This window comes from Streptopelia decaocto (genome assembly GCF_964273445.1).
Source record: "Streptopelia decaocto genome assembly, chromosome: 1".
Lineage (NCBI taxonomy): Eukaryota > Metazoa > Chordata > Aves > Columbiformes > Columbidae > Streptopelia > Streptopelia decaocto.
This window is the reverse complement of record NC_138663.1, coordinates 193,215,361-193,338,477: the sequence shown is the minus strand read 5'-3', so window position 1 is coordinate 193,338,477 and position 123,117 is coordinate 193,215,361. Positions and strand designations below refer to the sequence as shown.

At 39.8% G+C, this 123,117-nt stretch overlaps 1 protein-coding gene across 9 annotated transcripts; it reads left to right on the top strand.

The window, feature by feature from the left end:
• The first annotated feature begins 13,268 nt into the window (after nucleotides 1-13,268).
• Nucleotides 13,269-102,230, top strand: ZMYM2 (zinc finger MYM-type containing 2). 9 transcript variants are annotated; one of them, XM_082044266.1, is made up of 25 exons: nucleotides 13,269-13,392; nucleotides 14,393-14,450; nucleotides 32,983-33,076; nucleotides 34,383-35,239; nucleotides 41,186-41,471; nucleotides 44,412-44,577; nucleotides 45,416-45,628; nucleotides 56,526-56,676; nucleotides 57,444-57,559; nucleotides 63,272-63,388; nucleotides 63,937-64,087; nucleotides 75,681-75,853; nucleotides 81,494-81,659; nucleotides 82,594-82,628; nucleotides 84,380-84,509; nucleotides 84,669-84,784; nucleotides 85,601-85,772; nucleotides 87,400-87,507; nucleotides 89,480-89,574; nucleotides 90,759-90,927; nucleotides 91,813-91,964; nucleotides 95,984-96,098; nucleotides 97,151-97,402; nucleotides 97,774-97,894; nucleotides 100,536-102,230. In XM_082044266.1, exons 4-25 carry the CDS (start codon nucleotides 34,390-34,392, stop codon nucleotides 100,726-100,728), a joined length of 4,047 nt encoding a protein of 1,348 aa, XP_081900392.1. In that variant the 5' UTR covers nucleotides 13,269-13,392; nucleotides 14,393-14,450; nucleotides 32,983-33,076; nucleotides 34,383-34,389; the 3' UTR covers nucleotides 100,729-102,230. The 9 variants fall into 9 exon arrangements, with proteins under 9 accessions (XP_081900392.1, XP_081900388.1, XP_081900393.1 ...); XM_082044262.1 differs by having other exon boundaries at nucleotides 32,983-33,106; XM_082044267.1 differs by lacking the exon at nucleotides 14,393-14,450 and having other exon boundaries at nucleotides 13,271-13,392; nucleotides 34,383-34,881; nucleotides 35,146-35,239.
• The last annotated feature ends 20,887 nt before the right edge of the window (nucleotides 102,231-123,117 follow it).

Genomic DNA, 123,117 nt, shown 5'->3' with positions numbered 1-123,117 from the left:
GTTTAGTGGAAAATACAAATCTCTGTTTAATTTCAGTGGCTTTCACAACAACTTTAGGTGTTCATTTGTTTCCTCCAGAAGAAAAACTGAAAATAAACTCAGTTATTTCTTGATGTAATCCCACTTATGTCCAAAGAAATAAATATATATATTCTGAGGAATATACAATTTTATATTTCTTTTATAGCAGAAGAACAAGAAAGTTATGGTAATTCTTCTCTAGCTGTTCCTTCATGTGCCATCTACTTATGTATAATCACATCTCGACAAATATGAAGCTCATCAGTCTTCCTCTGACACGCTGATTAGACCACATGTAGTTTAAGTGTTACAGGACATTTTTCTGTTTTTCATTCTAATTCTTGATCCTAGTTAAACTACCTGGGCCCTATTAATGACAAAAGGATATGCAGGATGGCTTCACTGGTCAGAAAGCCAGGAAGGGCTGTTGTGTCCCCTCTCCCGATTGATTCTAGAATAGACCGTTGGCTGCCTAATCAACACGGAACAAAGACTTTCTCGGAATTAATTCCCACATGAGTTTTAATATAACTTTTAGGAAAAAAAACCCAGAACATTTGTAGTGATGAAGAATCCATGCTGAAGCTCGATAAGAAGTTCCAGTGCTAAGGCTGCCTTTCTTTTGTTCTGTGGTGTCTGCCTTCAACATCTAGGCAATACACAAGGAGCTCTAGTACTACCCAATATAAGGTTCCCATGGGAGAAATCTTAAATAAAGTTAGGATTTGTACAAAGCTAAAGTCACTTGGTCTTCTGAGTACAATGGTGTCTCTCACTACAGATTGGCTTTGCTCTCTTCAGACATCCAAAAGTTGGGCATTTAGAATGAGTAAGCATCGAGATGACCCTAAACAATCAACGGTGAGAGAAAAGTATGTGCAGAAATACTGTAGCATCTACAGAGCAGTGCAGTTTTGTGAGTTGAAAACCACATTGTAAGTCCATTTTTCACTCCCTTAGTTATTCACTGTACTCTTCTCATTTGTTACATCTTTTTTTTTTTTAATGTTTTGGACCATATCCTTCACTACTGGTCCACAACTTTGCCAAGTACAGTTGTTATATCACTTCCCTATAACCTCTTAACATTTTGTTCTTTATATATCTAAGGATTATAATGGTCCTCTTGTCCACAAGACAGTGCTGAAGGATAATATTTCGCTGTGACCCAGTTAGCACTGGGCAGGATGGAGGACCTGGACTCTTAAAGATGGTAACATTTCTTCCCAACTGATGAGCTTGCATGTAGAAATATTAAGATGCCTGTTTCCTCCTTGCACTCTCCTACTAAATATCTATATCATTCTATGTTAGTGACATGTCCTTACAGATTAACTGTATTAATTAACTGGCTTATAGTCAGAAAAGAAGGAAGAGCCCCAATTACATTTTATAAATGTCTTACTGGATCACATTGTGTTATGAGCTGCTCCTGTGCACAGGGGAAAGTGACTTCTCATCTCTTACTTTGGGGTCCCCACAGAAGCTAAAGCAGAAGTTTCTCTAAATCATGCCATCATAAGATTTGCTGTCATTATCAGTGACCCATCAGGTATAGGGTAAGAAAACTCTGATACTCATTTCTTTCCCATTCCCATATTGCATGAATTACATTATTACATTAATTCCTGCTCTCTGATTCCCTAGTTTTCTGCTGATGGAGAGCTCTTCATAATAGGGATTTTCCACTAATTAGCCCTTTAAATTTTGTGTGTTGAAAAGTGACTTTGTAGAGCAAAGTTTTCAACCTAGGATCTTTCCTCACAGGTGTCTTCATATTTTTACTTCTGTTCCACACTTCTGTTTTATCAACATAATCAGAAATAGAGACAAATACTCTATTTTTTTGAATCAGTAAGCTACATCTGTTGACATTTTTCCATTAAATTAAAGGTCTATAAACTGCAGAGAGTTAAAATTTATGGTATCTGGCTTTGTTGTAAAAGGATTTATATTAAAGTTCAGATAAAGCCTTCTCCTGTAGGTTATCTGGTTGTAAGCTTCCTCTCTCACGTTATATCAAAGTTATACCTCTTCCTTTTCTATCAGTTAACTGGTATCTCACTATTATCTGCATACAGAAACAAGCCACCTACCACAGTGGGTTGTCTGTTCTCTAGCAGAACAGTGACTTTGGGTTGGTTGGAGTTGTCTCGATAATACGGTCAACGTTAGGTATCTTGAAATCCTGAGTCTTTAAAATGTGACACACGGGTTACGACATTATCCGAAAGGCATAGGGCAGAGCCCATAGAAACCCATATCTCCTGTTCCAAAAGAAACCTTGAAACATACCTATTTAACAATTATGATCCATGGCAATATATGCAACCTGTTGTTTACCACCTCCCTCCTTCCTGATTTCTATCCACTAACCTACATTTGCAAAAGTTATAAGCTGAAGGCTGAGAGAATATTTGGGAAAATATCACTCTATTGATGTCTTCTGCTGTTCTCTAGACATCCACCATTGGCCATTGTGATAGATGTGACCCTCGGCTTACCAGGCTGTTGGTTTGACTGCTTTTAAGTTTCTATGTTCCTGTAAGCCCGAAAATTCTCGTTTGCCCAAGTTAGCTTGTGATTGACAAATTCTTAGATTCCATCCATACTGATACACTCCAGTCTGAGGTGCAAACTCTGTAAGCAAGCAAAGCAAACAGCTTGCTATAATGCCAAGAGCTGAGAGAAGAAAAGTGGTGCTGGAACACAGAAATGTGGGAAGATATGCTGAGGGGCTTGAATGATTACTGAGATAAGGAAAGGATGGGAGCTGGAACAAGGTTTCAAAGAGACAGTGGACAAGGATATAAGCCCCACATGTACAGGGATGTGCATCTTCAAACTGGAAGTCAGGACATACGTGAAAAAATTGAAGACTGAGACACAGGCTGCAGGGCAGCTAGTGATGGAGAAGAAAAGGAAATGCATGGTCCTTTTGAATGCAGATTAGGATCCAGGATTCCTGAGTTACATGGTAAAGAGACAATGTAAAATATCAGTTTATCTCTCCCTAATGACTGGGCTGCACAGAATACACAGATGGTAGTTTTCTCCTTTTTTGCTATTAACTCATGTCACCAGAATTTGTTCTATAAACTCCTGAGTTTTGAACTTTCTAGATAAGGCACATGGATGTAAATTTGCTTCAACAAGACAGAAATTCTGATGGTTGTTTTCTAGATTGCCTTTTAGGAAGTTACCTCCTAAAAGTAACTTGGACCGTGTTAAGATTACAGAGACTGAAACATTCAAAAAGCCGAGAGCACTCAAACTCAAGCTGCTTGTGAAAACTTAATTCAAACTCCTGGAATATATGTACTATGATACAGTCTTTTATTTATGAGATCACATGCTATTTTTACCACAGGATACCTAGTATTCAGAGTATGAAATAATAAAGCATGGAATCATAGAATGGTTTGGGTTGGAAGGGACTTTAAAGATCATCTAGTTTCAACCCTCCTGCCATGGGCAGGGACACTTTGCACTAGACCAGGTTGCTCTAAGCCCCATCCAGCCTGGCCTTGAACACTCCCAGGGATGAGGCATCCACAGCTTCGCTGAGCAGCCTGTTCCAGTGCCTCATCACCCTCATGGGGAAGAATTTCTTCCTTATATCTAATCTAAATCTATACTATTTCAGTTTAAAGCCAGTGCAGTGAAGATGATTAAGGGAGTGGAGCATCTCCCATATGAGGAAAGGCTGAGGGAGCTGGGTCTCTTTAGTTTGGAGGAGACTGAAGGGTGACCTCATTAATGTTTATAAATATGTAAAGGGTGAGTGTCACGAGGATGAAGCCAGGCTCTTCTCGGTGACAACCAATGATTAGACAAGGGGTAATGGGTACAAACTGGAACACAAAAGGTTCCACTTTTTTGAGAAGAAACTTCTTCTCAGTGAGGGTGACAGAACACTGGAACAGGCTGCCCAGGGAGGTTGTGGAGTCTCCTTCTCTGGAGATATTCAAAACCTGCCTGGACACCTTCCTGTGTAACCTCATCTAGGTGTTCCTGCTCCAGCAGAGGAATTAGACTACATGATCTTTCGAGGTCCCTTCCAATCCCCAACATTCTGTGATTCTGTGATGAACATAGCGATCCAAAACAGGCAGACAAAATAACACATATTTTTGATAGTAGGATAATTGTACATGGGGGATAAGTGGACTAATGTTTGTGCAACTGTCATCTGCCAGTGATAGGTGTCAAAAGAATCATAGAGAATATCCTGAGTCAGAAGGGACCCATGAGGATCATCAAGTCCTACTCTTGACTCCACACAGGGCAACCTAGAAATTAAAGTGCATATCTAAGAGCACTGTCCAAATGTTTCTTGAACACCGATAGGTTTGGGGACATAAGCACTTCCCTAAGGAACTTGTTCCAGTGCTTGACCTCCCTCTTAGTGAAGAACTTTTTCTTAATATCCAATCTGAACTTACTGACACCACTTTAAACCATTCCCTTATGTCCTGTCTCTGAACACCAGAGAGAAGGAACCAGCACATCTGTCTCTGCTCTGCCTCATGAGGAAGCTGTAGACAGCAATAAGGTCACCCCTCAATTTCCTCTAAGCTGAACAAGCCTTGTATTCTCATCTGCTCCTCCTAAATCAGGGGTGTCAAACTCATTTTCACTGGGGGCGACATCAGCTTCACGGTTGCCCTAAAAGGGCTGAATGTAATTTTAGGACTGTATAAATGCAGGAGTAGTTACACTTATACAGTCCTAAAATCACATTCGGCCCTTTGAAGGTAACCACAGGGCTGATGTGGCCCCCGGTGAAAATGAGTTTGACACCCCTGTTGTAAGTCATGCTCTCTAGTCCTTTCACCATCTTTGCTGTCCTACTTTGGACACATCTGAATGTTTCTACATCCTTTGTATGTTGTGGAGTCCCAAACTGCACACAGTATTCAGGGTAAGGCCACATCAATGCTGAATTTAGTGGGACTATGACTTCTTTTGGCCAGTTAGCTATACTGTGCCTAATGCACCCAAGGATACGGTTGCCGTTTTTGGCCACCAGGGCACATTATTGACTCATATTGAGCTTACCATCAACCAAAACCTCCAGATCCCTTTCTGCAGGGCTGCACTTGCACTCCAAGCTCTTGTCCCCCAGTACATATGTACATCCAGGATTACATCATCCCAAGGAAAATTGTTTAGAGCATGGAGTGGTGTTTCTTAAAAAAGTGTGAACTGAATACCTGAACATGGGGATAAAACAAAATGTTGAAGGGTATTTACAAATGTCATTCACCTTACATGCTGAGGTGATATGAAATAGGAGTATTAGTGCAGTTTTGGAATAATGCATATGCTCAAATTTGCATTGCACTCAAGGATATATCCAGAAGAAATAATCACTCACCAAGGAGAAGGTGAGGGCTCTCAGTCCCAGGAAGTCTCCTTAAATGGTGTCCCACTCTAAGGCAAGGGCTCCCATCACAGTCCTGCTGCTCTGAGAAGACCACTCCAAGGGGGTCTTCAGCAGGTGCCCCATTTTACAGCCTGGTTGGATCTGAGCTGTGGTCATTATGAACATGACCCAGAAGCTTCTTTGGAGCTGGGGTGCCTTGTTGGCTACGGACCCTATCTGTTGATGGAGGGTCTCACCCCTCCTGCTCCCCCCACAGAAGGGTGTACGTGACTGGAGTTACCTTGCCTCTGGAGGGGACAGGACTTGACAGCTGACATCCAACCAAGGCGCGTACGTGAGGACAGCCACAGTGGGGCACGAAAGGTGCAAAAGAGCCAGCAACTGCTATATTGAAAGCCTTGGACCTTATCAAGCTGTGTGCAACTGCCACAGTCTCATCACACAATCTTTGTGGAAAGTAGGGTTGGATCCTTCCCACTTGCAAGGCTCTGTGGGGCACATCTTTTGAGTCTCGTGGCAAGGGAGGGACTGTGCTGTTTAGCATACTCTCCCATACACCTTACAGTTCAATGAAGCTTCTGGTGGAAAGATCCTGTAGTAAATTTCCAGACTGTGTCCTGACCATTTTCCAAATGGCCTTTTAGCATATACACCAGCAATGCATTAATCCAATCTGAAGGTACTGATGACCATGGCACAGTCCTAATCCAGGAGGAAAGGACAGGTTGCCTAAAAAAGCAACATTTTTCATTGCTAGAACAGGCTCAGACACTTTGAATGAAACTGAAAAAAAATGGCTTTGCTCTGAAAAGGTTTGCAAAAAATTACCATTTTTTCAGGTTTTTGTCTAAGAAGCATGTGTCAAAATATTGTTGAAACTATCATCACAGTAATTTGCAGTAAGGGAATCTTACGATTTTTAATAATTTGATTTTTTTAAATTAAATTTCCTACAAGTAGTTTCTTACAGAATGTTTTAAAAACTGACCAATTTTAAGCCTTATGAAATAGAATTCACTTCATGACTTCATATTTTGCAGGTTTTCTCTCAGCCAGCTCTAAACAATGCTAATAACCAATTAAAAATGGCATTGTGGATCTTCCTGAGATAAAGCAGAAACCAGATCACCAGTCAAAAACTACTCATTTCTTTTCATATGCCACTTTGATTTATGCAGGCTAGCAGTGCCATTTCACAAATGGCATATACATTGTTCCCCTGTGCTGCCCACTGCGCCCCTTTATCTTGCACTGTCACCCATCTGATTGCACGTGCAGCAAGATCAATGTGTTGGTCCAACTTGACCAGTTTTTAGCCACATTAATGTTCATGTCAGCATAGAAAGGTGACAGCAATGTTTAGCCAGTAATTGAGGTGAGGACAGGAATGCTACTTTTGGCAGCAGCTTTATCATGCAGCAACTTGCCTGTGGTGAAACCACACATTAAACTTCATGAAGCCTGACCTTATTCAAGCTCCTCAGTATGAGAAATACCAGGAAAATGAAGAAATACCATGTACCAGATTTAATGGAAAGAGAGCTGAAGGTTCCTGTGTACTGACGCCTTTTCTTTCAATACTGTTCTTACAGACCTCACAGGAGATCTTCAACCTTTAAGTAGAAAGATCTTGTTTAGGAGGAGACTATAAAAGGTTTGATTTACCAAATCCAGTACTTGAATAATAATTGTTTTCAAATAGCTTTTGAGATCCACTAATGAAAACCAAGAAATAAATTTAGAAAGAATAAGGACTTTTCTTTACATACACAAATACACATACAGATGCCACTCCAAAGATAGATTATGGTAAGATGAGAAGGTAAGGTCTTCCAGCAACTCCCTCCTGTGGAAACCTGGTTGTTCCATCCTCCTTCAGGCTATGCACTCTTCAGGGTGTTTGTGGGGGCTTCCGCACCTGTCTGACACATACCTCGTTTCAACTCACTAAGGTAGTGAAAAGCTATTCACTTTCTTTTTCTTTAATTGGTTTAGTAGCTTAGAGAACAAATGCTATTAATGGTGGTGGGGCTCAAATATAGATGAATGTCACAGCTGGCAGCTTTTCTCAGCTAAATGTCATTAAACCAACAAGAAGTGATGCTATTTTAGACTTGGACTTACAGTTTGAGGACAGTATAGAAAAGCTAGTTGTAGAAAATTATCCTAAAGTTCATTTGGTGTAGATTGCATGGAAAGAAAACAAAAGCAGGCCTACATCTAAGCCTCTTTATTTCATAAGGCAAATTCTGGCAAACTAAGAGACCCAGTTAATCAAGCCAACTGAACCGAGGAGGTCAGAAGTTTGAAACAGGAATGATTTACTGTTTCTTCAAGGGGCAGGTGCTAACACAGTGCATAAAAAAGATAATCGAGAATAAGTAGAGAGCTTTCAGGGAAAGAGGTACTGACCAGCAAAAAAGCTTTCCTACATGTCGAGAAGCACAGAGATAAGATTATATTTTCCAGAGCAGAAAGAGGGAAATGGCAGCAGGTAGTACTGAACAGGAGAGTGTCAAACTGGAGAGTGTCTGCTAGCAGATTTCTTTGGGAGGTATTCTTCGGATTGACCTTATTGTTTGGCAAAGAAGATAAAATAAGCTTATTGCATTGGCTGGTTTCACAAAATTAGGCAGCATCATCAACACAGCTGCAGTGGGATGTCATATGGAAAAACAATGAATGACCTCAGTGATTGAACTAATGGAAACAAAACAAACTGCTATGATACAAAATGCAAAGTCATGCACTTGGAGGCTAACATAAATTTGCTGTTCATGGAGGACTCTCCCAGTAAATGAGTGAGGTAGAAAAGAACACAGGTGCTGCTAGAATAGATGGTGGCTATCTAATGTATTTGGGCAAAAAGGCAACTGTGCACCCAAGACTGTGGTATTTCATGGAGGTATAGAAATATTAATGTACCATACAATGTAGTAATTCGATTTAAAATGGAATATTATGGGAATTTGAACACACATTCAAGACAGACGAATTCTGACTGGGACAGGTGGCAATAAAGGCTAGTAAAATGACCAGGGGAATGAAGATCTGTTGAGCTAGAAGAAACGAAAAGATCTTTGTTTAGTCTAGCAAAAGGAAGGCTGAGAGGGAATATGATTACCGTCTATAAATATATCAGGGGCAAACACCAGGGAAGGAGAAGAGCTATTTAAGCTGAAGGAGGAATACTGGCACAAAAACAAATGGGTTCTTGAATAAATTTAGCCTGGAAATTAGAAGAAGGTTTCTAACCACCAAAACAATGGAGTTCTGGAACAAATTTGCAACAGGAGTAGGGGGTAAACATATCAAACTACCATTAAGATGGACCTTGAAAAGCTGCTGGAAGGGATTATATGACACGGTTTCCTGTAATAGCAAGAAACTGGGCTCAGCAACCTAGGAAGTCTCTTCCAGTCTTAAGGTCTTGTATTCTGTTTTGCACTGCTATTTCTTCTCCATAAAGACAAAAATATCCAACTAAACTCTGCAAATCTTTAAAAACTAATAAAAATTATGTTGATTATTGTAAACTCACTGCAAGTGATTTCACAATAACACTTTATTGGGTATTATATCCTCAGTCTTTTCTGTATTGAAATGTCTTCCACAGAGAGGTCACTCAGTTTAGAATATAAGTTATTCTTTACTTTTTCAAAACTGAAATGTGGGATGTGGCATAAAGGTCATTTGAAGACATATTATATCACACGTTGAATAGTCGTCTTATAGGATAGTGTATATTGTCTCATATTTGACCTTTTGAAGGATACCTTTTGGTTAAATAAACTACAAATTAAACAGCTGAATGCAATTTATTTATAGATACATATTGATTTGTTTATAAATATTATGAAAATTATATGTAACTCAACAACCATAAGGAAAACCACAGGTGATGTTTCGTAGAAGGCTATTTTTTTTCATTTTTTTATAGTATGGGGTCTGCTATGCACAGTACGAACATATACACACATATGGTATCTCTTCATTAAGAGCTGTAGTCTATAAAGAATAGCTGCAATATCTAATGAAGCTAAAAAATCGGAACACCAATAGAGGGAATACTATAGAATAAAACCAAAATGATCAAGGTGTTACTTATCACAGGTGTTTTAAGATTATACGTTTGTTTGTTTGTTTGTTTGTTTTTAATCTTTTTTTCCTTCCACTGTTATTTCTTGAAGCTGTCTTGGGCAACCAATTAGTAGACCAGAACTCCATTATGCCATTGGCATGAAAAGACAACATGTTCCATCAACAAATAGTTTGTCCACACCTTTCTTCTTTGTGATGGCAAGGGGGATTGAGGCTAAACAGACAAAGCAGTTAAATGAAGGAGAGAAAAGAAAAATAAATATTGGTAGAAATGGTAAGAGGAGAAAGTAGAGAAAAGAATAAGAGGATAAATAAAACTGTAAGGTAGAGATTACAAGATTTGTGGGGCAGGGCAGTATAGAAGCCAACAATGACATAACCTACATTTTGGGGTCACATATTTTACAAAGGATTAGACTCCATCTTCACTTCCACATGTGATGGCAACACACAGACATTTCTATAAACATGAATTTTATCTGCATTCCAAACACTTTTTTTTTCCAAGTCCATCTTCAAATCAGCTGTAATAAACTGTTTTGTAGGGTTTCATGAACCACTCCTTTCCAAACACTACATATATGAAGTAGTGAAAGATATCTTCAAGTATTTCCTCTTCATTCCTCGGAACTATATTCTAGACACCTGGACAATTAGATGGATGTAAACCTTAACAGTGTTCAGGCTGAAGAAGTCCTACAGCCAATGGAATATGTTTGCTTCTAATCCTGGAGCAAGTGTCACTATCCTTTATCATAGACAAATATTGCTGGTAGCAGGAAGTAGTTTTAAACTATGTTCATTCTGTTCCTACAATTTATGATGCATCACTTGAAGATTGGCTTGTTAGTGTTCTTAAGATTCCTGCTCAAATGTAAATTCTTTAAAATATATCAGGTTTTTCCTTCTCTAATTCAAATACAGTTGACTGCTTTTTGAGACAATCTTACTCCATGACAGATAGAAGGACATCATTCTTCTTGTAGAGCATTGAGCATACTGTTGGTTCAGCTTTGTTGAATTTATCTACTGCCAGTCAATACATTTGACATTTTTTAGTGAAGTTGCTGACATCAGGCCTGTCCATGAAAGCAGTGTTGTGGAGCCTATAAATACATCCATTTCAGATGATCTGTGTTAATGATGAGATTTTACTGCTTAATGTTTGAGCTAATGCTAACTTTTTCAAACCATAAAAAATAATTACTTGATCTGGATTATTCTTAAAAATAATCTGAATTATACATGGTTTTACAGATGAAGAGAAATTTACCCAGGTATCTGAACATTTTTCTCCTTTCTCCCAATGTTAGTTGAAAAAATAATGGAAAAATAATAGTGTATTTCATTATTTTTATCTACCTTTGAAGATATTAATTCAAAAATAGGGTTGCATGTCTATAGGGGGACAAGGGTTCTCTGGACTTATGAACTTTTATATATATGTACATTTCAGTACAGTATCAAGGTTGGAAGAAAAACCATTAAAAATTCTATTTTAAGTTTATAATCTAAAACATTAATGAAAATGGTCTATTGGTACATTGCTACACAAAAGCCCTAGAAAACATTGTTAAGTAATGTCTATTGCTAGAGCAGTGGTAAGAGGAAGATGCTCTTGGGTTACTTTTTCAATGACAAATAAGAGTGATAGGTTTCACCTAAACTAAACTAAACTAAACTAAAAACCCACTCTTTCTACCATTCATCTCTGAATGCATCAAAGATCTCAAACACATGTATTTATATCCTCTATTCAAGATTCTTTCTGAATTTCTTCAGAACTTCAATAAGCACTGTTGTAGAACAAACATCTTCCTGAGATGTACAACTGGAAAGGCTGGAAAATATTAAATGTGGAGGATGACTTATCGTGGTTTGGCTTTTACCAATCTAGAAGATAGTCAAAGCTAATAATGGAGCCAACTGACCTGATGGAGCATATGAGATCAAATGTGGAAATTTCAACAGCTCTCTGGTCACTATGAATATAATCAGCTGTTCTGTAGAACAAAGTTTACAAATTTACACAGCAGCTTCAATGAGACCATCAAAACGGATGGCGATTCCTCTCCATGGCACTTTCCTCCTTGGCAGTGGCTGTGTTGGAGCTGTTCCACCATCAGCTCACCTCTTTCTTTCAGGTGCAAGCAGCTGCACCACAAACTGCCAACAGCCATGAGGTAACTCTGTCCCCCCACACCAAGGAGCCCTTCCGAGCTTATCTGACAGCTAGGATGGTGTGAACAAGCCCATTAATTCTTGTCAACAACATCCAGTAACAGTGTTGGAGAAGTTTTTGTCTTGAGTTGTTGACTGAAGCTTGTGTCTCCGGGTGGGACCATTAGGAAGAAATTAGAGGTATTGTTGTGATAAATGAAGATAAAAAGTTTCTGGTCTCTCCCAGACATCAAAAACATTAACTAAACACATCAAGGGTGGTGGAAGAACGACCAGCCCTTCAGTGACTTCTGCCCTGCCCGAGGGGACGGCTGCTCCGGGGGCGGCTCGGGGCTGGAAATGGCGCCCGCGGCCGGAACCCGGCTCCTCTCTGCAGGGGACACTGCTGCGCGTGGTTGACAGGAATTGGTACCGGCTGGAGGAGGCTGGGCGGCTATTTGCTCGCTCTCCCTCTTCTGGGCAGGAGGGGATAAGTGAATGGGGCAGAGTGGGACCAGCGCGGAAGAACAGAGGCTGAACTCGGCAGGTCCTCGAAGGAGCGGGCGTGACTGCCATGGCCAGCGCGGGGGGAAAAGCCGCGCAAGGGAAGTGCGCATCCTCCATTTTGGCGGAGGGCGGGCGGAGAGCTTGGCTCCCGGCGCCTGGCCGCCGCCTGGAGCGCTCCTCCCCACCCCATGGCGCTGCCGGGGGCACCCGCCTCCTCTTCCCCCGGGGAGCCGGGCAGAGGCGCCTCAAATGGACGCCCCTCTGCGCCTCACGTTGGCTCGAATGGGTACCAAGCTCCCCGCAGCAGTTTCCGACAAAATGGAGGACGCCACCACTGCTACCACCACCACCACCACCACCACCACCAGCTCCTCCAGGAGCCATGTCAGCGTCTGACATGGCGCCCTCCCCCGCAGCGGGTGGGGGCAGGAGGGCGTCCTAGGGAGATGGCGGCGGGGAGGCGCTGCTTGGCGGGGCAGGCTGTGGGGGAGGCGCCCTCCCGGGGATACGTGCGCTCTCCTTCTTCCCTTGTGGGAGCGCTTGCATTATCCACGCTCTGTCCCTCATGGGAATGGCCCCAGGTTTAAAGCCCTGATGGGCGAAGGCGAGAGATGGCAGCTCCCAGAGGGCCACGGAGAAGCCCTGCCAGCCCTATCGCTCGGCGACGGGCGCCCGAGAGGCAGAGGTGAGCCCGTGCCCTACGGCCAGGGCTGCGGCGCCCACAGGGACCGAGCGCCAAGCTGGGACGGGCAGCGCAACGTCCCCGCCAGCAGAGCGCAAACTTCTGCAAGTTGTGGCTGTCAAGGAGCGCGCGGGCAGCAGGAGCGCGAGCGCAGCCCTCGGGCGCGGGTAACGAGCCGGTGGGCAACGATCCGGGTTCCTCAAACCTGATGGATCAAAGTGGGAAGAACCCCAGGCATGGCCAGGGGGAAGATTGGCAGTTTATAGGGTCAACCGGCTGCGGGCGGCTCTGATGGATGGGCGGCCCACCCACTCCGCTGGCCCAGCGCGAGAGCCCGCCCTCTGGGGGAACCAATGGCGGGGCAGGGAGGCGGATCTCCCCGAGCTCGCTTGGCCCGGTTCCTCCTCCTCTTCGCTAGCAGTTGCGCTTCGCCCGGGACTGGACCGAGTTAGAGTTGAGACGCCGGAGGAGTAACGCAGAGTGCGTGCGTCCCCCGCGGGGGGGTCCATGCCTGCGAGCGGAGGGGAGCCGGGTAAGGTGGGGGTGCTGCGCCTCAGAGGCGGGCTGCCGGGCGGCTGGCGGCGCAGAACTACCCCCGGGGCGGGGACGGGAGAGCAGCTGCCGTGCCTCCGAGCTACCCGGGCTAAGTACCCCACGGTGTCGTCGCAGCCGCGCCGCTACCTCTGGCGGCAGCGGAGGGGGCGCGGGCAGCACCGGGGGCAGCCCCACGGATAACCATCGTAGCCCGGAGGTGGGCGACGGGGGCAAACGGGGGGTGCCCGGCGGCTGCCCTGAGGGGGGGCAGGGGCATTTGGGGGAAGGGACGGGTCTGTTTTAGCACCTCCTATTTTAACTCGCTCCCTCCCCTCCCTGCCGGGCCCTCGGCTGTTGTTCTGCCCCGGTGCCTCCCCCACCCACCGCCCTCGCCGCCCCCCCCCCGCGGGTGCCTCCCTCCGCTGCCCGACGCGGCCCTCCGCGGATCCTGACGCCGTCGCTGCTCCCCTCCCGTATTGTTTGGCTGGGTCTCTCTAATGGCGGACAGGAGGCGGCAGTGCTGCTGGCCGACTGCAGGGGGGCAAACCCGAGACCGGGGGCAACTGCCGCGGGAGCCTGCGGGGGGCCGAGGCGCTCGCCCGGCGCTGAGACGCCGCCGCTGAGGGCCCTGCGACCCCCCGGGGCGCCGGTTCAGGGCTCCTTAGGCAAGTTAGCAGGTAATATTTGCTCCCCGCCGTGGGTGCCGCCGCTGCCTTTCACCCCGCACTCGCGCGGAGAAGCCCGCGGTGCAGCTGCGCCTCAGGCGGCTCCTTGTCCCCCCGCCTTAAGCGGGGGCGGGCGTCGTGGGTGCGCTCGGGGGGCACCCCACCTCCCCCGAGGAGGTCAGCATTTATTTATTTATTTATTTATTGGGTTGGGATTAAAGGGAAGTGGTGGGTGATGCAGGAGGTACCTGCCATGGCCAGGCAAAGGAAATGCTGCTTGGGGGCGCTGCCTGCTCCTCGCTGCCCTGTGTTAACCCCAGGTCTTTCCCTTAGGCTCCAGCCCAGTTTGGTGCAGCCTTGGCAGAGACCAACAAGGAGAGGGAGCTCCATTGTGAATGCTGTTTGTGTATCTGTTTCTGCCTCTGCTAGACCTGCTTGGGGAGGGCATGACCCACCCCCCCATATTCTCCCGGGCAGGGGTAGAAGGAGGGGCCTCCAGGTTTGGGTGGGGAAATTCCTGCGTCCAGCAGCTGGTGCCCTGGGGCGAAGCCCCAGTAATGGCTGTGAGGCGGCTCCTCCTCGGGGTGGGCGCTGCTGCTGCAGACATCGCTCCTGCAATACCAGCTCCGGCAGGCAGACGACGGGCTGCTGCTGCTGCTCACGTTACCCGGCTCGGGAGGGAGGGGGAGGGCATATTTCGGGTGCCCTCTAGAGTTTTACAGCGTGAATTAAAATCCATGACGAGACACCTTTAGCCATCTTGATTTTTTTTTTATTCTCTTTCTACAATCCTGTGGCCTCCATATCTTGAAGCTAAGAAGAGGAAATGAGAGGTTTAAAATAACCGAGTAATATGCAGAGCGTCCTCCAGCGTTTCTCGTTTGTGCATTCAGGCTGGTTCTTTTACACTCACAGATGTGCTTGGCTGATTCGTTTGGGTGCCTTTGGTAGTTTGGGTGCCTTTGGGGGCTTCTGAGCCATCTGCTTTGCCCTTTCCCAGAAAGCTGGAGGTCTTTGGGAAAACCCACAGCTTCTCAATAGTGAGCATTTTTGGTGTTTCGTTTGTGTGGTATTTTCAAACAGATTGTGATCTCTCTTAGGTCGGCTAAAGAGAGGTTGATTAGCAATGTCTGTAGGACTGGGGTGTAGTTTGACTCTGGTTTGCGCCCCTTTTAATAACGAAGTTGTTTTGTTTTGTTTTGTTTTTTTTGCTGCACGGGAGATTGTGAAACGGCACAGTAGTGCGGCGAAGGGGAAAGTAAGGCAGTGTGCGCACGGAGAGAGGTTGGGAGCCCCGGTGCTGGGATGCGGCCGCGCTCCGCGGGTCTGGCCGCTAGAGGCCGCCCAGCGCGGCCGGCGCCGGTGGGAACGTGCAGCCGGAGAACAAAACAAAAAGGCAGCGCCTGGTTTGTGCTCTGGGTTCTGCACTTGGTTGGCTGTGGGGAGGATTCAGGTCGTGTAGTCTTCACCACCAGTTGTATCTTGAAATATTTTTTTCTTTCCCACGTCGTTCTAGACAGTAGACGTGATTTGTGGAGCTTGCAACTTTCTTTGTCACTTTTTGGTGGCTTACCTATACAAAGGGTGGAAGGTTCTCAGCAGAACCTCACTGCTTAGGAGGAAGGCATCAGATCTGGATTTATTCTGAGCTTCTGAAATTACCCACCTCATAAAAGATGCTGAGAGCTTGTATGGCCTGCTTTCACTAAGTGTTCTGTTGTAAACCTTGACTTATTACTATGATTTTTAAATTTTAGTTGTAATTTTTTTAACTCTTACCATGTCTTGGATATAAGCCTATCATCTAATTTTACTTCTGATTCATTATACATTCCAGTCTAACAGCTGTTCTGCTTTTTCTGATGCTTCTTCATGTTAAAAAAGTTACTTCTAAGATTGATTGAGGCAAATAATGTTTTGGAAGGAGGGAGGTGGCTGGTTTTGAAGGGAGTGAAAAAGGGTGTTGTGTGCTGGAGCTGGTTTGAAAAAAAATATTGCAGCTTTGTGTGGCTGCTTATGAAAAGATGAGAGTACTGCCAAGAACATCTGTATAGCTAAGATTCAGTAAACCTCAATAAGCAGTTGCCAGGTTGTTTGTGAATTACACTAACATGTTGCACAAATGCATCTTAATAGATAGCACATTTTGCTTGTCCAGCTGTGGTAGTGGTACAGCCTTTTCTCTAGCACGGCTGGAGGTTAAAAGTATATCCTGTGGTGATAGGCCATGCTGTTGCGTGAGGGCCTGTATTTGGTACTTACTGCTGCAAGGTCAGCTCTAGGAACCAAACTCTTCAGTTTGTGAAATGAAGGTGATGATGGGACATTATTAGGTAAACTTCTTCCCCAAGAGGGTGATGAGGCACTGGAGCAGGTTGCCCAGAGAAGCTGTGGATGCCCCATCCCTGGAAGTGTTCAAGGCCAGACTGGACAGGGCTTAGAGCAACCTGGCCTAGTGCAAGGTGTTCTTGCCCATGGTAGTGTGGTTGGAACTAGATGATCTTTAAGGTCCTTTCCAACTCAAACCATTCTATTATTTGATTAATTATTTTAATAAAAGACTGTCTTAATTAGAAAATCTAATACATTTGCTTTATATTATCGTTATTAATCCTCTTTGACCCCAAATATATGAGTGCGTTCTACTGTTGCTCACCCTGGAATAATATGCTAAGAGGGATTTGCATCAGCAAGAATGTACAAATGCCAGTGAAAGAGTGAAAGCAAGTTTTGTCTTCTACAGAGCTTGTTCAAGTATGCAGAGGTATGTGGGACCAAGACTGGTACAACCTCTTTCAGATTTTTGCTGTCTTTTTTTTTTTTTTTCCCAGTGGCATCATGAACAGTCTTGCATTGTTATAGTAGCTTTCATTTTGGTTTCGAGGACTAAATACAGAATTACCCAAATTCTATTGTCTTGTGTCAGTTTGCAATCAATTGATAGACTTTGCAACAAAAGCAGAATGAGGAATTATTTGAAGAATTTATATGAAATATTGTTCCTAATGGAAAGTCCACTGTCCATGGAGAATGGTTTCTGTTTTCCAGAAGACGTGTACATCACAAATAACAGCGAACTCAACGTAGCCGTGGTAAGGGATTGAACTTTGAAGTTCAAAAGACTAGTAAGGTGTCCCTTATGAAAAGTTTGCAGTAACACTTGCCTCATGAGGTTCTTAAAGCCCTGTATGCTGCAGGAACTTTGTTTGCTTAAATTGTTGAGTTTACCTCAACAGTTGAAAGCACTTTTTTTGCAACTTCTTTTTAACTTCAATTTAGTTTCAGTGATTTAATCTTATTAGGTGGCTGTTCCAGGACAATAACTGGGTTTCTGAGTCCAGTGGAAACTTAGCTTTTCTTCCATGCTTGTAGCCTGCCCTACATGCTGCTGGCAAGTATGGCTGGCAGTAGATGCTGACTCAGTATCTGAATGATCTGCTCAATACAGATGCTAGTATTAACATTCTTGATTTTGGACCAAGGTTTGTGAGTTTGTCAGATAGTGTTTTTTACTTTGAAGATAAATTTGGGGTAGAAGGGAGACTTCTGGAATGGAGTTGCATGATATGTCCTCTTCAGTTAACACTTTGTTTATGTTGATTTTATATCACAGTTTTCCAGCTGCACGATGGCTTCCAGCTTCTCCTCCTTGTTGCCCATGCTGTGTGCATTGGTGTAGATGGACTTCAGTTAGGCTATTGATCCTTCTGCCTTTTGTGGGGGAGAAGCCCTAATTCCTGTGTGACTGTTCCCAGGTGCTTCTGTGGTTTCTAATGCATCAACAGGCCTTGCGTTTTTGCTGCTGTGTGGATCTCCATCCCTTACCCCCACTGAGGTGACTAAGGAGCATTCATTGCTGCTCTGTGTGGCTTGGCTGAACATGAGCCAGCAGTGTGGCCAAGAAGGCCAACAGCATCCTGGCTTGTATCAGGAATAGTGTGGCCAGCAGAACCAGAGCAGTGATCATCCCCCTGTACTTGGTGCTGGTGAGGCTGCACCTTGAATCCTGTGTTCAGTTTTGGGACCCTCACTACAGGAGGGACATTGAGATGCTGGAGTAAGTTCAGAGGAGGGCAGCGAAGCTCATGAAGGGTCTCTACTGTAACTCCCAAGTAGCAAGCAATAGCTCAAGAGGAAATGGCCTCAAGTTGTGCCAGGGGAGGTTTAGATTGAATATTAAGAAAAACTTCTTTGTGGAAAGGGTTGCCAGGCATTGGAACAGGCTACCTGGGGAAGTGGTTGAGTCACCATCCCTGGAGGTGTTTAAAAGATGTGGTGCTTAGGGACATGGTTTAGTGGTGGACTTGGCAGTGCTAGGTTAACAGTTGAGCTCAATGATCTTAAGAGTGTTTTCCAACCTAAATGATTCTGTGATTTCAACTCAGCTTGTTTATACTTGTATTGTTTTGACAATTTAAGGCCTTTGTCTTCTGTGAGCTTCCAGAAATTATCAATTTTAGAATTCACACACATGTATGAAAAGTTCGATCATGTGTCTGTGTGGATGAGAACATCTCCAGTTGCATTAGATGAGATCAGCTTTTGTCTTTTGTAGACAGGTTAGATTATAACTTTCCATTGAGGGATTCTCACGCCTTCACCTGAAGTACTTTGTGGACTGGACGTGCCAATGATGAAGGTGGTTTTCTTACTCCAGTTTGCTATCAGAACAAAATAATTTCAAGCAATGGTTACAATACAGATGACAAATTCAGATTTTACTAGTCCAATGTAATTAAAATTAACAGACGTCATTCAGTTTTGTGGTCAACTGAGAGTCTCCAGTGACACAATTGCCACCAATGTATTTTTGAAACTGCTCTGTGTTCAGAAGGTATTTATGCTTTGTAAGTTTTTCCTGATATTTTCCCTGTTTAATAGATTGTGCAAAGTAGTGATGTACACTTGGTCACATACTCTGTTACTGGTAGTACAATAACTGCTTAGATACTTGAAACATAGCTCACTCATGTAAGTCTTGGGAGGCCAGCAAACAAAGTGGATCATTATGAGAGGACAGTGGTGCTATGGAAGAGTTTGTATGGGTTTCTACATGCAGTTTCCTCAATTCTTTTGTTGTGAAAGATGGCGTTGGAAGAAGATGGCAAAGTTTGGTGTACAATAGTTATCTGCATGATTTTCTGATTTATAATAGACCTGTTATGGCTCATAGCCACTATTAGAAACATAGACCTGTTTTCCTTTTGCAGACTTTTGTTGGAAATATATTGGCATCTCGTGTTTCTTTAGGTTCTTCGGTGCAATATGACCATACTGAGCTTTAAACAAAATTCCACTCATGAGGCAACCAGCCTTTTTTTTTCTTCCTCCCTCCCCCCCCACCTTGAAAGTTTAACCTTGATGAAACCCTTACTTCTTTCTGGAGTTCCTTTTCTTTAGATCTCTGTAAGGCTTCTCGGATTTGGCATTTACCCCTAGTACTACATCAGGTTTCTCTAAAAGTTATTTTGTTAATCTCATTCATAAACTCAGCTGTCATCTCTGTATGGATGACCTTCAAGTCTCTCTTTCTTTCAGACTTGCTGCCTTCTATACCAGCTAAATCTCAGTGTGTGCTTCCGACTTCTCTTTGTGGATGTCTGACCTTTAGCTCGGGCTACTCTCGCAAAGGCGAGCCTTCCTTCCTTCCCAAAAGGAAAACTCTGCTGTCACTTGTGGACAACGTTGTCATGAGATCTTTGGCTTAAGCCTTTGATCTAGCCCTTGTTTTAGCTGCCCTTCTAACAGACTACAAATTTCTTCCACATAGTAAGCTGTCTCCTGATTGTTAACAAAGCTAACACTTAATTGTTTATGAATAAATCACATGACTAAATCTCAGACCTTGCCTTTGTTCTCTGTGTCTTGTGGTAACAGTTTTTCTTACAGTTGCGGTAAAACTGATCCTGCTCTGTTGATATGAAATCAGAATCATGAACAAGGGTGCATTCCTTGTCTTCTGCTCTGACTGGCTGGTGGTTTTGCATCTTACATTTTATGGTTGTAAAAGTAACAGGTTCCTTCCCTTTAAATTAAAGCTGGGGTTTAGCTGTGAAGGGTATTATCTATCTTGTTGTTAATAAGATCTTAAGTGCTATTTAGAAAGTGACTCCATGGGCTGTTAAACACTTTGTTCATTCTCCTGTGATGCCCCTTCTGCCTGGAGAAATTCCCAGTGTGCGCCCTTTAAAGCAGTTGCAACCTGGTAGTGCAAAAGAGGCTAACTTTAGGAAAAAAAGCCTACTAAAAGCAAAACCAAACCACCACCTTTCCTGTCACCCTGGGACTCAAACACCATAATTGGAACAAGAACTAATTCTAGCCATTGTTTGTGGTGGTGCTGTTTCCTTGCATTCTCCTTTTTTGTGTCTGTTATCCCTAATGTTTAGGTTGTTTGCTCTTAGAACAGTCTTATTCCATGTTTGTACAGAGGCTAGCGGAATGTGGTCCGTAACTCTGGCTCCTAGGAGCCCATGATAAGAGTTGCATTATATGGGTGTGGTATCAGTGTCTTTTTTTCCTTTCTCTTTTTTTTATGTATGTGTGGAAAGGGGAAGAAGACCTAGTGTTCTGAAATAACTTTATCATTCTGTTTGAGCAAGAATTGGTGATTAATATATCAACCTATGTACAGTTAAGAATTCTTACTAAGGTGGAAGAATTTACCAGACATCTTTTGAATGGGTTAGGGAGGTTTTGTTTGTTTTGTTTTACTTGTGGTTCTTGTGTTACTTTTGAATAATCTTCATTCAGAAGATAAGGTTTTGTTCTGGTAGGTGCTGCCTTATTAAAGCAGCAAAGTAGTATCTAGAAAGGCCAGGGAAGAAGTTCTCTGTAATACATATAATTAAAAAAAAAAAAAAAAAAAACAAAACCAAAACAACAAAAACAAAACAAAAAAACACAACAATTTAGAAGTGACAGAAAATGGAAAGCACAAGAAAGGTTGGTTGTTTCTTACCACACACAGATTTTGGATATATCTTGGAACTGTTGCCATTGTCCCTGTGACAATCATTATTAATACTTCTATGCAAAGAATTAACAAATGGAAAAACTGAGATGGACTAACTAATACTGTGTGTAGTACAGCAATTTGATGATCTGAACTAAGTCCAGCATTTTTTAATAATTAAAAAGAATTTGAGATCTACAAGAATGACTTAAGGACTGAAAAAATATGCTTTCTATTAACAGACTTCAGAAACTCAGTCTATTCCTCAATTAAAAGAGAATAGATTGGGGTATGACTTAGTCTTGATCTAGGAGATACTATGCACCGAATAGCATATTAGATAATAGGGTGTTTTTCCCAATCCCCCAATATTAAAGGCTTAATTTCTGAGTGCTGATTATTTCCCAAACAAGATCAATTCATACAGGGAACAGTGTGTAGCCTTTGAGGACATAGGATAACTGAGACTTGGAATAACTTACTGAGGCATTACTCTCTTCTTTTTAGGCAAAAGTTTAAAGAGGATTTTAAAAGTTCCCCACTAACAAAGATGGTGGTTGGATGTGTGTGTGTGTGTGTGTGTGTGTGTGTGTGTGTGTGTGTGTGTGTGTGTGTGTGTGGTGGTGGGGTGGTTTTTCTTTGTTTTGTTTTTTAAAGGCTTGGAATACACTTTAGGTTGTGCAGGTCTTTATTCCAGTTGCAGATTTGGACTTGAAAGACAAAATAGTGGCTTAGAACAAATGCTATATACTGTATTTTTCATGAGGTTAAATTCTAATAAGTGTATATACTTAATTACAGGACCGTTTAAACCAGCCCAACTCAGGGTTGTTATTGTCCTCTCTTCTTTGTACCAACACTGGCCTTTTTTTTTGGGGGGGGGGGGGGAGGGGAAGGGGTAGAGCAGGGTGAGAGAAGGGATGGGACATGGGAATGGGCAGGGGGAGTCAGTTTAGCTCCATGAATCATCACAATGAAATGTTTAGGAAGAGGTGTGTAGGTGTTGGGTGTTTGCTCTGGTTTTGTATTTCAGCTTTCTACCACGTTAGCTCCCATGGTGGACTGGCTAGTAGGACCTCTAAATAGGGAGAAAGAGTCCTGCTGGGAGAGAGGAGTGGGAATCCAAAACCATAGTAGTCCTGTCCTAGAGCAGCTGTGCTTTATTTTTGTGGAACTGCAGCCTTACCAAATATTAATACAATATGCATATTTTTTTGTTTAAAAATAAAGCTACCTTTTACTTTTTAAAACTACTTTGATAAACTGGAGTCTTGATTGGCTGGCTCTAGGTTACATTATGCAGCCAGTGCAGCTGTGAAAACCTACTAAACTTGCCTTGCTTACCATATCCATTCTTCTCTTGGATCCCATTTCCCATCAACCTTACATCAGCACAGAACTTGGACTATTTTGTGGTTATTTTTTCTTTTCTTTGCCTTCTTTTTTTTCATTTAATTTTTGATGATGTTAATATTTTCTTTGCTTTGTTATACTGTAGCTTTCCTGGCTGTTTACTTGGTCATAGTCTATATGGGCTTCCGTCCTATATGTGGCATAGCATGAATTACCAGCTGCATTGAATGCTGATCACTGCAGGTAAATTGTGTTGAAGAAGCATGTCCATACTGGACTAAAAATAGTAGGTTGTTAGCTGATACTTGGGTATTTCTCAGGGATGAAAAATCTGGTTGAGACTACTGCCCTGTTTCCCTGAAAATAAGGCCCAGCATAATTTTTGAGGATGCTCAAAGTATAAACCCTACTCCAAAAATAAGCCCTCGTTACAGTTCATTTAAAAAAGGTCAATTTAAATAGTGTCCAGGCAGCTATACATGTGAAAAAGTAATAAGTTTTGGAGCAAAAATTAATATAAGACCCTGTCTTATTTTCAGGGAAACTGGGTAGTTGGTGTTAGTTGTTGTTAAAGGCAAGGAAAATGGTTGATCTACAAACTTCTTGTTTATTTACGAACTATGGCATAACAGTTTTTCCTCTTTCTAAGCACATCACAAAGTAAAAAGAAAGGTTTTTAAAAGCATTAGTAAAAAAGATAGGTGCAATCAGGCATGGAGAGGCTGGGTGTGCCATTACCAGTTATCTGTGCAGAGTTACTTGTCTTGTGGGCTGTATGTATAAAGTGTAGACTCTATGCCTGTCTAAAATAAAAATAAAAACCAATCAAGCAAGAGGAAGCACTAATGAAGAATAACATTAAAAGTCCTTGTTGACAATAAATAACAGTGTCTTCATATCTTGAATGTATGGGAGCAGTATAGGCTGGGCACTGATGTGGTGGAAGATGCTTTGGGCAGTCCTGGTGGACAGCATGTTGAACATGCCCAATGCACCCTTGCAGGAATGAATGCCGACAGCATACTGGGCTGAATTAAGCAAGACTGGAGGCAGCGGTTTGAGGAAGGTGATTGTTCCCCGCTGTTCGGTTCTTTGGGAGACAACATCTACAGTGTCTTGTCCAATTTGGGCTTTTATAATAAGATACTGATACACTGGAGTGAGCCCAGTAGAGGGCCACTAGCTGGGAGGGCTGGAACACATAACAAAGAAGGAAAAGCTGGGGGGGATTGGTGTGCTTAGTCTAAACAGAAGGCTAGGGGGACATGTTACTGCCATCTTCAAATGATTAATGGCAAAGTAGAGAGAAGATGAAGCCAGGCTCTTCTCAGAGATGCACATTGACAAGGGTGGCAAGTAGTGGGCCTGAGTTGTAACAAGGGAAATTCTGAATAGCTATGATAGTGGAAGAGGGTGTCCAGAGAGGCTGGGACATCTGTATCTTAATAGATATTCAAAGTTCTATTGGATATGACCCTAACAACCTGACTTAACTTCAAAGATGGATCTCATTTCTAATTTGTCACTACTCTGAGCTGGGATGGATTTGATAAGGTGATATACAGAGCTGCCTTCCAACATTGGCTATTTTATTAAACGAGCAGTGCTTAAGTTCTCCATTGATACGCAGTGCTTTACTTCCTCCACCCCTCCTGCCCCCCTCACTTTGTGTAAAAATTATGAACAAAATGAAATGCATTAAATATTATTTTAAAATTATCTTAAATGTACTAACTTAAGAAAACCAGTGTATTTTACAGGGAAGGGTAGCTTCTTAACCACAGTAATGCTGATTCTGTTAATAAATTGGTGTTTCTGAACATGTAGTTCTACAGGATGCATTAGATCTAGTAGAGCTCATCCTCTCACACTCGAGATTTCTTTTTTTCTGTCTCTGGTGTTTTATTTTTATTCGATTGGTTTATATGTAATTGGCTGTACACCCAATTTCTTGTAACTTCACAAATTTGAAAGATCACATGCTACTTGTGTACATGAGGTGTTTACATATTAGTATAGTCACTGTAATCATGATGCAACAGTATCAAAAGTATAGCCAATGCAACTATACCTTTTATGAAAGAGAAATAGAATATTTGCTTATAGAACATTTTGTCATTAGTATCTATACTAAATTTGTAGCACTTGCTGTAATATATCTGTTAACAGAGTGCTTCCAGCCCTGCTTCCTAGAACCTGTAATAATTAAATGCTGTTTTAAAGGAATTATACATTTTGTATATTACTATCTCAATTTTATTTCTTGAACACTAGCAAAAGCTAGGGACTTCACAGATTTGAATTCTCAATTAATCTTCATTGGTCCCTGTGGAGCAAGAGTAAGACTTGTTTTTGAAATGTGTGCTGTGGCCCACTGGCATTTATCAGTGGCCTGTATTCTGTTGCCCAGTCCAGACTTCTAAATAATTATACTGTTCTCAGGTCTGTTTCTGATACAGCTATTCAGTATGTATTTTTTTTTCCTACAAGGTGTTTCATCTTTTAAAATTAAGATATATCAAATGACAATTTGGCCTCTTTGCATTATGTAGTAGGACCACTTTCTACTATTTATTTTCCAGTGGTTTACTTGCCTTTTTCCTATTCTTATATCTTTAGCATAGTGTTTCTCTACTGTTACTGTACTGTTCCCTTTCCACTTAGGTCATCTTTCAAGTCTGTTGCTGTGGTCTAGTGTTACCTACTTTTCTGGCAATAGATAAGCATTCAGATATAAGTAATAGATAAACATTTAGATATATCTTCTTCTGTGGCTCTTTTGGTTCTTTGTCTTGTTTCACCTTTCTATTCCATTTATAATAAAAGATATCCTTAAGCAGCATGTTGCCGCTTGAGTAGTAGAGAGAGAAAATTTACTGTCTTACTACATTAGACATAATGGCTTTTAAGGCTAGAGGTGGTGCTGGGTTCTTGCTGATCAGCACCTTTTCATGATTAAACAGTGATGAAATACTTCGGAAGTGTGTATATAGGGGGGGGGTGGGTAGATGCAAGTATGGCTGCCCTAAAGCTTATACATAGTTAGTCAACATTATGGTCTTGATTTGCCATGAATTGCCATTCCCCTATGAGTCATCTTGAAAATAAGTGGTTGGTATGGATACATGTGCATTCAAGATTGACCCTGAATAGAATCCAGTTTGAGAGTGACCCTGAATTTTGATTCTGTTCATGCATACAGAGGAGCAATTCTTAGCAGTGGTTGAGTAGGAAGACCCAAGGTGGAGGCTGTGCTAAGTAAAGGTATTCAATGTTCCTGGAAACATCAGTTGTGAATGCCAACATCTGGTTTCCATGTAACGCTGGTGACTGCCATGCAGTTAAGATGCTCAGGAGATAATGAGCTTTTCGTGTTTTCAGTAAGCTTTAGTTTGTGTGTAAATAGTTTATCTTTTGAATAAAACCAAAACTTACTGACTTAAGTGCTTCAAAATATTTATTCTGCTGCTTAGATCTTGCTTTTTTAGTGTTCTTAGTTGCTGTCTTTGCTGGATACAGGTCTTCATGTGCATATGCTTTTCTCTTAAATTTCCTGAAATCTGTGACAAACACATTTTGGGTGTTACATAATGACTTTTGTTAAGCTGATTTATTTGATACATAGAACTGCATTGAAAATCTGGAGAAAGAATAAAATTTGAAGCAGCTCCAAACCTACTGGAGAATAAATTCTGGAGTAGTGTCTTTAGGCTGAAGTAATGAGATCTCAGGCATCTTACATGATGGTACTCAGACAGTGGATGATTTAGATGTGTGGACCTAAACCCGGTATCCTATTCCCAGAAGTCCTTACTTGTGTTCTGAAAAACAATATAAATACATGGGTGACTTAATGCTAAATGTTATTCTGGCTCTTGGGTGATACTTTGTAATCAGCTGGTATAATATTTTAAGAAATGGTTTTGTTTTGATATTGTGCATACTTACATACTTGTGGCTAAACACAAGTGCAAGTATTTGTGCTGAACAAACTGGCATTATTTGTGTGTGAAGCTGGTAAACTGATGAAATAGTTGTGTCCTAGTGGCTTTCATGCAGTATGTTAGGCTTGTTTAAAGCCTTCCAAGTTTTAGATACCCCACTGTTTGTGACCACTGGATATACATGTGTTTTAATATTCAGTCTGTTGCCCCTTGCTTCATTGTTGGGTAGCACGTACATTTTGCAGTGTTTTACATGGTATTTGCTATCAGAGTAGTGCAGTTTGGTCTGTGGCTTTTGGCTTGTCACCACTATCCTATCCGCTGAAGTGATACCTACACTGAAGTTCAGAGCTGTGGCACCAACTGTATGTTCAGGCAGAGCTGTTAGTGTTGCACAGATACTTTTGTTTTGGAGAACTGTTCTGGCCAGAAAGGACTTCAGCAGGAACATTTCTGTCAACTGGATCAACTTTTGTCTGGTTATGTGCGTGGTTGCAGAAACAGCTGTGCCACGTGATAGCGTAACAGAAGTCCGGATATCTGAGCATAAAATGCTAGAGTTGATGAGTAGATATCCCTCAGAAAGGATATAGGGAGGAAAAAAACCACCAAAACACAAAAACACACACCAAACAAAAAGTGCTGAATGTTTATAGTAAGAATGTTTTTAACAAAAATGGTTTTATTGTGTGGTGACCTGTGGTAAAAGTTTTATCTCATGACACAGAAGGGCCTTACAACTCCCTTTTTTTTTTTTTTTTTTTTTTGTCTAACATGGAGTTCTGCTCACATAGGTAGGTGTTTGTCCAGACACAGTATATATTATTCACTACCCAGTTTGAGACTGTGTAAAACAGCTACTTAAAGGTGATTTTAATTGGAGTGGTTTACTTTGCCTTTGGGGTGAACTGTGGCATATGTTCAGTCAGCCACTGGGATGCAATGGATGGGTCATACTCCAAGAAAGCCATGGTGTGTAGGTTGCATCTGGTTGTGTAGGGAATGAACATTCCTGAGTTTTAGAAAGACGTTACAGTATACGGTTAAGCTAGAGAGCTTCTTCATAATTCCACAGTCCTGACAATAGACTGAGTTTTTTGTCATCAGACTTACAAAAGGTTGAGTGATAAATAATGATTTTCTGTAATAAGGATAGGAACTCTTGGAAGTAGCTGAATTAAGGAATTAAATGATGTTATGGTCAAAGAAACGTCAGGATCAGGAATTGGTCATTTGAACTGTATAGCCTCACAGAACATCGAGATGCGTTCAGATTGGTCTCTTACCTGGTTATTTTGCTTGTATGTTGAGACCCATCCCGTACTGAAGTCAGCCTGACAACCATGGGCCAAAATTCAGATTTTGGTTGAATAAAGCTTCCATGAGATTTCTTCTGCATGTAAGAATATTATTTATTCCTCTACTAGGTTAGATTAATTGCTGTACTAAGTTAGTAAACAATTCAGTAGCCTGTTTGCAGGAGTGATGTCTAGGAATGGAAACTTGGCAGGTATAGGATGATTTTTCTGCAGCTGTGTGCTGATTTTCAGCAGCTGGCTGGCTAGGAACTTTACTTGTAGAGTTGCCTTTGGACTACTGTCCTTAAGAGCCAAGGTGCATTTGTCATGTTTGCCCAGTCCTTGGACTGGTTGTGTTTCTGGCCTCTGTAGCCTTCTACAGCAGTGACTCTCGCCTTCACAATTAAGATGATGTTTTCCTGCACCATAGATTATTAGAGTTACTTAATTAAATCACTGGACACCTTTTTGTATATTGTTAGACATTGGGCATGACTGTCTTCTGTGATTTTTTTTTTTTTTTCTTGCAGATTTATCATCTTCCTTGTTGTTTGTCTTTTCCAACAAGAAGACTTTTCCTTTAATATAGATAGTTCATGTCATGTAACTCATCTGTTTCTCCCAGTCTCTGTGAACGAGGTGACCTGAACATCTCATGATAAGAAACATAGTTCACCAGCACCTTATGTAGTGACAAATGTGTTCTGTATTGTTCTTGATGCTTCTTTTGCATTGTTTTTCCTCTTTGGTTGTTGATAATTGAGTAGCTTTGATTTGAAAGGATTGCAACTTGGATCTTAAGCTTCCACTTTAGAGGAACTGTTATGTATGTAGTTACACTTTTCCACCTGTTCATCTATCACTAGTGCTTTTGCCTGCCATTACTCATGGAGCATTCAGCATTGTGATATCCTTCTGTAGTTTTTTACAACCAGTTGGTGTTTTCAGCTGCTGTGAGTAATTTTGTGTGATTAGGAAACTAATCACACACTAGCAGTCACTGTCTCTTATGGTTGATTTATCGATGTTGGGTTATATAATTTTATCTTGGAACCCCTCTGGTAACTTCTGGGTTTTTTTTTGTGATAACAGCAAACAATGCATGATACTTCCCTCTCCAAATAATTACAAATCCCTCAGAGAACCCCTTCTCAAATCTTTGTTATAATTGCCACTGCAGTCTTCAGTGAGAAATGTATTAGAATGCCTCTCAGAAGTCTGAAGTGCTGTATACCAGTTTAATCAGGGTTGGTCAACAAGTATGTGAGCCCTTCAAAAAATCTGTCCGGTAGTCCTGTGAAACATTAGTGTTCATTGCAAAATCCCTGTTAATTCTGTCTTCATATGTTATGTTTTCTTTTGTATGTTTGTTCAGCTGTAGTTTCAGTCTGTTTAGAGATGAAGGTAGGACTGTAGTGTGTAATTATTTGAGTAATGTTATCACATTTTGCTTAAATAATTGTTTACAGATACTTAAATATATAATTGCTGACTGTCTTTAGAAATCTGAAGTGAATGTCATATGGCCCTAGTGATTTGTTCTAAAATCCTCTTCTATTAGCACTTTGATACGACATTTTTCTTCTGAATTGACCCCTTGAAAGAGAGCTTAGATGTAGTCTTCCCTGATCTTTTCCTTACTGAACTTCAGTGCAAAGACTTCATTCTGTGGTTTCTATTGTGGTTCAGGCTTCTTGGGTACTCTTTTTCTTTAGAAAATTTTACTGTTTGTAAAACTGGCATGAATTGATGCTTTAGACAAACCTTTGCGCTGACATAGCTTGGTAGCCTGTCTTAAACCATGCCTAGCGAAAGTTAAAGGATGGGGCCCTGTACAATTCCAGCATCTTGGTAGCTCAGACTTCCTGATAGTAGTCTTTATGGGTTTTTTGGCATCTTTTTAGATTGGTTTTATAGTTAATATGGGGAGTTCTCAACTGGTCTGTATGCTGCCAAGAAGTTTTTTGTTCTTGCTGCTCCATTTAATTTGATTTTAACTGGGTTCCTCACACTAACATTGTTCTCCTTTTCAAGTCAAATGGTCGAGTAATGAATTACAATTATTTTTTTAAAGTCCCCTGGGAGTTTAAATATGCTTTTCTGGAGTCCAGTCTGGATAATTACACCTATGAATTGTACTATGTTGCGTGGCTCAGAACTAAATCAGGAGTTGTTTTGCCTTCTGTTAGTCTATCTGTTTGCAGTTGGCTGTGTTATAAGAATTAACGTCCATCATTCAGTGGTGGGTGTGGGGTTACTTTTGTGGTGGTGTTTTGTTTTGGTCTGCCCTCCTCCTCTAGTCTGCACAACAGTAGTTGATGTCTTTAGTTATTACTTTGCAGTCTCTCTTGCTCCCCATATCTCACACGTGCTGTCACTGTTGAGTCTAAGTGATTTATAGTATACTGTTAATACACTATTTCTTCTAGTTTGGATATGGAATTTAAATGCAGCACAGTACCTGCTGGGGTAAATAATTTAGTTAGAATACTGTGCTGTTGTACCAGAAAGTAGCATTCCTTCACTGGGGCAAATCAATCACTCTCTTCTTGTTCCTATGTATTTTAGTATAATACCGTCTCATAAATTTTGTTTATCCATTCACTGTTGAAGATGTCTCAGTTATGTGCTCTCTCAAAAGCAGTCTTTCAAGTTTTCCTTTTTTATTTTTAGGCTTCTAGCCTTTATATGGAAGCACTTGCACATGCTGGGCCTAATTTGGATGTCTGTTTCAAGTGCCATGTGCTGGTGGAACTTTAGTTTTGGCTGAATTTCAGGGGCTCTCTTTGGTTTTTGTGATTTTGCTCCAAGTGTCATGACTGTGCTCTTGTGTCACCTTAATCCCAGGTGTTATTAATGGTGCGCTTAGTAAAGGGTTTTAAATTCTGGTTTCTGCTTTTGTTAAAGTATAGTTGATAATTTTTAGTTGGATAAACACCCCACCTCAATTTCTGCAATTCATGATCGGTTTAAAACTATTTTATCATTCAACAATGGAGTTGAGACTTGGCCTATGGAGTGTTACCTAGATGGCTCTCTTAAGCTGTAATATTTGCCATCCTTCTGGAGAAGTGCCCGCATTTTGCATTGTATTTCTTCCAGCAATTAGGCCTTGAATGTAGCTATGAGATTGTGATTTATTTCAGCATGAAGAATTTTATAGATGAGTGATGTAGCTTGATTTAACAGAACACACAAAGCCTGTGTCAGGAAGGGCTGTTGTACACTGGTAGTGCCTCTGTTTCCACCCAGCTGTAATTTGGTGCCTGAGCGCTACCACAAAGCCTTGAGCTCCTTCTGCAGCAAAACTGAGCACGTTTTTTCTGCAGACTAGATCTTGCCAGGTTTTGTTTTGTTTGGGGTTTTTTGGGGGGGTTGGGGGTGAGGGAGCGGGTAGTTTGCGGTTTTGTGGGTTGGTTGTTGGTTGTTCCTCCCTGCACCCGCCCACATTCTCAACAGTTCATCCAGTGATCATTCTAATCAATCTTAAAGGTTTCTAGCAATTGTATTTCTATTGTTAAGTGTCTTTTGCTGCTACCAGGTGTGAAATTTCCTAGTTTCCAATTGTAAACCTTTTCACTCTGTAGTTAATTCCTATTTTGGTAGTTGTTAATCTAGAAATACTGAAAGTGACATTGCCTATGTAGTTTTTATGTTCTTGCTTGGTACTAACAATTTTAGAAAACAAGCTACCTAATTTTGCAAATTTTTTGGGAAAAAAACCACCTGATTTTGTCATAATTTTGTTGCTGACTTTTGCACAGGTAGGAGCAAATATGTGGGGAAATATATGCAGATTTTACTGATGACGATGCACTAACAGTTAACCTTGAACTTTTCCTATTTTTATGTCATACCTAATAATACAGGTCACTGAAACCTTTTTAAGAGTCTTTGTTTAAAAAAAAAAAAAGGTAAAAAGATACATGTTTTGAGTCTTGCCTTTGCTACGTTTATGTGTATGTACTGTAATACAGTGTAAGTCTGTCTTGCTACCAAGGATCTGTAAAAATAGGAATAGCAAAGGTTTGAGTCAGGCCTGAGGTGTAGTCTTTGCATAGTCACATTTCTTCTTTGTTCCCATCTGTTCAGGTATATTTAAAACTTTATTAAAAGCTTTATGTGCTTCTGATGCTTTTGTTCTTGTAGAGAAAGAAAATGTATGGAATAAACCTGGGAAACTTTAAGAATCAGCGAACTGAATTAATTCTTTTCAGCAAAAGCTGAGATGTGGGGAAATCTAACTTTGAATTATTCAGCCCTAGAGGGAAAACTAAGATATGTAAAAGAGAATATTGGATTAAATTAATCTTCAGTGTAACTGACTGATTTCCAAGGAGGTACAAGCCAACTGCATTGATAACACAGTGTGGTGTGTTTGGGGTTTTTTTGAAAGAAAACCTCTTTCATTCCAATTGAATGTTACCTTTATTGTGGTTTGAATGCTATTACATAATGGCATTTGGCTGTAAGGCTAACATATGAAGGAATTTAAAGGTGATTGCCTCTCTTCTAGGATTAGTCTGGTTCACAGCTTTGCTGTTTGGTCATCATGTGTCACCCCCTCCCCAGCCCCACTCCAGTTCAGTTAATGGGCTTGAATAATTTTGTAAATGCATTGAAGAATATTTGAGCTTTATTCCTCTGGGCCTCTTTGTCTGGGCATTTTAAGGGCTGTCCTCAAACACTAAATATTACACAAGTTGATACTCTCTATTTTAGAAATGCTGCCAAGTCTGGGAAACCTGACGACTGTTATAAAACCTGAAGAATAAATATAGGCTTGAACTTTGAACATTTTAAGTCTCTTGTGAATGATCATGTGTTAATTTAAGCTATGGATGCCTGAACATGTGCTAAGTATCACTGCAGTGCATATATACATTTTGAAAATTATTAACAATGTAAGGTATATATTGCATTGTAAGCCTGACTGATAATGTATGTTCAGTAATTTTCCTTTTGCTGTATCTTAATTTTAGCATAGTATGTTCTGCTCTTAGCATCAAGGAGGTTTACACAATAAAAGGCAGAGAAATGTAACTGCTAAGATTCTTTTCTCCATAGCTTAGTTTACTTGAACCATTTATTTTCTTGATATTCTGTTACAGATATACTTCTTAATTCTAGTGTCTGATTACTTAATTGCAGTTATGTCTGTCTGTCTCTTACTAAACATTATATTTTTTTCGATCTGTCTGTAAAGCATCAAAGAAACGATTCTGGAAGTGTGGGATGATAGTGCTAAAAGTCATGTTTGAACTCAAACTGTAAATTTAGAAGGAAATTAGTTTAATGAACATAATTGGTAGAAGAAGCTTGAGGTGGAGAAACTGTTGTGGATATCTAATGTTTGTTTTAACTTGGTTTCAGAACACACTGCTTTTGTGGAGGGCAGCAAGGTGATACGAGAAGAGAGTGTTCCCCATAGGAAAGAAAATAAAAGCTCTTGGAGCAACTTATTAAGGTAAACAGATTGCAGTGGATTTCTGGATGGGTAAGTATTGATGAGCCGGATATTTCTGCTTCCTCTATTTACCTTCCTTTATAAAGGATTTATTAAAAAGCACAGAAAGCCACTTCTAGCATCCCACAAAAGTTCAGTGATGTCACATGAATATATACTCCAAGACATACCCAAATTTTCATGTAATTATATCTGTTTTTCTTGTGTATATCAAGATCAGTTTAACTTTTAGTAGAGATGTGTTTTAGAGAGATCGTAGGTCCTTGAGCACTGGTTTGGAATTACAGGTACAGAAATATTATGTCCAGATTGCCTTCTGTAATTTTTTTTTAATTAATGGTAGAGTTGACAATGATAAACAACAGATTTGCCAAACAATTATTAAAAGCAAACAGAAACCCCCAGGCAAACTAGCTGTTGGGAAGGAGACCAAAGAAGCATTGCTTGGTGTTAAAAAGAAAAGAAATAAAAGTTCTTGAAAGCTACGGTGAAACATGAGGCAGTAAGTCAGGACCTCAAAAGAGCTGCCTCTGGTAGTGGCTAGAAATGAGAGGTTGCTGTGCACCTTCTCGTGCTCAGTGATGTATCCTCACCATGTGCAGCAGTTCCATCTCTCTTTTACTTCTATGTTCCAGTTATATTGAGGCCACCTAAGGAGTTCGGGCAATGTGGAGTTTGGGGAGAATCAGTTGAATTTCACAGTTTTTAATATGCAAAATGATGTTGCTTTGTGGGGTTTTTGTGTGTGTTTGGTGGGGGTTTTTGTTTGTTTTGTTTGTTTGGGGTTTTTTTGCTAGGCATTTGGATATGCACTTCTATAAATGTACTGATATTAAAACTAACATTTCTAATAGGAGTGAAATTCAATAGGAATTCAGATTTTCTTTCTGCATGTCTGACTTTTGATCTTGCTTTGCAGTCTAGCAAAAGCAATGTTGCAGGATCTTTGTGTGCATAGGTGGGTAGGAAAGGGACTGAGAAATCAGAATCATGTAATAAATGCCATCAAAAATTCTATTTTCTGTGTGTGTATGTATTGGCAAAAATAATAATGTGTAACTTTTGTGTGGGAAATGTTGGCGATGGCAGTGTTCTTTTGTTGGTATGGGATTAGAAAGTACACGAATGTTAAGACATTCAAGGAAGGGCATAGAGAAACTTTTTTTCCTTTACATGACCTCAGGAAACAAAGCAAAAGCTGAAACTATTAATTCTGTCGTTATTTTTAAGAACTGTTACTGGAAAGTTATACCTTAGTCTGAAGCTGGGTGTGTTTTTTCTTGCTTTATTTTTCTTTGAACAACAGATCTGGAATGGACACGAGTCCTCTTGGAGGATTAGAACTGTCTGAACATACTCCTGGTCTACTAGGGAATACCACCATGGCAGCAGGTCTTGCAAATGTAGGAAATACATTTGGAGGTCCCCCAAGTTCTTTAGTTTCTAGACCTAGTAAATTCCAAAGCTCACCTATAGAAGATGATGATGATGTAGTTTTCATTGAACCAGTACAACCTCCTCAAAATTCTGCGTCACTGATAGCAGATCAAAGGAACACTGCATTTACATCGTCAAAAAATGAAGAACTTCAAGGCAATGATTGCAAAATGCTTCCTCCTCCAAAAGACTTAAATTCTCAAAAAGGGAGTATAAGTGAAACTATTATTATTGATGATGAAGAAGATGTTGAAACAAATCAAGGACAAGAGAAGAATGCTTCCAGTTTTAATGAGCGAAGACTTCCAGAATGTAAAAATAGAACCAACGATATGGAATTCTCAGCTTCCAGTTTTTCAAGAAGTAAGGTAAATCCAGGAATAGGTAATAGTGGTATAACCACAGAACCAGACTCTGAAATTCAGATTGCTAATGTTACTACATTAGAAACAGGTGCTATGAGCTCTGTGAGTGATGGTCATTTAGAAAATGCTGAAGGGCGTGACATGAACTTAATGATTACACATGTAACATCACTGCAGAATGCCAACTTGGGAGATGTATCTAACGGACTGCAGTCAAGTAGTTTTGGTGTTAATATGCAAACATACACCCCATCTTTGACTTCACAGACCAAGACTGGTGTAGGACCTTTCAATCCTGGTAGAATGAACGTGGCTGGAGATGTATTTCAAAACGGAGAATCTGGGACTCATCATAATCCTGGTAAGTTGCAATTCTGAATATTTCCTTAAAAGCTGAAAATAAATAATAGAATGTTTGACTAAAATCTTTGGCAATGGCACTGCTTAGTTTTTTAGCCTGATTCGAATGCAAGATCTTGGTTCCCCTCATCCCCATCACAACCTTATCTGTGACTCCAGAATAAAATACACTCAGTGACGTGATATGTTAAGTAGGTAAACTATCCAGTTTAGCAGTTAGTTCTACATTCTGATGTTTTGAGACACAAGTATTTGTATCTAAAGCAAAGCTTGCTTTATTACTTAAGTGTACTCCTTTAACTGACATAAGTAAAGGTCAGTATATCTCTCTAACTTTTGTACTTTTTTGTGAAGTTCTACGACTAGTATAACGCATCAAAGTTACTGATCTGTTGTCTTGCCATCTGAATATCATTTGACATGTGGAAAAAATTGATTTGAAAGTCTGATACCGAGTTGTAAGTAGCTAGCTTTCATAATTCTTTGCATATTGAGCAACGCTTAACAAAATGGGGCCCAAGTTTCTTGTGGACTTGCATATTCCTGCAGTAAATTATACACACTTTATAATTGCTATTAGTTGCCTGTGTTAATATGTATTTATATCATACAATATTAGTTTGAATTGGCTGGTTTTGTTTTATATCTCTGTGTAAATAGCAGTATATTGTCTCCTGATTTAGCAACTAAACAGGTATTGCTAAAAGCCAAATGGGGCAGCCATGAATGATCTTCTGAGTTGCTATTCTACAGAGTTCAAGCTTTCACATAAGTAATGTAAAACCTTTTAAGTTCCCCCATATACTGGTACTCTGCTGCCCTGTTAGGCTGGAAGTTGAGGAAAAAGCCAAATTATCCCTTTTGCTACAGGTTTAACTTCAGACTAGTTACAGTCGTTTTAAAAGGAAAATTTAAAACAGAATCTAGGTACAATAGACCTTTTTTAATGCACAATTTCTGAATTTGCTCATATACTAATTAAAATACACTTTTTTTAAACCTGTTTTTCAATGAATATTTAAATAGCACAGTTCTTCAATTTGGTCATGTTACCGAATGTGTCTCTGCACAAGTGTTAATACATGTCATATTGTATTATGGACATGGCAGTATGAAACTAAGCTTTAAGTTGGATGTTAGGTTGTGAGGTTTTTTGTGTTAATCTTGAAACTGATTTCAAAATAGTGAATATGAAAGATGTGTTTCAAGGTGTAGGAATTTTTTATGGCTATGGTCTTGATATGTGAAAAATAAAGAGCGGTAGGTTCCAAAGGAAGCAGGAAGGACTGCCACAGGTAAAAGGCAAGGAGAAAAATGCCAAACAAGAGAGGTATTAGGAAAATGACCAAGAATGTGAGAAGAAAGAAGAGGAAGAAAGAGGGAAGACAGCTATAGCGGCCTGAAACACGGTAGGTGCCCCATTTACAGGGTTTTCTACTTAAAAAGATGTAAAGGAAATGTATTCAAGATACAAGTTTTAATTTTGTTCTTTTTCGTTGGAACTTATCTCCTTTTGGAAAATCTTGTCACTAAGCATTAACCCTGCCTCTTAGAAACTTTATTCTTTTCTGGATCAGAGGTGTTCCATCTGTTCTGACTTCCAGGTTTCTAAAATATTTCCAATGGAGGTGGAGACTCCTGCTTAGTTAATTTAAGCCTACTGATGATAAAAATGCTTTGATTTACGTAATCTGAAGATCCTGGGTTGAAAAACACTGCTTGTAGTTCAGAGATGGGATGTAAGAAGTTGGATAACAAGCTTCATTTTCAGATACCAGAACTTTCTTTAGGAAATGCTAGTTAGCATTGGTTCAGTGTCAAAATTTTGCATAAGGACTTAATACATCCATTTACAAAACAGTTTTGCAAATCTCTGAACTAGTCCATTACCTAAAGATATTCTTGCATGCATCTTAGACAAGACCTCTTACTCATGTTTGCTTCCTATGCAGAGGATTTTGAAGCCTTGAAGATGTAAACATGTATTGTTTCCTGGTAACTTTTTTCTTTCCCTAATGACAGAAGAATTAGGACATGTGACATCTACATCATCTTAGAAAAAATAGTAGATCAAAATTGCTGATAGCTGGGTTCTGGCAAATACATGTATTTGTATCAGAAGTAGTGTGGCCAACAGGACCAGGGCAGTGATCGTTCCCCTGTACTCAGCACTGGTGAGGCTGCACCTCGAATCCTGTGTTCAGATTTGGGCCCCTCACTGCAGGAAAGACATTGAGGTGCTGGAGAGAGTTCAGAGAAGGGCAACGAAGCTGGTGAGGGCTCTGGAGCACAAGTCTGAGAAGAACAAGTCTGAGGGAACTGGGGCTGTTCAGCCTGGAGAAAAGGAGGCTGAGGGCAGACCTTACTGCTGTGTACAGCTACCTGGAAGGAGGTTGTAGTGTGGAGGCTTTCAGTCTGTTCTTCCAAGTAACAAGCAACAGGACGAGGAAGTGACCTCAAGTTGCGCCAGGGGAGGTTAAACTTGTATATTAGGAAAAACTTCTTCACAGAAAGGGTTGTCAGGCATTGGAACAGGCTGCCCAGGGAAGTGGTTGAGTCACCATCCCTGGAGGTGTTTAAAAGGCGTATAGATGTGGTGCTTAGGGTTATGGTTTAGTGGTGGACTTAGTAGTGCTAATGGCTGGATTTGATGGCTGGATTTGATGGTCTTAAATGTCTTTTTCTAACGTAGATGATTCTATGATTCTGTATGTGGTTTGGAAGATTTCTGGATCAGCGTTAGTCATGGATGGATCACTTGGTGGATAAGAGATTTACTGGATGGTCGCACTCGAAGAGTTGCAGTCAATAACTCAATGTCCAAGTGCAGACCAGTGATGAATGGCATTCCTCAGGTGTTAGTATTGGGACTGGTGCTGCTTAGTATTTTTGTTGGTGACATGGACAGTGGGATTGAGTGCACCCTGGGCAAGTTTGCAGATGACACCAAGCTGTGTGGAGCACTTGACATGCTGAAGGGAAGGGATGCCATCCAGACAGCCCTTGACAGGCTTGAGAAGTGGGCTGGCATGAACCTCATGAACAGAAGTCCATGTAGGTGTGTTTCAAGTGCCTTTGATCTGGAACTTAGGTTTTGTTTTCCTGAATGGAATCTAGGCTTTGTGCATCAGAACTGCTCCAAAGACACCTAGTAAACTGAGGATTCTATTCAGAATTGTTGTGAGCTGAACCAGGTTGTTAATGTAGATGTAGCTGAATATGTTCCAAGAGCTACATACCTCTTTAAAACCATTAACTGGCTTCCTCCTCTCTTCTGCCTGAAGTTGTGCTGATAAAATTTTTTTAAACTTTTTTTGAAAAACATAATTTCATTGAGCCATTTTTGCAAGATGGCTCCACAAATAAATGTACTGGTGCATATGAGAGTAAAGAATAATTTTACAGCAGGAATGAGTGAGAAAGAACAGGAACACCATGAACAGCCATTATAGTAAGAAGAAATTGAATGTGAAACTGTACAGTTTCAAACTTGGCCATTATAGAATGGCAGGTAGGAAACTGAAGGATGAAGACATGGGGGTAGTGAGGTGTGGAAACTCATCAGGAGTCAACTAAGAAAGCGTGATCCACTTCAGTTCAAGGACATGAAAAACAGACTTTACACATTTTGCAGAGAATGTAAAGTGACGGAGGTAACATAGTTAAAAGGTGAGATGTGAAGAAAACATAAAAATTAATATCTATGAAGGTGTGATGTGGAAGAAGTAAAAGCAAAAATGGAAAAGCAAGATGATCTTTAGATGTCCTCGTGGTATATTTGTGGAAGGAGAAATGCAACAAAATGTCAGTTAAGGGAAGCTGTCTGAAGCCTGAAGATGCTAAAGAAATATTGAAATAATCTTAATGAGTTACTGGGAGGACATGGTAGAAGTTTCACTGTGCTCCCACTTGCAACATACGACAAAAGATGAAAATCTCAGCTTATTTCGGGGTGTTAAGGTGCTACCAGAACATAAATGTACCTGAGGTAGTAGACATAATAGTACAGAGGGCACTCAAATAAGTTTTAACTTAAGCAACGTGGTAACATGGTTCATCAGTATGGATACTCGTGCCTTCAGAGGTAGACTTCTTCAATGGTTTAAAGAGGAATGTGTTTTGTTCTGCTGCTTTTCCCTCTTCCCCTCGCCTCTTTGTTCCAGCTCTTCTATTTAGCCTCAAGTGTTACAATGGGTAAATTTTCAGCTTCACTGACATATCTGAGGAATAGAATATCCTTGACACTACTAAGTCACACCGGAAAATGATCTTTTCCTAGCTAAGGAATGTGCATTGTTTGTTCCTGTAACAAGGTTTCTTGGAACTTTGTTCCTGAAATTAAGTTTAAAGCTATGCAGCAGAATATATTGTTAATAAAACTATATAGGGGAAAGAGAGGATTTAATTAATGATTATGCACCAAGATAATATCCCTTTTGAATAAGGTATGGGCAGTTGCTGAAGTCTGGAGGTTAGGGTTTTTTTGTTATCTGGAGTTATAGAATTTTAAATAATCTTTCTTATATTTGGTCATTAATACTAGTTGTAATAACACTCCAGGAATATACCCAGTTACTTCAGTAAGACATTGAAGGTTTTAGTATTTTTGTTTAGTTACGGTAAATGCTGTGTTTACTCTTTACTTAAAAGTAGTAGTACAAGTGCTACCCAATACAGTCGTATTTCTGCAGATGTTTACTGTTCAGTAAGTAACAGTGAAGGACTGTTCTAGATGCTGGAAATAAAAAGCTTGAAAGGTAAGTCCCAAGTGCTGCGACACTGTTTTGGGCTAATTGATGAATGCTGTTGAAAATGTATGTGTATATGATTTTTGTAAGGGAAAGAAGTGCCTATTCAGGTTTTCATGGATAAGTAACTTACCATTCTTGACATTCTTCAGAAGCTCAGTATTCCTAATATCCAATGATAATTATTTAAAGTAAAAGCATGGATTCTGGAGAAAAGCCTAGAAACTATATTTTATTGGGGGACCTTTTTCCCTCAGAGCTGTATATTCTGCTCCAAACCAAGACAGCAAACGTGATTTAACAAGGCTTGTGATCTTTCTAGATGTATTTCTGTTGTAGAAAAAAAATTGCTTAAGTTCTTGTTATGCTACAAAAGACTGGGCAAATATGACTTGGTTCCGTAGTAGTCTGTTGTCCAGAAATACAGATGGATGGAAGACTAGTGGAGTCTGGAACACAGGGACATGGATTCATGTACTGCCAGATCTTAATGAAGTATTATTTTCTAGGTTCATTGATTTCTACTGAGGAAGACTTGGAACACTCATGACTTTGCCAGTTTGCCTATTAAGTGGTATTTCATTGCATTGAAAAGGTTATTGAGAAAAACAGGAACTCCTTCAGAGCTAGTGACATAGATGCAGATCCCAGATGTGGACCCACTGTGCTTTGCCCTAACTGCAGAACAGCTGCAGGCTAGACTAGGAAACGGGTGTGGGGAGCCCCAGCTCTGGGGTTTATCCCTGAGGGTGGACACATGAACTCTTACAGATGCTTGTTAAAAGCTTTACTATAAAATAACTAATGAAAATCTAAAATTATTAATTTGCAGAGTTTATATTTCAAACCTTAGTTTAGAGATTCCATGTTTTCTCTTGGTCTCTCTTTTTTCTTTATTGCAGTTGATAATTGCAGTTTTGTCTGAAGATAAAATTGCCTGTTTGCAAATCCAGTGCAAGTGAATTGAGGTCTGCAAAACTTGTCACTAGATGTAGGATGGAATCATCCTGACACTTGCTCATGTTCTGAAGCTTTGTAACAATGGAGAGTGGTACCATCAAACAGCATTTTACTTTAAACCTGAATTTCTAAAATATTATATTTCTCTTGTTAATTGTCAGTTCCAACAGAAAAAATATTTTATGGTCATGTACTTGTCTGTTCATTCAGTTTTATGTTTGTTTGTTTTTGTCTTGAAGATTCTTGGATATCCCAGTCAGCTTCCTTCCCTAGGAATCAGAAGCAACCAGGTGTGGATTCCTTGTCACCTGTAGCATCACTTCCTAAACAGATTTTCCAGCCTTCTGCCCAGCAGCAGCCTTGTAAACAGGTTAAGGTCACCTGTGCAAACTGCAAAAAGCCTTTACAAAAGGGACAGACTGCATATCAGCGAAAAGGATCAGCTCACCTTTTTTGTTCTACTGCCTGCCTCTCATCGTTCTCACACAAACCCACTCCAAAGAAACTTTGTGTTATGTGCAGAAAGTAAGTACTTGAAATTCTCATGCACATATCAGAATTGCTACATTAATGATATAAAATCTGACTATGCAAGTACTTTATATAGTGTCACTTGAATGTTGTTTGGAAATGTTGAATTTACCACATCTGCCATAGCAAAAAGTCTACAAGCTTTTGAATATCAAGTATGGTAGGTTGTTTCTTTGAAGGCCAATTTTGTTTTGTTTTTTTTCAGTTCAGTCTTAGTCCAGTGCACCTTGCAGTGACACAGGTTAATGATTAATTCTTGCTGAACTAAAGAAGGCTTGCAGTAAAGAATTCTTTCATTAATATATATTTTGGAGAAGGTGGTCTTTGCTTAATGACACATTTATAACTAGTGAAAAAGTAGGTGGTGTGGTGGATTAATGGCTTGTATTAGCATGTGAGCTACTGATCTGAGTATCTTTTTTTTTTTTTCTTGAGACTCAGTAAAAATACGTAGGAAGTATTGATATCCTGTGTGTTTATGCCTTAGTACACTGAAAACCTAGCAGATTTAACATATTTTAGCTTTAAAAAAAATACATGTAAAAGCTCAAATTATTTCAACCATTGCCTCTACAGAGCTAGTTAAAACCACTCTGTAGTGTTTTTGTTGGCTCATATGTGTTTATATGGTATTTTTTTTAGAAGTAATTTGGTGACTACCATATTCAGCTAGATTTAATATATATAAAGATGAAGATTAATCTTTTTTACTTCTGCCTGAAGTCTTGAACACTCATGGCTAAATCTGTGCTGGTTTCCAACTTTGGAGACATGCGCTCTATTGTAAGAGGCTGTATACCAAACTGCCCTAAATGAAAAGGCTTTATTTTTAAACGATGGGGGAAATACTTTATTTCTAGCTTTTGGAGGTACTGATCTCCAGAGAACCCCTGTGAAGTCACCTTTGACAGTTTTTGAGGTGATGTTGGTCATTGCTCTTTCGCTGGTATGCAGTTGCTCACTCAATCACAGTTAAATCAAAGACAATATATGTGTGAAATTGCTCCCCTCTAGCATGGCTGTGTTGTGAAGCCCAATCTTATCCAGCTTTTTTTTGCTTTATTACCAAATTTTTGCTACCTGATGGTATCAAACCAGGTACTCTTTGCTCCATACTTGCTCCTGTGTTCTCTTCCTACTCAAGCAGACATACTGTTGTCAGATTTCAGTTCAGTGAAAGGATAATGAACCTCTAGCAAAATCCAGGATGTCTTGAATGTAGCTTGGATAGGTTATAGTAGTTGATATGTCATAGATCAGACTTTCGAATGTAATGCTCAGATTTGTCTCTAAATATGTAAATTTCTTTAAGCAGAAACCAAGTGAAGCCTGCAATAACTTTTGTTAAAAAAAAAGTGTATAACCCCATCTGAAAAGTCAGAATTCTTACATATTTTGTCATAAACCACTTTTCTAGGACTCTTCTGAATCCTTGTAACTACATCAATAGCGTAGGAATTATTAGAAGTGTAGGAAATATCTGGCATTCTCCACAGTGTTTTCAGTTTTTATTGACTTGTGTTACTTTTTTTGACTTCGCACTGTGTCCTTTGATACAAGTTGATAGTGTCTATAAGTCCTGGTGGAATCCAGCCAGAAGCTTGTAAGCTCCTCAGGGCAGGAGCTCTGGCTTTGTTTTGCAGAACAGAAGTGATAACACTCCCCAACACAAATCTCGGACTTACTTGCCAAAGGGCAACCCAAAATCTGCTGACTTTCTTGTACTGGAAGCAGGCAGGCTCACAAGTGTTATTATCTGGGGACAGTACGTGTTTATTTTCAAGGGAGTCTGTCTAGGGAAGCATACAGCATTTTTCCAATGTTTTCCACACATCCTAGTTCTAGGGCTCCTCCATCTGAGTGTCAGGGGCACGTCTTTTCCAACGGGTGATCCGCTGTGATGTCAATAGAGATTCAGATGTGCCCAGTCAATTTTTTTATTTATTCTGCCCAACAGCATTCCCCATATGTCAAGAATAGGTTTTTTTGCTTAAAGGGCAAAGTGGGAGGCTTTTATTCTCCTTACTGTTTCTAATGTATGGTATGTGATAGTTTGGAATCAAGACTGAAAGTAGCTTAGAAATGACCTTAGAAGTTTGGGAGACCTGATTACAAAGGTGCACTGGCAAGTATGCTGTAAGTGAGTTTGCTAAGTTTGCAGTGTGCGCAGCATACAGTTGAAGGCTGGGGAAGTCTAGAATTAGCTTCAATGAAAAACAGTGTCAGTTTGGCTAGAAGAAGCTTTTTTTCTTTCAAATTAATTTTATTGATGGTTGATTGTCTGGTTTAATAAATGGGTGAATTTTTGTGGGCATGAACTGTTCAGGTGCTTTGCAACTTTAAAGTAATGATGGAATTAACTTTTTAAAAAATTTTAAATTATAAAACTCCTAGGCAAGTTTGTAGTAGAGTTTTAAGCTTTTTGGTTATGAGAAAACAACGTTCTCTCCTCTCCTCATCCGATGCAGAGATTAATACTGGAAGTGGTGGACTTATATGCAAATAAAAATAATTTCTTGCCTTTTACTGTAAATATAATTTTTTTTATATGAAACTTTAAGTATAGCTTTTATGTGAAGTTGCAAAACAGTTTAAATTTGCTGTGTTATTTTTTTTAGTGTAGATAACAGCTGTGGAAAAAACAATCTTAATGATGCATTAACATCACTTAGTTCTAGAACAATATAATGGGAAAAAAATAAACCCAATCTAAAGAAAAAGCAAATTTTTACACAGGAAAGACATTGTTATTGCAGTATGTACAGTAGTTGCGAAAATACTATTAAACTTTTTAATGTGACTAAAAACTGTACACCCATAAAACCAGTTTGAAATGTAAGCGTTAAAAGCAAAAATAAATCTTATGTGTTCCTGTTTAAATACACATATGTATTTATACACAAGCATACTAGAACGTTGGTTTTTGTCTTTCAGAGATATAACAACAATGAAAGGTACCATTGTTGCCCAAGTTGATTCAAGTGAGTCTTTCCAGGAATTTTGCAGCACATCATGTTTATCCTTCTATGAAGATAAACAGAATCCCTCAAAAGGAGTTTTGAATAAATCAAGATGCACTATCTGTGGTAAACTAACTGAGGTCTGGTTGACTGTTTTTTCTCTTTCTCAGTAATAATATTAATAACATATTCTGAAGTGAAACAACTGAAAATGAGGAAATTTAAAATAGGATTCAGTATTTTCATATGCTCTGAGATATTAAGACGTTCAGGCATAATATTAATGAAGAGCAACTGAAGGAATAAAGAATTCATATGCATTCATCTCTTTGGAAATTTGAAGTGCTTTTTGTGCTATCTTGTAGCTACTGTCAACACCTTTATTAAGCATAGGATCATGTATTTATAACCCAGATCTCCCATGTAGAACAATTGCTGTTTAAAAAGGTCAAGATTTACTGTATTAATTATTTTTATTGTATATGTTGAAAGATTATGCAAATTTTTTAGAGATATGTACAATACACGTGATTTTAAATTCTCATTTATGTATTAATTTTAATCTTGATGGCATTACTGAGCCCTCCAAAGTTCAGGGTACTACTTTACACAGCATATGTGCCTGGCCAGTCTTCATATGCCGTGCTGTTAGCCTGCAAACTGAGTATTTTATAAAATTGTATAAATTGACCTTCTGCTGTAATATGCAATTATTACATCCTTCCCTGTGAGCTTTGCTTCTAGGCTACAAGAACAAATGGGTCCAAGATTTTTTTCTAGAACTTCAAAGAAAGCAGAAATACCAATTTCTGTTTCTGTATTTCACAGTCATTTAGAGCATCTCTGTTCTTGGATAGTGAGCTAGTAAAATCGGGTTTTAGCTCTAATGCTTGAATTTAAGACTTGTAGCTTGTCTAGTAGTTTCATGAAACTTTGTGCTAGTGTGGTAATGCTTTATTTTTTATTTTTATTTTTTAGATTCGTCATGAAGTTAGCTTTAAAAATATGACTCATAAGCTGTGCAGTGACCATTGCTTCAATAAATACAGGATGGCAAATGGTTTGATAATGAATTGCTGCGAGCATTGTGGGGAGTATTTGCCCAGTAAAGGAGCTGGAAACAATATTCTCACTATCGATGGTCAGCAGAAAAGATTCTGCTGTCAGAACTGCGTTGGTGAATACAAGCAGGTAATTACTACTTTACCTATAAATTAAAATTAAACATTAATACTCAAATTTACCTTGTTATTCATAACATAGCTTTACTTTTCATTAGAAGTCTTAAGTAACAACTACTTCTAAAAATAAAATTAATGCCAGGGAGGGCAAGCCAACCAGAATGGACCTTTTAGTACTGGCTTTTTTTGATGTTGCTGTAATAGCAATACATATTTGTTACTAATGAAAATATCATTGTAGTTGCATTTCTAGTTAATAATTGTTTCTTTCTAATGGGTGTATCGCTTGTGTCACTTAGGAGTATATTAGTAGCAAGCCTGATGCACAAGCTTACTGGTCCTTAAGTGATGTTTTAGATACAAAAACTCGCTTGTATGCAGTCGAAACATTCAAAAATGTGCAGAGCGCACATATTGGACATTGCTGTGAGAATGTTCTAACTGAACACACATTGGCCCTGTACCTGTGCCATGTCTAATCTTGTTCACTGTACAGCATAGCATTTCAAAATTTATTGTTACTTTCATCCTGCCACATGTTAAATTTTATGCTTTCATTTTCTTTATTTGATTTGTTTTTTATTTATTCTTGAGGCCAATAAGATAGTAAAAATTGTTGTCGTTAAAAAAATTCCATATCAAGAAATCTGATGGTGATATCTTTTGCATATTACAGAGCCAGCTTATCTCTGAACCATTGCTAATGCTGGCTGGAAGGTTTAAATATTAATCACTGTATTTATCATATAATAAGATAGCTCTGAAATATTAAATATTTAGGGGGAGGGTATGCAATCTGGGCATTTGTTTTGTTCTTGTTTGGTACATTCTGCTCTAAGTAGGGATAGTGTTATGAAATATGAAAGTACTATTTCACTAGCAAGAAACTTCTTAATCTGATTTTGAAGTTCACACTTGAATATGTGAGTGGTCCCAGTGCTGCACATTGCTTTGGGTTCTTCCTTCATCTCTTTCCACTTTTAAGAAAGCAATGATCCAAAAGAAAAGGGAAGGCAGTGCTGAATGTTTTTAAGTTATTTAATGTTGCTTCATATATGTCTGTATTTTCTCTTGGGACATTCAGTTTTTATGCTTTTGGGGATGACTATTCTTGGTGTACATGCAATGTGCAAACAGCAAATCTGGAAACATGCATATGTAAACAGCGTAACTGAAAACATAACATAAGCATTATTCTTTTGTCACAGCTATACCAAAAGGGACAGGATAGGTTTCCGAGATACTAAAAACATAGGCATGCCCAGAAGCCATGGAAAGACTTGAAGAAACGTTGAATACTGTCTCTCGACGAAACAAAAAGGCATGAGATTAACTTTGAACTTGAGAAATTCCCACACAGCCAGTAAAACATGCACTGCACATGGAATTATGAAATGAACATGGAATTTTGAGAGGCTGAATGATAATCTGTACTTAACTCTCGTTACAGACTGTACTGTTTGTTCAGATATTGTTGTATTTTGTGTTTAGATATGTATTTGAGAAGGTTATGGTTAGCAAGTGGTATGTTCTGGTTTGGTTTGGGAGGAGGAGTGCTTTGCAGTACTAGGAATCTTCACAAGCAGTGTCAGGTATTGTCCATTATTGTGAGGATCCTTAAGAGAACCTGACAGTGGCCTTTATTCAAGCAAGTTTTTAATTATTTTGTGGAAATATTTGGTACTGGGAAACTGTAATAGGCTGTGAGAAGCTTAACTCTAGTGCTTATGTGCATCTGGTTTGGAGTGGTGATTAAGTGTAATTCTTAACTGATAGGTTTCAAATGTTCCTGGAGTGTGGGGGTTTGGGGTATTTTTGATATTAAGAGAAACTCAAGCTATAAAATTAGGAGGATTTTAGTGTATGTTGTTGTAGGTGTCAGAGTTGCTCAGGACACAATTTGAGAATGTTTAGTTGTCTAGCAGGATTATTTTGGTTTGAATTTCCATTTGCATTAAGCTTTTTTTTTTTTAACTGAATGTATTCAAGGTATTCTGCTTTTATAAAAGGAATTTAGACTTTGGAAAATGTTACTGACAGCTCAATGGGCCACAACTGGTAAATTGTAGGTTGCTGTGTTCAGTTATAACAATGTTTTCTTGGAATTTTTTAATTAGGTCTGGTGAAGGAGAGAATGTGTGAGAGTTGCTGTTACATACTCAAACTCAATGGAATCCATAATACAGGAAAAATTGATGTGTCATTTGATTACAGCATTGTGTTGTACAACTGATTGTCGTGTGTCACACAACAGTTTTAGCAAATGTTTTCTTACAAACAGTTGTAAAATACACAGGTCTTACTGGTATGAGCTTTGTATTAAGCAGTTTATATTGTTAATGTCATACATCTATCCATATGCTATACGTTTGTAGTAGGAATAAATGAAAAGTGATGCTTATTACTTGTACCTATCTATATACTTCATCCCTATTTTTTGAATAAATATAACACTGATTTGAACAGTAAATTTTCAGCAACTTATGATGGATGTTTTTTCTTCCTGGAATGGAAAAAAAAAAGTGGGTAATAAAAATCACTGTGACTCTCAGAATGGCCACCAAATGCAGATAAACTATCAGCTACAAAGGGCTTCTTTCCTCTGCTTTAGGCTGTTGATGAGCGTAAGAAACAGGGTTGTTCCTGGGATGGGGAGTAGGATTATTCTGAAGTGCTTAAGTCACCTTTCAAGGTGATGGTTGCACTTGGCTTTTCTACATACCAGTTTCAGAACCTTCTTTAAAACTCAATCTTGAATATTGTATCCTGTGTTTTGCTTTTCTGGGAGGTGATGGCTGTTCTTTCTTACTTAAAACTGAAGTAATTGCAGACCTTAGGTTTCTTTCATATCAAAAAAAGCCATGAAAAATAAATAGATTAATAAATGGTGTAAGAATTTTTAAAAATTAAATAGACATAACCTAACTAACCCTCACTGTGGTTACATGCAAGAGCATGTTAATTTGCTGACGGCGCAAGAGCTCTGCGTGAAGACAGCTCAGTGCAAGTCAAGCTTTCTTAAAAAAGATAACAATAAAATGCTTCCTCCAAAAATGAAATCATTGTGATAATTTGTATAAAATGTCAAAACAAAACCAGTACTGGAAGTGGATGTTTTTAAACCCAAAGAAGACTACTACTTTTAGATTGCAAATTTCTTCACCTGTTGCACTGAGGTTCAAACTCTTCACATGTCAAGGGGCGAGAGGGGCTGAAAGAATGACACTAAACAAAACAAAAAGCAATGCTAGAAGAGAATAAGATCACATCTGACAAGGAGGTGGCTAAATTGTCTATGTAACTGTGCAAACGGCAAAATATTTAAGTAGGCATTTCATATAATTAAAACGGGAGTGTAATAATTTTAGAAATTACTTTAGTGATTCATCTAAAAATTAGTAACTGCAAGAAATTGAAACGGACCCCAAATGTGCCTGCAATGAAGACCTATTAACCAAAAGTGTGTACATATGTTGTTTCAATGTTTGTTTCTGATAATGTGTATTTTTTATCTCTACAAAATTAGTTGGCTTTGAGGCAGTTGCAATGCTGTTTGTGTTCTGGTTTGCTGGGTTTGGGTGCAGGCTTAACAACGTTGTTCTAAGGAATAAGTGAATTCTGTGACTTGACTTGTGCAATCAGCCATACCTTTTAATTTCCAGCTGTTCAACTAAGATAAAGCTGAGTCTGTGTCTCCTTTTAAAAATACAGCCTTTAACTTCTTTGCTTACTGGCCTGATCAGTCCACAGTGCTCCTGATTCTGCCATGGAAGTGTTTAATGTTTTACTAGTTTAAAATATTTCATTACTTTTTTGTTTCCTTAACTAAAATTTTTCTTGTTAGAATATGACCTGGGATTCACTTACTTTGGGTGCTTCTTAAAAGTGATGGTCTTTGTGTACTATCAGAAAGGGGGAAGGAACTGTAGCTATTTCTTACAGGCTTCTTAATAGCTCTGGAATGAAGTGAGTACCAGGTGATTGCAAGCCAAATTAAGTATTTTCCTAGCTGGAGAGGATGCTTACAGTCTTTTCATCTAGTGAAAATTTTCCTTCTGTATTGAATAAAAGTGCTTTTGATCGATTTCTTTGATTAGGTGAAGACTTACTACTGATGGTGCTTCAAGACTAACCAGGCTGTGCCATCTGTTTAAGATGTTCACTTACAAGTAACAGCAAAGCCCAGCCTAGGCAGCTGCACTTCTTGTTTTGAATTCTGTTCCTTGCCAAACAACCGCTTGTGTGAAGCTCTCTTAAAACTCACCTCTGCTTTATCTGCGTGCAGGGCTTTAGGAGCCTTCACTGTATACAATAATATGCATATCAAGTTCTTCAGCTTATGATTCATTGCTTATGTAGAGTTTGTATTTAATCCTACAAAATGTAGTGTTATTCATTATTTTAAATCTCACTGAATGCTATGCGAGAATGTCCTGACACATAGTACTTCAGTGGAAGCATTTGGGCTTTTCCACTTTTTCTTCTCCCATGCCATGTCTGTTATTTATCAGCGCTTCATTGCTGTTAAGGCAGGTCTGTCCTTTTTATTTTGATAGTATAATTGACTACAAAATCTGCTGCTTCCTGCCATTGTTACTGCTTTGTAAACGCTTGTTTCCAAGTGTCTGTTTCAAGAGTAAATACTGTTGGCAAAACCAGTAGTTGTGAGAGTTGAATGGCGCCTTTACACTGAGATATTAAAAATACTGACTTTTCAGTTGTGTGGGTTTGTTTTGTTTTGTGTGTGTGGTTGTGTTTTTTTTTCCTTTGGTGTTTGTTGGTTTGATTGTGTGGTTGGTTTGTTTGTTTGGTTGGGTTTTTTTGTTTGGTTGGGGTTTTTTTGTTTTTGTGGGGTTGGTTGGTTTGGTTTGTTTTCCCTAAAGAGAAGTTCTGTGGTTTCAGCCCGTTCAAACTGTGGTTTAATAGTGGAGTCTCTTCCTCATATACTAAACTACTTTGTCTCACTTCAGGTGGTACTTAGTTTGATATTAAGTAATCTGTGATAATACTGGCGTCTGATATTATGTACACTTTTACAAGTGGAGGTAGCTAGGTGCTTTTTACCCCGTCAGAAATCTTTATCAGCAAATAAATAATTAATTCTGCTTGCTTTCTGCTTACTGGTGTGGGTTTGTTTGGGGGCGGGTGGGAGGGCTCTCGGTATTTTTGCATCTAGTTTCTTGCATCTCTGATGCAACTAAAGTCCTCCTAGAAACTATCCAGATCTTCTACCTTTTATTTACTCCTGTTTTCTGGAACCATTTGCCATTTCTGGTTCAGAGGTCTGTCTTCAACTGTAGAACTTGCTGTTTTTCTATAAAACCTATATAATCAGATTCCTTAGGCATGTGAATATCATTCATCATATTTGTTCCGGGTGTTATTTTGTCAGTATTTTAGAAGATAAAGTGAGATAGGTACATCACAGATGTTAAAACAGCTTTGTAGTTCTGAATAAAATACTTATGGCAGTCAAAATGGTGAGGTGTGATCTGTGTGGCAGCACAGGAGATTCTTCGGACAAGGAAGCAAAGAGGTGAAATGACCAAGTACTAGAGTTGGGATGGATCTAACCACACCTGTGCACTGCTGTGCCTGGACTATTTGGATAGGGTTAAGGGGAACAGGGAGAAAAGGCAAAACAGAAACAGCTGAAACATTCAGTTAATGTAACTCGCTTTTTGAGGCAGGGGAAGAAAGCGTTCTCAGCTCTTCTTGAAGACGTGAAGTATCTTGAGAGTGGGAACAGAACTGGCAAAAAGGGAACACTGGAAGTTGGAGTTGCCAAGGAAAAGTTATTGGACAAGTTACTGATTTGGCTTTTTGCAGAGACCAGCTGATGGAAAATAAACACAAATCACTTGGTGTTCAAGGGCCACAAAAGCAATTACTTCAGCTTTTACTCTTTAAGACTTGGTCCAATGCTTTTGAGGTGTTACTAATCTTAATGTCATCTCTTGGAGCAGGGAAGAGTTTACATTTGTTCTTGGAGGAGAGATTATTCAAAAGACTAAATAGATAGTACAGTGTCATCTTTCTTTACTGTTACAGATTCTTCTGACATCTGGTTCTTTTCTTAGACATGTATGTTGCATCTGGACCATCCTTCTATAAAATACATCTGAAGTAGTTTAGTTGCTGTTTTCTTGATTACCTTACTAGCAGATCTGTGTTATAAAATTCCATGTTCAGCTTCTCTGGGAAGCCTGTTCTAGTAACTCAGCACCCTCATCTCTGCTTTTCTACTTACAGAAAATTCATATTTTCTTTTTCCTTTACCTTTCTATTTGAATGCAGGTTGACTGTGTTTCTGTCCCAGAATATTATTTTCTGGAGGTTTTCCCAGTATTTATCTTATTTTTAATCTGAAATTATTAGTCTGTGAATCTACCAGAGAGGCTTGCCTGGATTGAGAAGCATGCACTGATCTGTTTTACCATGGACCGTATGAATTTAACTGCAAAGCATTTTCTTCAACTGGAGACAAATCTTGGGCTGGTACCCAACATTATAGCAATCAGCTGGTGTTCTCAGTTGACTGGTCCTTGCATGGGAGAAGTAGCAAGAATACTCTCTTACCCTGCTGGCATGTTCTTCATCCTGCGCTCTGTTCTTCTGAAGGCATGTAAAGCAGCTCATACTGCTTTTTTTAGTCAATAAAAGTCCGTAGCACAGATGCCTAGATGGAAGGCACTAATAGCTTTATTGAAATACATAGCCAGACAGTTGAAAAACAGAGAGTTTAATTAGTTTCAGTTACAAACAGAAGTGATTTCCACCTGTCCTCCACCATCCTTCTGGGACTGCACGTGGAGCACTGTGTCCTGTTTTGGATTCCACAGGATGAAAGGTGTTGATGTGCTGATGCCCGTTCAGTGGAGATCTGCCAAGATGGTTAGAGGACTGGAGGACATGACGGAGGAGGGCAGGCTTGGGAGACCACAGCTTGTTCAACCTTGAGAAGGCTAAAAGGGGATCAGTTGTCTCATGGGAAGATGCAAAGAGAACAAAGTTGTACGCTAAGAAGTGCATGGTGGAAGGATGAGAGGCAATGGACAACTTGAAAACAAGAGGAAACTTTATTTGCATCGAAGGAAAAGTAGTCTCCTCCAGACAGGTTTTGGAACACTCATCCTTGGAGATGCTCAGATTTGAATGGCCAAGGTCCTGAGCAACCAGCTCTGGACCTGCTTTGAGCAGGAGGTTGTACTTGACCTCTGGAGGCCCCCTCCAAGCTACACGATTCCGTGATCTTTTTTAAAATAAGGTCAGGAAGTTTTGGGTTTGTGTGGTGTGACGCAGCTTTACGTTTTGCTTATGTTCTTTTTCTAAACAACTGCATTTCCTTTAGGATGGTTAAAATATTCAATTAAATAGAAAAATGTAGTAAGAACATGAGAACAGCTGTTGTGGTTTGGGTCAGGGATAGAGGCTGCTGCAGTGTAGGTAAGTGGGTGTGCACGGAAGAGTAAGAACAGGGCAAGTACTTGGGATATTTTCCCCTGAGCATTCACTTAGCTTCTGACAGTCTAGAGGTCAGGGGATCTCTTGAACTTCATGCAATGTTCCTGTATGCTATTTTTAGCCAATCTCTTTAATTAGTTCCTGTACAGTCTCCTTGTGAATGCATATCAGCAGTTTTTCCATCCATGACACCATTTGGTAAAAAGTTTTGCTGACCTGCTGTTTGCTAGGTGAACAACTGCCTCCTGTTGTTTGTTTTGAAATTACTTCTGTTGATATTCATGGGATTTCCCATAGTTCTTAATACTAGAAAAGACAATGAATGGTTGACCCATAGTGCCCCACGCTATATCATTGTTGGTTCAGTCATTATCCTCTTAAGTTATCTTGTTTTGGGGCCAAAAATCCTTACCTCGTAAGAATGCACTTTGACACTATGTTTTACCATAGTTCCCTTTAGTTTTAGTGAATCTTCTGTCTCCTTATTGCAGCTAGAAGGGTACTTCTAGGGAAAGGATTCCCAAGTATTGCTTTTGCTACAGAATGAAATTAGTACTGCAGATTCTTAGAGATTAATGGTAACGTTGTGATAAATGTGAGAGTAGAGATGTAAGTTACCTGAGAACCTCGAAAAGACAGAGTTTCATCTGGAAATATGACACTTAAGCAGAAGAGAAAATTCTTGGTTTGCTGCATTATGACTATCTAAAAATATACGGGACAGTACAGTATGAGTGTCTCTGTCGTCAGTGGAAGAAGCCTTGGAGTTAGACTGCTTGAGGTACCTGTATATAATGCTGATTGAATGCTTTCAGGGATGCCTTAATCTTTTTTTATAATAGTGTTGTACTCCTTGTTTTTTGAATATTTTTAATATTGGGACTTAGAAGTATTGGAAGTGCTGGGAAGAGTAATAAAAATGCAGGAAAAAGTTCAGCTTGAAGGAGATTATGGTTATGAGATTTTGGGAGCAAAAATTTTCAAGAGGTTTTGGGCCTCTTAATATTTTTCTTCATCGGTGTCCCATCCCCACTTGCGTAACAACATGTTTAAACTTCTAATAATGCAGAAATGCTCAAACACTCTTAGCTGCTGTGACAAGAATAAAATGAGAGTCTTGCTATTATGCTTTTAATAAATATTTTTGTTGCTTTTAAGTCTGAAAGATCTAGGGTGAAATAGTAAACAACTCCAGTATTATAGTGATGTTTGAAATTCAGAAATGATGGACGTTCTGCTGCGCTGTACTTTCTGTGCATGATCCTTTCTTGACATCAGTTAAATAATGAGATATTTGAGATGTTGGTTAGCAAAAGCTGTTTCTACTTTCAAGGGATTGTTGTTGAAATATGTAGTCTGACACAGTGATTATTGTCTGATGACACTCTGATCAGCTTACTGTAAATTCATTTATTACAACCTGTATTTTCATCTTCCCGTCTCTTGAAGTCATCATGGCTTCAGTTTGATTTTTATTTCAGACCTAGGACTTGTGAAAGTTTCACTTACTGTGCATCGTTTTCTGATTATATTTGTGAATGCTCTTTCTTAAGCTGTTTGTTGTCACCATATTTGCATCAGTGCTTCTAGATTTACATTTTGGTTTATTCTTCAGGTATCAAGGCTATTTGTGCATGCAGATTTTTTTATGCTTGTTATCCACTAAGCTTGTTCCAAGAAATCCTTTGTAAATTGTGACCTCATGTATTTTCACTGGTGGTATAACTTGAAGTGTTCCGGATGCCCTGGTTTTGTCTGGTAGCTTGTCAGAGGAGATGAATGTATAGTGGCAGAATAGCTCTAACTCATAGAACAGTATGATTGCTGCATTTTGGTCTTGGTACTTACTGCAAATGTTGTGAATATTGTGACTGAATAAAAGGATTATTAGGTGCTGTGTAACATTTTTAAAGGCAAACAAAAAAAAATGAAATAAGATGGGAAGGAATGATCCTGGACTTGTATAAAATACTTTAAGTAGGAGCTTGATATCTGGCACATTCTACTTTTTGGAGGAAGTCCACAGCAAAGGTTTCATCGAAGCAGCACGTGGAACTTGTGAAGTTGTGTGGTATGTTGAAATTTTAGTGCTCTCTGCAAGGCACGACACCCAGTTTGTGGCAGACACATGTATTCGTGTGTTTTTATGTACATGTTTGTAATATAGGGAAGATGGTACATGTTATAAAACTGTAAGTTTTATCTCTGGCTGTCTGCAAGACTGAGTTTAGCTAGTTCTCAAATGCAGGTGTTTGAAGATAGGAAAAGGAAAGATATCCACTGACGCCTCTGTTCCTCTGAACAAAGGGAAGCACCTATGAAATGTGCTTTGCCTTTCCATCCCCTTCAGCCCTTATGAAGGGGGAAAGAGGGAGAGGTAGTGCCAAAATCATTCCTCAGCAGAACGGAAGAAATCTTAAGTGCTGAAGTGTCAATAGGGTGTTTTCTAATTCTCGATAGAGAGCCTGTCTGATGGGAGACTCATTGCTGTTCAGATGAGGAATTCTTTATGATACCTGTCAAAACCATGACACTGTTTCTGTGGGCAGGGAGGGTGTCTAGACATTTTTTTCCTGAAGCTTGCTTGACGTGTTTGCCCAGCACTGAAGCATGTAGTACATGTAGCAGATCAGAACTATTGATTTTGTGTGTTGACTGTGTCATTGGTATTTCTGCTTGGTGTGACTTTTTATAGAACATTTGTTCCCTGCTGTGGAAAACTGTTGATTGACTGACTGCTGTGTTGAGAGATGTCAAAATTGGGTCTGTTATCAGGTTGGAATCACAGTTCCTCATTGGATTCAATGCGGAGCACAGGAGCTCTGCAGTGTTTCCCCTGCTTGGAGGACTGGAACTCAAGAGTTGAAAAGTTAGAGGTTCTCCCAACAGTGCTGTTACAAGAAACTACTGTGCCTAACTCATACTTGAAAATATTAAGGATGTTCTCATTTGGAGAGTAGAAATGTTTTCAAAGTTTAGCACCATTATTTATCATTAATTTTTGCTGTGCCAGACTCCTGTTTCTTTTCTTAAAACTGTTGTCCCATCAACTAGGAGAGGGGAACACAGTTGTCTCAAACTCCCCAGCTGAGCTCAACTTGCTGTATACTCTTAGCACAGTTTGCAGATGGTGGGGTTTGGGATGTTGGGGTTTTTTTGATTGGTTGGTGGTTTTTTTTTGAAGGATATGTGTTTGGTTTCTGTCTTCACACGGAAGTTTAGTTTTAGCCAGCTTAGCCCGCCAGGAGTAAGAGACCCAACCATAGTGCTGAATGCTCTTGAGAGGGTGATCATGAGAGTTAGTATAGGAAGGTTCTGATGGGTGAGCAAATTGCAGAAGTAAACAAATAAGTTTTCCTCTGTGTTTGTTGTGCCATAATTTAAAACCAAAAGCCAAACATAATTTTAACTAATGCATTGTTTTGCTTTGTTTTATGTTTTAGAAATATGGCAAATTAACATCTTGTACTGGCTGCAGAGCTCAGTGCAAGTTTTTTGACATGACTCAGTGCATAGGACCTAATGGATATATGGAGCCATACTGCTCAACTGCATGCATGAACACACACAAATCAAAATATGCAAAATCACAAAGTAAGTGAAAAGGATGATGGATCTTCATCACTGATGAGAGTAGACTTTTTGTAAAAAGGTTTGAATACTGGGGGTGGGCTGTTTAGTTTTACTTACGCAGATGTAACTTCATAGGTTTTTGAACTTATTAAAAACAAAAAAGAGTAAGATCATCTTATATTCAGCACTAGTAAATGGACCCATGAGAGGTCGTTTTCTCCACTGGCCTTTTGCTTGATGTCAGAAACAATTTTCAGCTGTCTTAAGGCTTCCAGGGGAAAAATGTTGAGACATAATGTGCTCTGATGTGTCACAGAATGGCAGTGCAATTTTCATGCATATGAATTCATATTCTTTTGTATGTGATCCAACCCCACCCCATTTTATCTTCTCAAGCAACAATTGGAGAAGGATAGAGTTAGTTATAGTTTATGTGGATATTCTCTAGGTGAAATTTTTTATCTCTGTGAAAGGAACTAGTAAATAGCTCAGAAATGTGTGTTCTTCAGTGCGCAAAGCAGGCATAGATCTCAACTCAGTGAACTCAAAAATGCTCTAATGAATTTCATAGGAGCAGGTGCTATTTCATATTTAATGCAGGTCTTTAATGGAAGAACTCAGCAAAACATTTGCAGTTTCTTTTATGTGACTTGTAGAAGATGACTGGCCAACAGACAAACTTAGCTTTTTACATTTAAATGGTGGGAAGAGCTGACCTGTAATCCAGTATTTTTTTTTGAGCTACTATTTTGTGATTATTTTGTTTGTAAACTACGTTTTTCTTTTAGGTATGGGAATTATTTGCCACTTTTGTAAACGAAACTCTTTACCTCAGTATCAAGCCACAATGCCTGATGGAAAACTGTACAACTTTTGCAGTTCCAGTTGTGTAGCTAAATTTCAGGTTAGCTGTTGTGTTAAATCTTTTCCTCCCTAAATATTTGTGTACCTGTGTTTGTGTTAAGTATTTGCATATTAAACTAACTTGCTTGTATATACATGTTTATGAGTTATAATTAACACAGCAGATGCTTCTGGCTCAACAATTTATTTTATCTAAGGACTGTTTCATAATGCTAATACTGGCTGCTATCTTAAAATGTTGGATAATAATAACACATTTCTCTGTGATACCAGTATCACTGCTCATCTTATTTTACCAGTCCAGCCTCTTCATGGAGGTGAGACTGGTTATTTTGCATTGAAGATCAATAATTTTCGTCTCTTCTATACTAAGTACAGTAACAAAATTCTCATGTGTAATATTGTACTAACAATGGTTTGTCATGGGGTGAGTGTCAAAGGTTAGAGCCTAAGCTATTGGAGCATTTAAGGATGAAACTACCTGTTTTAATTATGTCAAAAAAATGGAGTGTTGCAAGACTAATGATAGGCAACTGGAAGAAGCTGCTATGCTTGTTGAAAATGTCATATTTTTAGTATGACTTAAGGTTAAAGCATATGTAAAATGTTGTAGTGATTAATGTCTACATGATCAAAGCACATTTTTAAAGACAATGTTTCAAATCTCATATGTAGAAACTGTTTTCCCAGATGTGTGCTGTAGATTGATAATTGCCTCCTCGTGTTGTTGAACAATTACACCCACATATGGTTTTCCCATTTGTCATTAAACTTCGGTTTGCTCTCCAGTTGATAGAAAACAGCAATCTCCTAATTTCTTCCTTAATATATCCTGGATAGGACCTCCATCATAGAGATCTGTTCTGTGCTTCCATCCTAACCTATTTAATAAAAGTCTGTCAGTGGAACTGATTAACAAAATAGATGCAGATTGTTAGTATCTAATGACAAATCTGTAATACTTCTTGCAAACTCGTTTGGCATCTGTTTTATTCTACATGGCTTTACAACTGATTGGAGCCACAAGAGCTCTCAGAACAAAACCTTTCTGCTATTTGAGTGAGAAAAAGCTAGTGAATGACAAACACAGCCTGGGCCTTCTTGGATTTAGAGATAAGTCAACATTAAGCAATGTTACTGAGTGTAACTGCCAGATGAGTTGATGCTGGCTGTGGGTTTCTGATCCGGGACCTTGCTGTTGGTTCTATTGCAGTTTCAGTGCTACACGTAGATCTGTTGTAGTGGAGTTCAAATAGAGCAGCCATACAGTCTGTGAGTTCTCAGTAGAGACCAAAGAACGAGATGGTGGTTGCTCTCTTACCCTTAGTTTGCTCAAACATCTCTGTCGGTTTCTAACTTTTGATTGTTTACGTATATCCACTGTCCAGAATAATAAAATATATCCACGGTTAGATAAGAGTTGATTGTATGAGAACAGCTTTTTTTGTTCTGTTCGTTTAGTAGTTAGATGGAAAGGATGGTGTACCACAAAGGGAGTGTTGGACTGTGAGTGTTGCCTTGAGGCTTTTTTATACTTAAGTGACACATAGGGGATTGAACCTAAATTCAGAAAATGCTTTAATCCGTGCAGTCAATTGCAATGCTTACTGCAATGATCTTATGAAAAATGGCTGGATTGCTATGGTGCTCCATATTTTTCGCTATTTTTTTACTAACGTAGAAAATTCTTGGTTTAATTTTCTGGCATTATATTAGTACCTTTTTCTTACTGTGCCTGTTCTTCCTGTACATTTTCCTTTGTTGGGGTCACCCTTCTCAGAAGAGAATAACTGCTGTTTCAGATCTGTGTCTCCCTTCTGCAAAAATTTTAGTCCTTTTGGTATGGGTTTGGAATATTTAAATTCCAAATTTGTTTACTGCGCTTTAGAGTGATTTGTCATTTTGTCTTATGAATAATCTTTTGGGTTTAGCTGACTGTTGTTTTAATGCATTAAAATATTTGAAACATTGAGCTGAGCTGCTTGTTGTGAAACTTGTGTCCATATCTATATTCTCTTTTATGTGGACAGCTTGCAAGAGCATTCATCCTTGTATGAAAGAGTGGAAGAGGGAAAATAACCTACTGGATATGATTTTTGTTTGGTAGTTGTTGATAGAATAGTGTGACTTAGCTTGTCTTCTTTGGTGCTTTGTCTTGCAAGATGTTATTGCAGAGTTAAGTACAGAACTGTTCCAAAGTTGTATGGTTTTAGGACAGTTTTGTTATCACTGCCTTTATGGGGTCAGTTGAAGATGCTGCTTTGAACTTGTCTCTTAAGGAAAAAGAAGCTCCTTTTGTATTTGTTGTGGACATGGAGGCTGTAGTACAAGTGTCTTCCTGAAGTTAGTAACTGTACAAGTGTCTTATAAGCTATCTTGCAAATATATGTAAAGTTTTCAGAAAATTTGTGCTAAAGCTTTGGTGGGTTGTTTGTTTGTGTTCTTTCTCCAATTTATGGATGTATGTGGAGATCTGTAGGACCAGTATGCGTAAGAATTCTGAGTACAATGTTTTCTGGCAGGTTACTCACTCTGGTTATTCACTGGTGGTGTGTTCTCTTTCACCATCATTATGGTGTCTGTAAGTGTTCTTCGTTACATACCTGCATACGTATATTCAAAAAACAGAGTATGTTGCAGCGGGAAGTGTGGAGGAAGTTTGGCATGCTTGTCACAAAAATACTTTTCCAAGTTTGATCATAATAATTGAGGGTTCCATGCTGAGGCTGGAAGGTTTGTGTGTGCGTGAGTGTAAAGGGAGTATTTGGTTCCTTCCCCATTTAATTTTGCTTGTGGAACAGTCCTAGCGGATGACCATATGTAAAAGATTCCTTGTATGTATTTGCTTTTCTTTTTCATGTTTAAGAACAACTTGATTCTTTCAAAGTTATTTTTTTCTCAACTATGAAAAAACCAGCCACGGTCTGGCTGCACACTAGCCCTTCCACATATAGATTTATATACAGATATGTTGCCACGATTTGATTTTGTGTTGAGCTGTCGCTAATGCTGAGCTGGCAGGGCCAGCCAGAAGCTGTGTGACCACGCTGCTTGTCTCAGAAAAGTGTTAGGCTGTGTCTGCCTAAGTAATTCATTAGGAACCTGGTGGCTTCGAGCAGTTTGAGGTGGTTGTATTGAAGCCTGAAAAGGACTTCACAATGATTTTTCAATCTGCTTGACATTTCCCATGCTCTTGTTGTTCCGGACAGGCTCAAGAAAAGTCACGTTAAATGTAACTATTTTTTTGACTGAATTTAAAATACTCAGAAGGACACACATACAAATATATTATTTCAAAGGTGTCTTTGATAAAGCACAACATCGATAAAACCTTGTTGGTTGGGGTTACCTGTGAAAGATTTTAATGAATTTATGATATTTTCCTGCATTATTCTTTGTGTGTAATAATGCTCCAAAGTAATTCCCAAGGATATTCTCTGTTCTTAGTATGTTGTAAGTGAGAGGCAAAGCAAGATGATGAAAATACTATGTGCATGTCATCTTGACTAATTAAAACACGGAAGCAGTCCTTCATTGTAAGCAGGATAATAGACATTTTAAGGAGGTGTACAAAATAATGTTTTGCTTAACTGTTGGTTTTACAGCCATCTTCTGCTTGGTTTAGAGTTTTCAGTAATATGAATTCAGTTCTTCATGGATTTCTGTGAGGAAGTACTTAGTTGGCCTTAGGAGCTTATGATAATAAACCATTGTTTTTGTTTTAGAAGCAGTAATACCTAATAAATCTACAGTTAGATGTAAATATTCTGCGAAACAAGTTATGATTTTGGACAGTCTCAAACTCTGTTTTCTCACATCTCTGTCTTCTGTTATTGTTCAGTTACCAGCCCCCTAGACTATGTAGGCACTGAATTTCTATCAGAGCAAACAATTGGGAAAAGAAAGAAATGAAGCTAATGATGCCATACATCAGAAAACAATAAAAACATGTTTTACTTTTACCTTGAAACCCTCACAATAGGGTGCTTTGGTCCCATATTTAAAGGTAATTACAGACATCAAAATTACAACTGTTTTTCATTTGATGGGCACTTAATATATTTCATCTTCATTCTTCCCTCTGTTTTCAGTGTTTTTGTACAAGTTGTCACATCTGCTAGTTCTTTAACATTTCCTTCATTCCTGAACTGGAGGTGGTGGGTATACTTGCTTCTTGATTTTTGTTTTCAATCAAAACTTGTAGGATTTTCATTGTGCTTACTTGATGGCAGCACGTGTTGAGCATGATGTTTGCTTTCTGAGACCTGCAAATGCAGGAATGCACAGATTGGACCTTGATTTCAAAATGCTTTTGTGGCTTCCATGTTTTTAGGAGTCTTCAGCTACCTATTTAGAGCAGCCGAAGTCTAGCAAACCTCTCTCAACCACAGGGATGTTTGCTGGATATAGTGAGAAAAATTTGACAATATACCGTATGTGGGCATCAGACTGTGTTCAAGTCTTTATAGGGCCATGGACCATTTGGATAAAGGTGACATCTTTTCTGCTGTATATGGCATTTTGTTCTGAGGTCCTGCCCGTAACTGGGAAATGTGCATGACTACTTAATGTGTGCCACCTCCTGATGTGGAATCAGTGCATCTGCATTAAAAGATACTGATACTAGCTGGCACTCAGCAGTACCAGTCCACTTATGTGAGGGTTTATATCAGTAATCAGTCTCATTACAATTACTTCTTTTTTTTTTTTAGTGTAGGTGAACCTTTAGTAACAGGAGAGTCTGAAACAAAGTATCCTGTAACAGAAATGTTTTACATTTTCACTGTTATGAAGTGGAGAGGTAGTAAGAAATCTGTCAGAAGAGAACTTGTCACCTTTAAATATGTTTCCACATTGTTTGCAACAAGACAAAGGTTTGTTGAGAAGCTGGACATAAGGATTAGTCCTGAATTCTTCAAGTGTGTGTAATCACTACTGATTCAGATTTTGTCTTGAATATCGCATGTGTAATACACTAATCATTGTTGCTTGATCTAGGGAGTGTGCGAAAGACTGTTCTGTAGGTGTGTAAGACCTACTGGAAGACTACAGATACTGTATAATTGGGTTCTCTATTTGCTGATTGCCTCAGAAGTACATTAAGTGAATTACTCAGTTACAGAATTAAATTCTTATACCTACACACGCAATCTGTAGTATTTTGCTCAGTCTGAAAACCCTTAATTGTTCAGGGGCTGGATGTTTGAATTATTGCACCTTCCTGCTGTAGTGACTAAGGCCAGCTAGGGCTAGTAGCTAGTTTTCTTCTAGTCTGAGTAGATGCAAGGTTTCTCACTGAAGGTCTTTTTACTTTGTATTTTCAAGTGGTATGCTTGGGTATGGTGTCGATAATCTGCCTTATTTTCAAATATTTGTTTGTGAAACATGTTTGTCTGAAAATACATGTTTTGTGATTAACAAGTGTTCCGTTTTGGGAGACTTTTTTTTGGCGTTTATAATTACCCTTAAATAACAGGCATTAGAAAGGTAAGATAAAAGAAATGACTTAGCAATGATGTAAAGTAATTACGGTGGAAGCAATGGTAAAGATTTGAGACTGGAAAACCTAAGATGATAAGGGAGAAGGAATTAAGGGAAAAGACTAACCTGCTGTGCTTTTGTCAGAAATCCTCCTGAGCTTATAAATAAACTCCCACATTCTCAAACACGATAAGCTTAATTGAAAAAACACCACATTTTGAAAGTAACTTTCTTTTTTAGTGATGTGTATGTATATATTTATGTTTTTCAGACTCTCAGTGTGCAATCTTCAACAAATGGTCAGTTTGTCTCTCCCAGTGATATTCAATTGAAATGTAATTATTGCAAAAGTTCTTTTTGTTCAAAGCCAGAAATACTGGAATGGGAGGTAAGGGATTTTTTGGTGGTGTTTTCAGAATTACGAAGTGTTTAAAAGTTTAAACCTGTAGCTTCAGTTTTTCTAGATAGCTATTTTATAAGGTCTTGAAGCTTAAAATAAACAAGTTAATAAAATCTACTTGGTTCTGTAGAATATCGTTTAACTTTGTTATGGATAAAAGCAGAAGTCTTTGTTCATAAATAACAAATAAAAAGGAATTTGAAGAAAAATGTAATTTCTCAGATCATCTTGAGTTATTGTATGACTGCAGATATGGTAGACCATTGTTATGCTTCTCTATGAACTGAGAGAAGATCGATTAGCATGTTTTCTGTTTAGCATTTTCATATGAAAAGGACTATTTGTAGCATTTGCTGTTAGTTTGAGAGTTATTAAGTTTCAGCATTAGATGTCATACCCTGATTGTGTTTGCACTTCCATTTACTTTGCGTGTTAAAGTTGTTGTAATAGCAAACTGTTATTTAAATTTGCGATCTCCAGATCTTAAGATTCTATCCATTAAATCTATTTATGATGCTTTGCAACTTTGCATTTAGAACAAAGTGTATCAGTTCTGCAGCAGAGCATGTTCTGATGATTATAAGAAACTGCACTGCATAGTTACATACTGTGAATACTGTCAAGAGGAGAAAACGCTACATGAGACAGTGAATTTCTCTGGCATCAAAAGACCATTTTGTAGTGAAGGTATGTATGTATTTGGGTTTTTTTTCTAAAGTATTTATCATTGTACTTTTACTGCAGTTGACTTACCACATTAACATTTAATGTTAAAATTTAAGGTAACAACTTATTTTTTTGTACTTGAGGCTGAAATAGAAGTTTCATTGTTATTATTAATGAAATGCACGTACCTGTTGTTATTAGTGCATGTACCTCTTAATTTATCTGAGCTGCTTTTTTGGTCTTTTATTGAGTTTTTCACCACTTAATCCAGGATAAGAAGGAGTAGCCAACACTCTTCAGTCTGTGTATATAAGTACATACACATACATGTATGTATGCACATGCATATATACATATGCACCAAAAAAAACTTTAAATGTATGCAGCAGAGCCTATACCAGCACCAGCTGCACTGAGGAATGCCAAGCTTTCTCTTCAATTAGTATTTTTAAAACTTAATACAACAGTGGAAATTCTTTCTACATTGGCTTAGAATGGTTATTCAAGCAACAGCTCTGATGATGCCTGTTGATGTTGGTTGCTATCATTGTCATTTTCCTGACTAATGATTTGGATTTTCAAAAAGAAAACAAACTAAGGAGGAGGTATATGGGCATATTTTTCTTGGAAGTTGCATTAAAATATTATTTCAATAGAAACAGCAAAATACAGCGTTAATAAGAACCTATCCTTTCTACTTCTGGAGAGCTGTTTTTTCATACTGCTATTAATATTTAATCCTGATTGTAGAAGTTTAACTACAAGCTTGGATGACCTGTCTCTGAAGGATATAGTAAATTTTTTTTTTCTTCAGTTATAATAAAACACTTTCACTATCATTTGATAAACCTTGCTGAAGATTCTCTGCTTCCAAGCAGGCTAAACAGCAGATGTGCCAGTTCACTTGTAGCAGAGTTGTGTTAACCTGGGGGGTGGGGTGCGGGGCTGGAAGCAGTTTTCCCTCCGTGCACTTCCCTTAGAGTTCTGGACTCTGCAGACTTTTGTGTCTGATGAATGGACTGTGGTGGCTTAAGTTTCTTTGCCATCATTACTTTCTTCTTCTGTTCTGGAAGGCAGAGTGATAGCTAGAGAGGAAAAAGGACAAGGCAAGACCCAGTTTTACAGTGTGTCATTGCAGTGCTCAATAACATCTAGTTAGAAGTTTTTTCTTAGAACAAACAATTCCACAGAATATATTTGAAGACGAGCAAACTTTTTTTGGCTTGGAGATTACAGTATATGCTGGTATTACTGTGAATACTTAGAACTCCCTCCTTTTAAAGTCTGTTGGCTGTCACAAATCAGTAAGATTTATAATGTGTACTATGTCATATTTCTACTACTGTAGGTATATTTCTGTATGAGAAGGCCTGAAATAAGTGAGGACTTGTATATCCACTTGGAAAACTTGAGGAAAGAAAGAAAGAAATAAAAGCATGCTCTCCTGCATGAATACAGTTACTAAATGGGGGGAATCCATTGCTGGATATCTTAGTGCGGGTCCTGAGTTTTGCGTGTGTTGGACTGCCAGCTTGAGAGCAAAGATGATCTTTATGAGGATGAATATGCCAAACATTATCATTAAAACAGAGCTTATTGGCTTACTGAGAGGATCTGAACCACTGGGTAACAGAGAGAAGGTAGCCAAAAGCACCATTAAGTAGAATGTAACTTGAATAAATATGGCACACATCTGCTACCTGTAGCTTAGGTCTGCTTCCTGATACATGTGAAAAAAGCTTATCTGTGTTACCTGATGAAAAGAAACTTCAAATCTGAACAGAAGCCCTGTAGAAACAACCCAGGCCGTGTATTTTAAAGGAAAACAGACTGTTTTCATTGATTGCTGTGGAAATAGTGGAATCCAAGAGTTAACAGTGTTTAGATGTGATGTGGGGAGAAAAGGGCCAGGTCTTCAGACAAAGTGAAGGTCAACAAATAGAAGTTCCATCATCAGCAGTGATGGATTTCTCTCTTCCCCCTTCTCCAGGGACCCAAACACCACCAGTTTTTTCTTGATGTCATAGCCTTTTTCCAGAAATACTTCCGACTGTTTGTAAAATAGAAGAACTAGTAGATGAACGAAATAAACTTGTTGAATCTGGAGGCCATGCTGGTTTTGGTATTGCAAAGTGTTCAAGAAACCTCACCAACATAGATTATTTTGTTGAGCATGCAATTATTCTTCACCAGAAGACAATGTATTACGATTTGAGAAAAAATTACCTAAGGTGCTCAGTCACAACAGTTATTGGCGTTTTTGGAAGAAATTGAAGGGAACATAGTGGAAAATCTGAGGCGTGTATTTGTAAGAGAAGGCTCCTAGATAAAAAGTCCAACAAGTGTTGAAATTTCTGCGGAAGTGTTTATTTGTTCATATTCAAGGAAGCTGTTGGGAAAGTGTATATAAGATAAACCAAAAATACCCCTTGACTGCTTGTGCCTGCCTAGCTGGAGTAGTGAAGATGTCATAATTCCTCTGCTCATATTCTTCATACCTGAGGCTTTCTTACACATGCACATACATACGTATTTACACACAAACCCTGGCAGCCACATTAAGGTCTCTGGGATCAGTATTTCTGGGCAGTTTCATTCCAACTCTGTTTATTTATGTTTCTCTTGATATATTTAAAAATGTGCAGTGACCAGCTGAAACTTCCATTGCAGTAGGAGGTAATTAGAACTGACTTATCATTCATATGAAAGGTGGTTTTCTGTTCTTTCATGGAATACAGTGTGCTTTTTCTGTTTCTGTCCAAAACTCAGATGCTATGTGAAGGATGAACAACCTGAACAGGCTACTTGAAAGAGTTTAACTTGTTCCCCTGGTTTTGAGAATTGGAAATTAAACTGTCCTGGGGTTTTGCCACTAGCGTGTCTCATTCCAAAGTACCAGTATCTAAATTAAGTAAAATATATATATATATATATATACACACACACAATATATATATTGTACATGCTAAAGCAAGAAGATCAGAGCTGCTTGTGGATTTTTATATACGTGTAGTTGCATGGATGACAATTGAAGATAGGCCGTGCAAGTTTTTAATCCTGAGGAAACGTTCAAGTTACTGATTTTGGGTTGGTGGGATATTGTGTTTTTTTCTTTGTTTTTTATTTGTTTGTTTGTTTGTTGGTTGGGTTTTTTTGTGTTTTGATGGTTTTGTTTTGGTTTGTGTTTTTAGCCTTTATATATATATATATGTGTGTATATATATATACACACACACACGTATATATATACGTGTGTGTATATATATATATATCACTTCTGAGGGTATAGAAGAACAAATCAGTCTTTGACAGCCCAGCAATGAAACTATTTTATGATGAGTATCACCATAACTCTTTTACTTGTCGACTTCTTTTGCATTTAATTCATCTTTTTAATACAACTAAGTGTTATGATTTAAATAAGACAAGCTTTGTAAGAATTTTAAAATGTAAATTCTAATAACACTGATTCATGTCCAGTAGTCTACTTCTTGGAAGGAGGAGGTCAGTAAGTTGTTAAGTACCTCAGTTATCTGATGCTTGAGTGTTCCTTTCAAATGGATAATACAGATAAAGGACAGCTTTGACATCAGCATCTCTGCTGTCATCTTGATAGTATGCTAATGAGTGTCTGGGGAATCTGCAATTAAACTGAATGTAAACAGTTGTGACGTTTCATCTAAGTAGAGATAAGCCCTTTTGCAATATTGTAGAACAAACAAGTGGAAAAAGAAAATCAGGAAATTAAGTGGTTTTGGAACAGAGTATGTCTAGGAAAGACAATAGAATAATTTAGGTTGGAAAAAGACATTTAAGACCATCAAGTCCAACCATTATCCTAGCACTGACAAGTATACTACTAAACCATGTCTGTAAGAACCTCATCTATACATCTTTTAATCACCTCCAGGAATGGTGACTCAACCACTTCCCTGGGCAGCCTGTTCCAATGCCTGACAATCCTTTCTGTGAAAAATTTTTCCTAATATCCAAGTTAAACCTCCCCTGGCACAACTCGAGGCCATTTCCTCTTGTCCTATCACTTGCTACTTGTGAGAAGAGACCAACACCCTCCACACTACAACCTCCTTCCAGGTAGCTGTAGACAGCAATAAGCTCACCCCTCAGCCTCCTTTTCTCCAGGCTGAAGAGCCCCAGTTCCCTCAGCTGCTCCTCCTCACACTTGTGCTCCAGACCTCTCACCAGCTTTGTTGCCCTTCTCTGAACTCTCTCCAGCACCTCAATGTCTTTCCTGCAGTGAGGGGCCCAAATCTGAACACAGGATTCGAGGTGCAGCCTCACCAGTGCTGAGTACAAGGGGACGATCACTGCCCTGGTCCTGCTGGCCACACTATTCCTGATACAAGCCAGGATGTTGTTGGCCTTCTTGGCTACCTGGGCACACTGCTGGCTCATGTTCATCCAGCTGTCAATCAACACCCCCAAGTCCTTTTCCACCAGGCACTTTCCAGCCACTCTTCCCGAGCCTGTAGCGCTGCCTGGGGTTGTTGTGACCCAAGTGCAGGACCCGGCACTTGGCCTTGTTGAGCCTCATACAATTGGCCTCAGCCCAACGATCCAGCCTTTCCAGATCCCTCTGTATGGCCTTCCTACCCTTGAGCAGATCAACATTCCCACCCAACTTGGTGTCATCTGCAAAGTTACTGAGGGTGCACTCAATCCCCTCCTCCAGATCATTGATAAAGAGATAAAACAGAACCGGCCACAACACTGAACCCAGGGGAACACCACTTGTGACCGGCTGCCAACTGAATTTGACTCCATTCACCACAACTCTTTGGACCCAGCCAACCAGCCAGTTCTTTATCCAGCAAAGAATACACCCGTCCAAGCCATGAGCTGCCAGTTTCTCCAGGAGAATGCTGTGGGACAGTGTCAAAGGCTTTACTGAAGTCCAGGTAGACAATGTCCATAATCTCTCCCTCATCCACTAAGCAGGTCACAGTGTCATAAAAGGGGATCAGGTTAGTCATGTAGGACCTGCCTTTCATAAACCCCCAGTGACTGGGCCTGATTCCTGGTTGTCCTGTATGTGCTGTGTGATGGCATTCAGGAGGATCTGTTCCATAACCTTCCCCTGCACCAAGGTCACACTGACAGGCCTGTAGTTCCCCAGATCCTCTTTCTTGTAGATGAGTGTCACATTTGCTAATCTCTAGTCAACTGGGACCTCCTGTTTGGCCAGGACTGCTGATAAACAATTGACAGTGGCTTGGTGAGCACTTCCACCATCTCCCTCACTTAACTTTGGTGCATCCCATCTGGCCCCATAGGCTTGTGTGTGGCTAAGTGGTGTAGCAGGTCACTGGCTGTTTCCTCTTGGATTATGTGGGCTTCGTTCCGCTCCCTGTTTTCCAGCTGAGGGGGCTGGGTACCCAGAGAAAACTGGTATTACTGTTAAAGACTGAGGCAAAGAAGGTATTAAGTACCTCAGCCTTTTCTTCATCCTTGGTCACTATGTTTCCCTGCACATCCAATAAAGGATGGAGATTGTCCTTGGTCCTCCTTTAGTTTCCTAGTGTATTTATAGAAACGTTTTTGTCTTGTCTTTTACAGAAGTAGCCAGATTCGGCTCTCATTCGGCTTTGGCCCTTCTAATTTTCTCCGTGCATGACTTTGTGACATCTTTGTAGTCCTACTGAGTTGCCTGCCCGATCTTGCAGAGGTCATAAATTTTCCTTTTATTCCTGAGTTCCAGTCAAAGCTCTCTGTTCAGCCAGGCCAGTCTTCTTCCCAGCCAGCCTGTCTTTCTGCACATGGGGACAGCCTGCTCCTGCACCTCTAAGATTTCCTTCTTGAAGAGAGACCAGCTTTCCTGGGCTCCTTTGCCTTTCAGAGCTGCCTTTCAAGGGACTCTGTCAACCAGGCTTCTAAGCAGACCAAAGTCTGCCCTCCAAAGTAGACTGCTGGTCCCCCTCCTTCTCCAAAAATGAAAAACTCTATAATTTAATGATCCCTGTGCCCAAGACAGTCTCCAACCATCACACCACTCACAAGTCCTTCTCTGTTCGCAAACAACAGGTCCAGCGTGGCACCTTCCCTAGTAGGCTCACTGACCAGCTGTGTCAGGAAGTTGTATTCCATGTACTCCAGGAGCCTCCTAGACTGTTTCCTCTCTGCTGTGTTGTATTTCCAGCAAACATCTGGTAAATTGAAATCCCTCGTGAGAACAAGGGCTAATGATCATGAGGCTTCTCCCAGCTGCGTCTAGGATTTCATCTGCCTCTTTGTCCTGGTTGGATGGTCTATAACAGACTCCTGCCATCTTATCTGCCTTGTTTGCCTTCCCTCTAATTCTGACCTATAAACACTCAACACTGTTACCATCGTCAAGCTCTGAACAGTCAAACAGCTCCATAACATACAGGGCTTCCCTGCTGGTTCTTCACTTAACAGGCTCCCTCGCTGCAGAAGTACCAAGTCAAAGCTCTTGGCGATGCTGAAGGAAAGCAAAGATCCATGACTTCCAGACAAATGCACATGGAAGAGCTGGAGACTCAGTTCTTATGGTATTCCACAACTAGGAATGTGTAGATGTAGTTTCCAATTAGTGCTTGGCAGATGCATATCTTCTGGAATGACTTGAAAATTTTGACTTGTTAACCCAGGTTTTGATACTTCTGTCAGTGTTCTTGTAGTTGAAAGCATCAAAAAATAAAACTGTGCTAAGGAAGACATTATATGTTTATCATCTTCCATCTATCTATAGAGGGAGAATATTGATACTATTAAGTAACATCATTTGAATTTAAATTTGCGTACAGGTTGTGCTGAATCTGAGATTTTTTTTTTTTGTTCACGGAAAGCTAATTTCTAACATGGTAAAGACTGTCAAGTGAAACCCTGTGCATTGTTTGATTACAGTGATCCTTGTTAAATTTTTGTTCTTTGGTGTTAATTCCACTCTTGTGTCTTTGAAGAGGTTTGAGACAGTTTTTTAATGAAAGACAGTGTTGGCTGTTGCAGGTAAGGGTTTATGACAACTCCAGGTGCTGAGATTAGGAGCAGAAGAGAAGAAAGTTTATAAAGATGCTTTTTATTAATCTGAAAGAATAATTAACTTGAAAAAAATTTAAGCACAAGCAGAAACCGAGTAACTGCATGGGAATAGGAGGGAAGAGAGGGAAGGAGCTAGTATCACCGAATCAGAGACTGTTAGGGATTGGAAAGGGACCTCAAAAGATCATCTAGTCCAATCCCCCTGCCGGAGCAGGAACACCCAGATGAGGTTACACAGGAAGGTGTCCAGGCAGGTTTTGAATGTCTTCAGAGAAGGAGACTCCACAACCCCCCTGGGCAGCCTGTTCCAGTGTTCTGTCACCCTCACTGAGAAGAAGTTTCTTCTCATATTTAAGTGAAACCTCCTATGTTCCAGTTTGCACTCATATTAGTATCCCAATATCAGAAAATATCAGGATAAACTGAGGATGTGTAAAAGTTGAGTTGAACAATAATAGCAGGTTCTTAAGCAGAAGACAAGGAAGGAAGCAGGACACACAGCGTCTCTGTTACTCGGAGAGGATGGGGCCTATTTTAATGGTAATCTAAGCAAGACCCAAAATTGGATGCTTTTAATCTGTTTCCTTAAGGATAGTGATGTTTACTGTGAAGCGAGAGACACTGGATATGGGAATGTGGAAGAGGTAGCTGTTGCATTCAAATGAGTGCAGAGGGAGGCAACAAAAGGCAGCAGAGAGATGGAATGTAGCTCCACAAATCTTCAACACCTAGCTTGTGATGCTGTGGGCTTCTTGATACCACAGCCTTGTGATATGACAGGCCTGTTGTTACTCTTCTCTAGATGAAGTTGCTAAAGGATAATAGTTGAAGTTATTAATGAGAGAACAGCAAGTCTTGTATGTAGCTTGACAGAGGAGAAAGGTAGTCTAACAAGTACAGCCTTTCAGAGGTAAAAAACTAATCATTTTTAGGATGGAACAATTGAGTTCTGTGAAATATGTTTGTCGTAGTGGGGGTCGAGTGCATCCACCACAATGTTGTACTCTGTCTGGCGTTGAGGACTTGGGAAGTGGTTTTAGTTCAGCATTCTTTTTTCACAGTTGCTTGATGTGTCAATGTACTAAAGATACCACAGTTCAGATAGATGCTGCTGGTGGAATAGGATCACGTTCTTAGTGCTTTGCTTGCACCAAGTGTGCGGACAGCCAAGTGAAACGCATTTGCTACCATGGGTCACTCTGGAGGGCTGGACCTGGCAGCTCTTGGGACTGCTGAGAGAAGGGAAGCTCACTTGACCTGGAACATGCCTGAAGTAAAGGTCTGGAGGAACTGCTCCCATGTTGTCCTGTCAGAACACCTCTGTTGCATTTGTTCAGATGCTTATCCTCTCTCTACAGTTCATGTGGGAAACCAAAGTTCAGGGCTGTTGGAAGGGATTGGGTTTTGTGTTGGCTTTTGCCTGGAAACCAGAGTTCTAATAGCATAACTAAGGATATGTTACATGGATTTAACAGATACTCAGCTACTTGTCTTTTTTCCTGGTTCAAATTTTGAGTTGAGATACGTCATCTGAAAATGTTCCTTAATGGTCTCTCCAAGACAGTTGACTTGCAGGTTGGTCTACTCTTAGAACTTTGCTAAAGAACATAATTGCTTACCCGTGTAGCTTGAACCAAATGACCTGCACTTACATTTTTCTTCAAATTTATCAAGAGCTATTTTCTTGTAGAATCACTTCAAAGCACTAGAAATTTTCTTCTGGTCACACTGTAACTTGTGTGTCTGGTGTTACAGGAGAAATCCCGAGGAGCTTAGGATTTTACTTGTATATTTTTGAACAAAATGTTAGGGCTGTCAGCTGTTTGTCTTAGGCAGTGCTTATACTCATGAACCTCAAGTCCCTGGGGGAGTTAGACTGAGCAAACCCTCAGGATTTTAGTGTTGATATTGGAAAGATCAGACAACCAGTGCTTTTTGTACTACTCATGCACAATGTACTGTCAGTTAAAGCCCACTTCTTGTCACATCTGCAAAGCCAGCATGGATGATACTGCTCTGTTGATTCAGGATTTACATCATTAACCGTGAAGAGCAAATTATTTCAGCTCAGAATATGTTTTGCTAGAGGTAAATGCCTTTTCCATACTTCAAAGCAAGTCTCACTATTCCAATCAAAGCTATAGCATTAGAATAAAAAGTTATATCCTGGATATGCACAGAGTACCAAAGACCTAATTAAAACACATCCTGAAAAAAGAAAGGTGTTTTGTTTTCCCTTTGTCTGAAGTGACAAGTTATTGAAGCAGCCAAATGTTCTGTGATCAGGTGGATTAAGTTACGTATCACAAACACATTAAAAAGCATGAGACAAATCTGAAGAATTTTGCTCATGATGTTGTAGAAAGAAAAGCCTGTACTTCCATTTTGGAAATCTTCAGGGTTGCAGCTATCTTCTGTCAACATCTAAGGTTTTATAAAGATGGATTTTCTGTCTTCTGTAGAGGCCTTCTTCAGCAAGAAGCCTTGCAGTCAGTTATCTATTAAAAAAACACCCATGTTCTTCAGGCATTTCGTCTTAAGGGCTGGAATTTTGGACTTTTTGTTTTCCTTTGCTTAATGTTCACTGCTTATTATTTTCCATGAGTCACAGCGAAGTGGGAGATGTTTGACTGTAGAATGGAAAATTTCTTACCTGATAACTTCTTCTTAATGCAACAGCAGTATCTTCTTCAATTTTACTTCTGTAGTGTAGCAGTCAAGAAAAATGTCAGTTTTGCCCATTCCTTTTTGTAGATTGTTTAGCCAGGTGCACGTAGCTTACCTGGTTGGTAGTAGAGCACTTCCACTGATCTGTGATCTTGAAAGGTTGATGCAGCACTGAATGGCTCTTCTAAGGCACAGCCGAAGAGGAGGGTACATTTTGGTGCTGAGCTGTCACTGAATTGTAAAGTTACGGAAACAATCTGATGCCCTGTACAGTAACAAGAGATACAGACAGCAGGAAAAAATACTGGCAAGAAATTTTCAGTGCTTTAATGGATACTTTTAACTAATAGCTTGCGCACACTGATGTCTTCAGGATTGTTATTTCTTTCAGAGCATTGTATTTAACATCCAAATAATTTGCGCTGTAAGGACAATTGCTTGAGTTGGCACTTCCATTCTCTTAGTAATTTTAAAAATTGTGTTGTCAATCGGATATATAACTAAAAAAAACACCCCAGTTTAAAACAGAGTTATTACGTGCAGTATCTTATTTGTATGATATTTTATAATTGTATTGTTTAGACATTGCTAGCAAATTTAATTCGTTAGCAAACCTTATAGAATCACAAATGAAAACTCTTGCTTTTGGAAGAAGCTGTCTGCTGCAGCTTCCACTTGCATTCTTGTGCTTTTAGTTATTTTAAAATACTATGTCAGTTTTACACATGTGAAATTCTACCCTAATAGACAACAGCACAACTCACTGAATTAGATTTGCTGAATACCTTATAATTATAGTATTTTTGTATTCTGTGTGCCAGAGGAAGTGCAGCATCTATGTTACGTATTGAGTTTCATAACTGTCTGTGTTAGACTATATGCCCAAGCAGCACGGGCCCTTGGAAGACTTGAACTCTGGCCTTGGTGGTGCTGTGATATTTGGGAGAACATAAAAACAGGTGCAGTACCTTAGATGGAAGGTCTCGGTAGATGTTATCTCATCCCTCCAGTGTTTAATACAGTTACTTCATCTTCTCATGCTGTTCTCTTCTGTAAAATCAGCACAATTACAGAGATACATGGTAGTTTAAATACATTTTGTTCTCAAAATAGCATGTCTAATAGCTGCAGCGTTCATATTTTAATGCATTTAATATGTTCGAAAATATTTTCTAATTTGCTTGAGGCAGGATCAGATTGAAGAATATAGCTCTCATTATGGCAACCTTGAAATTATGACTGCATAGCAAATGCAAAAAAACCCCAAACCTCACGTGAAAAGAAAAAATAAAAGATTCATTGAATACATATCCTACACAAAATTCATATGTAAACTCCTATCATTGCATAATTATCCTCAGTACTGATCATGGCTTACTTTATAGTTATATCTTTTAAGAAACTCTTCAGTTCTTAGGTCATCTTGTACCTTAGTGTTCTTAAAAATTAATGCGTTGTCTTTAAGTGGTTTGTTGTATTAATATGAATGAAAGTAGTAGTAGAAATAAGTTGATCCTTGAAGACAGGTGTATTGTTTTAGTGGCTAGTGTTGTCTATCGTAAAATATCTTTTCATCATTGTCTAGCTATCTAGCATTCTGAGCATATGTCACTGAGCAATGTAATTCCAAGTCAATGCTTTTGCATGGATCTATATGAAAAGAAAATTATGTATTTTTTCTGATTGTTTATTCAGGGATTTGATAAGCACAGATTCAAGCATGATGTTTTGAAAAAGATGTAGATTTGTGCAGGAAAGGTATTCAGGTAACAATGTCTTGAAATATAGTCCATTATGCGACCTGAATTTGGCTGAAGCCCCAATTGTTAGCTGTTGTTTTATTAATTTAATTTTCAATATTTAATCTTAACTGTGCTATCTCTCTGTAAAAATTACTTTGTTCCTAATGTTTAAAATCTGTTTCCAGGCTGCAAGCTGCTTTATAAACAAGACTTTGCAAGACGGTTAGGACTGAGATGTGTTACTTGTAATTACTGCTCACAGCTGTGCAAAAAGGGAGCAACTAAGGAACTTGATGGTGTAGTGAGAGATTTCTGCAGTGAAGAGTGCTGTAAAAAATTTCAGGACTGGTACTACAAGGCAAGTAACTCAGAATTTTTGACGAGAGCTCCACAGTTAAAAAAACCAAAAATGCACATGTGAGGATATCTCAAGGACCGTGCAGCAAATATAGCTTACTTCAGCAAAGCATTTGCTACACAATAAGCAAATGTATTAATTTCATCATTTGAATTTTCTTAGAGCATCATTTCTACCATCTGATTTTATTAATTCATTTGACAAGGAAGTCTTGTCACAGAAAACCAAGAAATTACTATGTATATTTGTTACTTTACAATTCCATTTTTTTATCCTCAATTGATGCCATATTTTTCTTGTCAAAACCTCTTAAATGGGTATTCAGAATGTTGAAAACACTGTTAATAGCAACTGGATGAAACCTTGACTTGACTGATGATAAACTAGGTTAGCAGAATCTTTCTTGTTCCTGTTTTTGCCTCCTTTTTTGCCTTTTCCCTTCTCCCACAGTTTGAACTGCAGAGGCTTTGATTGTTCAGTATTCCCCAATGGAAAGGATGCCAAAGGGAAAAGCAAGACCAAATGGATTTCTAATAAAAGTTTAAATCCAACAGATGGCATCTGTTTCTAAATCTCTGGAAGCTTAACTACCTTGTGAAGCACAACCAGCAAAGAGTTCACATTAAGAGGTTTTTTGTTTTCATGTTTTGAAAGAAATAAAGGTGAAATTGGACTGGGTTTAACCTGCGATTAGTACCATGGATAAAATAGTTGATGTCTGGTGTGAACATCTTGGAAAGCTACACTGATAATCAAAACAAGAACTACACTGGTGGATGCAATTACAAAAAAAAAGACAGCACAAAATTCATCACCTTACCTGTGCACAGCCTGGAAGGCAATAAAAAGCTTGAAATGCTAGAGGGCTAGATACAAGTCCTGTAATTCAAGATGATCTACCTACTATAAAAGAGCCGAATCTGAAGACATATCTGATATTTTGGAATGGCTGGTTCCAGAATCGTTACAGCCAAACACTGTTAAGTCTTTATTTTGAATAATGTATGAGGGGTCCTCTTAGACATTCCTGAAATAAAACTACTGAAGACCAGAATTAATTTCTTCTGTCTAATGTGAAAATAGGGTGACGAAGCTTGGCTGCGGAATTCTTAATCTCACTAAAATGTTAATATAATAATATTTAACCCATATGCCTTAAAACTTGGGGTATGAGGTGAAATTTAACCCTGCATTAAAAGTGCCTTCTGACAGAGGACGTAATAAAGCTGTGGTGTGCCTTAGAAATCTGTCGTCAGTTCAGGAAAGAATATAGGCTGAGGGTGTGCATACCGAACTAGATTCATATGCTTAACCTTCTATGGAAGCTTGTACTCTGAATCAGGTTTGAGAACCACTTGAAAACTCTGACTTCAGGTTATCCTCCTGATCCGTGGGATAAGGCAATAATTTGATTGGCCCATTAAGTTGCCTAAGAAATCATGTTGGTCCTGTAGTACAGGAAAGTTAGACATGATGCCATGAAAAGGCAATTTCATATAAACAGACTTGCTAGTAACTACTGATTTTTGATACTTTTGATGGTACTGAAGTGTTAGATATTTTTACTTTTTGAATCTTAAGCTTGTTAGTGGAACTAGTGTTAAGTGATGTTGAATTGTAATTTTTTTTCTTTCCCAAATACTTCTTAAAGCCATTTCATAATTCAATTCTGGTTATAAAAGTTTGGGTTTTATTACATAGGGAAGACATGTAATAATAGGTTTTGGGAAGTTGGGTATTTTGCTAAAATTGTCTCTTTGTCTTTTTCCATTACATCCTTTCTGGTAGCTTCTCGCTCTTTTATAAGTAGTCACCCCAGATACCTTGATTTGGTAGTGCATTGTTAGCTGATATTCTTACCTAGCCGTAAATAGGTAATGATCAGAATATAGGAAGACAAAATAGATATGGACCCCTCCCCAAATTTGTACTTCATTTGCTGTTTTGTCTGTTAGATTCTTAAAAGAATAGTTACATATGTATGAGCTTTGTCTCATTTATGCAATGTCCGCTGTTATTTTGGAGTTTTAATGAATGTATACGTGAAGAGAAATAAGTAGTAATAACCCAGTAATGTTTTAACACCAGCATTGTGTTCATTAAACAAGTGTTTGTCTCCATCTTCTTTGTCTACTTTTTTTTATAGACACATCTTTCTCATGTAGTATTATCTGGAAAACATCTTAACTTTTAAAAATAATTAAGTATTATAGGAGAGCTTCCCTAAATGCCAAAATTCTCTTCTCAAAAAGCCAGAAGAAGGTAGTGATAAAAGCACAACAGACTGTTATTTAGATGTATTAGAAGCACATCAGACTTACCTAAAAGTTTTCTTCAAACCTAATATGAGGAATTGAAATGTAAAAGAATATTTCAGTCCTAATGATCTGTTGGGTGACAGCTACAGTTACCAGTTGGTGCCAAGTTCTGAGGAAACTTCTACTTTATGGTGTCCATGCACCTCTAAGACAAGTAACATTTGTGTTGTCTTGAGGTTAGCTACCTAAGTTATTTGAGCTTCTTCTGTAAACTTCAAATACATGCCATGATTTGGATGTTTATCTGAAAAATGCCTGCAAAATTTTGATAGAAATATTTTAGTAACCTGATGCTTGATGGCAGTTTCAATCATTTGATGTTACTTACACTAGAACATTGAAAGTACCTTGAAAAAGAGTATACAGATCTGAGAACAGGATAGAAATCTGTTTCTTTAAATATACATTGTGAAACATTGCTGAAAATACTACAGCTGACGTGTGCTTACAGGTGATTCAAGGTTACAGTGGAATACTGGTTGGACTGAGCAGGTACGTTGATGACTGTATATTCAGTGGAGGTCAGATGTGTTCCACAAAGACTTGAGGAGGAGATGGGGAACTACAGTGTAAGGCATAGAAAAATGATTGTGGCTGGTGAGCCCAGAAAGCAGTGATGGTCAACAGTGGTAAAAGTTGAAACAATGGAGCCAGCGTTAATCTAAATAGTAAAGGCAGCAAGACAACCTTGTGGAATTTCTGTTGTCCGAGTTTAGCCATTGCATCGTTAGGCATCCCAATTTAAAACAGGTCCTGTTGCAGAACGGTTGATCTCCTTCCTCTTACAGTCACTCATTCTTGTAACATCTCTTGCTTCCTATTTATTGTGGATTGAACTCAGAATAGCCAGCTAAGATTAAGTCAGATTAATACCAGTCCACACCACTGGAGAGCATTTAGGAATTGGTCACTGGAGGATTAAAAGATAAATAAAAGCCCCATATGTGAAAACTTTGTTTTTAAACCAGGTTTGGGGCAAACATAAGTGATTTATACTAATCACTATGCCCATTTGAACATGTTGAAGTTGGACCTGGGAAAATATTTGGACCAACAGTCACGAGTGACGGAAGAGTTAACATGCAATTGGTGCACAGAGATGGACTTTTGGAAACACAGAGGTAGAACAGACCTGAAAGCAGATATTTTGGAGATTCAATCAACATATAGTGCTGGAAGGAAGGAAAGAAAGAAGGAGAGAAAAATCATTGTTACACTTTTGGTTTCAGTTAGTTTCATGGTCAGGCAGGTAGTAGGAGGCTTCAGTGCATGGAAGGGTGTGTAGTATTGACTAAAGCATGACTGCAGAATTATGGTGTAGTAAATGTAGAGATAAGTAGTGAAGCATCCTTATAAATGAATCCTGGACTTGCTAGGGAATCATCATTCCCGTGTGGAAGTAAAACAAATTTTTTTCACCTCAATACCTTAGTAGCAGCCCAGGAGAGACAATAATACACTTATTCAAAGGCCTAAACAAAAGAGCAGAACCAGGAGAGGAAGAAAACAGTTGCAGGAAGGCTGTAGTTGCTGTATTTTGACAAGATTAATCACCGTCTTCTTTCTTTGAAGGAGAGGGAAAACGGAGCAGAGAATGGCGCGTTGATAGTCAAGCAGTGTGCAGCAGGTCAGAATAGAGTGAATTATACTTTTTTTTTTTCTACTGGTATTTCAGCCTTTTGCTGGCTTTGGAAGATGCATTTGCATTGAAGCTGTGAATTTGCAGTTTCCCTGAACTGATAAATCTAGGCTATTTTGTCAACACTCCACACTTCATCTTTTTCCCCACTTCTTTCCAAGAATACAACTTACTTGCTGTTTTGTCCCACTCTGCTGCAAAATGAACCATGGATCAGCATCAGCAGAAAGTCAAAGTGACAAACAGAACAAAACCGGAGGGAGGCTGGAGGTGATGTGGTGCTGCGGGGTCCCCGGGTACCGGTGGGTGCAGAAGCATCACTGCAGACCCTGCACGGACGAGGGGGACCAGATATACCTGCCCTTCCAGGGGCACCTGGTGATTAGTGTGGGGTCATCCTGAAACCACAGCTTTAATTGCTCTCAATTTAAAGCTGGCTATACTCTTAGAGCTGAGTCTCTCTCTGTAGCAGCTTAAATATTTGAAAGTTACAAGCGAGAGCTGAACGTCCTATATTGCCAGAGGATGGTGCTGCACTGTTCAAGTACAGAGAAGGAATTCAACGCTTAATTACTTTTAAACTTTGAATTAATTGGCCTGATCATACTTCTTTTTGAGTCGTGAGAACTACAGTTGGACTTTTTTTTTTTAGCCATCAGAGCCTTGTGAATAATTGCAACGTTGTGTATGGTTTTATGTATTAATGTTTTATGTTGCATACTATCATAATTTCCCTCTTCCTCTCTTGGCTATAATATCAGGTTGAGTTATTTTTGATTCCCGAGCATCCATAAAGCTTTTATTTTTTTAAGGACTGCTTTAGAATGGAGGTTGCAAGCAATACCAAGGGGAGCAGCAGTGCTAACAATTCTTTGCTTACTTGAAGATCTTAAACTGGGGCTACCACTGTACCGATAATTTATAGTGTGGCTAGTTAAATTCTGTGGAATCTATTTTGGAGAAAAACAAAGTCTGTCTTAGTGATACCTCATGAAAATATCATGTAGGCTGGTGAAAGATGTGTTACTTAAATGTTTAGCTTGGGCTACAGAAGATTGAAGTTTTGAATTTCAAGTTGTATGCTAACTAGATTTTGTGGAAACTTCTTTAGTTTGAGAGCTATTGTTGTTTATGAACTAAATAATTGGAAACTTAAATTGTTGTTGAACTACTGAAATAATGAAAATATAAAAATTATTTACACTAAAGGGCTCTGATTTGATACCTAGAGAAGTGATTCTGTTATGACTTAAAACCCAAACCAAACTTTGGGGGGAAAAAACAACTCGTTCTCAGTTCAAGCGAGTCATTACTGAGACTCAGTCACCTTCTGCTCTTGTTTTGCAAAATGCTTCAGTGAAATTAATTAAAATTGATACACAGAATTCATTTTTTGCCGACTGCCTAGAAATGAGCAATTTTTAAAGACTTAGTAAAGACTCACTGAAACAAAGCAGATTCATTCTGCGTGTTAACCCCAGCAGACAGTTGAAAATAAAGTGGCAGATGTGCCCGTACACGCGGGTTACAAGGCAGGGTAACTACCGTGGAGCCAACATGAGCGAGACTTAACTGTAGCAGTAATGATTCTTTAGTACTCTTAAAAACATAACCTTTTAAAATGTAGAAATAATTTTTTTCCAAGGCTTGTTTAAAAATGTCCAAATCTTCCTTTGCATTAAGGCTGCGCGATGTGACTGTTGTAAGTCTCAAGGAACTCTCAAAGAGAAAGTGCAGTGGCGTGGTGAGATGAAACACTTCTGTGATCAGCACTGCTTGCTCCGTTTCTACTGCCAACAAAACGAACCAAATCTCGCAACCCAAAAAGGACCCGAGAACTTACACTACGGTACGTGCTGCTTTATGGCCGCTAAATGGCAAACAACATGCTTCCTTTAAATGAAAAATTTAAAGCTGCGTGAATTACTGATTTGTTGTAATAAACTGTGTTAGAGATTACCCTTTTTTCTTTTATTATCAGAGACATCCTTGAGCTGCTTGCTATTTTTTATCTTAGCTCTTGGTTGCTTTTTCAAGAGCTGAAACACTGTCAGGTAATGAAACAGTTTTGAATTCACTTTTTAAAAAACAAATCTTTTTAGGTTAAGTGTAGTTTTCCCATCACATCATAATGGGGACAGAAAGTATTTTCCTCTTCCATTGTGCTCTGGTTTGTCATTACTTGCTCTGTGGAAATATTTCTTTTCAAAATGTGTTTTGGTCACAGAACAGATAAATGCACTGTGAATGAAAAAATAAATAAATTAAATGGAATTGAAATAAATTATATGGAACTACATGAGAATGGAATGAAAGTATCTAGATAAAAGGAATATATTGCTTTTTTTTTTTCTTGTTGGCAATAGTACCATTTAAATTTGTTGATGGGGGCTGAATGCACGTTTATGTGATTTACATGGCAAGTCAGGCAAAGTTCAAATAAATCATCTTTTTAATTAGTGTAATTATAGCAACACAACTTCTTTGCATGGCCATTTTAATATTTGAACGTTTTGGTCATTACTTTTCTGGAAGAGGCTGTATTCACATCTGGATAGAGCACTGGTTTAGCGTTTGCCTTTGTGTGCAGTTCAATGCTGGAGTAGTGAGGTGCCTACAAATGCAAAGTCTTATGTGCATTTCTCTCCTGCGATACAGTACTAATCGGTGCCGTTAATTCAATGTTATCCTAATGACAGATGTTGTCTGAATTGCTCACTGACGTTTTCTTTCATTCTGAAAAAGGGGAAGAAATTTCTAAAAATGTTTTCTTACGTTTTTAGATCAGGGCTGTCAAACCCCTCGAACAAAACTAACAGTAAGTACATACATTTAATACATGTGTAACAGAATTAGATATATTTAAAATTTAAGAATGTGGTAGCTTAAAGGGATGTTATTTTAAAAAACCCAGTAACTTTGAATGATTCTAAGCTAAATTTATGGAGTTGGTAGTTGTAATTAAATTTTTGGATGTTCATATTTTGTATTTTCAGCATCTTCTGGGAAATCAAATCATCAGCTATGTATTTTATGTCTATAGTCTATGAAAGTGTTGGTTAAAAGTTAATCCACAAACTATGTGCATTTTGTTCACGTGTTTCGACTAATTAGGTGTATTTATTGAGTGTAGAAAGAGAAAAGAATTTCACTGGTCAGTTAAAATACTAAGATTATATCTCAGCTTTGAAAGACTGAAAATAAAGCTGCAGGTCTTAACTTACAATTCCCAAGAGCAGAATAATTGGTGCTCAAGGTCTGACTGACTTTGCAGGTGGCAGAGGAGGGAAGCTTAACCTTGTGCAGGTTTGTCTGGGCGGGTGGGATCACGAGTGGAGCAGCAGCCTTCCTTTGCAGTTCCAGTTTTTGTCAGCCTGTCAAAAGTGTGGTGGTGGTGATGGGTTTTTGGTTGGGTTTTTTGGGCTCTTTTTCAGTTAGCTTAGTGTATTTTGTTTGAAACTTAGGTTTGTTTTGTTTTGTTTGTCACTTGGGAGATCTCAGAACTGCCTATTTTTCCATGAAAAAATTGACTCACCTTTTTAATGTGAATAGGCTTCTCCAAGGTAAATCCTAGATTTAAGTGGAAGTGTTTGATGGCATTATAAAATATATTAATGAAAAACACAGAAAATAAGATTGTTTAGTTAACTAGACATCAGACAAGCTAAACTGTCATATTGCAAACATACTATTTTATGTTGAGTGATACTAATTCAGTCCATAAATGTTTAAAAATCATATAAAAGGTATGTGTGATACTATATTTTTTAATATATTTTACAAGTGCACTCCTCTGTGAAGTAGTCTACTGCTGTTCCTATGACTTGACTTTCTATATTTAAAAGGATATGTGGGACTAATCTTAGTACATATTACCAGACGAAAATGACAGCCTGTTTCTCAAATCAGGTTCTAAAACAGGTGCTAGGGGACAAAAACCATGTCTGGAACAAGAGGGTTTTACTTGTTGACTGTGGGGATGCGGTTGGAGCATTATATGATGTCCCCAAGTATTTGTTGTCACTATAGTAGAGCCAGCAGGGGGAGCTCGGAGTTCATACTTTAGGCATTAAAAAATTGTTTAGCAAAATTTCATTTAGGCATACATTTTAAAAATATGAGCTTTGGATTATAGCATAGTTCAAGAAGGTTAGACCTTGAGCCAAAAGTTTGCTGTGTTACTTATAGTGAATTCTTTTTACAGCTACAATTATTTTAAAGTTAGAGCTTAAATGACACTTTCATTTAGACAAGAATGTTAAAAGAATATCTTAAGAGTATAGTAAATTTAAAAAAAAAATTAAAAAGAAAAAGAAAAAAAAGGCAAATGAGCCAGAAGTTGTTAATCAAAGTGGTAGCTCTGACTGTGCAAAATACAACTGTTACGTTCCTGGCAGTGGCAGCTCATTGCTAGAAATGTAGAACAGCTTGCAATTAAAGAATAATATTTGGTGCTGTTATGAGCTTCCTGTTCAGTAGCTTTTATATGAAAAGTATCAACTGATAGATTAAATAAAGAACTTGAAATCAGTTTGGTGCAACAGCACGTTCTCTTTCATTTGTCCGTAGGGCTCAGCACCGCCACCTTCTCCAACACCCAACAGAGAAATGAAGAACAAGGCAGTTCTTTGCAAGCCTTTGACAATGACAAAAGCCACATACTGTAAACCTCATATGCAGACAAAATCTTGTCAGACAGGTAACTCTTGAACTGTATTCATTTCTTCATTGCAAATTTTTTTAATGGTTACTGACTTGGAACATATTGCAAATATTCTGATTTTTTTCCCTAAACTGCAGGTGTAAATTATATTTAAGTACCTGGCAGTGTTTGCCTTTTTCTTTTTTCTTTTAATAGAAGATGATTGGAAAAAAGAATATGTCCCAGTGCCTATTCCTGTACCTGTCTACGTTCCAGTGCCTATGAACATGTATAGTCAAAATGTTCCTGTTCCTACAACAGTTCCTGTTCCTGTAAGTGAGACTTCAGTTTTTAGATTGGCATCTGTTCCCATCCGTGCCGTGTTGATTGTTGTTGTTCTGGCCCGTCTGAAGGATTGCAGGATGCGGCAGTACCACTTGCTGACAAAGCATTAGAAATACAACAGTGGCACTTAATTTCCTGATTGTTCCCTAGGACTTGCCTGCCTGCTTTCAGCAGGAAAGTCTTGCGCTGCTGAGCTTTTTAGAAACGATTCTGAGCGATACTTTTGAGTTTGCTAAATAAGCATAAACCAGCAAGGTTTGTTCTGGTAATGGGGAAACTGAAGGATTGTGCTGGGGAGGGATGGCTGAGTGGGATAAACAGAAGGAAGAAAAGTAAAACAGAATGAACCTTGCACCAGTAAAAGAAAATATATGTAAGGTAAATTTGTTATCACTTATGTGCCAAATCTAATCCAAATGGTGGGGAAAAAAATGAATTCCTAAAGTTCCATGTTTCACAAGCAGGCCACCAAACCAGGGTGCTGATTTGTCTAAACTGTTACAGTCAGACACGTTTGAAGCTCCGAAGTCCCTTCTGCCCTTACTTTGACTCTCTATATTTTGTCGTATTTGATTTTTTCTGTGTTTTCTTGCTTTCACTTCTGTTCTCGAATAATTTAGATTGAATTTTTTAACGTGTCAACATTCTTTTGTTAGCTCACACTGAAGTGATATGTTTCTAGTATGTATTAACTCTTGTCTTTTAGAAGAGGGATGTAGAGTTTGTTTCTGTGTTGATTGCTGTTCATGCTTTGTTGCAGCATTTTTTCTTTACTATCACTCTCTTCTTCCCTGTTTGCGTAGGTACCAGTTCCAGTTTTCTTGCCCACTACTCTGGATAGCAGTGAGAAAATCTTTGCAGCAATAGGAGAGCTGAGGGGAAAAGTGCCCTCGAATCCTCTGGAAACTGAGCTACTGAACTTGTCAGAGATGGTACCTGAACATGATGGAAAAGCTGAAGCTTCTGATGTGGCTGGTGAGTTTCTTCCCGAGTTGTTGACTCTTTGGAGTTCTGGGGTTGTGTGTGTGAATCAAAAGAAGGGTTTGGTTTTTTATTTTTTTATTTTAGGGAAAGGTTGTTTAAGTACAACAATGCTATTATTGAGTTATTATATTAAGTTGGAATCTTAATTATTTAAAGATCATCTTAGCACGTTTGAAATACAAAAAACTTTCCAAAGTCTGTTGTGTGACTTCAGTGTGCTGTACCTAACCTTTGCCTTTAAAACACAGTCAGATCCAGGGTTGCACACAGGTTTCCTTCTCAGCATAAGTCAAACCAAGCCATACCAAATCCATTCTTCCTCCCAGAAAAACTCAAGTCAAAAGTTTAGGGAAAGTGATCTCTGTAACTGTGTCTTACAGGTGTGAACACAACTTTTTCTGAACAAGGTGGGATGTGACAGGGATCTGATCTCTTTGTAGTAACACGTTAGTAGGCACATTTTTACATTGGATGTGGGGAAGTGGGGACTGTTAAAACTAAGAGAAATGTATGTTTCACAAGCGGACTGTGGTCAACAAAATCAGATGACCTAATGATGCTTTGGCTCTTGATTGATCCTGATGGTCAAGTGTCATCCCTTTGAAGACAGTAGTGCATCAGCTGATGGGTCATTGGAGTTGTGATGCTGGAATGACTTGTCATCCCACCAGCTCACCCAAAAGGAGACAACTGTCTGGAACAACTTTACAGCTGAAGATCAAAAAGTCTTGCATATGCTGTAAAGATATTTTCACAGTGCACACAGATATTTTCACTTTGCCCCTCTCCCTGGCTCTACCTGCCGAAATCCTCAAGTCTCTTCTGTATCTTCCCAGAAGAATTTGTCTTCTCTTCTAAAATCAAGATTTTAAGGTTTTTCCATGACTCAGGTGAAATTTTGCATCTTTTTTCAAGCTCTTTCAACACGTCTCAAAGGAGGTTGGTAAATGACATGAGCTTACACTTTAGGCCAGTCGTGCTGCAGTGCCAGGAGGCTTATTGTTTTCCAAACTGTTGCCATTCCCTCACTAAAGCTGGACATTTCTGGTAGTGCTGCAGGGTTGTCATTTGCAGATCCTTGTTCTCTTTTCCTAAGTGCAGTTAGCTGAATGAGTAGATGTATGGGATCAGAGCTTGCTCATTTGCAAGCTACTGAATTTGGAGAAGTTTCTCTTTGCCAGAAGTTTGAAAGAGGTCAGGCTTTTGTTTCTCTCTGCCTGCTGCCTTTGTTTGCTTTTGTAGCATCTCTTTCACAGATTTGAAAGTCTGTTCTGTTGCAGACAGAATTGTGTAGAAAAATAGATAGGTTTCTTGTGCTTGAGTTGGTTGATATGATCCAGATTCCAAAGTATTTGATTTTGTCTATATGTGTTTTGCTGGCTCATCCTAATGAAGGACAGATGGGCGAGTAAGTGTCTTTTCCTTTTGAAGGAAATTGGAGAAGTAAATCTGAGATCCCAAGGACAATGAAACCTGGGATGGTGATGAACAGAACAAACAGCTTCAGAACCACTCAGCTTCTAATGTTCTAAATCTGCCCGGTTTTGACTAATTCATGTGTTGGTTAAAATACAAGAGGTTTTTCTTTTTAAAAAAATTTATTTATTTTTATTTACAGGTGTGATAGTTGAGTCAAATCTACAAAACTCAGAAACGGAGGCACAGACGAACTTGCCCGATGTTCCATATGAACCAGACCTTGATATTGAAATAGACTTTCCGAGAGGTATTTTTTATGTCATTTTAATAAAATTTGTGAAATAGACATTGTGGGCAGCAGTTGTACTTTGATTCATCATCGTTTCAGAGAAACTCAATTTGACTGCAAGATCCACTTGACTGACTCTGTTAGGTAGAACTTTGTTGTGCCTTTGCAAGACTGGGGACTTCTGAATGCATTCCTCCATCTTCATAGATACAGTATTTGAAACAGAATGTGAAGAAAAAGGGGTATTAACCTTTCACAAAAGAACTTGGCTGCATTGTTTGGTTTTGGACATGAATTTAGGAAAGATATTTTGGAGATTTAAAGACTCAGATGGCCTGTATTGTGGAAAACAGTGAATGCATTCTTCAATCACCAGGTGCTTCCATGGCAAGTGAAATGATGGTTTAGAGCAGAAAAGACACAAGGGCAAATTTTCCAGTCAAGTTTGTTAGGAAATAGCAAACCAGTTATATTGTGCTCCACTTGTTACCTTTTAGTATCTCACTAATGTCCATAACTGTATTTGAGAAAAGGCAGAGTTACCTGAATTAGCAGGAAAATCACTACTTTGAGACATTTCTTGAAAGTAGGTTGTGGTTTTAGGTGTTACAGTTTCTACCACTCTCTACAGAATGCAGGCAACAGTGTTTGTTTCCTTACATCATGTCCTAATCAATCCAAGATCCACAAAAGCTCCCAGCTCTAGCAAGTATCTCCCTTGACAGAGCTTCTCTTGGACACATAACTCATACCTTCCCTGGCTAGCTTCTGTATCTGATGTTGAAAATCTCCTTTTGCCTTGTGCCGTAGATATCTGCACTAGATGTCCAGACTGAGTTTCTCAGTTTGCTCTATGTCTAATTCAAAGATCAAATCTGGGGTTTAATCTGACCTTAGTCTTGGGAAGTTTACTAGCAAGATGCACACTAGATTTTTTTTAACCGTCTTTATAGGTGAGGCTTGGTACATGAAAAAAACTATGGGAGGAAAAAGATCAAAATGGAATAGTAAATAATAGCAGTTTGTAATAGATATTGGTTACACTGAAGTGCTTCCGAGATGAGATTCTTTGTGGAAGCAGGAGAAGAACTGATGTTCAGTCTAGGGCACAGTTCTTAGATCTTTGCATATGAGTGCTGTTTTAGCTGGACTGGTTTGAATGGTGTCTTGAGTAGTAAGGTGGTGAAATCAGACTAACCACCAGAAGAGTATTCAGCTTTGAATGAAGGAATTGTTTGATAGTTAAATGAGGTATGAACCATCTGCAGCAAAGTAAAAAAAAAAAATTGGAACTTGCAACATTAAATCTATTCGTATGTTGTCTCATTCTGCTGTGTTGCCTGAAGCAGGTCCTTCAGCCTACCCCTGAAATGTTAAGTAAATAGTATTTTGAAATATTACTGTCTCTCTCTTTACCAAAATTACTGTAATCCATCATGACCTAGACCTCCACCACTTATATAAATACAGCCTACAACCAGCTTTTCTGAAGGAGTTTACATTCTGATTCTCAATGTTTTTAACCAGGTATAATGTGCTTTATAAAATATAAATCATGAATAGAAATTATGGAAATACATGGACATGTATTATATGCATATATTATAGTAAGATAATTTGTGTTTTTTCCACTCATAGCTGCTTATTTTCGCCATGGCTTAGACTTCTTCATAGTGAAGGCTGCCTAGGCAGGAAGAATTGTCTGAGGGTCCATAGTAAGAAATGCTGCCTTAGTGACTTGACATAGTGCTTGAAAATGTTCAGTATTGCATCCTTTACAATTTATTTAGAAATAAATGTTTTGATAGTTTCGCCTTACTTTCAAAATAGGAATAGGTTTATTTCCTCTTACTGAAATCCAGTCCTTGGTAATGTTTCATATATGTGCTTTTGCAGACCCCTTACGACATAAGGCGTATGTTAATGCACAATTATATAGTTAATTGTCTTTCAAACTGGTATTATCAAGTTTCTGTTAATGTATTTTCAGCAACTGAGGAGCTTGATACAGAAAATGAATTTCTATTACCTCCTGTTTTTGGGGAAGAGTATGAGGAACAGCCAAGGCCTCGATCCAAAAAGAAGGTAATTTTGGTGTGGTGGTAAAAAAACCTACAACCATGTAACATTCAAATGGGCAGAAATATGCCAGGTGGTGTGTGTGTGTTTGTTTTTCTTCAGTTCTCATGCTGCTCTAAAACATGTTATTGCCTGTTCATACCTAATATCCCATCTTTATGATGTAAATTGATATACCTCAAATAATAAAACGATTTCAGTCCTATCTGTTGCAGTTAACCATTGGTTTAATAGGAGTGTCATTTCTAAATTCTGATCCCACTTTTGCTTCATGTTGATAGAACTGTTGATATAACGTGCTGGTGTTTATATACTTGTTGTCATCACAGTAATCCTTTCCTACCTTCTGCTCTGAAGAAAACTTTCTTGGTTTAATTTGATAGCAAAATGGAAGTGTGTTGGTATTACCATGGCTTATAATGGGACTCATAACATCTGCTGCATAAAATGGTTTAAAAAATCCTCTTTTTCATGTGCTTTTGAGTTTCTCAGGTTTTATTTTCAGTCCAAAATCTAAGTTGAGGCATTGCAAGTAAAATAGTAATGTTCTTTTATTTAGAAGAAAACTGATAGGAAATAGTGTTTCTGGTGCCTGGCACAAAGCTCAAGTGGTTTTGTTGCAATAACTGCTGTAGATATCACAGCTTTAAAAAAAATAGGCAACTTCTAATAAGAGTTCCTAAAAATAAATATGCCTTTCTAATTTTAAATTTGGAGTATAACTGTTGGTATTATCTGCATATCCCCTGCTGGACGTGCTTTAACTGGAGACCAGTGCTGGCTTTTCCATAGATGAGTTCAGCTGAGCCTAAAAGTTGACCTTCGGACATAATTTGTAGCAATTTTAACTTCCTGCATGTTCACATGAAGAAATCCTGTAGATGCACTGAATTATTTGGTACATCATGTGTTCGTTGTTAATACGATATAAGCAATACAGAAATTCCATTTTCAGAAAATATTCTGCATTAGGAACCAGTTTGCAAGATGAATTAGAAATACCTGTGTGCTTAAGTAAACACTGTCCTCAGAGGGGTGTTTAACACAGAATCTACCACCTGCTGAATGAAGCGTGTGTTTCTTGACACAGAAACTTGGTAGTTTGGCCGGCAGCTCCCTTGTTCTGCCCAGGTTCTGCGGCGCTGCCGTCAGCAGCTGTCACAGCATTAACCACTGTTCTTCGCTGGCAGGGGGTGAAGAGGAAAGCGGTGTCAGAATACCAGTCCCACGATGACAGCTCTGAAAACTCAGAGTGTAGTTTTCCATTCAAATATGCGTACGGTGTAAATGCGTGGAAGCACTGGGTAAAGTCTCGACATTTAGATGAACAACTGCCAGAACTAGAGGAACTGAAATCAAGTAAGTACTTCCAAAAATCTAGCATTCAGATTTGTATTTGGTAGGCAGAATTGCTATAGTCGTCTGATTTTCAGCTGGAATTTTTAATAGAAGCTTTCACATGTCCATAACGTTTCCACAACAACTGGGATTGTTTCACCACAGAGTCACCAAGCTCTTTTCCTAAAGAATTTTTCCTTACTTGGTTCAAAATGCTGCATCTCACAGGCAGGCCAGGGCAGCACCTTCCTGGCTCTTCTGACTTTCCGCCACCATTTTGATTTTTTGTTTGCATCCTGTTTTTTCCTGATGCTCTAACTCACCTTGGAGTTCACAGCTTTTCTGGACTTCTACATTGCAAGGGAGGGGCAACCTTCTCTTTGTCCTGGATAGAGATCTCCATTTGAAACAGGTATCGCCTGGCTGTGGAGCTCAGACACGAGGTGACATTCGCTCCCATGGAGCTGCCCTTTCTGCAGCGCTTCTCTGTGGGAACATTTGCACAGTGAGGGAAAAGGGCCATTGCTTCTGCTCCTGCTGTTATTCAGCTCCCACGTGCCTCTCAGCACTGTGGTGTTGTGCTGTTGGATCTTCAGAAATTGCCATTTCTCCCTCTACAGCACTGTCTTCACTTCAGCATCTTGGGCCACTTGTGTGTGTCATCCTCAGCTGTGCATGACAGTACATTCATCATTGGGTGATACTGTATTTGGTTTATTAGACTTTACTCTGGTCGCCTTGTTTATTTTAATAGACTAACATTTGTACTACTTAGTACATTCAGGCTTGTTTATTCATTATTGTATCAAGCTGTTTTCCTGCTTTCCAAACCAAAAATAACCCATCCCACCCTCACCGTGTAATAATTCTGTTTTATAATGTAGCATTTTTTCCTCTATTTTGCAGCAAAGTCTGTGAAATTAAAGGAAGATCTATTATCACATACTTCAGCTGAGTTAAACTATGGGTTGACACATTTTGTCAATGAAATTCGAAGGCCAAATGGAGAGAACTATGCACCTGACAGCATCTATTATCTGTGTCTTGGGATTCAGGAGGTTAGTAGAGGCTGTAGAGATGGGAAGCAGAGCTGCTTGTTCGACTGTAATCCATTTCGGTGGAAGAATGGGGATAATGTGGATTTATTGGCTAGGAGCTATTCTTGATATGATCACTATGATCTGGAACACAGAGAGGTTGCTGTGAAAATGACATTGTAGAAAGCTGTCTGTACAGAAAATGAGTTTGCAGACCCATCCGAAAACTCAAATGTAAACCTGATATAGTTTAGTCATTTTAAGCTTCTTGCTGGATTAAAGCAAGGTATTTGCAGTATAAAATGACATAGTTTTTCCAAACACAGTGCTTCAGTTTGTTTGCTTAAGATGGTTAAATGTAAAAACAGAATGAAACCAAGCATGATCTCTAAATGTTTCACTAATTCGGTTACTTAGCATATAGTGGAAACAAGCTATTTGGAGTGTCTTTTGGGGAGAGTCTAATTTACTAAATATTGCAGACTGGCCAGACAGGCTTTTTTGTAGAGTACAGGCCGCTCTGCTATATTGACTGACACACACACCCTGCCCTCAAATTGCAGTTACATTGTATTTCGAAGATTAAGGGAGTCAGTTTAGATGTATCGGATGTGAAGACAACAACATATCACTAGATAATTAAAAAAGCTGTTGCACAGCTTATCTTTTAATTAGAAGATGTCTTAATCCTTGGTACATGAGGCAAATCATAGATAAAAGAAGCAGTGTTCAGAGCTTAGAACACAGAAAATTTCATTTAAATTAAAAGGCAATAAAAATGCTTATGATATGGAAAGCAAGCTGTTCACAGGCTTTGCAATCTTGCTTAAACTGTTTTCTACTTGAGGCAGAGGACTTGAATCAAATAACAATTTTAAAATCGAAGTATTTTAAAAATAGTTCTGCCAGTAATTTTTCTGTATGGCAAGTATGCAAAATTAAGGAGTTAGTTGATATCTTTACCTCCTGGTTGAAATTTGAGAAGCAAGCATTCACTGTTTGGCATTTTAGTCAGTATTGCTATGAGGCATGTTTCAAATTCAGCTTTCTGCTTCTGCACTTGCATGATACTGTTCCTGTATCTTTCTGTTGAATTGAAAAGACTCCTATTAAGCTGATCAACAATACACAGAGTGAGGTATGTGTTTATAAAATGGAACTTTACTAATATTTTTTTCTTTTTCACCTTTCTCTTTGTGCCTTTGACGTTGTTTGTTTATTGTGAAAGCTAGTTATGTGTTAAACATTGTGGATTTTTTTTTATCTCATCAGGAGCAAAGTTTGTGTGGCACAGCACAATTATCATAGGCCATAATACACATACACAACTCTGGAACGTTAGAGGAACATCTTGTGGCCATGCTACTGTAATTAGCGCTCATACTTATTGTCCAGTGTTTAATTCAGGTGATGTTAACAGCCCCGTTTCATAGGCCCGGTTGTGCCAGTGCTGTTCAGGCTGGCAGGAGGACGGGCCCTGTTCTGCGGAGTTTGTGTGTCACAAAGGCCGACAGCAGCAAGTGGGACAGAAACACGGGAGCATTGAGCTGACAAGGGCTGCAGCCAACATCTGTGTGCTAATGGCAAACTGCATGAGCATGGATGTGTGTTGCCCTTCTCAACAAGCAGGTTTAGACAAGTTAAGGGTACACCAAATGCAACGCAGTTGTCACAATGTGCAACAAAACTGTGTTGCCTTCTAGTATTTTCTCAGTCTGTCTTTCCATCTAACAACCCCAACATGAGTACTGAAAAAGCATAAATTGCCATTTAAAAGGTATTGGGTCTGCTTAACTCAAAAGGGACTCAGAGGAGATTAAATGATGCCATTTAAGGATAAAGTTATGCCAAAAATAAGCAGTATTTTGCTAACTTAGAGTAAGTTTCTCTTCAGAGGAACAGAATTAGAAAAAGAGAACTTCCCCCCCGCCCCAGAACCACTGCACTCAGTGTGGCTACGTATGGGCTCAGGTTAGAGCTTTTTCTCGTGGATGTAATGTGGTTTGAGCACAGGGGAAGTGCTCAGGAGTCTTTAAGTCTTAAGTTGTTTCTTTGACTTTGTAAAATAACTTCTTCTTAAGGGAAGCACTTAGAAAATCTGATCCAGCAAACTGGTCCCTGAGTCGCATGGTACATTTTCTCAGTTCAGGTTCATTTGCAGCTGAACTGGTTCTGCTTCCAGACAGAAATGATTCAATAATGGGTTTGATAAGTCCGAAGTACTGATCCTGAAAAATGTCACTCTTAAAAGTAAAGATTGTTGCATGGTCAGGCGGGCTTCTAGTGGAGAGGGTTCATCTAGAAGAAGGTGTTAGCCTGCCCTGCTAACATGCATTGTGGCCTTCGTTCTTTGTCCCAGTACAGACTGGGAGATTTGAGGGGCTTTCGCACATGCAATAATGGAGTAGTTTGGGCAAAATTCAGGCTGATGGAGCTTGGCAGTTGTTTGTCTGAAGGTGCTGTGGGCAGTGATTGAGCCCGTTCTGCACTGTGGGACTCGGAGGCCTGTCCAGTTCCTTCCGGTTCGCTGTGATTTCAGTAGAGCTCATCTCAGGTGGAAACCACTTGTGGTCATCCTGCCCCGGCTGGAGTTGGCAGTGGCAGAGCACGGTGTTGTGGTGTGGAAGGGAAGGTGTGCGGATGCGTGGGGGGTGTCGTGTAGCAGGGGAGGCTGAATGTGACATCGTTCTTCTGCAGACTCTGGGGTGCTCATGGTCTGGGGGCTGCACAGGTTTCTACTGGGAACATCAGGGTTTAGCCAGGCGCTTATTCTGAACCAGGAAACAGAAGTATTCTTGGTGGAGTTCTCACAGGCTTCTGTGGGAATTGGTTTTGAACCAGTTTTCAGTCTTAATTCAGTTTCGCTGCCAGCGTTCAGTGAGAGTGTTTAACACAAACTGGAGAAAAAGAAAATTCATGAAGGAATAATGTGCCAGGGAACAGAAGGGCAAACCCTTTGAAGCTTATAGTAAGCTATATTATTTGGTTTAGAATTGCTTTATAAAATTTAAACTGGTACATATAGAAAGAAAGAAGCACATTTTGGGGAATATTGTGCTTTGAAGAATTAGTCAAGCATGTAGTATAAAATAGTTATCTAAATCAGGATGATGTATTGGAGGCTTCTGGGAAGTGTATTCATTCATTTTTCCTTATAAAGCTAAGTACAAAGATAAGGAAGTCAAGATATGCTGAACCATCTAGTATAAATGAGCGTTGTGTTTGATGTTGTTTCGAGTATGTGTACAGAAGTAGATGCCATTTCCAGGGGTAAATACGTTTTTTGTGTCTGTCACTTTATTGTGTGCACTTGCAACAGGCCTGTTCAAGCAGAGAGAACACTGAAGTGGAAAATCTTAGAAGCCAATCCTGCATTTCTTAGAAATGTCTCAAGAGAGGATAATGTCAAATACTAGTCTTAAACCTCAGCCATTAATTCTTGGTAAAGGTTCAAAAGAGTTTCTGTCTGTAAGGTCAAGAGGGTTAAGGTAATTAGACTGCAGAACAGGCACACGCGTTGCACCATCCTGTCATTTTTCTGGCACTGCTGCGTGTCATTACCACAAATATATTGTTGGGGTTTTTGCTCCCACTTCTGTGTTGAAGATGCTTCTGTCAGTGCCCAGAATTCTAATTTAAAATGACCGATTCTTGCTGATCTATTTTTTCCTTTGAAGACCTAGGCAGAGGAAAAGATAAATGAGTTGTGTTTGGGTTTTGTTTTGTTTGGGTTTGGCGTTTTTTGTGCATGTATGTGGTTTTTTTTAATAACTTCTCATTCACAGATACAATGTTACACACAGGAAAATATAGAGAAAAATATTAGAGTCGTAATTAATCTGTGATTCTTATCCTGTTAGAAATTCACAACATACGTTATATTGGAGGTAACTTAACTACTAAACATTGGAAAAGTGTCATTGGTTTCTTTTTAGATTTTTTTTTCTAGAAGTGCAAGCATTGCGCTGAAAAAGAACCCTACAGCACAGGATTTGCTCTGATGTGAAATTGTAAATATTGTGTCTCTTTCTTTTCTATAGTATTTATATGGAAGTAATCGAAAAGACAACATATTTATTGATCCAATCTACCAGACGTTTGAACAGGAATTAAATAAAATCCTTAGAAGTTGGCAACCAAGCATACTTCCAGATGGTAATTTTCTTTTTGGTCATGTATGTTTTTCATCTCTTAATAGTTCTGTATTCTTAAGCATGTAGATATATACAGACATCTTATGCATTGCAAGAGTAATTGATTAAAAATCATAAAGATATCATCTAAGAGTTCAATTAAGACTTGTTCTTATTTTCTCATTTCTTGGTCATCCATGCTGCAAGAGTTGATTTTGCCGTCGCCTGTTAGTCTTAAATTGATTATCCATTTTTAGGAAAGTTAGAGTAAGCAGCTGCTCTTCGACCTGCGCTTATTTATTTTCCCAGGTGGGAAGCAGGCAGACAAGCACTGGGCTGCGTGTGGGTGGGGCTGACGAGCTCTGTATTTTAGTCTTCCTCAGCTCAGCTGGGAGGACTCTGTGCCATGGGCCTTCTGCTCAGGAGGATCATCAGTTGATGGAGAAAACGGGAATTTTCCTCAGCAGATTGATGCTGGTGCTGAACTGCAGAATCCACTTTTTTCCATCTTTCTCACAATTCTTTCTTGAGTGAGGGCTTGTCCTTACCAGCCCCTTTCCTCTCTCTTCTTGATGTGGGTTTTTCTCTGTATAGCACTGGGGAAACTGTGTATAGGGCCCTTGCTGAACCCTGGTACAGTCCAGGAGTGCTTTCACAGTGAGAGATCCATAAATAATGAGAAGAAGGTATAACTATTTGGAGGCCTTTCCTGAGCAGAGCAAAATGAACTAAAAATACACTCTTTACGAAGAGATTAAGATTAGTCCCTTGAACGTTTGTTTTTATGTAAGAACGTAAGGGAGCCACTTGTAAGCAAAGCTCCTGTAATTAAACAGAAATGTGTTCTGTGTAAAATTGCCTGTACTGATATTTCCTATTGATTGTCTCTTCTTGAAACAGTATCTGTGTCTTTAAGAGGTGGTTTTGGGGGTGTGGATATATAATTAAATATGCTTTTAGATGCTTCTGTCATGAGCGTTTTGCTAAATTTTAATAAACAGAAACTTGATCTTTTGCACCTGAACAGTTTATGGGATAATCCAGTGTATTTTCTCTAATGTTCTTTTTTTGAAGGATCAATATTCTCTCGCGTTGAGGAAGATTACCTTTGGAGGATTAAACAGCTGGGATCACATTCACCAGTTGCTCTTCTGAATACTCTGTTCTACTTTAACACTAAATATTTTGGCCTGAAAACAGTGGAGCAGCACTTAAGACTTTCTTTTGGCACTGTTTTTAGACAGTGGAAAAAAAATCCTCTAACAATGGAAAGCAAAGCGTGTCTTCGATATCAAGTGTCTTCCCTGTGCAGAGCTGATAGTGAAGGTACTACAGCAGTTCCAAATTAAGCATTGCAGAAGCATCCACACTGTGCTCCTCTGAGGGACATCTGGGCACCTTGCCAGGGGCCAGAGCCTAAAGTTTAGCAGCTCCCAGCTCCTATATCTTTAATTGGAATGTGTGGCCCATGGAGACTACAGGGTCTCCGCGTTGTATGATCCCTTTGAGCCCACTGGTCTCCATGCTAAATGCTGTGACATTGTTGTGGCTGTGGGTTGCGTTTCCAGTTTGCAGTTATGCACAGTTGTGGAGACCGCATTGCGGTACTTGGTGGGCTGCCCACTCTGGGAAATTTACAGGAAAATGTAATATAACTTCAAGTTATAGCTTAGATGTTGTTGATTTTCTTCTTAAAGATAAAATTACTTCTGGAAAAAGGAAACATGAAGATGATGAACCAGTATTTGAACAAATTGAAAACACGTCTGATCCAGCTAGATGCCCTGTGAAAATGTTTGAGTGCTATCTGTCTAAAAGGTAAGTATAATACAGGGTTGATGCAACATGAAATAACCTCAAGCAAAGGGAATGGCTTGAGATCTTCTGAAAAACATATAAATGAAAGCATTGAAATCTGCAGTTCTGTATCTGGACAAGGTGTGCAGAAGTATGGGAGCAGCAGAGTGCTTCAGTGTTAATTGTCAAAGACTCCATCTGGGAATGACAATATGATTCAGTTTTCTTGCGTGGAAACACCAAGTATTTCTGCAGAAACTTACCAGCAAGGGATCTGATAGGTTTTGCTACTGAGGGTTTTGTGAGGTCCCTGTCTCTTCAGTAAGAATTGGATTGAGACAGTGGTTTTACTTCATGTTAAGTCATCAGGAATCTGAAATGTAGATATTTTTGAGATACCTGGTTCGAAAGCAAGCTGAAAACATTTAGTAGTAGAAAAAATATTACTGATGGTAACTCAGCATTTAGAAAAGCTTGTTTCCTTCTATTCTGCGCAGAAATTAATATATTAAAAATAAAAGTTTGGGCAACTCTTTAAAAAAAACTTAATTTAGTAGTTAAATCACAGAATCACAGAATATCAGGGATTGGAAGGGACCTCGAAAGATCATCCAGTCCAATCCCCGTGTCAGAGCAGGAACACCCAGATGAGGTTACACAGGAAGGTGTCCAGGCGGGTTTTGAATGTCTCCAGAGAAGGAGACTCCACAACCCCCCTGGGCAGCCTGTTCCAGTGTCTGTCACCCTCACTGAGAAGAAGTTTCTTCTCAAATTTAAGTGGAACTTTCTGTGTTCCAGTTTGTACCCATTACCCCTTGTCCTACCATTGGTTGTCAATTTTTGGAAGTTTTGATTGTCAATGTTTGGGAAGTGTTTGAAAACAGGATTTCATGGGAAATACTTTTCTTTAATTGGAACAGCCGTTGGAGCAACTGATTTTAATGTAGATTTTATGTAACTCTAAGTGAAATACAGGCAGGTGATACCAAAGAAATAAAATCACTTTGTCTATATAGCACAAATCAAATTAAGTATGAGACCAAACATTGTTAGGAAACAACATCTTACTCCTAAAGGTGAAGAAAGAACTTAAGCACAATGTAGGCAGAAGTGCAAGTATGTCATGTGATAGAGAGAAATGAGGTCTGTTAATGCAGGCACCTGCTTTTCATAAACTCAGTTAATTCTGATTGTTGCAGGGGCTTGGTTTTTTTTTTTTTTTTTGCCTTCACACTATCTGCTGTCATGGTTTGTAGAACATATATCGTTAAAAACTTAGAGCTGGATTTTTGAACTGAAGTTGTACAGCCAGTAGGGGGAAGAGAAGAAATAATTTCTTTTTCTTTAGAAACACCTCAGTTTTGGGGAAAAGAATGCACTTAAACCCATCCGATGTATCATTGTGGTGTGGTTTCAAGTCCTGCTGTCTTACAGTCACCATTGCTAACCAGACCAGCAGACTGCTTCTCCTGCTTACACTTCTTATAACACATACCTCATGTCTTTGATGACATAATTTTAATAAAATACTTGACATTTTAAAAATTACTGTCAAATTTAATGTTGTAATTGAGGGTAATATTGTAAAGGTACTGTAAAATTTAAGGTAATGCCAGTTGTTTGAAATATACTTGGCAATCAGTGGACAGTTGCAGCTGGAATTTCAGGATGCTCTGATTCCCAGCTATCAACACTTGTATCATTGCTTGTTCCTATAAAAATACTGGCTTGTGAAAAAAGTAGGAAGAAGGCTAAAATATTTAAATTATTAGGATATTTTGAGCAGTCATATTTTGCCTCTTATCTGACTCTTAATCCGATTTATGTGAGAGCAGAACAAGCCAACATTCACCTCAGCAGGTGAAGAGCAACACCTGAAACATTATCAGCCAGTTTCTGAAGATGAGCTGGTAAAAATTCTTACTTTTACCAAAGAAACATGAAATAGAGTTGACCCCTGAAGTCTGCAGTATTTATGAAGGAGGGAGCATGAATGAGCACTTACACACATAGAATTGAAAATTGTTTTCTGAGACTTGCCTAGATGGACAAAATGCTAGAATTTCCATAAAGGGTTCTTCTCCAGGGACTGGATCAAACTGCAAAGGGTCAGGATTTAAGAGATTTTAAGACTTAAAATGACCAACCCTTTGAGTAAAACAGGAGAAAGGATTTTAGCTTCTTGTTGTATGTCTGTGCATTACTGTCCATGATTTTCAAGGGAACCCCAGGCTCTTCATTCAGAAATCGCTGTGTGAGGCAGCGATACAAGGAACTACTGATGTTGGTGTTAGGCCAAAGAGGCCTATCATCTCTCTATCAGGTGTTCCTAAATAGATAGAAAGTACTTGGTGGTTTAGCAAGTCCTGGATCTGCAAATTTTTGAAAGCTGGAAGAGGAAGAGTCTGTGGTCTCCTAGATACTTGCCAAGTCCCAGGTGTCTACTTTTGGCTGCCCTGAGGACGTGGGATGAGGCTGGGCTTGGGGCAGGCCTGGCACTGCTCCTTCTGTGTACAAAACTGCATTTCTCCACATTAACCTGTTTTGGTTTGGTTTGTCTTTGTTTTAACTTGGCTAGGTACAGTTAGAGTTTGGTTTGTGCAGGATGTTGGAACTGCTAACGTGCTGGTTTTTGAACTCCCCTGCGTTTTCTCCTTTGCAGCCCACAGAATCTGAACCAGAGGACGGACATGTTCTACCTGCAGCCGGAGTGCTCTGTCTCCACGGAGAGTCCCATCTGGTACACTGCCACCTCACTGGACCGAAGCACGTTGGAAAATATGCTCGTACGGGTTCTTTTAGTAAAAGACATTTATGATAAAGACAATTATGAACTGGATGAAGACATAGATTAAAACGAACTTCCAAAAACCATCAAGAAAACCAAGAGCATTAGATATAGTCATGCTGCTAGACCTTTACTATGGAAAACATTTCAAGTTTACCCTTTGTTTTATGAGTTTTGTAGCAGTGTGTACCCTCACCTGGGTATTACCATGTAAATAGTCTGTGAGTGAAAGTTTCCATTATTCTGCATAGTGGTTTTAGAAGACATAACAAACACATTTCAGATTCTTTTTTTATTATTTATTTGATTAGGTATGTTTGTAACTTTTTACATTGCAAAATATGAATGAGAATGTGCCATGTGTAATTTCATTTTCCCTTGTAGTAAGAGACTTCCATATTGCACAACTCTGCTGTTGGAAGTTCCCTTGAAAGGAGGCTCTTTTAATGGGTTCTTAAACTGGATGGTTGTGTATGGGTAGCACTACTAAAGTTTAGAACTTGCTGTGTCTTTCAGAATTTTTAAATAAATTGTAAACTAGTAGGTTTTTTACTTTTTAGTTACTGAAGCCTTATAAGGTTATGTAGAGAGATTCCATCTTATGTACCAAAAATAGACAAAAGAGAATGCTGTCAATATTGGTGTACTGTAATGTGAATCTATTCTGGTGAAAACATTTTTGTTGCCCTTATTAAAACCTTAGTGTCTTTTCCTTATTTGTGACTCTCTCTCAATTGCCCCTACAAATAAAAAATATATATATGTGTAAATAAATGAATATAAGCTTAAAGCATGTGGTCATCAAGACATGTATTTTGTAAAAAAACATAACCAAAACCCCTTAAAAAAAAATAAGACAAATGTCTGATGACAATGCTATATAATTCTTTTCCATCTTTTCTGACCATAAATGCTGGTACCTCATATTACTGTAAATCTGTCCTTTGTAGCCTTAGCAAAAGGGATTTTAATGCTGTATTACATAAAGTAATATGGTATGCTAAATTTTTAACTTCTGTTTCTCCTTGTGTTGCTGTATTTAAATACAGTCAATACTTGACTATGGGTGGGAAAATTCTGTTAACTAATGCCTCCGTTCAAAAGCCATATGAGATGTGAAGTTGCAGAAAGTTGAAAGATATTTTTTGAAGAAAAGTCTTTTCATTTGTTCTATTGTGTTCATTGTGTTTACTTTGCATAAGGAGTCTGATTTCTACATAAATGTTTAGCTGTTTAGGTTTTGTTACTTGCTCTTGTTTAACTGATGCAAGCAACCTGGCGGTTCATGCAATGGTTTTGCTGTTGTACTGAAAACAAAATGTAGTAGAATATTCTACTATGAAGTAGTGATAAGTTGGGCTCTCCTAAACGACGTTAAGCATCTGTTGCGAGGAATCGTCTACTAAAGGGGAAACTTTCTCTGTATATATATTACCACCTTAGGATTTATTTCTCCCAAGGGCTGCATGGCTTTTTCATTTTCCTTAGCTTAAAAGAATGCACATAGGGACACCTCTTTCTATATAGAGAAATAAAGCTTCAGTTGCTTTGTTTTGTTAAGCAAGTTTATTTAAATTTCTGCTATTCTTGTGTGTCCATGAGTATGTATTAATTTAGATATACCACTAATTCGGAAGTAGATGGAGATGTACACGTTTAATTTTTCTTTTTTTTTTTTCTGGTGACTCTACCTCCCTGTGTAACCAAGAAATGCTGCAACAGCCAATAGATCACTAACAGCTCCAGTGCTCTTTTCCCTTTGTGAGTACATAAAAACTTAGGCCATTAATGCTTGTTTTTTGCAAGCAACCACCATAGAATGTGCTCACGGTTCATAAAAATGAAAATCATAAATTGTAATCACGGTTTTGTTTGGGCCTCTCCAGTTGAACACCTGACTTGACCATAAGTTAGATTTAATGTAAGGGAATCGTTGTTGCTAATTACCTGCCTAAAATGCATCATGTGTTTCACTTGAATACTTCAATATGCATTTCAGTTTTTTGATCAATAGCAATAAGTATCACTTGTAGCCCATTTGCTGTAGTTCAGACTTCAAGTATTCAGCAGGAGCTTTAACTAGTCTGTGCGTAGGACAAAGTTTAACTTCAAATACACTTTTGTAAAACTACAAACTTTTAACATGAAGTGTAAAGTACCCTAAATCAGCACTGAAGTTAAATGTGTGTGTGTGTGCGCGCGCGTGTGTTCAGTGTTTTGTCATAAACAGTTTAAATTTTTGTTCTAAAAATCAGATTACAAATACTTCTTAATGTCAGTTTTAATATGGCATGCTGTGCAACAAACAGGCATTTTCAGTGTCAGTAGAAAATAATGCTCCCTGAAGTTTATCAGAAATCAAATTATCCTAAATTCCTCCCATTTTCTACCCAAGATTCACCTTCCATGTCGGTAAAAATACACAAGTTGGGTTTTGAAATAGAATTTTTTATGCATAAATCCATGTTGGAAATATAAAGATGGTTGTCAAGAAAATGACTTTTAGTCCAGAAGATGGAGCTATTCCATCATCAGCAATAATGTGCAAGTGTTTAGCGTGTTTAGATCAAACGTTGTAAACTGCTGAGCTATTGCAGTCAAGAATGCTCAATAGCTCAATGTATGCATTTTATTCCTTCATTTGAATGGTGATGCAAAATGCAATAAAAGGCCTCAGGCCTGAAAAAATAAAGACATGCAATTTTATAATAATTAGGAGTTCAGGGCAAATACATGACTTTGTAAGAACTGTCAGCAGCTGGACTGGAATGAGGTTGGTGTCACTGAGTTACCTGCAGGTTGCCGTGCAGGAAGATGTGTGGTGCCCTGTTCTACACAGAGCTCCCGAGTTAATGACACGTGTCAGGACCCTGCCCTCGCTGTCCACCCTCCGAGGGTGTGAAGTGGCAGCCCGGCTGTTCTGGGCACCGCTCACCTGAGAAATGCATCCCGGGAGGTGCAGGTCGGGCAGGATTTCCCTGACTTGCGCAGTCCTGCCCGCATGTGCTCTGCATCTCCTCAGTTGGAGATCAGCTTTGGAACAATTCACAGGTCAAGTAGTAGCCTCAAGGTCTTAAGAAAATTAAATGGCAGCAGTAGGCAAATTACATACAAAATGCAGTTCATTGTGAGAAATAGTGAAAAATTATTGCAATTTTCAGCAAATAAATTTGCTTTGTTAGGCACCTCTTTTTCTATAAGTAACTGTGTGCAGTCATTACAAAAAGCTGCATTTTCTTCAATGACTGAACTAAGCATAAATTATGACAGTTAATTATTGAACAAAAGGTTGTGGTTGTGGATTAATTTCGATGTGTGCAATATTAATTGCTCAGGGTGTGACTCTATAATGCAGCAAAAATTGTTTTTCTAGTAGCTGGTACTTGGGCTTGTAAGAGGCTGTGTGAATAGATGGGGAAGCAGGAGAGGTGGCCCATGAACCTTCCAGTCCCAGAGGAGGATGTGTGTGAAATGGAAGAGAAAAGGCATGAGTGGTGGTAGGCGCTCACGCCATTTCCATTTTTGCTGGCGTTTTTATTATATAGAAGTGGGTTTTTAATGTTATACTTTCTCATTTTTGTCTGTTACTGTTAGGAAGGGCAGTTAAATATTTTGATTTCCATTTTAGTAAACATTCACTCTTGAGTAAATTACGTTCATGTTGTGCGTTATGTGATATGCGTTACATGTAAGACAGACTGTAAGAAAAGTTCCTTTTCCCTGGGTTTCCCACAGCAGAGATTCAGGCATGGATTCCAGAAATCCTTCTAAAGAAATAATTTATTCTCAAGGCAGAGCGTAGAGGAGCTCGAGCCCGGTGCCTCCTGAAGAGGCACCCTCAGCAGAAAACAAACTTGGGCGTTCATACCCCCACAATCCAAGCCCCCACCCCCTTTGGACCACTCTGGGCCAACTGCAAAATGAGGTCTCCCCATTCTTCATTGAATCTCTTCATATTCATCAGGTGGGCTGTCTATTACAGTCCTTCAGTTGCTATTTTGCACCTGCAGCTGGAGAAAAAGTTCTTGGCAAAGCAAAACATTCTTCTGTTTTGTCTTCTGTTAAATGCAGTTCTGTTCCTTGTCCCCAGAGAGGCATCTCCCCTTCTACCTTGAAATGTTCTGCCTTTTTTTTTTTTACTTGATAAAGCAGAACGTTTCAAAGGTTCCGAGCCTGCAGGAGTTATGGTAAGCAAATGTAAGTTTCTAGGCAAGTTCTATAAGAAGCAGGATACCAAATAATTCAGTCAGCTAAGCCAGTGTATTCCCTAACAGTGATGCAGAGTAAGTGGAGTGGTAGCTTTTTGATTCCTCTTGCACTGGCTTGGGGACTCTTGATGAAACTGAAATTTAAAGTGTTTTCAGGCCAAGAAGTTATGAAGATGTAAAAAGATGTTAGGCTGTCATACGTTACTCCCCAGGTTACAATGGAAAATGCTAATGATACTTTGGAAGTACTGAAGATTGAGTTACCCTTTGTTTAGGATTAGAGCGAAGCTCTGAATGTGGCTGCAGCGCTGGACACCCTGTCCCCAAGGGCTTGGTTAAGCATGGAACTTTTGAATTCTCAAGTCAGAAATAAATCTTTCCTCTACCAGCTTTTTAATTTGAAATGTTGGCTGTGGGCATGGCAGGGCCTGCACCGCAACCAGGGCCTCTCTCCTGCTCTTCCCTTTACTGTCAGGTTGCTTCGGAGTTTCTTGCTGTTGCTCTCTGGTGGAAAACGTGACTACAACATGAGCCAGGTTCATGGTTTGATGCAAAATAAGCCTTGGGCAGGGAAGGAGCTGAGATGATAATTCTGTCTTCTCCTTAGCCCTTAGTAAGGCATAATTGCACCTTAATGTTACCTTTTCAAAAGCCTCTGCTCTCCCCAGCCCAGGTCTGCCAAGCAAAATAGCAGAAAGGATTTGAGTGAGACACTAGCATGGTAAAGAGCTGCAGGGATGTAGATACAGATACATATGTGATGGTGACTAGACAAGCTGGTATTGGGGGACGAGAAGAGTGAGCAAAAGCACAAGGAGAAGGGACAAAAAAGGTTGACCGTATCCATTTTGAACAGTTAACAGGGTTTAGGAGCACAGGTTTAATTCATAATCTGATGATCCCTTACAAGCTTCTGTCACCCGTTCCAACTTCCCGCATAGCCTGACTCGGAGGATTTCACCCAGTGACTGCTGTGTGCTGCCACAGGGCATGGAAGTGAGGTCTATATTTAAATGTGCTTAGTCTGGCTTGTATTTTCAAGATATCAGTATGTTGGTGTTTCCAAATACATATATCTGGGAAATATTTGTATTTCCTCACCCAAGAAGCAGTTGTCTTCATGGAGCAAAGCCACTGATACAGCAGTCACAACACATTTGCTTGTGCATAATTGGAGTAGGGAATGATGCAGTTAAAGCAGCGTATTGTGTCCCAAGTACCAGCAAGGCATCACAACACTTCAACTAATGGTTTAATTAAATGTTTTTCTACCTCCAGTTTCCTTTTTTTCATTTTCTTTTGTTAAATTAAAGGAAGAAAATCTCTGGAGATAGCTGAGTTCTTGGAAGAACGCTTCAACGACACCATCAGTCGTTCCTGCTGGTGGTGGCAGGAGGTTGCCTGAGCTGGCTACGGGCGAGGAGCAACAGAGGAGCCCTTCTGTTTGTCATCGCTGGGAAAAGCAGCCCAGAATCTGTTGCTACCCTCATGTAGCATGGTTTTACACAGCCAAACCAGTGCTGATGGCAGTCCTGGAACCACTTCTGAGCACAATATGTCTGCTGATGTTCACAAAAAGCAAAGAGAGAAAATGAGAAGATCGAGTTCCACTTTGATTTCTTGTTCAAGCAATTTTTCAAACTCCAAATGTGTGAGTATGAATGGGACTTGAACGTGACCTGAGTTTTGCTTTCCCTGCCATGTGGCATTCCTGGGAGAAGCGGTGAGGGCCATTTCTGGCTGCCACCCTGCCTGGGGGCAGGGGCGATGTCAAGGCAGCAGAAAGCAGCTCTCTGCCTTCCTGACCTGAGTGCTGAAAGCTTCCTAGAATTGTTCCCCAAGTTTGCACCTTTATTGTACTGGTTTTACCTGCTTTTGCCTGAAATGGTGAGAGTTTGACAGAAGGGCAGATGCTGAAAACATGTGTCCCTCTGTCACCTGGCACTTAGGGCCGTGCAGGAGCTGAAAGCTCTGGAAAGCAAGACGTGCTGGTGCCGAGCAGGGGAGCAGCCGTTTGGACTAGAGAGGTCCAGAAAGAACAAAACCCAGCATTAATTAAACCAGTTCATTCTTTGAGCTATGGCAGTTTCCTGAGTTTGGGTTTGTACACTTTAAAAAGTAATTAAAAAATGCTTTGGTGACTGGTTCTTCCCAAGCACAAGCAGGATGTTGCGGTTCCTCTCAGAACAACTGGAGAATGGGTCTTCTCCTCAGTACAAGGAGAGTTAGGTTTATTAGCATCTTCTTCCTTTATTAATTGATTTATTTATTTAAATGATTGTTCCAGAGTCACAGGGGAGGGAAGTGTTCAAAGCGTTAGTGAGTTGTGTCATGTACCGTGTGCATAGATACTTGCAAGTCCTCTGTTTTTACACTAAAACTAGGGTTCATAAAACATGAAACTTCTTCGTCCTTTCTGGGAAATGAACAGGAACATCCTTGTCATCTGTGTAATTTAAACTGCTGACATTCCATTTGTTTCAAACCACTAAAAGTGCTTTATTGGTTTTAAATATGAAACATTATTTTATTCCTTAGTATTTTTGCTGAGTAAGCAGTATGCTTCCTCCAGTCATGAAGATGCTTTCTGCTTTCAGTACACATTATGCAAGGCAATATACATGTAGTATTGGCATTTCTAGTCTTTAATAGTTTTTAAAATATCCTACTTGGATGTGAAGAGGAAGCTTTTTGATTCGGGATTAAGCTGTGTCATTAAGGCAAAGGAAGGGCCCACCAGCATTGCAAAATCATCAGCCTTGGTACATCTGGGGAAAAAAATAGTCCCAGAAGTCTCCCCTCCTCTTTACATCTAAAAATGTTTTCTGTTTGTCTTTTCTCTAGCCCCAGACATGCCATCCACATTGGTACATAACAACTCTATGGTGGTAATAACAAGAATAAGTATCAAAATATTTAGAGTTTAATTTCCATTAACTTAGGAAATAAAGGTGGGGTTTTCCCCTCATGACTTCTGGCTTTATCAATGACGGTATCAGGGTTAAAGGTGAAACTTTTAAAAAATAATAAGTAGAAAAAAGACAAGTTTTAGAAGTCAACAGGAGGAAGAGCAGTCTTTGATGGGCTTAATGTCAACTGAGGGAATTGAGGAGAAAATAATTTGAATTCTCCACAAGTATGTCTGTTCAGTTCAGGTTGGCTGGAGGATGCGAGCCCAGGCGTCTTTTGTGATGTACAGGCTTGTTCACACACACGTTCTTGTATCTCGGGCAGCTCCCATAGCCACTGTACTTGAAGTGATCTACTCTAAAGTAGTATCCATACATTGCACTGTGTATTTATATATGTATGACTGTTCATCCAGAGACATGACCACAGTACACTGAAGCAGTCACATGTACTGACCTTCAGGCAGAAAGCATTTCTTGTAATAAAATCCCAACTTATCCCCAGAGGGAATGTCAAATGTGCATTTTCACATGTTTTTTTTTAAAAAGGGTGTTCACCCCTGAGGGTGGATGTTCTTGTCTGTCATTGGTGTCTCATCGTGAAACAATTTCTCCTCCAGCTTCAAGTAGAGAATCCCACAAAGGAGGAGAGGAGGAAGTTCAGAGCAGCAAGTAACTCCTCACATCAACTAAATCCTTAGAACCACAGGCTGCAGGTTTTTTCCCAGCAGAAAACTTGTGGCATCATTGAAAAATAAAGGAAATTCTACAGCTGCTTGATGTTTGATACACGAAGCTCAGAGGTAAATACAAGTGCATCCTTCATCGGGTGAGGAATCTCATTTTAGGGTTGTTTCCATGGTAGTTTAAGCCTATATGTGTACATCACTCCCTGGAAATGTGCTGGTCAGAAACAGGCTTTGTGAGGAGGAATCTACGTGATGTTTAAGTGGTGTGAACCCTATAGCAAATAAACTAAAGAAACGCCTAAACTTTTCTAAATTGTTACACAACTGACTTAAGGCTTATGGAATTTGTATGTGAAACCGTTGCAGAATATAACAGATAAGTGGTAGCCATGATAGGGAAGAAAGCACAGGTTTCTCCTCCTTTATGTTAGTGCTTTGACCCCCAGTTTTGCTCATTTTGCGCTTTCTCTGTTTGTCCTGGGGACTCTTTGTCTGTTCTATGCCAAAACATGACAGCTTTGGCAGATTTTGGGTGAGCCCAGTCTGCCAGAGAAGCTCCGTCCTTGCAGCAGCCTGAGAGTGAATTGACAGGTGACTGCCACCCGAACTGAGGCCACCTGCACGCACCTTTAGGACAAGACCGGTTGCTGACTGGTGCATCAGGGACTTTCGCCACCAACTTTACCGCATGGCATAACCCTGGGAGGCTTGTGGAAAGGAGGCAGGACAGAAATCCTCAGCACCTTTTCCAGGCCAAGTCACTGGCACAGAGCAGGGACCTGAGCATGTTTTCTCAACTCCAAGACTTCACCCTGAGCTCATGGAGAAAAGGGGTCTGCGAAGTGGTTTCTAGCCAAAATTGTTTTGCCAAATTCCCCTTTTGTAACTGCCTGACAGTTTTCAGGGCTGCTCTGGGTTTTTTTGCATGTGTTTTCCCAGGCATACGAAATTCCTCTACACCTGCCCAGACTGACCTGCCAAACCCACCCATTAAACCACAAGCCTTTCTGCACCAAGTCAGTATTTTGGGGAGTTACCATGTTACTCTCAGCATGTTGCTATGAGCACAGGCCACCACCAAACAGCTTCTCCTGGGGGCTAAACCCTGTGCTACCCACCCACCTCCCAGCTTCATCGCTGTGGCTTTGTAAGGGCTAATCCTCACCTCTGCTAGTGGGAATCTTGCAAGAGACAAGCCTCCTTTGGCCCTGATAGCAACACCCATGAACATTTGGAATATAAAACAGGTCCTTCCCTTCTGTTGGTTACCAAACGCATGATACAAGCACTGGAAACCTGGCAAAAGAAAGCATTTCACAAGGGAGAAGCAGAGAGGTCTTACTTGAACTGCACTGCAAAATCCTCAAATTGCCTTTGCTTCTTTGGCAAGCTAGGAAGTATTTCCAAGCCAGGGAAACAGAGGTCTGTGCCTGCCTTAGTGCTGCTTGCTTGCAGGTCACAAGAGAATCTTTTGGTGACCCAGCAAAAGGCACAATGGGGGAGACATTATTGCTGCCCTTCAATACTTAAAAGGGTCCTATGAGAAGGATGGGGACAGACTTTTTAGCAGAGCCTGTTGCGACAGCACAAGGAGTAATGGTTTTAAACTAAAGGAGCGGAGATTCAGGCTAGACATAAAGAAGAAAGTTTTTACAGTGAAGGTAGTGAAACACTGGCCCAGGTTGCCCAGAGAGGTGGCAGATGCCCCATCCCTGGAGACATTCAAGACCAGGCAGGACAGGGCTCTGAGCTACCTGATCTGATTGAAGATGTCCCTGCTCATTGCAGTGGGGTTGGACTGGATGACCTTCAATAGTCCTTGCCGTCGCAAATTATTCTATGCTTCTAGGCAGTTTCTACCACTGGGATCATGCTCATTAGTGATCTCTAAGCACATATAACACACCTGAGACAAATAACTTATTTCTTTTAACAGGAAATGTTCTTTTAGTACTAAGCATTTTGCATAATAATGATATTTTCACCCAGTATCAAATGCTACTTCTGTAATACAAAAATTGCTGTGTATCTTTTTAACCTTTGTAAGAAGCTCCTTTCATAGGAGCTGTATCGCCTGCCAAGGGGGGGTCCTGAAGCGGTGGTGGATGCAGGAGAGGAAAGCAGTGATGTTGGTTTCCATGAGCTTTGGACATAGCTCAAGGGTTGTATTGTGGTGATTATGTTTCTCAGTTACAGTAAGACTTAATTCAGTTAGATTTTTTCTGTAAATGGGAATATTAGCTCTGTTTACTATGTATTGCTGTAGTTTCTGCCAGATTTGACTTGCATATATCCTGGGTCAGGAGAAGTTCAACAGTTGTCTTCATAGAAGAAACCATGTGTGGCATCAGGCAAGTACATTATATATATAATGCTACTCCGTGATTTGTACTCATTTTCAATATCATTTTCAGCTGTACAATCTTCCAAGAGTTGTAAAAGCTGTTCTGGCTACACAGGAATCTCATGGCCATTGTGACCTGTGAGGGAAGGCAGACGGCAGCGCCGCCTTCACGCGTTTCGCAGCGAGGCAAAAAGCATGGTGAAGTGCAGACTGGAAACGTTTCAGAATTACACATACCCATGGCAATTGGTAAGAAGTTTGTTCTAAAGTAAGAATTCAGGCAATCAAAATCAGTTCCTTAAATAATATGTGATGCTGTCAGCGCCTAAAGTAGTACTGTATTAATTGTGTTACAAGATGATGCATCAGAGCTCTCCGCTAAAATATACCCTCTTGCAATAGAAGACAATTGTTTGAAATATTTTTCTTTCTTTTCTTTTTTTTTTTTTTTGTTAACAGATCTGGTGTTGCTGACAAGACGAGAGCCTTTTTGTGCCATTGTGTGAGGTGTCTGAGACGGTCACGTGCGCTCGCGCAGCCGGTGCAGGACAAAGCCCGCAGCGCATGATTGACACCGCGCACAATGAGAGCTTGATGTAACCACATTTTTGTTAACTCTGTGAAAACTCAGGAACACAAACAATGCAGGTCTCAGGGAGTTTCCTATTAAAGTGAAACGAGATACATGAATTATATAGTACTGCTAACAAGCAAAAGATTTCCAAAAGATCAATTTTATTTAAGAATGAGGGGGGAAACAGCAATCTAATTTCAACTCTCTTCTTTTCCTTCTGTTTCGGTGCTGCTGGTTTCCAGACATACAGATTTGCTACAATAAAGCAGGGCAAGACAGAGCCAATGTTAACCAGAAAAATTTAAAAAAGAAAAATGAAAAGCAGTCAGGGGAAGGGTGGGAAAAAACTGCGCATTTTTCTTTCCTATTTGACAGATCGGAGAGAAATGAGAGACCTGCAGCTGCCCCCAGCCATGGGCCTGTGGTACCTGGGCGGCAAGGATTTGACTCCCTCAGCATGGAAGGAGAGGTGCTGGGAGACAGCACTGAGTCCTGGTGGCCTGGGAGAGGCAGCTGTGTCCGAGACGGGAAGGATTGCAGGCTAATAGGAGCGCTCCGCCACCTCCTGTGAAAGTTACTGCAGTTTCCCTGACAGCTCCTCCATGAGCAGCCGCACAGGGGCCGAGCGCTCTTCATGTGCAGAGACACAGGAGCACCATGCTGAGGACCATGCACCATGAACCGTGTGCGCAGGAGCACTACATTGGGACCACGCATCACATATACAGGAGCACCACGTTGAAGACCACGTACCACATATATGAGAGCAACATGCACACAGGAGCACGTATGGGAGCACCACACCGTAGACAGGTTTGGATGGTGGTCACAGTTTTTGTTTGTTGCAGTTTTGGGAAATGTTCAGAGGAGAGCTGGGATGACCCATACACAGCATCACCACATCCTCCCTTGCACACAAAGTGATTGTGCTCTTGCAAAGAGAAATTGCTGGGCTAAAATGGCCATGCCCATGGACCTGGAGCCCAGAGCAGGTAAAGTCTGCAGGGCAGAGGAAGCCTTAGCCACATTTCCTTCTGTGTTTTATGGAGAGCATGTCTTGGCTGGGAATGCTTTTCATCAGGAAAGAGGAGATTTATTGCAATAAAAAGAAGGTGCATGCTGCTGGGATCTCTCTCGGAACGGTGTCATATTTTTGGCCTTCAGTTGTCTCTGCTCAAGCCCCACAGACACTCAGTGACACTGAGGGGCTTTCAGGCAAGAGGGTACGGGAAGAGGTTATGATAGAGTCTATAACTCCAAACTGAAGATAAGAGCCCTGGGCAGCCTATGGCAGTCAGAGTGAGCAGCAGTGTGGTCTGGGGCCACCCAAACCACTGACTGGGGAAAAGGGTGCAGGGGAGGCTGGGGAGAGAGCAGGGACTCTGGCTGGAGGCAGGACTGGAGGTGTCTACCCAGCACTCATGGCACTGGCGACCATAGCATCAAAAGCTGAAAAAACAAATCTAGACAAAATCATTCCAAAGGAATGAAAGGAAGAAATTACTCTAAAAGCTGGTGCTCTGCTGTCTGCTGGCAGCCACCCCATGGGTCCAGTCTCACCTGCTCCAGGCTTTCTGCAGAATCAGATGGGGAATACTTGGCTAACAGATACCTTTTTTGACTTGGAGATACACAGAAAAACCATTGCATCAGTGCTAGAACACAGCAGTGTGGTGCCTCTTGGAGTAAGAGAGGTTGAGCATTGCTCAGTGTTTTAAATCACCAGCACATCAGTAGCCACTCCATTAACAGGGCAGTGATTAAGGGCTGTGAGGAGGAAAGTCTCCTTCTGTGGCACTGGGGTCTCCACCACAGCTCATCCCCTCGATTCCCTCCAAAGTAAGAGAACAAGCAGATTTGGGGCACAGGTCTCTGTTATGGAAATCCTAATGCAGATATATGAAGCAAATCAGATTAATCACTCTGCAGAAGTGCCCATGTCTCACTATGTACTCTAAAGTAACTCAGGCTTACTCCCATCTAAGCTTAGACGAGTTGAGTCCCATCCCAAATATATTTAAAAGAGCCAAAAAACTCTCAGGGTATCTATTTCTTTTATCTAATCTATTCATTTTTCTAGATGTAATAGATGTATCCTGCCATGTCAAAATCAAGAAGCTGTCACAAAGGGGTGTTAGAGGAATATTTCTGTGTTAATAGCCATATCACATCTGGTTGTCTTCATAGCCCATGTGAATTTGGGTGTCCTGAGCTGGCTGCACTATGGCTTGTCTGTATGGCTCTGGGGAAACAAAAAAACAAAAAACCACAAACAAAACCAAAACAAAACCAAAACACACACACACACACACACAAAAATCCCAATAACAACCAAATAGACAAAAAACACCACATCCTGAAAAACAGAAGTGACAAAATTTCTCCTCTTTGCCTAGGTGTTACAGAGTATGAACTGGCTGGATGCTACAATAACTACCACCATGTAAGTACTTAGGTACTTCTTGAAATGATCATTTGACTATTACTTTTGCTAAATAAATGCTGACTCAGTGGTAAAATAAAACCAGCGAGGGATGGATTCTGGAAGAAACGGAAGATCTCTGTGGTAGCCAGCAAAAGGATCTGGTTTTGTTGGGCAGGAGATGAGAAACAGCTCCCTCCCCATGGGGACAGAGACTCCGACAGCTGCAGGAATGGTCACATTAACTCCCACACTGGACCCTATTCACGTGTCAGAGCTCTGTGGCACAAGTGCAAGCAAAAAGTGATGGTGGTTGACTGATGACCATGGGGCTGGACTCTGGCAGCAGGAGAGATAAGACACAACAGGACCATGAAAGCTACAGAAAGGCAGGATATCATCAGCCACGCTGGAAGAATAAAAGAGCAGCCCGGAAACCTGGACTTTAGAAGATATAACCAAAAATAAGTTAAACAGTGTAAAGAAAGTCCCAGCTAAGACAACCGGCCTTTGTAAAATGGGCAGGGAAGATTTTGTTTAATTTTGAAAACCTGAGCAAAGTCCCCCAGGGGACATGTAAAATACATTGGACTGGGATGTTTTGTTCTGGATGTGTTTTGTTCTGTGCACAGGAGTTTGTACACATCATTTTTTGAGGGCTACGAGAGATTTAGGGAAAGCCTGAGTCTAGCTTGATTTTGCTAAGCATAAAAGAGGTCACTGGAACAGACTGTCTCTTCGGCCCAGAAGAAAATGTGAGCAATAAGCAATTGAGAGAGGAACTACAAGCGATGTGGAGCATCATGAAGAAACTGAGGTGTTGTGATTCAGATTGATTCATATTTTTTTTCCTCAGGAAGGGGAACTGCTGTTGAGTGGATGGTGGCCATGACTGAGTACATGGATCCCAGCAAAGCTGGAGAAGATTCAGTTCAGAAGATGAGTTAAAATGGCTCAGCCAGAGGTGTAGCTCAGAAACATGCAGGTGGCCACACTTGGGGCCCAGGAGCAGAGTTACAAGGACAGGGAGACATTTACTGCTTTGCCCCAACCACACCATGCACTCACCCACCAGCTTTCAGTCGGACCTGCTACTCTCTAAGGTTATCTATCCTAAAACTGCTAAATTAAATAAACCCCAGACCAAATCCCCAGCCCTGAGGCAGCAGGCAGACAGCACCTGCAGTACTCTAAGCAGGTTCACAGTGGAGACACGGGTGGCAGAGCCCATAACAACACGGTGTGGACATCAGGCACCCGGTGCTCACACTTATGGTCTACCCCTTCAGTTTTGTCAGCAGGTGACCCCATCAGACAGGCCACAAGGAGAAAAAACAACCAAAAACTGTGGCAATGTGAAAAGGGCAATGCAGGCTTTTTTGAGTCAGTAAAAGAGGACAACAGCAAGGAGAACTGATGGGTGCAAACGTGAAGACTGGTTAGAAGTTAAATGAGTCATGATGAATACGAATACCTAAGTGTAAGCAGAAGAGAAACTGAAATGTCCAGGGTAAACCTCAGGCTCTCTGTTGACGTTGGGCTTCCTCTCCGTATTTCCACCTGGAAGCTCTTGGGGCAAAGCACAAGACAAATGGGCTGTGGCACCAGCATGCGGAGCGCCGAGCCCTGCGGGCTGGAGATGAAGCTGTTCCTTCCCTCGGCCGCAGCAGGGCTGGCTGCCCTCCTGCCCCCCAAAACCCCGACACCCACGGCAGCTCCCCTGCCCCACACCGGCCCTGAGAGCCCGTGGCACGAACCTGCCAGCGGCTCAGCTCTTGCAAAACTTGGTTTGCTCGGCTTCAGACAGCACCTCACCACCCTTTATTTCCACATTGTTTTGATACACAGATCTCTTAAAAGAAAGAGGAGAAAAGAAAGAGAGAAAACAAGAAAAATCTGGTTTGGTTGTTTGTGTTACTCAGTAGAGATATGAAAACTATTTTCATGGTGTTAGCAGCATACTGTGTGTAACAAAGTTGAACCCTGAAGGTGCGCTTTTGCTTTTTTATAGCTTGTTTTCTTTCCTTAGCAGGATGTCAACACTGCATTACCTATTACAAACCTAGACAGAAAGATCCAACCAGTAGCCTTCAACCTTTTAATATTTATTCTCATCATATATTACCAGCGTGCCAAGAAAGAAAATAAACACCACTAAACCGTGATAGTGCATAAAGTATGAAGCTGATACAGAATTAAATCAGGTTGTCTTGAGTGGTGTCCTGTATTTCTGTGAAAGAAGGCTCTTTTTCACTGGTTTATTTGTTCACTTTATTTTAAACGCATCAGGACTTTTTTTTTGGAAGATGGAGATTTCTATCAAGCGGTGTTGGCCAGACTCCAGATTTCTTCTATTCATCTAGAGCTATAACAGCACTGAACACATAGCTGTGAGTGTGAAAGCAATGTTCACCCCTGCATTTTTGTTTCTGTTCAGTCCTCTTGTCCTTTTAGACAACATAATAGAAGTGCTGCAGTAAGCGGGGTCAAGTAGGATATGCCAGTGAGAAATGTTAAAATGAGACTATAGGCTGCGATTATGGGCTCTAATGTGTGATGAATCCTTTTTAATCACATGATATGAACTAATGTCACCATTTATTATAAAACAACAAAGTGTTCAGCTACAGGAGGAATAGAATGGATGACAACTGCATTTTTAAATGTTTTGTTTAAGCAAGTACAGTGTGATCTTTTAGACAACGAGGGAAAACTGAAGTTAAAATAAGTGCAAGTATTTCCAGCTGGTTTCGATTAGAACAAGTGTCTTTTCAGGGCATGAGGATTCATCTCCTGAAAAGGGGATGTGTAATCAGTATCCGCCTCCATCTCTGGGCTCGAGTGAAAACTAAACTTGTTTGTTATGCTGAATAAAATTGCAAAATTTTAAATAGTGAAATCAAGATGTATTATTAAAAATGTAAATACAAAACTTCAACTCCAATTCTGTTCTAAAATTATTTCTAATGGTTATTTAACTACAATTTCCTTAAGCTGTAGACTTCATTTTATGCCAAAATGTAGTAGGAAAAGTCTGCAAATCCTACTGTCAGTTTTGACACATCTTCAACTCTCCATCCAATCTTCTAGTTGCATGTATCACAAAATATTTCTAGAGTTCAAGACAGTCAAAAAGCATTGTACCTGCAAGGAAGGTATGTGACGAGACATGCCAGTGCCATGTCATCACTCAGAAATCACGTTTACAAAACTGTCACCAGTGTGGGGGCCAATCTGCCCAGCCACTTGTGTTGCTCCAGATCCTAGACCTGGCTTGTTGAATATATTCTGCCTTGTATGACTAATTTAGTTTATTTCTTATCTAGTTTAATTCACAGGGCTAGGAAAAGGCAGTAACTCCTGGCAGGGAGAGTGAGAACGTCAGTGGGAAGCACCCACTTTACTCAAGTTGCCAGAAGCCAGGTAAAGTTGTTTGCTAAAAAATTTGGGACATGATCTCTCTGGGTGGCCTTGTAAACTGCTTGAAGTCCTGGTTGGAAGTACAAAGAAACTGCCATGAATTCCACTGCCTTCTGCCACCCCAAACCAGGCTGTTATGTCTCCCCGCCCTGCACAGCACAACAGCCCTGATTCCTCAGCTTTCTGGAACAACAATCTGCACTGTTCATCACCTTGCTCTCTAATCATCAAATTTTAACTGAACATTTCTATAAAGCTACATGTCACTGGTGTCGTGGAGACCAGCTGGATACCACTCCTCACAGCCCTGTGTATCGTTGGAACCTTGGCAACAGGATGTTATTGGTTTCATAGGTTTGAAATGCGTTGATTTGGACAAAAAGTGTCAAAAAAATCATCATGACTTGGGTTACAAAATAGTTTTGTAAGAAATGTTTTTAAAATTATATGAACTAAGAAATGTACATTTGGAAGAGGTATCCATGGCAGAATGTCTTACAGTGAGCAAAACTGCTGTGACAGAGTGTAAGACTTCCTTCCATTTCCAGAACTGCAGGCCTTTGTGCTTGCAGGATAGATGATATAAACATTGCCAGAGTTTGCTTTTTCTCGTAATTTTTCAGAGTCACAGAAGGATTGAGTTGGAAGGGACCTACAGGTGTCACCCAGTTCAACCTCTCTCCTCAAGCTGGGTCACCTAGAGCCAGTTGCTCAAAAACATGCCCAGATGACTTTCAAATATCTCCAGTGATGGAAACCTCAAAACCTCTCTGGGCAACCTGTGCCAGTGCTTGGTCACCTTCACAGTAAAAAAGTGATTCCTGATGTTCAGAAGGAACCTCCTGCATTTCAGTTTGTGCCCGTTGCCTCTTATCCTGTGTCTGGGCAGCACCTGGAAGACTCTGGCTCCACCCCCTTTGAACATTCCCTTCAAGTATTTATATATGTTGATAAAATCCCCCTGAGCCTTCTCTTCTCCAGATGAACAGTCCCAGCTCCCTCAGCCTTTCCTCATAGAAGGGATGCTCCAGTCCATGAAGTCACCAACTTCATGGCACTCCATTCGACTCTCTTCACTAACTCCATGTCTCTCTTGTACTGGGGACCCCAGCACTGGACACAGCACTGCAGGTGTGGCCTCACCGGTGCTGAGCAGAGGGGAAGGATCCCCTCCCTCGACCTGCTGGCAGTGCTCTGCCTAACGCAGCCCAGGACACCAGGACACCTTTGTTGCAAGGACCCATTGCTGGCTCATGGTCAACTTTGTGTCCACCTGGTGTCTACCAGGAACCACAGATCCTTTTCTACTAAGCTGCTTTCCAGCTGGCTGGCTCCCAGCATATACAGGTGCCAGGGGCTGTTGCTTCCCAGGCGCAGGACTTTGCACTTCTCTTTGTTGGACCATTTCTCCAGCCTGTTGAGGTCCCTCTGGAGGGCAGCACAAACATCTGGCATTTCAGCCACTTCTCCCAGTCTGGTGTCATCTGCCAACTTGCTGAGGGTACACTCTGCCCCACCATCCACATCATTAATGATGATGTTAAGCTGGATAGGCCCTTTGGGTTACACCACTATTTACTGGCCTCCGACCAGATTTTTGTCCCATCTTCTGGGTCCAGCCATTCAGTCAGTTTTCAATCCACCCACTGTCTGCTCGTCCAGCCCATACTTACAGAAGACTGTGTCAAAAACTTTACTGAAGTACAGGTAGGCAATATCCACTGCAAGCCACTCATTTCATTGTGGAAGTTTGTCAAGCTGGTCAAGCATGACTTCTCCTTGAAAATAAGATCTTTTTCTCGCAACAGACAAGGTGGGCTGACATTCTCAGGGAAAGATCTCTTTTTTTCTTATTTACAGGCTGCTGCTGACTCCTGTTATCCCAGGCCTGTTGAACAGCTATAAATAAATCAGATTAAACCAGTGTATAACTGGGTGTTCTGCAGCACTGACTTCCTTGTCAAGTGAAGTGTAAGAGTGACAAAGTAATTATGAGTAATCTAGATGCACCTCACTGTCCAGTCATGTTCACGCTTTACAAATGCACAATAAGAGTTGAGGTGTTTCTAATCAGAGAATTCAGGACAAAGCAGGAAAGTGAGAAAGAAAGAGGAAAAAGAACATTAATCCTGCACATTTACAAACAACAAGCAGTGAAAGAGAGTAAATGACTCAGTCCAGGTCAGATGGGAAGTCTGCAGCAAAGCTTGAGCCTAAACTTGTGTCTTAGTCTTCAACCATAAAATCATTTTTATGCTCTTTATCCATGGAAAATCTCACCTAAGTTCTTGATGCAGGACGTGTCTCATGCTGACCACAATCAAATTCTTTTAAGTGTCCATTTACAAAGTTTGCATCCCGTTAACATTCATGTGTGCCAAAATTTACAGAGGAAACCATTACCTCAGGTCAGCATATGAAATCTCTGAAATCCAACACAAATACTGTGTTCTCTGGAGACAGGGAAGTCTGACATCCATAGTGAAACAGGAGTTGCTGGAGAAGACGGGCATGGACCTGGATGCACAGCAGAAAATCATTTCCTATAGCCCCGAGAGTCAGGCGACTGCAGCCAGGATATATGACTCACATGTCAACTGCGTATCACCTGCCTTTTTCATACAGTTTTTTCTTGATGTGAACCCCTTTCTACCATTATTTCAGTCTCTGAATACCTGGCAAGAGCATGACACAGTGTTCTGCACTTGAGGAGCAAGACTGCAAAAAGTGTAGGTGACATGAAGAAGGTGGTTGCTGGTCACTGTGCCCACAGTACTTTCTCTGCTTGATTCTCTGCTCTCCCTTATAGTGATGACAACAGGGGTTCAAAATGTGGCCTTTGGATCAGAAACATTTTCACACAGCTCTGTTAGAAGGCAAGAGAAATAAAGGTCAACAAGAAAGGAAAACTAATGTATGTTATCAGAAACCATGCCCATGGTTTCCCATATCCTGGAGCTGTATGATTTCTGCTGAACTAAAGACAATACTGCGAGAACATTGCAATACACTGCTCCATCTTAATGATCAACACGGAATTTTTTTAATGTTTTAAAGTACAAAGTTGAAAAAGACTAAAGGAGCTAAAGAGAAGATCAGTGGAGGAAAAGCATGCTGGAAAGACTTTATGCTGGGACTGCAGGACACCATTAGAAGGACCAATCTTCAGCAACAGAAAATAATCCCTAAGCAACTCAAAGTTAATTCAGAGTTCAATGTTTGTTCTTCATTGGGCAATCAGCATACACCATTGCCTTCCTTCAAAGCTCCCAAGAGAACTGATGTTCAAGGCAAGGCGTTGCCTTCTGAAGAAAGCATCAGAGAACACCTGGCTATTCATCTTTGTTACCTCCTCAAGAGCAAGAACTATGTTTTTCATGGAAGTAGAAGTTTACAAACCCAGATACTCCCTGGGAAACCAGAAAGGCCTGGCTTGATTATTCAGCATTGGCATTTTCTTGCATCAGCACACGCTTCACAGACAAAAACCTCTTATTGCTCTGTAGGTAACTTCACTAATATGTCCATACAGCAGCCACAGCCTCCACATCCAGCTGGTTTGTTTTTGGCAGCTCTATTTTGCTGATGTTGTGTATGGACATTATGTGATATCAGTGTCTTTTCAGCCTCTGACCTTCATAAACAGTGATTAACAAAGGCAGTATGAACAGCTTAAATGGCAGGAAGGATGCCTGTAAAGGGTCATAACTACAGCAGAGCACTAAAACTGTGGTCACTGTATGACAATAAGCAAACAAGCATGTCAGAAAAGTGAAGTATTTATTAGACAAATATACCCTTAGAAAAGGATTGCTCAGAAAAGTGTTTTATTTCTCCTGATGGACACGGAGGTCCCATACCCAGCCTGGGTGGGTTTCCTGCCCATGGCTCACCAGCCCTGGGGCATCCCTGACACCCCTGTCCTGGGCTGGGAAAGCACTTGCCAGAGGAAAACATGGGCGAAATAAAGAATTTGTCATGCACCAGGGAATCAAAGGACTGAGGGGTAAATCGCTGTGTGGAAATACCACTGTCTCCCCATTGCCTGCCGGGTGAGCCTGCTTGGGTGGGATGGACCAGTGTGCAGCACTTGGGCAACCAGCGCTGGATGGGACGTGTTCTGCCCTGCACATGGGAAACTGGGGTGTGGGAGCGAGACATGCAACATGAGGACTAACCCTTCATATGTTAGTGCTCTAAAAATGGGTTTGTTTATTATAGCTGGGCTTTTAGAAAACAAATTGTCATTCCCCAGCCCAGGCATCCTCTGCAACTGACAAACTGCTCTGGGCTTTACCGTCAACTGTCCTTGGGCTTTGTAGCAGGGGTTATCAGCTCTGTAGGGAGGGAGGAGCAGAGCACACAAAACTTCCAGGAAAGGGGCTATTGTTATTCCTTGCCATTTTCTGAGGAAAGTAGCCTAGGCAGCCTGCGTGGGACTCCAGGCATACAGAAACTTAAATATCAGGTACATTAATGACTATATATCTGAGGTTTGAAAGGATGAACAACACAGACTTCTGGTTTATGCACAGAGAAGAGCCAGGTAGGATCAAAACTAGACAGAATTAACTACTTTTCCCAGCAAAAGCAAGCTTTTTCAGGACTCCAGCAGGCAGGCCCTTCTGAAATTCAGAATCATTCTTTGTTTTATTGCCAATATGAACAAATATAAAGCATCAGAATAGAAATAACAGAAATAGAAACTGGTGTGGAAATATATGTTTTGGCTGTATTTTAAAAGTAGTTTCATTCTTTTAGGATATAATTTTCCAGTTTGATGCCAAGCTTGTAGAAATGTGAGGAAGCCCTCAAGACTTCTCGATCAAATCCATAAACATATTTTCCATTTTAACAATAATTCACTAATGCCTGGCAACCCAGCTGTGCAACATGCACTACTGGGACAGTGTTCACCATATAGGCCTTCCTCATGGTTATATCCCATTTCGAAAATTCCCATAAGGGAGCAGCCTGTGTGGGGATATCATTTTAGAAAGACCTTACAGACACCTGGGTTTTCAAACACACAGTTCTTATGTAGACCCTCTATGAAAGGAGAATCCAGAGCAGGTACTTCACATCACACAGATTTTTGCCACGTTAAATCGTTTTGCACTAAATGAATACTTTCTGAAATTAGTTGGCTCTGTTGGTCCTGTAAAATATTGGTGGGTTTATAAGAATTAATATTCTAGGAAATTTGATACAAGCCCAAGTACTAGCAAATGAACTTTTTAATCTAGTTTTTCCATTCCTGGCAAAGCAGATTCAGTGGTATCAAAAATCTCAGAGGACAGATCAGTAAGGCTGCAAAAGCTGTGGAGATGATAAAATTGAAAAAAATGTTGAGCATGGCAGGGCTGGAGGTGTAGTTGCCTCCATACAGCATCCTGACTCTCCTTTCTGACCACAGGAGTCACCATTTTCTGAATGGGGGTTGTTGCAGTGACTCTAACATGGTCCACCCAGGCTGGGGTGGGATGGAGACACAGAAACCCTACAGTAGCTGTGTGCAGCCTCATCTGCTTCTTCAAGCAAAAAGGAAAGTAGGGGTTTGCTTGGGGGTTGTCATTGCAGAGTATATTTTTTTTAAATGCCAACAGTTTAGAAAAAGAGGCCCAGGTTTATTTTCTCAAAAAGCAGAAGGGATTGTGGTTTTCTTTCGTTTGTCATTTCATGTGTCTAAGGCAGCAATAACTTGCTCTATCTTAGAGTATCTTCCTGGAAGCAAATATCCTGTGTAAGGTCTATGAACCAAAAGATGTTTGTGTTGATGTTAAAGTAAATCAGTTCAAAGTGCCAGGGAAGCCTGCGCTAATTGCCCTAATGACATTGTCTGCTTTGCCTTTACCTGTTTTACATTTAATTTACAACCTGCAGTAAACAC

What these genes read in the sequence shown, in the direction of transcription:
- ZMYM2 (XM_082044261.1), top strand. Translation starts at nt 13,368, where the DNA reads ATGCCTGCGAGCGGAGGGGAGCCGG. An exon ending in TGCGAGCGGAGGGGAGCCGG is followed by an intron (nt 13,393 to 32,982) that starts GTAAGGTGGGGG and finishes ACTTGGTTTCAG; the next exon opens with AACACACTGCTTTTGTGGAG. An exon ending in GCGTTGGTGAATACAAGCAG is followed by an intron (nt 45,629 to 56,525) that starts GTAATTACTACT and finishes TTTATGTTTTAG; the next exon opens with AAATATGGCAAATTAACATC.